Below are 144,179 nucleotides of genomic sequence, written 5' to 3'. Positions count from 1 at the left end.
CACTGGGAGCTCTGTGCCACTATGGCAAAGCATTCCCTGCCTCCTTGGAAGCAGGAAGGGCCACAACTCCATGCCACCAGCCCTGCTGCTGCCAGGCAGGTAGAGGGAACTTTGCAATGGGAATGTGGGCTTTCCAGTGGCAGCACTGACCTCCCCTGCGCCACTCTGCCCTGCTGCTCTGGATCCTGCTCATTGGGCCATGGAGGCTTCACGAGGAGGGCAGCAGGGCAGGGAGCCTTGAGCCTGCAGGCAGCCTGCCTCCGCACTCCTCCCCCCACCCTGTGTGTAATTCAGGGGGGCACATGCCCCCCATGCCTTTCTAGGAGTGCATGCAATGCCAGGAAATGACTCCTCCCCACCCCCCAGACAATCTGTTTGTGGCTCTGTCCTACTCCCCACCAGGATCCTGCAGCCATGCATTCCATCCCCTAAGCCCCATGCGCCACACTGCTGAGCAGCAGCGCCAGCCCCAGCCCCAGCCCCAGCCCCAGCCCCAGCCCAGCTTCAATATCACTTCCCCCTCACTAGACTTACCTGTAGGAGTTGCTCTCCAAGCTGTTCGGTGGCCATGTGCCATCTACATTTTTCTCAGTTAAAAGGGAAAATCTGTGTGTGTGTGTGGGGGGGGTTCTGTTTTTCCATGGGAAATGGAAAACCCAGATCCCTGCTCATGATAGCATTGTAGGAGTTGGCAACACTGGGCATGTCTACACAAGACTAACAGCCCAGTAGCCTAATAATACTGCAGAGTAGCATGTCACAGCACAAACAGTGCTAATATGCTACTGTGCAGTATCATTAGGCTACTACGCAGTAGTGTCACTTAGAAGGGATTCACCGGTGCCGCTGCACAGTAATTCCAGTTATTGGGCATATACTTAGTATTTCATTATACAAGTACTAAATTAACTGTACAGTAACCACTACACACTAATGAAGATGTAGACATGTCCACTGATATTCTGGAGAGTAGTTGACCTGCAAAAATGAAGGTCAGAAGAAGGTTTCAAGTTCACTTTTGCCCTGATCCTATTGTAGTTCTATTCTGTGCTACATAAACTTGAGGGGTGATCTAACTAATGTTGACGGCAAATGTCACCATTGATGGAGTAAAAGGAAAGCTTAGAAAAAAATGTTGAAGAGACATTTCACTCATATATCCTTTCCTTTCCTTTTGTTCTGTTTGTTCTGCCATACAAGCAACATAAAAGAAGTGATGTAAGGGCTGCATGGGAGGAAAGGATCATCCTGCCCTGTAATAATCTTTTCTTTAGGGTTATATTAAGCTACTTGTACATGTTAGGATCTCTGTAGCATATACCACCACATGGTGTTAGGCTTATAATCCATTGGAAATGCTACAAATGAATTAGTAAAACATTCAGCCTATGTGTTACAGGACCCTTAGTATTTTGGTGATAGGTAACAATGTTACCTGAGCTAGTACATCACTGAACAATCTTTCAATCCATCTGTTGTAATTCTGTTTCACCATTGGAAACAGATATCTGTTTCACTTTCCAGTTAGAATTCCATTTTGTATCCTTTTAGGTAAGAATTAAGTGGAATAGCTAGTTGTACATTTGTTTAAACTGACATTTTTCTGGAGGCAGTTGTCATATCTCTGTCAGGATGTCATTCAATGCTGTACTCGGTTTTGAGAGTGCCTTTCATGGGGCTAGGAACAACCACATGATGGCTTGACACCCACAGTTTGAGTGTTACAGCTTTCAAAACTGTTTTGAAAAGTCTCTCACTTAGTTACTGTAATATTCCAAGTAAATCTTCATTTTAGGAGACTTGCATATTTTAGTAGAAACACTTAACACACTATTAAAAAAATAAAAATAAAAGCTTTGCCTATCGCTACTGAACAAAAGATGCAAGTGATACCCCTTGATCCCAGCAGAGATGCTGAATATGGTGAGGCATGGCAGAATGAGTTTTATTTTTTAGTATTTTTGACAGATAATATAAATATTTATTTTTAAACATTTATTTATATGTTTATTGATTTAAATATTCAGGATTGCACAAAATTATCAGTGGGGGGCAAATAATTTATTAATAACAGTGTGCTATTATTTTAGTGCAGTTTCACTGCCTGTCATGACAAATGCAACTATTGTAGTACTGCCACCAGCTGAGTGACAGAGTTGTCATAGGTCCCAGCTTTGCTTACCTATAGCTTCCTTGTCCACTTTGTCAGTTCCTCCTCCTTTGTTCCCAGTCCCCTGAGGTTTCTGGGAGTTGCAATCCAAACTAGTCAGCATGGTTTTGTAGGAGTGCTCCTCATGGCATCACACGCTCCATCAGCCATTATTTTTATTATGTCCCCTTTCTATAAATTTTTTTTAAATATGAAAATATTTTTTGTTGGTCTGTAAGGTGAAATTGATGTTCATTTACTGATAAAAATCAAATCCTCTTAAGCCTAAATATGATGCACTAATGCAAAACACATTAGCATTTTTAGCAATATCTCTAGAGCTTCCATTACCCAGGAAATGTTTCTATTAAAAAGGATCATGATGAGAGAAATTTTAGCTGCTACTAAACTAACTCTGAAGTAATGTTAATTTTACAAAAGTGCACCAGCTCATCTAAAAGTCAAACACATTTAACCAGTACAAATTCCTCATGAAGACATGCCTAAACCATTTTAACCCTTTTATATATTGATTTAACTTATCAGTTTTTTACTTAAGCTATATAAAATAAGTAAGGATTAAACAGGTTAAGAAGTGTCTATAATAGGATTAGTGCTCATATAACTATATCCCTTTAAATGTAAACTTAGTAAAATGAGTGATTTTTTTTTTCTACATGGCTAATGCCAGTCAAACTCCTTTCCTTATAATAAGTGATTTTAGGTATAAAGAGCAACCAAACTCTCTTCTCATTTACCTCTATGCAACCTTACTTAAAAATAGAGCTGTTGTGCTCAGTCTCTAGCTCACAGACTCAATCCAGCCTGTGGGATCACATCATCTAGCTTGCCGGGGTCTTCATGGGTCTGAAAAATTTGGTGGTGGGAGTGTGGTGGTAATATTAACACTGTTAGGCTAGGGACAGACATTCAAAAAGCCTGAGCCTGAATTGATTCAATCTTTGCAGGTTAGTCTAACCTGCAAAGATTGAACCAGTTTGGAGGTGGATAGACATTCCTTTTCCATTTTAGAAATGCAGGAACATACCTGCACTGGTTCAGGCTACACGTGGGGGGCACTGGAGCAGCCCTCCCTTCCCTTTCACAATACTGAGCTGAGGGGTGTGTGGCCAGGCCCCAGCAGGATGCTCGGATTATCTCCCTCCCCTCCCCCAGCAGAAGCACAGCAAGGAATGTTTATCACCCCCAACCCAGTGTTTATCAACCCATTAAGAAAACAAACTCCATCTCCAAGCTTAAACAGCTTTTCCAAGGAAAGACATTAAGCTACCTGTTGATTAGCTCCAAAAAGCCTGTCTGCCTTTGTTGTACTGACCATAGCCAGCCTGTAGTCTGTTAGCTAATGCTGAGGTATCTGCATAAGGCATAGGGGAGGGGGGAATAATCCCTGCTTAGCAGGGAAAAGCCAGGCAGACACTCTGTGCCTGCAAGCCTTGGCTGGAGCTGCAGCCAGGTAGCAGAGGAGAGGGGCCAGCCCTACTGTGGAGCAAAGAGTCCTGCCCAGACCAGAGAACACGCCAGGATGCTGGGAGAGTCCAGTTTATCTTAAACCAGCAAGGGGTCTGGGACAGACATTCCATAAACTGGTTTGACTCAAATCAGTTAAGTCTGACACTACATTCAATCAGGTTTATCTCATACTGGTTTCAGCCATTTCAAACTGGTTTATGTGCACTAAACATCTGTTCTGTTACAGGTTTAAACCAGTTTCTGATCACTTAAGCCAGTTTATGTGTAATGTCTGCCCCTAGCCTTAATGATATGGCCCCATGCACAAGATTGTTCAGATTCATGGGGGTCACTCTACAACCAGATCTGACACACAGGGTTAGGCTGGTGCACAAGTCTGCACCCTTAGACTAACACCCACACACTGACCCCATGCTGGATCCAACCTGTGTATCAACTCCAGCCATGTGATCTAGCCTGTGGAGCAGCCCATGCCCCTAATCTAGCCTGCAGGGCCAGAAGGTTGAGCACCACTGGTATAAACAGAATATGCCTCATACTTAGTAACAAACACCCTGATTCTATAAGGCATGGAGCAGTTCCAGCTCTAAATAAAGTCACAACATCTGTAGAAAGGATCCAGCAGGACTGGACCGATAGGTCTGAATTATACTGAGGAGATTCATTGATCAAATGTTTACATATTGGTAATGTGATGCATCTTTTTTACCCATAATAGAATTGCTGCTTTTCCAATGTCCTTCATTCATTAAATGTTCATTAAATAACCATTTATATAACCTGGGCATAATTTAAATTACAATATCAATAATGTTGTTGATCAAGATAACGAGATAACTTTCTTGACTGATCTTAGTGTATAAGTTGAGACTTTTCTCCACCATGACTTTCTAGCCAACAGAATATATTTTCTATCAAACTTTCCCCCCTAATTTGTGATTGAAAGAAATAAATTCTAACAACAAATTCCCGTTCATAATCTGGCTATCAGGCTATGCCATTTCCCTTTTAAAGCAATACAGAAGTGAAAATATATTGAAATATATTAATATGAGAATTACATTTATCTTTTTTAAAAAAGACAGTGGTAATCAAAATGCCAGTAAGGAGCCGTATTAGCATAAAACAACATATATACATCTCAAAAGACAACCCAAGCCAATGAACTATAAATTTCCCAATAAGAAGTTTGTGCACCAGATCTGTTCTGCTACTAAATCATGAATTTGGTGCAATTTCTCTGGATATTTTGACAGCTTAAAATGTTAGAAGAGTCTATAATGGGGAGCTTGACTTGGCTAAAGAAATCTATATAGTAATGGTTTCTTCAATTAAGCTACGTTCCCCATTGCAGACTCTTCTTAGTTTCTAAGATGTTGCTTCTCATTTGTTCCTAGCAGAGCTTAGTAGCACACAGGAAAAATAGATCAAAATTCATTTTTTAAGGGATGAACATGTTTTGACCAAGCCATCAAACTGGGATTCAGGCTGAATTAAAATTCCAACTTTCACACAGAATTCATCTCCAACCTTGTACTAGTCACTTAAGAAATGGAGGTAGAAAAATAGGTAAATGTGTGGATGATAAAGTTACCTTGTCTATCTTGTGTACTTATACAATTGATTCTCAAGCAGGGTGCTGTGGTATAGGGATAAGACAGGTGTGAGGAGATAAGCAGATAAAATAAATAGATAAATGCAAACTCAGGCTTATACCTGCTTAGATGACCTCCCCATTCCTACTGCCCAGCCCCTCTTCAAGGAGGTGAGTAATGCAATATATAAATTAGCTTTTGAAGTTGGGTGTCACTTAGTTGGTAGAAGTTAAGAAGGGGTGCCCTGAGCCCAGAAAGGCAGAGAACTACTGACTTAGTCTGTAAATTATTTGAGCGGTTTTTATTACTATATAGATGTATAATAACTAGCCAAATAGGACATCAGTCAAATGAGAAGCTAGTGTAACACAATACTGAATACAAAAATGAAATATTCTGAAATATTTGCAGGACAGCCCAGTTTTTGGTGTCAGTCTCAGGGTCCCTGAAGACTCCTTGAAATGAGCCTTTTATTCCATATCTGAAAAACTGATCCTGAATCATCACCACAGGCATGCAGCCAGACTGATTTTGAGTATCAAGCAATAGTCAGGGGCTGCCTGCTGAAACAAAAGCTGCATTAATATAGTGTTCTGCCCTCACTAATTAGGTATGTGAACACAAATAAACTAATTAGTTGAACTAAGAGCTAATTAGCCTCTGCCTGTTTCTACCTGAATGAAGCTATGCTACTTCCCATTTGGGAGGTAGCTGTGATGTAGACCTGCATCAGAACCAGAGTGGCATAAACTAACTGCTTTCTATTCTAGAGGGTGTGGGGAGCAAACAGGACCATGTCTCAGATTTTGCTCCCTGAAAGTTTGTATTTCTGTGTTGTGTGCACATTTTGCAACATACATAGTAATAAATTAGACATTAATTATATTATCACATTAAACTAGATAACATAAATGTAAATAAGGGCAATTTGCTATGATAATATTACAGATGAATGTCTAATTTTTGCATTCATGAATATTATGAAAACCACTTTTTTAACAAAATACCTTTACGGTTGCATTAATATATGTTTTGCATTTAATTTGCCTGGATATTGTTAAAGCAATATTTTTAAGATAATTAACTGAGTTAACTGTAATGGTTATTAAAGGTCTGGTGCATTATACTAGGCACCAGAGACTGTGTCTTTAGTTGGGGAGTTTTCTAGAGAGTCTGGGTAGGGTGCTATGAACCTCTTGTTGTTGATATACACGGTCAATTAGAGCCAGGCAGAATAAAACAAACCTCCTGCAAGCATTTAAAGCCCACAGAAGGCTCCCTGAACATAACACAGGCACTGCAGGTTCTCCATGCTTGACGTGACCTTATGCTAACATGTTTTTATTCATTTCACATATCAGTGGAACTGACAAGATGACTACAATACAGCCCTCTATAGTTAAGTGTTCACCAAATTTCTGTGTTATTTAAAATTGCTGAAAGCAACAGAAGCTTTAACTGTGTAATATCTGAAAAAGAACTGTGAGCTAAGACTTCTGAAGGTATTGAGATACTTAAAGATGCACATAACCACTCAGTGGCATTATCAAAAGTGTCTCCATGCCCAGCTCTCAATGACACAAGTGAGAAATAGGCACTTTATGAGCTTTTGAAAATGCCAGGAAGTACTTAGGCATCTAGACTGCTTAAAAAATCTGGCAGCAAAGGAGCTATCCTATCAACTCATACAAGTTTATTTTGATAGAAAACAAACATTAAATTATTCTTTGCAGGAAAAGAATAATGTAATGTTAATTATCCTGAAATGCTATTGAAACAACAAAACAAAAACAGAAGAAACATTAAGTGAAACTCCACAATTTACAGGGGTGTAGGTTGTTTCTACATTACATTTTTACATTTTGTGGAGCTTTACTATGTCACAGACACATATCCTGAACATGCATGTCAGACAGCCATTTCAGCAATGCTTCCTTTGTCTTCAGATAAAAGGATAATTGTATGGGGGGAGGAGGGAGGCCTTCTATCCTTCAAGTTGAACAATTGATTATTTCTTTATTAGAGCTGTCACAATGTATTTCACAGGTGTAACCAAAGGAAGTTGGTGGTTGAGAACCAATCAGAAGCAAATGAGGTATAAAATAGTCTTTTGCAGCTCAGAGGAATCAAATCAATACTGAATTTGTGTCCAGGAGAAATAATTATGGCTATACATGAGCAGGCATAGGGTAGGCCAGGTTGGCACCCTATAGACTGACTAATTTAGAGGGGCATGAGCTGCTTTGGTACACCACAGCCTACTTTGTCAGATGCATTGGACTGTAGCCTATGGAAGTTTATGCCTCTCCCAGTGAGTCTGTCTGTAAGGTGCCACCCTGCCCTGCCTTCTGCCTAACATTAGACTCAGATGCTTAAACCTTAGTCCATGGGCTGGATCCAACCATGGCACCATGTCATTTTGCCTGCAGGGCTACCCATGGGTCCATACATTTAGTGTACCTGAAACCGGTGCTACTGCTCCATGCTACTAAATTTCCAGACCAAAGGGGAATCTGGTGGGCCAGATAGTGTGGCCTTATATAGTGGATCAGGGGCATAAAGGCAGTATAGGGCCCAATCCTGGCTACAGGGCTGGGTGTGGGGCACAGGGCCCCAGGTCCTGATCCTGGAGAACAGAGCACAATTCTGATGTTCAGTGCTGGATGGGGGTGGCACAGGGCCTGATCCCAGTGTGCAGGGTTCAGTGAGAGTCAAGGGACAGGTCTGGTACATGGGGCTGGTGTCGGGCCTGCACCCGCATAGCCAGTGGAGGCTATGTGGGAGCTGGACAGAGGCAGTATAGGCTCTGATCTAGCCTGTGGGCCAGCTCTATGCTACTCATCTGGCCTGCGGGGCCAAAAGGTGGAGCACCACTGCTTTAAACTAACAGGGCTAACTGCCTTGATTTACTTATTAACAGGAATGATAATCATATTGTTGTAAATCTGCACTGAGTGGTATCACTAAAATAGTTACAGATTAACAGTTTCAAGAGTCTCAGGGTACGAAAAGCGCCCTGGATTTGAAAGTCAAAATTCAAGCAAATTACTCATTCTTCTATTTATTCTTCCCTTAAGTACTGTATGGTAATTTGAGCAAAACAATGTGCAGCTGATAAATTAAAAATGAATAATAAAATCTTTGTGATTTGGGCAAAGTCCATAATACGGGAGAACACTAATGCATATCTCAATACACTCTTTCAAGTTTTTTGATTTTGCTGCCAATGTACTATATAGTATGCTGTATAGTTTTTGGATTTTGCTGCCAGGATTATAGTAGGCAACCGTCAATCCTCTGGATCATGGTGTACACATAAGAGGTGTTGTCAGATGCTTGATGAATCCACTTGTGGCTGACAAGTTCAATTTGAGAGTGACACAGCTTGTTACGAGAATCCCAGTATTGGTGCTCTCCAATAATACTGTCATCTTATTTCCTTTTATGTATCTATCACAATCTTAATCTACAGCCTCCACCACATTTGAGATTGTATTTACCTGTCAATAATCAAGACTAGACCTTAGAGGAATATACTGAAACAACTTGAAACACAATCAAAACTTGGATAAAATGTAACAAAGTGGAAGTTTCAAATAATTATTCTAACTAGACTTTACATAGGTTGATAGGACAGAAATAAAGACAAAAATGCAACTTCAGGTTTCTTTAGGAAGAACAATTAAGGGTTATGGTATTAAAGCCACTCACATAAACAAATGTGCTAGCAATTTAAAAATGTTATTATCTTTGGTAGTTCTGCATTTTTCTCCTGATCTAATATAGGTTATATTTTACCCTTAGATGTGCAGCGTAAATTGTTTTGGATTAAGCCCATTTTAAAAACTTTACAGAACACAGCTTAAAACAGATGCTATCCACAGTAAAAGACAAGGAAATTAGTTTATTTCATGAAAATTTAGGAAATAAGGAAATTTAGTTTTCCTAAAGACTAAAGGAATCTATCATACATCTTCAGGAAAGGGTGTATCCTTGGGTTCAAAATCCAAAAGGTAAAATCAGATGGTGGGAATATGATAATAAGATATATGACAGAACCACAGAAAGTGTAAATGCATATCTTGACCTCTGTAAAATAAATGGCAGCGTTATATAAGTAAAGTTAATATGATTTTGAATGCAGCAGGGATGCCATTGGCAAATATGTATATTCTTGGGCATATACCAAAGGAATTCAAACTGAAACCATACCAGATTGCATTTGTACAGTGGACCTTATTAGTGATAATCAGGATTTTATTAGTCCATTGGAACAGTAGGACATCTCCAAAGGTTGAAATGTGTGGAAAAAAGAGTCATGTTCAGTAGTCTTAATTGTTTTAAAAAGCTGGGTGCTTTTTCAAAAGATTTCTAAGAATATTTTGGTAACTACCATATTAACTCAAACACAAGATAAGTATTTCACTTAATCAACATGGGGCAAAAGCCCTTCATCTTACATTTGCATACATGGAAATTTCATTAAAGACATTGTCCATCGTTAAACTATTGCCAAAAGTAGCATGTGCTTGGTAATGAAAGTCAACATGAAGTTGATTAAATACAGTCAACACTGAACATAAAACACATGGCCCATATTGGACAAACATGCTGATGGAAACCTATATATATTTTTTTTTTGCAAAAATATTTGTTCCTATATATACACATCTATATCACAGTACTTCAACCAAACTGTCCTGTGACTGCTATGTCTAACCTGACAGTCCAAAGCACAATTTCCACACTGCCCACTCATGCACCCATGCTCCCATGTGCCTGTATGCCTGCATGTCCATCTCCATCACCCTTACCCATCACAAAGATACACAATCGTTCCCGATATGCTAAACTCACCCTGTCCCCACTCCCCATTTCCCCATCTCCTATGCCTGTTTTTCTACTCCCTTTGTCATCATTGCCATCATCATCGTTGTCACTCTCTTCAGGGGGCCTGCCCCTGAAAAACCTTTGCCAAGCCATCCTCTTCCAGACGACTCTTGCTATCTCATTCCCAACATCTTCCACTTCTTTCCTGTAGTACACTTGCATCCCGTTCAGTCCCATTTTGACACAGGCATCTGTTGAGAAGTCTGTGCACTTGTATATGAACAGGTTCCTGGCCTTCCACAAGGCATTTCTGAAGCAGGAAATGAATTGGTTAAAGTGGGCCGTCATTGTCCCATTTTGCTTGGACAGGTGCCCAAACAGCGCCAATTATTGGTCAAGATCGTGATCCCTGTCACCGTCTTGAGGAGTAAAAACACTTTACTCCACACCCCTTTAGGAAAACGATAGTACCAGAGGAGGTGGTCGATTATCTCTGCTTTCCATGGGCAGGTATCCCCGGGGCAGTATGGTTGGTTTCTCTGACCCTCTAGGTAACACCTCACCTGCACCAAGAGCATGTGGTGGGCTACTTGCCAGTTCACATGTCTGTGCTCTTTCTGCAAGTCCTTATGGAAGATCCTCTGCCACACAGCCTAGCAGCCATCTTCAGGGAGTACCACAGGTGACACCACATCCCATATTCTCACCTCCTGCATTTTGTGATGGTTCATTAGAGACATCAGGCCTTCTTTCTATAGCTTGTACTTGTTGTGGAACTGCTCCAGGGTTCTATAGAACCACGGTGGTTCCCAGGTAGCTCATGAGTGGCAGCATGTGTACCTACAAATGCTATATCACATGGCTTGCAAAATAATTCATGAAGCAAACTGTTTTAGGCCCTGCCCTGGTTGCCAATTTGCAAATCTGGCTCATGTATTTGGCCCAGAGGAAAAGCAGAATATGTGGCATTCCTCGGCCCCTGTCCATTTCATCTTGTACCAGGTTTTCCTCTTCACTGTCTCCCATCTGGAGCTCCAGAAAAAAGATGCACATGGCCGTCTGGATTCTGTGGATGATTTGCTCCAAGGGGCGCAAGACTGTAGCACATGGATTCTTTGTTGCAGTGGAGGAATGCACACGTATACTGAGCAGTGCAGTGTCACCATGGTTTGAAATGCTGTTGACTTTCCTGGGGCCCAGCCCAGTGGTAAGTCATAAGCCTTTTGGCTTTGGATTAATATCATGCATAATTTTTATTACATGTACGAAGGTTAAAAGTGCTACTTAAAGGTGTATTTATGAAGTATCTGTGCTAAAGTTTGCAGCAGTTTCAAAAAAGAAAAAAATGCATCAATTCTGGATGAACTAAGTCTATGGGTAATATATTTAAATTACTACAGGTATGTTTATTTCAAGGTCAGTGTTATCAAATTTGCCTCTCACTTCCATGTGCTCAAGGAGAGAAAGGTCTGCCAATAAGTGTGTGTGGGGAGCGGGGGGAGAGGAGGGTAAGCAGGGGGAAAAGGTAGAGGTGGGGGAGGCAGAAGGCAAGGTGACTACCTGACCCTCCAGATTTATAATTTTCCCTGCTGTAACGATGGGAGGGGGACAAATTCAAGGCAAACCTGCAATAATTAGATTCTATACCTGGAAAATAACAGGTATAGAATCCCTTCCCCCCCAAAAAACCCCCTGAAAGAAAAGCAAATCACAAGAAAAAGTATACAATCCTGCCAATACAAAACTGAGGAGATGACCTTCCCATCCCAAAGTTATTAAAGTTATTCCAAAGTCTTATTTTAAATGATTAAATGCCTCTAGAAAGAATTGTGTCAGCTTTCAATTAAAATAATTTGTGCTGGAGTTTAAAGGAAAGTGGGAAAAGTGTTTACACATGCTTCCTATGGTAAAAGTGCATCTAATCATTAAAAGTGCTAGCAACATACGTTTGCCAATTGGGTAGTTTAGGACTGGAGCAAAGTTTTCTGCTTGTGAAAACTGATTGTACAATATTTGATAACAAATGTTCTGTCTCAAGACACAGGTTAATGCTACAGTTGAGAAACAGTAAAGATTTAATGGTCTATAAAGAACATTTAGGTTTTTTTATATATTTGGACATGAAATATATTGCATCATTGCACTAGTTCGATGTCATAAGGCTGTCTGTATGCTAATACATATGAAAGGGTTACTGAAACACTTGAACTAGTTTTGGATATAAGGAATTTAAAATATATATATTTCCATTAAATGATTAGGTTTATTTCCTTTGATTGAAGTTGTTTGTGAAAAATCTGTTTTTATATATAATTTATTTTGACCTTGATTTACATGATAACTAAGCATGTTCAGTTTATTTAATTTAATAAGTCTAAGACTAATGTGAATTAAAGGTGTTTGTAAGCAAATGAGCTGCAGTTTTCCCACTTGCTAGCAATAATCAGAAACTACCTGAACAGGCTATATTCCTATTCACTGCTGTGTTACATTTTAAGTCCTACTGCATCTGCAGAGCTACCAAAGGCACTAGTACCATTTAATAAAAGGTCTTCAGTTTTGTTAGTGAATACAACAGAGCATTTTGTGACCTGTCAGCACACAAGAGCATTAACTTAAGGCCATATTCTGATCTCACATGGGGGCAGAGTTGGCAAGTAAGCCATAAGGTTGCTTTCTGCCCTACAACTCTGACCTCTCTCCCCCTGCAGCAATACCTCTAATATGATGGCAAACAGCAATATGTGCAAACAAACAAAAATGATTATCACTTTAAAATGAGTTAAATATTGTCATCCATTACTTCTCACTTAGGAGAAGCCAAACAGTAATGTGTAGAATTCTCTATTCAGAATAGGTCCCCATAATCAAGTACTTTACCAATAAAGGATAATACAGAAGAAAAAAATATTATTGTATGAAATACCTGCATTCAATTAAATCTTAACACTTTATACTATACCTTGCAAACAGAATACTCATTAAACACTCTCTGATAAAGATAGCTTTGATACAGAACCCTGCAGGGTTGGATTCTACCTTGTAAGGTACTCTAAATAAAGATCATAGACTAAATTCATGACATTTATACCAGGACATTTATACCAGGACGTATCAAGACTAACTCACTTGGAAATTACTTTTGATTTAATAGTTTTGATCTTTTAAAAATAATATAGTACATACTATAAAAAACATGTTAATTTTAAATGCAATAAACTGTACTACAAGTCTTCTGCTAATTTCTGAGCCAGTTGAAGAATGAATCATAAATCATGTACAAAAGCAGAGTGTGCATCAGTAATATTCTCCTTTCTAATATAAAGGTAAAATTTTGATATTAGTGATTGCACTACCTTTTTGTAGCCCAGTAGTTGTTCTATAGTGTCCCTTCTTCTGTGGTTTATAAATTTACCTGATAATCATTACTGATAGCTTTGGCTCAGGTTTAAAAAAATGGATTAATATTTTATACCCTAAAGAAATGTAATTTTCTCCACTCCTAACTCATATACCAGGAAGAATCTTGCATGGTTTCAGTGATTTTTTAATACCTATAATTCCAGTTATTCTTATTAAACTAGTAAGACATTTCAAGATAGTATTTTTAATCTAAATATTTATTTATAGAGTTGATAGGAAAATGTAGCAAGGTTCATGTTTCAGGGGTAGCCATAACACTCCTTGGTGACCACATAATCCTTGCCCTGTCCCAGCTCTAGGGTGCCCTCCCCTTCTCACTCACCTGCTATGCCTTGATGTGCTTTTTTGATTAAAAGGGAAGCTGCTTAAGGGTCCTAGAGAAAGCCCTACTTATTCTAGCAGCCATCAGGTCCCTCACAGACCTTGCTGGTCTCAGTTGTGATTCTCTCGGTCTAAGTGGGTCCTCCTGACCTTCTCATCCCCAACCCCCAGCCACTTAAGGGCTATTACATGACTAAAACCACCCCTTACACCATGCCTCACAGATGTTACTGTGCCTCAGCCTCCTCCCCATTCTTTTCCTGGGCCCTTTAGCTCCAATCCATGGTGCTGGACCAAGCTTCTGGATTCCAGCCCCCTGTCTTCCTTATTTGGACCCCAGGCCCGTTGGCCCTGGTGTCAGTTCTTCTCAAACACTCTTGACCCTGTCCTTGTCCTGCTCTGGGCAATGAGCCTGCTCTGACTCTATTTGTCTGAGCCACTGCCCCTGTGTCTGCCCTGCTCTACTGAGCCTTCTTTGGCTCTCTCTGCCTGCCTTCTGCCCGAGCTAAGCTATCCTCTCTCTCTTGGCTGCCACCTGTTTTTGGGCCAAAGCCTAGTCCCTATCTTGGGCCCCAATCCCTGGTAGGCTTTGGATATTGGGACGTCCACCAACCCCTGATAGTCCCAAACCTAAACTTCCAAACTAAACTGTAACAAAGGAATAAGCACACTGGCTATAACAGGTTGACTTCTTTTAGTAGATGTTTAGGACTGTGAATCCAAAAAAAAGATGACAAAGCCAGTAGGGAAATATATATCGCCTAAGCGAGGGACTAACATTAGAGGGATGGGGGTGAGGAGGAGAACGCAACTAGGCTATAGGAGATACAGTGTTAGTCAACTAAGCCCAAGGGTGGGGGGAGGGGGGGAGGGGAAGGGGGAAGGGGAGGGAGGGGGTTTGCAACACTAAGAGAGAAAGAAGATAGATACACACATAATGGTGGAGGAAGTGGTTTGAAGAAAGTGTCTCTGTCCATATAGAGTCTCGTCGCAGGGGTCCTCTTCGGGTGGAGCGGGGTCGTCCATTGCTGAAGAATCCTCTCAAAAGTGAAGGTCCACCTGGTGCCGAGGGGGCATTCAGGAGGTCCCCTCTGGGTCTGGTCCGGTGGCAGTTTGTCTGATGGGGTCAGAGTACTGGCAGTGGACTGTGACGTGTTCCACATAGATGTGGCAGGACCAACAGACCTGTTGGACACCATAAGGCAGTGTATCAGTTTGGCGTAGCAGCGGAAGATGCAGCAGGCATGCAGGACACTCTTGTTGCAGGTGCCCCAGGGTCCAAGCGTTCCTACGATGAGTGCATTGACTGTCACGTCATAGTCACAGCCCCTCAGGTTATCAACCAGAGGGGCATACTTCTCCTGCTTGTGAGCCTGGAGATCAGTGAAGGGTTGGCGCTGGTTCTCAAAGGGGATGGTTACGTCCATGGTCATGACCTTCTTGGACTCTTCATTCGTGATGACTAAGTTGGGTCACATCGGGCTCTTGCAGCCCAGGATGAAACCTGTGCTGAGTCCAAACATCAACAGTAGCTTACTGTCAGAGTAAGCATACCTCCCCATGCCTCAGGTTATATCCCTGTAAGGGAGAAGAGTAGGCGGCGGGCCCCGAGCAACCCCACCTAGACGCCCCTGAGAATCCCCCACGCGCCCGGGCTCAAAGAGTGCAGTGGGAACTTACCCTTTGCAGGGACACAGCAGGAGGGAGCGTCGGAGATGCCCAGACCAGGATAAAAGAGGCACCGGAACCAGCCCAGGAGGCGGTGGATCCAGAAGGAGCAGGTGGAGGAGTTGACACCGGCAAGAGCACTCTCCAGTGGATCCGAGCCGCTTGGAGGCGTGGCCGGACTTTTTGGGGTAAGCGGAGCACCCCAGCGGGGCTCGAGACCCAGGGCATCGGGCCCGACAAGGACGAAGAAGGCTAAAGGCCACAGGGAGTGGCCAGGACCCTGTATGGGCCGGACATGTAGGGGACAGCAACGGAGCGGACGCCAGGACGCAGGAGTCACCGGTATATGTGTTTGTTTTTTTGCCTTCTTTTCCCTTTGGGTGATACGGGCGGAGCAGCCCGTCCCGGAGTAAAAAGGGGGAGTTCCCAACCTTCGGCAGATGGGGGAGCACCGGGGTCAGCTGTTGAGAATTGAAGCCGGTGGCACACCCCAGGTGCCCTCGGCCATGGTTTTTTCGTTGGCTGCACCTTGTTTTCCTTTTTGGAACATCACAAATGAATGACTGATCTGGTTGGACAGTTGCTCCCGGTGGATCGGACGAGGGTGTAGGGATGGACGAGCCCTCATCAACCTGGGACCCCGGAGTGAAGGAGTCTCATTTCTGGACTGTATGCGCTGGACCAACTGAACCTATCAGAGTCATCATCAAAGTCATGGCAGGAGAGACAGGCACGTACGAACACCCACCCAGCGATGAGTCACTCCTTCCACCTCCAATGGGTGGTCCTGAGATGGGGAGGTGGTAACATACTGCGGCTAAAGATTCAACCCCCTACAATCCCCCTGATAGCAAGCCTTCAGTGTCTTACCTTCTCCATAGGGGATTCTAAGAGTCAGGAGACTCCTTCCTGCAGTCGGTGACTGGGAGCTTTTTGCTCTGCAGTTTGCTGGGTTAGCCTGCCTGACCTGGCTCAGGCCCTAGGCTTACATACTATCTAAACCCTGCCACTTTCAGTCAGGTGGCATGCCAGCACAGCTGGGGTTTCTTGTTCGGGCTGGAAAGTTGGTTGCCATAGCTGCTTATAACTGCTGCTTCAGCAGCTTCCCTGCTACCCAAGCTAAACTCTGTCCTATTGGCATATTTCTTTAGCTGCCTATTCCCTTGGAACCAACTCTTCCCAGAAAAAGTCCTCCTGGCTGGCCACAGGTGCATCCTTCCCCACTAACTGATTAGGCAGCAGTGTTTCTTCACTGAAGTTCTTATGGCTAGCCCCTGTTCAGCTCTCTGGGCTCTACATGCTGCCATTTCTCTCATTAAAGTAATAGGAGCCCAAGGCTCTCAGTTATAAAAAGCAACAAGAAATAGCTTATAAAATCTACCAGTGCTGTCATAACTTGTCCCCAATGCCCTTAATATTTACCATTTGTTTAGTGCCATAATTGTGATCAACAAAGGACAGGCAAGCAGCACACATGAACAACCATGCCTTTGTCATGATATAATCATGACCATATGATAGTCCATACCTATGTGGCACAAAAAAGCATTGACCAGGCTGTTGGTGAGCCTCAATGCAACTCTATCAGACCTGAAACATCCGTGTTAAGGTTAAGCCTTGCCTGTACTGAACTGCGACTTCCTGGAATCCTGCTCCAACCTTTCTCCTTGCCTTGTTTCCTGTTTCCTGGCTCCAGCATAGATCACTTGTTCCAGACATCAGCCTGCCTTTTCAGCTGTGGTTTTGACTTTGGCTCAAAACCCTGGCTTCCAGTCCTACAGCTCCAGAATTGGTTGCACCCCAAATCTAAAAATAATATTCCAGGAACTGAGTAAAATTTTGGTCACAAAAATAACTATGGCGCCAATGAAGTGAGGCCACAAAAGGTTGTGATCTCTCTATGCCTATCTATCTTATTGAGTTGGTCTAAAAAGATGCATATCTACCCTGTTTTCTAACTGACTTCAGTAGTCCAGGATTTCATTTATGGTCCCTGCATCCAATGAGTTTACAATCTGAGGGACCAATCCAGCTAGCCTTTACCCAAATTTAGGACCTTGTTACAGTGTTAGTGCTAACTTGAGTTTGGAGCAGTGACACATTCAAGCCAACAGTGGCTTGGAGGATGGAAAGGTAAGAATCCCTCCCACCTCCCATTCTGGGCTTCCTCCCTATACCCGGGTCTCCCCCAGTACCTTCCACTTCACTCCTGGGAAGGGTGGACCTTACAGGTGAGTGACATGGGTGACTGCCCAGTACACCATGGTCAGGAGGTGCCACATGCAGTGTGAGCAGTCCACACTGACAGCAGTGCTCTCCTCCTTTCCCACCCTGCCCCATCTGATCCCCGCCCCAGGTAGGAGGACTGGTGCCCAGCCCAGCCCATCCCCTGCCTTTGCCTCTGCCTCCACCTCCAGGAACTGGGCTGGGAGTGTGGTACTGGGTGGTGCTTGCTCTGCTTTTCACCCCCACGCCCAGATCACTGATGAAGATGTTGAAAAGCACTGGTCCAAGTACCAACCCCTGGGGGACCCCACTGGCTACCTTCTGCCAGGTCAACACAGATCCATCTATTAGTAGTCTCTGGGTCTGACCCCACAGCCAGTTTCCCACTTATCTGACCATTCTCCTGATCCAGCCCAGCAGCTCCTCCTGAAGCTTTATTTCTGAAACTTTTACTAACACTACTGATACTTAAACTCAAAGAAAAATTGCCAATATACACATTTGCTGAAGGGGCCATTTTCCTTAAGTCCAGACCTGTCCCTAAGGCTCCTCCACTGCCTCATAGTGTTCCCCCATCTCTTTCCGCCACCTGCCCCTGCAGCATTACTTACATGTGACTGCCTATGTTATCTGTCCCAGGAAAATAGGCATGGAAGGGTTAACATTAGGGGTGTGTGCAAAATGAGACGTATTTGACTTGGATTTGGATTTGGCCTGAATTGGGGACAGTGATTCGATTCATTGATTCGGATCACTGTCCCCGATTCAATATGGCCAAATCCAAAACTGAAGATTTGATGCTGATTCAGAGAATCAGCAATTTGGCCATGGACACAGCTTTAAATGTTTTTTTCTACATACTTCAAGGTACCAGGCATGGCTCGAGAATGATGGGATGCTGAGGTGGATGGAGCATCCCATAGGAGGGCGGGGCGGGGGGGGGGGGGGGGCGGCTGCATGCTTGGCAGTGAGTCTGGAAGTGGACCAGAAATACTTCTGGTCCACTTCCATGTCCACCAGGGAGTGCATGGGGTGTCCCCCTGTACCCCTCTGGCTTGGCAGTCAACTGCAGGGGGACCACAGTTGCCCCCTCAGAGCAAGGAGACACCAGATACCAAGCAGGGGGGCACAGTAGGCCACCCCAGCTTCCTCCTCAGAAGACCCAGAAGTGGACCAAAGTGCTTCTGCTCCACTTCTGGGTCTGCTCCTGAGTGCACTGGGGAACCACCCATGCTTCTGTGGGATGCTTCATTTGCCCCACTAGTGCAGCATTCATGAGCTGCCCGGTACCTTGAGGTATGCAGAAAAAACGTTTAAAGCTGTGTATATATACGAATCATCGAATTTTTCTGAATCTCTCGGATTTGATTGGAAGAGATTAAGGGGTCTCCTGATTCAATTTGGATTCAGAGATTTAGCCACTAAACTGGGTCAAATATCCACCAAATCGAATCAGGGACCAAAGCTTCACAGACCCCTAGTTAACATGCCTGGCTGATCACCACTGCTGCCTGGCTGCTGCTCTTCTGGCCCAAAGAGCAGCAGAAGCTGGGTAGGCAGTTTAACTCTTCCCTGCCTAGTCCCCTCAAACAGGTAGTGTGTGCAGCTGCAAGTAGGCAGGCAGGGGAGCATGGGGAGGGGGGCAGTGAGCAAGGTTCTAGGGAGCTAAGGAGGGCAGGATGGGCAGTGGGCCCAATCTGGGCCAACAGGGAAGCAGAGGTAGGTGAAGTATTTACATTGAGATGTAGCCTAACATGAGTACACCAGCTTAGTGCATAGGCAATGTGTGAGTGCTGACGGTATGGGAGTACAACTCCACACTTCTGCTGCTGTCCCTGCTGTCACCAGGCTTTAGGTTTAGCTGGGCTGCAGCCCCACACCCCATTGTTGGTGCAGAAATTGCACTGCCATTGCCACCCCCACAGCTGCTTGGTCCTGGCTCTGGCCAGGCTGCAACCCTACATCCTGCTGCTGGCGGAGAAATCTGTGGGGGCACAAGTGCCCCCCCCCAAAGCATCACTTAGTGCAACACAAGCTGAGCAGCATGGTTCAGAGAGAATGTTGCCTGGGAGTCATGTAACTTTGAGCTGCATAATGAGAGATTTAAATCAGTTTCAGGTGTTAATGTGAGACAATCCAGGACTTAAGAACTTCAGGATGCATCCCAAATTTCCATGTAACAAGACCCTTAGACATGCAAATTGAATGAAACTGAAATCAAGGAGAACTTGATTGAGCCTATAGACTGAGACTTTGATTCAAGGTAGTATCCCCATTCATACATTTAAGGGTTGCTCTGAACTGGAGTCACAAGAGGGTCAAGCAAAAGGGAAGGTGATAGTCATGATGATAACATTGTGATTGCTTTGATTAGATAGGTATGATTCTCGATTCTATTTCAATGAATAATGCTAAAAATTCATTTCAGTGAGTCCTTTCCAAGTCTCGTGTAAATATAATGTCACAAGTTCAAATTACAAAAATACTTCCAACTTTATTTCCAAATATGACATCAAATCAGTCACTCACACTCTACGCATTTGACAACTTTACATCAATATTGAAGTACCACATTTTAACCACATTTTAACCTTTGATCTTAAATTGCCTACCTCTGTTTTGAACATATATAACACAGCAGTCTAGGTTACATGTTATTGTAAACCCAGAAGCAAAACTAAATGAAAACTGTCACAGTGGAAACTATCTATAGTGCCTTTTCAGGAACTCTCTCTCTAGTTGTCATTTGTCATAACATGACAAGACAATAAAAAAAGTCATATATGACAATAAAACAAACATGCCAGAACATGACAAAACAATAAAAAAAGATTTAAAAGATTCAGTGGGCCCCATTTATGAAATGATGGAAATAGTTATTATAGGAGATTAAAATCTTTGCCTTACAACATCCCTTTCACCTTATATTAGTATTCTTTATTTTCAGGGGGCTATGATCACCTTCAAGAGTATTATTGCTCTCCCAGTAGAAACTGGAAGTGTGCAAGTAGAAGAAACATGCCAGCTCTACGAGAAAGGTCTTCCAAGTTAACACTTGGAAGATCTCTCCTGAGAGAAACTCTTTTGCAAGAACCAACTGGTGGTCATACTTCTGCGTGACTCCCCCATGACCTGGAGGAGTGAAGCAGCAGCATGCCCTGTGCCTTCCGCAGAAGGAGGGACTGCAATCTGGGAAAGGAGGGGAAAAGCGGCATTTTTCTGCAGCTCAATTCCCACCCATGCAAGGGCGCTCACAACCCATTCCCCAGAATGGGGTGTCCCTAATTTGAGGAACAGGTGGGACCTGCCTCACTACTCTACTCCCCCTCCCCCAGCTGATGCAAGCCTTTACTCTGCTACTCCAGTCCCCACCCAGATCAGTCTGAGATAGAAGTGGAGCACTGTCAAAACTTCCCATGCACCCACCTGGGGTTCCTGAGCTTCAATCCTCTTGGGACTGGGAAGACTGGAGCAGCAATTGCTCCCCACATCTTCCCCAGACTGAGATCATCCCAGTCTTCCCTAACCTGGAAAAGATGAGGGAGAGGGTGGGAAAAGAGTCCATTGCAGGTTGAACGCTGGTACTGCTCCCTCTTCTAGAAAGATTTTTAGCGATGAACATTTCTTAGAAACGTACTCCTCTAGAAATGGACACCTGTTCAAGTCCTATACTGGGGAGAAAATAAGAGAAAGTTAAAATTTTAAATGAGTTTTAAAAAAATCCATTATGAATTTCTGCATCAATGTAGAAACTTGTATTTGTCCACAGAAAAATATTTACTGTGATCACAGTTGCAAAGGGAAAAAAAATCATTCACTATATCTGAATATATATATTATGAAATGCCACTGTTTATTAAATTGGCAGGTTTTGGTTTTGTTTGTTTGGGGGGGGGGGTTGAGAATTTCAGAGTTTGCATGCAAAACTATGTGGCAAAACCACTTACTATTTTTGCACAGCTCTCGCCATAACCTTACAGAGGACATTATTAGGCCCATGTCCCTAGGACTGCTGTGCTAGACCTTTGAGTTAAAAACAAACCTTCTGACCCTGATTTATTTACACTAAGGATACATTACTGTTACCCAGAAATGTAAAGCAGTCTTAGATGGGTGGAAAAGTAACTTTTTTTTCACTCAGAGGCCTCTTTACAGTGCCAGAATGGTGCATGTAAGTGAGAATTGAGCCCACTAGCTCAGTTTTGCATGCTGAAAGGATAGAGGTTGAGCAGTCTCTGAGAGCTCAAAATCCCAAAATACTCCAGGTTTGACCATCAAGGTATGATAAGACAGGGGAAAGGATACTTTGTTTTGTTCTAAAAGTAAGTACATAATTGAATTGTCTTCCTTAAAGATGCTGTTTACCTTTCTTGGGTTTCTGAAAGGATAATTTAAACAAGATTCTAATTTTCTTTAAAATATGGAAACATTTTTGTTCTTTTTTAAATTGAACTATTTGGTCTTTTTAGAATGTGTGGAATTATGGGTAGTTATGAAATAGAAAGGAAAAGGACACCTGAGAACATTCAGTTTAGTTTCCATGACCATCCGAATGTCAGCATTAGTGAGCGTGGCTACAATTAGAGCTCTTTAGATAGCCTACATTGTCTGCTCAGTCTTCATGGAAGGACTATACCATACTCCTTTTGGTATAGAGAGTACCAGTTCATTAATTTTTTTTCCATAGGGCTATGTGTACAAATTGTGATCATATGTTTCCCAGTGTGATGACGAACACTGAAACTATAGAATACACAAACTCTTTTCTACTACAGATGTCTAAATTCCACTAACATTCCTCATCCATCTGGTCCCACTGCTTGCAGTGGCAATTCAAATAGGATTAGGTCCCATAAGACAAGAACTTTAGGTTATTACAGACTCAGGACTGGATTAAAACTGTTGACATACACAGAAGAGTTTCCAATTACCGGTTTCCTACTGTCTCCAGTTTTACTTCCTCCTGCTCCCTCATTCTATTTAACACGTAAATGAAACATATGTAACATATCAGCAGGAGTTTCTTCTACAGGGTCTCAGATGTACATTTCTTATCAAATATTTTCCTAACCAGAGTACATATTTCCAGAGCATTCTGCTTGGGTTTCTATACATACAAGATGTAAGCCTACAATTTCAGTGCAAGGGCACTAATTTTTCCCACAACTGGGAGAAGTTCCAAGAAGTACTTATTTACCTCATGCACCCTTAGTCACATGGGCCAGCTGCCTTAATTCACAAAACATTCAAAATGTAACAGTATAGCTATTTCATTAAAAATAGCCAGAGAATTGCCATATTGTCAGATTTCAGGCCTCCCACAACTTGTTTTAGTTATAACTAACTAGCAAATAATTAGAGATAACTTTAAAGTATTGATTTCTTCAACTTAATATACTAGATTGATGTAACTTACTATTTTTCCACCTTCTTATCAGTCCCTAGGCACAATGGAATGAGTAGAAGATAAAACAATGGTCAAGGCATTCAGGCCTAATTTTGAACTACTTGAACATACAGTGTATTAAATTCTGCTTTCATTTATACTCATGCAATTCAGATGTGCTTCAGTACAGTTTTACAAGGGCAACAACATTTGACTCAGAGTCAGAGAACACACTGAAAGCATATTTGAATGCTAGATCAAGTTGACTAAGAATGTATTTCTGTCCATAAAATGTTGGGGTGTAGGGGGGAGAGGAGAGGGGGCAATTGGGGGTACAACAGGGACCATTTTGTGGGGTTTATTTTTTGTTAAAAAATGTTCTCTACACCCCAAGGGGGAAACCCCCCCCTCCTTTTTTCAATGGAAATAGGTAGGTCTGCATGAAAAATTGTATATGTATTAAGGAGTTACTGTTTATTGGTAATTAGAGATTTGAAACTGGCTGCTACTGGAAACATACAAATTACCAACTTGTTGCCAGAATCTGTAATGTATGGCACAGATGTATGACATACATATTTGTTTCCAGTTTAATCCTATTACCTTTTTACACATATACAACTTTTACTCAAGTCAATGGGTATTGTTTGTACAACTGGACTTCAGGAACTATGAGAGCAAACTATGAGTGAAGAATACATGAATAAGTGGTCTTGAATAAGAGTCCTTGAATGGATTAGCATGGATCTCTGGGGCACTGCATTTTTATTATTTTAATCGTATACAGACTAAAAGGGTAAAAAATTAAATCTGCTTCTCAGGGGTTTCTGTATTCGTAAGTGCACTGTTGAATTTATGTCTATATTACAATACAGTGCCCTTCAACTCAGATTTCTTTTTTGCTTTTGTGAGCTTAATCTAGTATTATAAAGCACTTCTACACAGTCCTCTGTGTAACAGACATATGTTCTTTTCTTCTCTGAGTAGAAATCCTTATCCAGGGGGTCTTTGTTAGTGGTTCTGAAGCAAATGCATAAAGTGCTCAGTTGCTTAAAATAAATACATCATATTGTGTTATTTTAAGTTCGCATAATTCATGTAATTAGAATTCTGAAATATTGGTCCTGTTGCTTTCAAACTCATTTCTTTACCTTTCATTTAGCCTTATTTTTATGTTTTTGATCTAACCATCTCCCCAGTAATAACTAGGAATAATGGACCTGGTTTTCCATGGTCTTGCACCTTGTGGAGTCAGTGACATTCATTCAAAGGAACATAAAATGCAACCAAATCTGAAATATATAAGCTGATGTCAGAAAGTGCAAGATAGTGAAGTATTAGGTTCTGAATCTTACATTTGCCAGAATAAAAGATAGTAGCAATATGTAGTATAGGCCTACAGACATGAAATAACCCTGTATTTTGAAAGCCAAAGGGTTGACCTATTGATAAATGCACGGTCCTTTCCACTTGAGTTCCACAAAAAGCTGGTAATAGTCTATTTGCAGCCTCTCATAAATAACTGTCAGGAAGGAATTTAGAGACTCCTTCCCCAAACAGTCGCTCCTAATTCTTACCTTGAGCAGCCCTAAAATATCTGAGAGAGGCCTTTTTATTTGTTCTTATTCAAGCTCATAAACCATGAGAATGGAAAGCAAATGCTGAGACTTAGTCTGTCAAGCAAAGGAAACAGTAAAAGGATCAGTGTAACCATTTTCCATATGACTGATAAAAGCCTACAGAGAAACTGGCTTGAGAGAATGATGTTTGGGATCCAAAGTTTCACTGAAATGCCACTGTATATTAACTCATTTTAATATTTATTTTTATGTGGCATTCTACCTAGCCAGAGGTAATACCTGGAAAAGATGGGATGACAGGGAACCTGCTGCCAGTCCCTGTTACAATCAAAGGAGAGTGACAGCAAAGTTACAGTTACCGTAACATTATCAACAGCTTTATCATGCTAGAGGCACATTTTGATATCATAATGAATGGCTGAGGAAAAAAAACCAACAACTCCCCCTCCCCCCTTTCATTTAGGTTAGGGAGATAGATAAAAAACATTGCACAGGATGTAGAATTTTCTGGGGGAAAGACAAAGGTGAATGCCATAGTATTAAATATCAGTGACAAGATCGAGATATGTAGAGAAAAGCTCACTACATCTTGGCATTACCTAATGCTTGTCACCCAAATAAATGGTAATTACTTTACTGGCATATTTCAATGTGATAGCACAAAACTCAGATTCCAGCTTCTACAAACAAAATGAAGCATATTTCATGACAACTTCATTTGTAATAAAAACCAGATGGTAAATGAAACAGATGTCTCTGACATCAGTTATGGTTTGATTTACACATCTGCAGACATTTACAGTATGGATGCTTTTTGAAAGAATGAAGATAAAGGAGGAGAGTTTCAATGTTTATAAACCAAATTAAAAAAAATTGAAAAAGAAATACGTGGTTCAAGGTAAAATAAAATTTTAAAAGAGCAGCGTGAGAAAAAAGCAGCATGACAAAGGCATTACGAAAGCAAATATTCACCTTACAAAGGGTATTTGTTTCTAAAACAATCTACAGTTAAAGAAAAAAAATCCTATTTTTAAAATAATCAGATACTGGAAATAAATTACTGAGATAAAACATCATAGTACAGGGTAAGTGCGATTCCAAGAACGTAGAAAAAGCCTCTTTGAAGAATGAAGATTTTAAACAAAGAGTAACTGAGATCAGCCATAGGCTGTTGCTCATATACTTACTCTACAGAAAAATTACACATCCCTCAGTAAAACAGATCTAGAGCAGGAGGTGGCAACCTTTCAGTAACAGCAGGGTGAATTAAGCTCAGTCTTCCTCAGATGATAGGTGGCCACTTGATGGTGCCTTCTCACATAAACATGCTCAGCAGGCAAGATAAAGTTACCTGTCGGGTTGGATCCAGTCTGTGGCTATAGGCTGCTGACCCCTGATCTAGATGTTTATTAGAACTCTTCTAAAACGTAGGCTCCCAATTTATGCAAACTGGATGCATTTACACATTCAATTAATATGTTGCAATAAATTCCAAGCTGTTTTGAGCTGGAGTCAGCTGCTCTTGGCTGCCACAGTGTGAGCCAAGGCAGAGCAGCCCTGGGCTGGCAGCAGGCTCAGGGGGTCAGCCCCGGGGTCTGGGTGGCAGCATGAACCAGTGGAGGGGTTAGCTGCAGCACAAGGGTGCAGAACCTGCAGAGCCATGAGGCTAATGTGAGGCATCCCCTACACTTTAGCAACCTTGTGCCCCAGTCAACCCCTGTCACTGTCTAAATGCGTGTTTCAGCCTAGTTAAGTACTCTGCTGTAAAACAGTACTATCCCCAAAAGTACTATCTTACGATGCAGTTAAGTCATTTAGTGTACCCTAATACTGGCACATGTGTACATGGGAACATTTTACTGTGGAGCTAATTAGCAGTAAAGCACACATGTAGATGCGCCCACAGTAACATGTACCATTGATGGTTATATTCACTATTTCCACTCAGTGAGGCACACAGTTTTGTTACTGGCATTAGGAAATTGAGAATTTACACTCAAGGGTCAGCAACAGAGAAGATGCCTGAGAGTGCAACCAACTATGAAGAAAGGATGAGTTTAGGAAGAAAAATAAGATGTTCTTGAGCTTCTCTTAGATAAGAAGCTGGATAAGGCAGCAGCAGCAATAGTGCAGACATTAGAAGCTTTCAAATCCATTTAGAATTTATTAGGCTAAAATTGCACCAGAGCTGGATAAAATCCATTAGAAGCTTCCCAGTTGAAAATTTACGCCTGGATTTATGGGGTTTTGTAGGATTCTTTTTTTATTTCGGGGTTTTTTCTTTTCTTTTCTTTTTTTTTGGGGGGGGGGTCTTTATTTTTTCCCAGTGTTTATTTTCTCTTCACAAAAAGTACCAAATGGATAGGCCTGCAGATTGAAGTCTTCTCTTTCTCCAAAGAATAGCTATAGCAAAGAACTCATTGCCATGTAATCCTGCAAATAAGCGGATTAGGAACTAGTTTAACTGGAATGCTGACTCCTTTCTGCAATGAAAGTGATGCAGGACAGCCATAAACTTAGTCTAACCAAACTTATGGTTAGTTTGCACCACTGATGGAGTGAAATTCAGCCACAATATATCATCAAACCTGACCCAACGTTGCTATTGGTAGCCTGGAAGTGAAAGGTTCCATATCCTATTACCACCCCCCCCCCCGAGCTATACCATTCCCAGCTAGTAATTTTATTAAGGTTCACACAGCTTTATTTGAAAGGCAGCAAAAGTAGTTACAAGTGTAAAAAAAATCCTGCGAGAACAAGTATCTATTTTTTTTAAAATAATCTCTCTCTGCATGTAACAGACTGTACACACATTTTACAAGAATAAACAAACTTCTCTAATCTTATTAACAAACTGGTGAGTTGGGGATCATTAGTGCAAATTACTGCTGGCCTGCAGCATTTAATCTGTAAACTTTGGGTATCCTAAGTGGTCCATTAGGGAACAACAGATGTCCTCAATCAGTCTAATTTCTTCAGTAGGCATGTTTTGTTTCCAAGCATGGATACTAATTGCTGATATTTCTCCTTCATAAGGAAGGTAGAAGAGATTGGTGGAGGTGGCAAACAATATTTGGTTTAAGCTAGCAGGAGAGAGAGGAATACCAAGAAAAGCAAAAATTGTTTCAGCTGTCTGCTGGGGAGAATTCACAATATCTTCAAACTTGACCAGCTGATAATTTGTTGGCAGCAAATCTCCATTTACTCTCAGTGCTGCTGCTGTGTTTGCTATCCACAAATGAGACAGCACAGAAACTGGATTTGAATTAGAGGCTGAGAGTTCTTCCCTCAGTGATTCATATTCAGAGGTGTAGCCTGAATTTAAACTACACTTTACTTTACCATTTTCTACTTTAAACAGCTTGGCTAAGTGCTGGGGAATATTTTTCAAGGAGTAGAGGCTTGGCTTACTGTTGTACAACATTGAGTAGATCCATGCCCGAGGGTCCCTTACTACATACAAGGCCCTCATTGAAGGCCCTATTATTTCTTGAAAGAAAGGAAGCTTTAATGTCCAGCTCCCACTGTTGAAGCTAAGTACAGGACGTGCATTTGGATAATAAACGAGGTGTCGCCTCAGTTCCCTGATGTATTCAGCATCTTTGTCCACGTTTCCTCTCATTTTGCTTTTTTGTTCTGACAAAGATTCTCTCTTTCTAGATCTCCTCTTTCTGTCTTTGCTTATGGTAGAATGTTGAGCTAATTTAGTTCTGCTGGCTTCATATAAATGAATATTTTGTAAATGTAGTCTGGTGTCTTGAATTAGAGACTGGAGCCAGCCTCGCAGGAGACGGAAATGGCCATGTTGGACATCAGATGCCTTCCATTCACATGCATCAACAAATGAGTCAATTTCAAATTCAGTTTCTGGGACATCAAGGTATCCTGTGGGAATCCTGATATATATGAAATCACTGCTGTTGAAAAAAAGTTGCTTTAAAATTTCTGCTCCAGAACCTGGAAGTGAAGTAATTACAACATCTGGCAAAACAACAGGGTTTCTTTCTGACTGTTTGGCTCTATTGCTGGTATCAGGTTCTACACTTGTTGTGTCACTATTCCAATTTGCACAGATAGGCTGAGTGCAAGTGCTCCACACATCCACCAGTTCAATAAGCCACAGGATGATAACCAGTAAAAGGATCCAACGCAACATTTTGCTGAAGGAAATATAAAACCGCCACTGGAAAGCCAGTATTACCAAACTAATACCCAAAATTAACCCTGCTATCATATTCACTTTGAATCCAAATGGGAAAACTGTCCTGTCACTTGTTATATGCTTCTCCACAGCTTCAGCGCCTAGACCAAATTTGATAACTTTGCTTTCATCAGCCACTTTGGCAAAGCCACCAAATCCCAAATAATTGAACCTCGTCCTCAGATTCTGATAGTCAGTCACAACAGAAACAATATTCTCAGTGTTGTTGACATTCAGAGAAATCTGAAATCCAGATTTAGAATCATCAATAAACCTGCAATTAGAAACATTGATATAAGGTCCATAGAACAGGTAAGCAATCCTTTTTACATTGTTTTTTATAGAAAAGGTGACATTTACAAACTGAGTCCATCGCTTCTTGAACTCGGCTGCTTGCTCTGCCTCTTGTATCCTTGCAACAGGGCTACTGCCATGATGGTCAAACCAAAACATTTTATAATGAGCATCCCACACATCCATCATAGCTCCATTATATTTGTTCTTAAACTTGTAAGGTATATATTTAAAATCAATATCAAGATTATGAAAGAAGGCACTGACAGAGCTGATGGGAGAGTCTTCCTCCATTTCAATATGGTCTACTACTAGCAATGTCTGAGTATTTAAAAGTAGAAGAGCACGATATACACTTTTCAGTTTCATTTCAGAAGTGTAGGAAGATACTGCCTCACCACTCACAAACATCATGTCTCCATACTGGGATGCTGTGATAATTTCCCCACTTGCATCTCCAACCTCATCACCAGTCCATTTAAGCCATTGTCCACACTCACCAAGTTGTCCCTCCCAAGGTTGATTGCACTGGCTTGTTGGTGATGGGGCAAACACCAGCACATTATTCAAATGACTGAACTTAGGACCATAGAGAGCCTCTGATACAAATACCTGTCCATTAGGAGCAAAAGTAAAGGAGTTCTGATCTGGATGTTCATGCCCTGGATTGAAACTTCTCCACCCATCAATCCAGGAATATGGTTGAAAATGAACAATGTCATAGACTGCACGGCCACCAAGCTTTCCAGATTTAAAAGACACAAAGGTGTTGGTCTGAGTGTTTGGTAGCCCAGCCCCATAAGTAACAACTCCCCAGTTAGGAAACACATGCATCTTAGCAGTGCCATAGCCAGGAGGTGGCTGAGGTGTTAGTTCTGCAGCATACCATATGTATTCAGTGTGAAGAGTGCTCCATCTTTGTGCAGTAGATGGCACCATTGGGCCATCCTTGGGTCTATGCTTCCTAATCTGCTGTGCTAGCCAGTTGCCAGCTCCATTCTTCATTACAAACTTATCCAAGAAAACCAGTTGGCTTTCAGGGCCATAAAACCAGTTATAATTAGAATCTGCTATACCCACAGTCCTCTGAAAGCCTGGCAGCAGGGTGGCATAATAAAACCAAAAGTGCATTTTCAGCCAGTTGTTCTCTAAGTTATTCATACCAAAATGGCGCTGAGCCAGGAAAACATATTGGGTTATTGACTTAGCTGTATAACTACCATAAGCTACTCCTTCATCCAAAGAGCCATCTACAATATGATTGAGTAGAAACATAGTTTTCTCCATCACATCAACCACAGTATGTTTCCAAATATTTGCTTGAGATTCTTTGCCCACCCCAGTAACCAGGGTCCCTGTGAGTAATGCTAGCATATTAGTAGCTTGGTGGTTATGGAGAAGTTGCTTCCCCCAAGAATGGACCTTTGAATATTCATACATTTCCTCACTCACAGACCATATCTTCTCTAGGTATTTTTGTCTTCTAACACTACCCAGGGAGTTATATAGAAAGTCAAAAGCAGTGGCAAAACCTGTTAAGGAATGGCCAAGTGGCACTTCATCTCCTGGAGCATTCTCAACCAGCCAGTCTTTGTAGCCAGCCATTCTGTCCATATACTCTAGAGTGAAATCAAACGCAGCCTTATCTTCTGGGCACAGCAAACAGTAAAATGCTAAGGGAGGCAGATTGTTGCCATAAATCTCATTCCACTTTGCAGCAAAATCGGCATGTTTGGGTGGAGGTAGGTAGTATGATGGATTGGATAGCATAATTGTCACTGCACTTCTAATCGCTCTAAACAGATGCAAATGACTTGTGCGGGACTTCTGCCTCAGTGCTGGTACATCTTCAGCATCAAAATACAGGCTTGGATGAAGAACAGGTTTTCTCAGCTTCTGGCTGGCACTGAAACCATGCAGTTTTTGCTTCTCATATTGATCCATATTTTCTGTGAAATTCACCCAGTCAGATAAATTGCTTACAGATTCTTCAAAAGTGGAGACAGCAAACAACACTAATGCTAGAAATAAGGTATGTCCTGTAAACACCAAAGCCATGATCCATTAGGCAGTTCTTTCTTTTCAGGCATGCATCTCTTTACAAAACACTATGCTCAGATATTAAAGGTTGACTAGGTTATAAAATGAATCTTTTAAGGCATGTTTTTCCTTTAAACAAAAAAAAAGACCAAATCATGCCATAGAATTCAGTGGATGCTCAAGCTGAAGCACACTTTTGAAAACACTAGCAGTAGCAGAAAAGTTGAATCCTAGATGCCTTGTCTGTCTCTATTCTGCACAACTACAATGATGGAGAACAACACAGGAGTTCTAAAAACACAAAAAATTCCATGTAAAATAGGCCAATTATATATATTCAAGGGACCAAAAAACTTAATGTCTTTCTAGCTGAAAAACACTGGGAAAAAATCCTTGACTTTAGAATAATAATTGAAATCACACATTTAATGAAAAAATCTCTCTCTCTAACATTCAGGTTAAATGTCATTCCTAGAGTAGGCAAAAACTTGGACTGATGATGAAATCATAATTTTTATTCAAACTAATGTTTGCTGAATCTGGCAGTGTACAGTGCTTTGTATAATATACCCAGATACTGAAGTTACTCTTCCCAGTCTGCCTGTTCTCTCAAGTTGTAAACAAAGGTTTATCTTCATTTTTTTCTTTGGGATAGATGAGAATGGGGGAAGATCAGCAAAAGTCCTCCATCAGCATCTCTTTCTCTCTCTTTCCTAGCAAGCAGAACAATTTATTAATTACTATTCATTTCTGTTTGTGATTTTTTAAAAATTAATACCAGACCAATAAAGAAAGTTATTTCATGTCTTCTTTTACAATCTTCATCACATCTTCAACCAGTGAAACCCAACCTTTGTCTCAATGTTTCAGATAATCCTTTTCTCCCCATCATGAAGTAAAACACTTGAAAGGGGCACAAAACCAAAGTTTATGCACCCAGAGAGCAGTTTCAGTTTTCAGTTCACTTTGCATGTTGATCACTTCTGTGGAAACACAAAGAAAAAATGTTTTCTGAGGCTGTATCAAACATCTGACATAGTCTAAAAATATTGAAAATAAAATCACAAGGAATTACATCCTATTCAAACACAGTTAAGTACTATGCTATTTTACAGAAATCACAAAAGAGAAAGCATGCCAAAGCTTGCTCACAAAATTAGCTTCAGAATAAGAGTGGAACCAACTGTAAGGTAACAAGTTTATGTCACTTTTCTTCTCCTTTCCCCTCACAGCCGTCTTAAATTGCAAGGTCTCAAAGTATTTGATTATCTAATTACCTTAGCCTGCTACAGCAAAGCAGACACATTTGTAAGACTTCTTTTAAAAATCACAGAATGATAGAAATTAAGGGTTGAAAGGGACCTCAGGAGGTCATCCAGTCCAACCCTCTGCTCAAAGCAGGACCATCCCCAGCTACATTATCCCAGCCAAGGCTTTGTCTACCCAGGGCATAAAACCCTTCAAAGATGGAGATTGCACCACATCTGGGTAACCTGTTCCAGTGTTTTACTGCCTTCCTAGTGAGAAAGTTTTTTTTCCCAATATCCAACCTAAACTTCCCTGGCTGCATCTTGAGACCATCGCTCCTTGTTCTGTCATCTGCCACCACAGAGAACGGTCTGGCTCCATCACTTCAGGTACTTGAAGGCTGTTATTAAATCCCCTCTGCCTTCTCCAGACTAAATAATCCCAGTTCCCTCAGCCTCTCCTCATAAGTCATGCTCCCCAGTCAGTAGCACTGCCCTCCAAGCTAAGCTCCAAAATGTGTCTGGTTGAGCCCCTCACTGAAAGGAGAAGTTGTTAAAAACTAGCTGTGTAAAATTTGACCTAGATACTCGGAAACTTTCTTTTCTACAGATCCTACATCTCACAGGTCCACGAGCCCTTCTTATAAGCATGAAACCTAGTCTCCCTAAGGCTTTCTTCCTTTGCTGCAGGGAGGGACAGTATGCACATCCATTCATTTCTTACAAGTTTGGTATCCTACAGCAGTGTTTCTGAACCAGCGTGCCGCAGCACAGAAGTGTGCGGTCAGAAACTAACAGGTGTGCCGCAGAATTTTGCCATGGCAATGAGCTAAAAGGGCTACAACAGGTATGCGGGTGGGGAATGCCTTAACAGGTGTGCTGAGGGGAAAAAAAAAGGATTAATATAAGTGTCCCTTGGGCTGGAAAAGGTTGGGAAACACAGCCATACGGTCTCCCTTTCCTGGAGGACGTTGCTTCCTCGTCTGCAGCCGCCAGGAGGCGCCAAGAGCCCAGGTTTGCCTGGCAGGACAGCTCGAAACAAGTTTGCTTTTTGCCAACAACTGCACACTGGCTAAACTCAACATCTGGGCGCATCTGGCTTGGCTCGTCTCGCCGCTTCTAAGAGCAGCCAAACATCTTCCTTTTCCCCCCACCCCCCCATGCGCCCCCAAGTTCAAAGCCAGCCTCTTACCTTAGCAAGGGGTGAGAAGCGCAGTGGAAAAAAACAAAACAAAACCAAAACCAAAAAAGAAAAACCAGCAACCCCTCTTGGATAGGAAACAGCTGGCCGCGGGGCAGGGGGGCAGCTCCGTCCCGGCTACTTCTCCGCATGGACTGCTCCGGCTTCCAGCTGTTTAGCACCGCTGCCTCCCTGGGGAGCCCCTAGGGCCGGCCACTGCCCCTTGCAGTGCTTCCCGCTCACAACTTCAGGGGGCTCCGGAAGGGAAGGGGCTGCCCATCCACGCAAGCCCGAGGGCTGCGTATACAGATATAGATACAGACGCGTGCACACACGCACAGCTCCGTGGAGGTCCGAGCCCCCTCCTCAGGGAGAGGCAGGCGGCGGCGGCGCAGCCGTTGCCCGCCTTGCCCCGCCGCCCCCGGGCCGCGCGCGCATCTGGACGGAACTTCGCGCCGCGCGGACTCGCAGCTGCCGCCGCCTGGGCCCCCCCGGCTCAGCCCATCGCCGCCTCTGCGCCTCGGTGAGCAGCTCGACCGCTGGGGCTGAGGAGTTGAGGGGGGAGAGAGAGGGAGAGATCAGGCAGCAGTGCCAAGGCGGGCGGGGAGGCGGAGCGCGGGGCTGCCCCTCGTTTCGCTCCTGCTCTGAAGTGGCTGGCGCTGAGCGTGGGCGGGAGCAGGGGGAAAGTGTTGGGGGGGGGGATTGAAGTGGGGGCAGAGGCAAGAAGCTTACACAAGACGCTAGCCCCACGCAGATGGTGCTGAGGAAGGGCTAGCAGCTCCGCCCATCCTGGCTGCTGGAGTCAATGGCAGAGTTTTCTCAGAGGCTGTCCCACCCAAGCCTCAACAAGCAAGGAGCGAGCTGCAGGGTCAGGAGTGGCCCAGATCTGGCCTGTTGGCTTGTAGCCCAGCCGACACGGGTGAGGCACATATGTGCTTATAACGGTAGTGCCTTGCAGCCCCCGGGTCTGCATTGTAATGTGGTTGCACTCCACCGCCTAGGAATGGGCAAGGGTGAGCAGCTGTCAGAGGGCTGCTATTAGAAGAAGCCTTGAAAATGACAGGAGTTGGCATCTAATAGCATCTCTGAAACTGGCTAGTTCCCCTCACTTTCGAGGCTTCTAATAGCAGGCCTCAAACTGACTATTATACACAGCCTCGAAAATCGCAGGCGCCCTTCAGCTTGTCAGCTGCTAATGTTTCTGCACTGAAAGTGTCGTGCACTTCACCAGCACTGTTTTGTTAAGTTCAAGTAAGCGCATATTCTGGGTAAGTGCATAACCTCCCCCTCCACCAAGGTTATGGTACTTAGGAGAGTGCACTTTACAGCACAGAGCATTGGATTAAGCTAAATCCTCTCTATAACCATTGCTACTATAAAGGTTTATTTATATGATACCCTGGAATGCCTCCAAATCAGCTTGAACTCTAGGATTTTGACTCTGAGTGAATTACTGTGATCCACTGTGTAAATAATAGAATTATAACAGTATCCCCAGTTTGGTTTGCACTTCAGATACTTGGTTATGACATTACAATCCATGTTTACAGCTGCTTGGGCTTAATACAAAGCTATTCCTTTGGGTTTAAGTACTCATTATGGAAGGGGAAAAAAAGGTCGGGTGAGATCTTTTGCAGTGTGTTACTAATGACTGTGTTTATAAACTGTACCTCTGGGGATGAGTACTTTAATACAACTGAGCATGAGTCAGCCCCTTTTCCCAAACAGACTTAATTTTCCTCAGGTTTTCTTTTTTTCCCCTATAGTATCTTAAGAAATATAGTTATCTGCTTAAATATTTCTTAAGTTATCCATTAAAAGAATTCACTTAATTGCATAAACATCTTGTTATGAATCTCTGAATAAATAAGTCATAGGTACTGATGCTAGTCAGTGGGCATTATATTGAACATCTTAAATTAAGTAAATTAGTGACTTTAAAAAAATACATATTTAACAGGCTGGAGTCACCCTGATCTTTAAGGTACAGCCTGTACGTATGAATTTTAAAGAAAAAAATCACTAAGAGTTCATCTAGATCATGCCCTCCCATCAGAAAACTCTCTATACTGACCAAAGATAGGTAGGATGTTTTCTGCCTTTGAAGTTACAGATTTTTTGCCAAATCATGCTACCAGTAGGGAAGACCTGCAGAGAGCAAGTATGAGCTACAATTCATCAAGTCAGCGGATGTCTTGAGATCTATAGGGAAATCTCACTGATCATCAGCATCCTTGGAAAACTGGAGCTTAGTCAGAAGCCCAAATCATTGGGTACTTCCTTTGCCCACTGTTCCCCACAAAATCATAGCTTCTTAGCTGCATTGTTTCCTTCATGTTTTTAAAGCCATGGAGGATCAGTTCCTATAAAATTAATGACAGTAGAGGAAACATGAGTTTATCCAGAAAAAAAATCTATGTAGTATAATTACACTGTCTTTGCATGGGGTTTCCAGCAACCCTGTGCACCCCCTGTGCCTTCTGAAATGAGAAAACTCTAACAAGCAGGAACATATTGAAAAACTTCTGCTAGGCCCCAAGTTTTCAAAACTATCTTTCCTTTTACATATGCTGGAATCTTGGATTTATCATCTGCTTTGTGCATGTACGTTACTAAATTATGAAACATGATGCGCGTGCAGAAACATTGTTCACTGTCTAAATATGCTCACAGAGGTCTGAGCTGTGCCACTGAGATAGTGCATCTTGATTATGTATGTGTGCTTCTCCTGTGAAAGCTTTTTTTGTCTAGGGTTTCATGCTGGCATCCATTGTCCCAGTAGCAAAGGCTGCGCCATACATTTGAGAAACATTTGTGTGTGTGTGTGTTCTTCTACCCACCATTTGTAGGTCATAATGAATCACTGGGAATTAGGAAAGGAATAGCTTATTACTTAGCCTGATAAAAAGGATGACAGTTTTAGCTGGCCAGACGTACAGAATAGGGAAATGGTTTCTTGTGATTTCTCATTTAAGCCTCAGATGGTATAAATGATATAAATATTGTTACTGAAGAATGCATCTGGGGGTCAGTCTCATGGAATTTAAAGGGCCTGATCAAACTCTCATTAATAAAAGTGTCCAATGAGTGCGCAAGAAGAACGTCTAGAAGGGGGAAAAGCTTGGTGAAAAGCTACAATGAGGAAGAACATGTGCAGATGAAGGGAATAATAATGGAATTGGCATTAGGTTACATCATGTTAATCATTTCCAAATTAGAGGAGATATTCAGCTACTAAGCAACAATAGCAGGGATACCCAGCTACCAAGCAAAAATGCAGTCAGTCCAAATGACAGCAAAGAAAGCCAGTTAAGTGAACCCAATGACAGAAAGTCTGTATTAATGCAATTGGAGACACTGGCCCTGGTTTGTAAACAAATTGGTCGTAATAAAATTAACTTGTAAATGGGAGGCATAATGTCTGAAGAACACACCCAGGGCAGTTCCCTTTTACTGTCCTTTCCCCAATATCTTGGTCTTCAGCACAAGGGCAGCAGCAAGCAACGGGTACAAGACATTTTGGAAATTGTGGTTCTCTACAGCTGCCATTGAGTTTACTGCTGCTGGTGGAAGGTGGGGCAGGATGTGGGACTTTAACTTGCCCCTTTTTGCCACTAAAGCCTATACTGAGAGAGCAAAGAAAATGGATGACTTTGGTTAAAAAAAATAATTGGGGCCAGCCCCAGCCCCCCCCCGTAGAAAATTTCACTGCCACTCTACAAAACTATGATTCCCAGAACACCTTGAGCTCCATGATGCAAGATGCTGGAGCCAGCTGCTTCTTGCAGCCCTCCTTGCAGGCAGGGCATGGGACAGGAGGGTGAGATGCCCCCTCCTTGGTAATACCTGAGACACATGCCCTGCTCATCCACCCCATGTTACACTATTCATGTGAACAGTGCTGGTATTCAGCCTTCTTTTGATGTCACGTGCTGTTTGAATGGTCAGTGAACATCAAGGTCACTTTCAGAACACCTCAAAGTAATTGTTAACAAGCTAGCTTTTTTGAGACCTATATTTATAGAAGAACCTTGTGTAACCGTCAATGAACTGAATTATGTTGGTACATTTTTAAATATTACTCACGACTTGCTAAGGCTAAAACCCAAACTGCTTTGTGGCTGTCAGCAGGAAAGACGTGTTTTACAAAATATCTGCCAAGAAAATGAGGTTTGAGTGAAATGGAAAAGTGACCTTGCTGTCACTTCAGTTTTTTAATGTAAGAAATAATGGGTCATTGTGAGAGATGTGCTCCGATGTACTGCTTCAGGGATAGCATCCTGCACTGATACTATAATCAGCAATGTGAAAGATCTCAAATATGCTAGCAGTGTTATCCTGCTTGAGTACTGGCCAAGCACTAACAGATGGATATGAAGAGTAGGATAAGAATCAGCTGAACTGCAACATAACATTTGCCAGTGTTGAGGAAGGATTAAAAAACAACCCCAGAAAATGTTGGTAAAATGACGAAGTTGCTGATATGGGTAATGACTTCATGTATTCTGCATGGCCAGTCAATGGCAGTAGATGATACAATCAGAGCAACTAGAGACGTGGTGTGTAATGCAGGACTTACGCATCATTTAGATGCCTACATCCAAAAATGCAATTTTCAACCTCTCTGCCTATGCCTATAAACATAAAAAAAAGTGTCTGTTACTTTTGCGCCTGAAACTTATTGCCACGCATTGCAGAACTGTAACCATCTTGGCAATGCTGGTGAAACACCTTTCACATGTGGATCCTCAGTCTAGGTGTTCTCCTGCACATTTCCACTAATGGACTCAATCCAGGCAATGTTCTTTAATGCACACCTACAGCACTGAGTTCTTCCCGAAACACAGTGGCCATCGCTGCTTTTCTTCCCTCAGACCCCTGGTGGAAGAAGGAGGTAGTAATAGGGTCCTTCTATTATGCTATAACTCACTATTAGAACATGCCGGTGTGATGCTGAAGATTTGGATTTAGTACCCTGCCTTCATCCTGCACCAAAGGATGTGCATTGCATTTTATATTTAATAGCCATTGAATAAAATAATGAAACAGGCCTTAGAGGATGGACCAGAACCCAGATCTCCTCTCTTCCTAATTATGGATGCCATAATTATGGGCCTGCAGTTTCACTTTCTCCTACTCCTATCTCTGTCCAGGTAAAAGCGGTATAAGTTCAGCAAAAGGGGTAGAGTGCTTCCAATCCAAAGTAACCTATAGCCAAATGAGGGATGTGTGGCAGAAGGCATTGGACCTTCCAAATCCTGGCTGAGCTTTCTAACATGTGAACTATATTTTAAAAGAAAAGAAGAGACCCCCTGCTAAATTTTTCAAAGGACTGGATTAGATATTTGACACCCAGATAATATTTTGAATGGAGAATCAGTTTAACATAGGCACCCCCCTGTAGTTCAAAGTTAGGCACTTAGAACATTTTTACATATGCTCCAGGGTTTTGGGGGTAGGGGGTGGTGCTTTAATTAGAGAGACTCTGAGAGCCACTCTAATTCAAGCACTGCAGTGTCTCATGTATCAGCACCCCTGTGCTTCAAAATGGTGGCAAGGCACTTGAACTAAAGCTCGTTGACATGAAGACTGCAGGACTGCGCTAATTAGCATGCTCCCAGAAGTCCCAATTAATTGAGTCTGTTCTGATGCACTATAAATACAGCATGTTGGAGCAGTATCCCAGCACATCTACAAACACCCTTAGGCTAGAAACATAAATCTGTTTGCTTCATGGAAGAGTGTTTTGTGACGCATCAAATCCAGACCTTACAGACTACCAAGCTTAAAGTCCTGCATTAACAACCTGTAAATTATTCACATTAACACTCAACTGGGAAAAATCATAGCTAATTTGACTTACTTGCCATTTAAGCCTAGTGGGTAAAGGATTGGGCTATGCCTGTTTGAAGTGAGTCGTACCCCAGGCTAATCAGGGCCACACCAAATTGGTTGTCTGAGGATTCCCAAAGGGGGTTGTATTTAAGACACACTCCTCTTTAGCATTCCCTGTGGTTTGAGCCAGCTCCCAATATAACCCTGTTGTGAGGACCTAGTACTCTTCTTATGCATTTTATCAGGAATTTAAACGTCTAAAATGGATTCCAGTCTGGGAGATAAGCAACTAAAAGTTAAGTGTGTCACATAGCATAAAAATGCCTGTAGATTTATCTCTAGTCCTGTGTAAAACCAAATGGGACAGTAACAGAAGTGAATTAATTTTACTAACTATCATATGAGTTTTTGGGGAAACAAAATATGTGGCTTGTTTAATAACACTGGAGAAAACTGGATTTAAAAAAGGGATAATCATACAGAATATAAAAGGCTGATGTCTGAGCATTTTCTTTTTTTTAGGGTTAATTACTAACATAATAACTCAGGGAAACTGGATTTACTGTGAGCTAACTAGAAAAGAGCAAAACAGCATATGGCAATGCTGTGTTTTGAGTAATAGAATTTGGGAGTTGAGGCCAATTAAAAAAATGCTACTGATTATTAAGAGCAATAGATTAATTTAACCGAGCTAAGTGAACTGCACATACAATCTGGAGGAGTATCCTAATTCTTTCATTTCACAAAGGCTTCACGCCTCACACTTCTCCAGAATTACAGATTGTGCACCCCAAAATCAGGCTGATCATATGCTGAAGGCCTGACAGTGTTAGTTATATGATAGCATCAGGCATACAATTTTAAAGCCTTTCATGACTGTCATGTACACTATATGTAAGGCAAGTGAGAATGTTCATGTTTATGTCACACAACATTTTATCAAACACAACAGATGCCTTAGGTGGAAGTGGTACTGAGGGGGATTTTCAAAGTAGGTCAATATGGCAGAGTATAGCATTCAGAGGATCGAAAGCAGTATGCACAGCAGAAGTATCACATTTTCACCATGAAAACTTGCCATTAAATGGAAGAAAAAATAATGCCAAAAATATTGTGAACAAATAAATTTAGAAATGGATGAATAACCAGTTTCTATTTCAGTTACTTATGGATTGGTTCTTGCACGTCACATGGAAAATGATGAATTGGGCATTTAGTCACAGCATAAAAACAAAAAGGAGGAGTGATGGGAGAATAAGGCAGACAGCCAAGCACACCTACCCTCCCTTGTCCTACTACTACTCTAGCCAAACAATCTCTTGAAATGCATTTCCTCAGGGAAAAAAAAAAGATCAACTCATTAGATATCAAGCTCTGGACCAGGATATAAATGAAAAAACAGGGAGAAGAAGAGACATTCTAATACATCCCTCAATTCTGATTGAAATTAGGAGTCTTTTTACAGGCTCAAGTGAGTTTTGGATCCATACTGAAATCCAGATTCCCAAAGGTTTGCACATACCTGTTAAATTTTCATTGGCAAATAGTACTACAACTTTCTTAATTATTGGGCAGTCATAAATCCATATTAATATGCTGTGTGCACAGAAAAAATATAATCTAGAATATTTTCTCCCAATCTTTCAATTAACAAGACACTAAATTAAGTATGCAAAAATTAATGCATCTATAAATCTAAATGAAGAACATTTTCAGTGACTACCAGTAAATTAATTGTGCCTTTGCTTAGATTCATGTTTAGTAGTCTTAGAAGCATAAAAAAAATGTACAACTACAGATGACAACCCATTTGGGCATTCTTGGGTTAGCAGCAGCCATATATATATCTTTTCTCATTTTGTTTTTTTATAAGCCACACTAAATTTAAGACAGACCTTAAGATAGTTTGCATCATGTAGAGTTCAAACACTGAACTTATTAGACAAAAGAATGCTGCATTTGAAAAGAAGACTGTCAATGTGGTCAGCATGGGCTTCCATTACTTTCCTCATGACCTTGTAACATGCAAATTCTCAGGTCAAAAAAGGAGACGTTTTAGCATACAAAATATACCACTATTACTCGGATTTTATATGCTGTTTAGCCCAACTTATCCAAAGATCTCAGATGCTTCTTCAAACATGAAGGGCCATATACTTCCAAAATTACTTATATGGAGTGTGTGAGAAATCTTAAAAGTTGAGAATTACTTGTAAAATAAAGTGTTGTTCAACATTAGTAAGGCAGCAAGAATCTGACCATAAATGCATGATACATACACAGAATTATGGGGCAGTGTTCTGAAAAAGGATAGGTACCTAAAATATTTGAAAATCTGACACTAACTCCTACTTTATTTCATAGGGAGCTAAGTATCTTAATACTCTTGAGGAGCTAGGCCATATGGAACTAACTGTTGCATAAATTTGGTTATAGTTAAAGACACTTTTTGAAGTGATAATTTTTTACGCAGGCTCCCCGTCACTATCATGCTGCATGTATATTTTAGTTAGTTTTAACTTTGAAAATGGTAGTTAGTTAATTATTACAAAAAGCAATTGAGAAAGTTTAGGTAGAATGATTAAGGACTAGATCTGTAAAGATCATTAGAAGCTACACAGGAAGGTGTGTGCTCATATCTATCTTGTAAGTGTTCTCTTGGTGCTTACACTTATCTATCTGACATTTTCAGATGTTGTCAGTAGTCATCTGAATTTTCACTGACTACAGTAGTATTTCCAATTTAGCTGAAATCCTGGAGCCATCTCACAGCTCAGAGACAAAGCATAAGCCAAAGGTCTAGAGATCTTGAATTAGACTTTTTAAACTAAGTGGAGAAACATCTATTTTACCAGCAGGACTCTGTCCCATAAGTATGGCCTGAGCACAGCTAAGACCAAATACTCACCCACTGAGGCAGGAGGGCTAGCTGTAGATCACTATTACATTTAAGGGCAATACAATAGCTGCGAAAATACATAGTTCAAGTATGAGGAAGACATCAAGAGTAAGCAAGAGAAAAAAGAATGAATATACAAATTTTGTCTACTGGAGCATGATCTGCCAAAGCATCTGGCCGAGCTTAGGTGCCTAAATCTACAGGAAGAGCTGAGGATCTCAGAATAACAGAGGTATCTGTCTCTAGAACAGGGACTGGCAATTAGTTGGGCCTGTAGGCCAAATAGACAGTGTTGAGGAGCTGTCGTGGGCTGGGTCAGCCCTCACCCCCACCACACAACAGCTCACCAAACCTCCTTATGTAAGATGGGGCGACGGGCAGGTGGGCAGTAGCTTCAGCGGGGCTGTCAACACACCACCTCCAAGCTACCCTTCTACCCTGAGGAGGGCCTGGAACTTTTGGCTTCGGTGGTGGCATCCCAAGTGCAGTGGTGATGGTGGTGGCAGCATTGGCCAGGCAGAAGCTGTTGGCCAGCATGGGAAAAAAGCTAGACCCAACAGCGGGAGTGACTGCCTCCCCTTGCTGCTGCAGGAGCCTTCTCCCTGCAGCCACCTGGAGCCTGTCCCAGGGCTCTCTTCCCCACCACCACCACCACCAGTGCACAGCTGTGGCTCCAGCCTGCCCCATGCAGGGGGTCTGGGTCACTGCAATGCCCACTCCAGACCCACTTACCCTAGCCATGATAAGTGGCAGTGGCAGTAGTGGCAGTTGCCAGGCAGAAGCTGAAGCTCAGTGAAGGAAAAAAGTGAGATCTGGAGGTGGGCACAGTCACCTCCCCATCACCACTGCTGAGCCCTTCTTTCTGCCATTGCCCAGAGCCTATTCCAGGGATGCCCTCTGGCTACTTACTGCCGCCCTGCCAGGTGCAAAGGCCTGGGGCAACCTGGAGGTGGTGCTGGAGGCAGCAGAGGTGTGGAGGAAAGCCCCAGCATTGGCTCTGGGTGGCAGTAGTGAGAAGGGCCCAGCAGTAGCAAGGTGGAGGCAGCCACACCTGCTGCTGGGTCCTGGTTTGTTCCCCATGCCAAGCAGCAGTTTCTGCCTGGGCTCTGCCACCACTGTAGCATTGTAGATGGGGCAGGTGAGTCCAGGGCAGGTGTTACAGGGACTCTAACCCCCCACGCAGGGTGTGCCAGGGAGGAGGGTGGAGCCGAGGTTACGTGCTCAACCCAGGGCTCAGGTCCTGGCCATGTGGTTCCCAGCTGGTCTCCATGGGGTCAGGGCCAGGGACTGCAAGGAAATGAAATCTGCCCATGGAGCCAACCCATCCCCTCTGTGTGTCCGGAGGGTAGTGGGATGTGGCATGGGCCAGATGGACAAAGTCCCTCTGTGGGCCAGATCCAGCCTGCAAGCCGTATTTTGCCTACCCCTGCTCTTGACCATTGTCCAGAAACACAAGTCAATTTGCTTAGAAACATGTTAGAAACTCTTTTCTCCCACCTCTTTTCCTTACTCCCTCTCCCCTGTTCCCCAACTCGCTGCAACATTGAAGATTTATCTCACTGCAGTGGCTTTGTGCATCTGGCTGGCTTATGGAAATCTTTTTCATGGACACTTAACTACCTCCTGCACAGTAAATGCAGCTTAGGAAGCATATAGCTACTTAACTTCATGCTGAGAATTTGACTAGGTGCCAGACACCTAAAGGTTAGGCATTACTCCAGTCAGCCAAGTAGCACCCAAATCCATTTACAATGTGGCCCTAAATGATATGACTACAGCCAGAGAGTGGATAGGAGGCAAAACCAGAATTTAGAAATCCTCTTGTGCTTATTTTTGCTTATATTTCTGAACTGCCAGAAGCTCTGAAAGCTTCTTCTGTATTATGGCTGGTTCATTTGGCAAGCAACTGAATACAAAAGAGCTGCTGGTGGCCTGGAGTTAGCAGAACACTAGGTTAAGTGCCTTGAGTTCATCCCCCCCACCCAAAAAAAAATAAAATAAAAAAGATTTTACTGTATATTCCATAGGTCCCAAAAATCAGTAGTCTGTCACTGAGAAAAGCATATCCCTTCTGAACCAGGGAAGGTGTTTATATAAGTTACATTTTTCACATGATAAGGCCACTGAAAGTGCTCGGCAGTGATGACACAACACATGTTCACACCCACAGAGAATTTTTTAAATGGCTGATCGTGCAAAAATGTTACCCTCATTAAATCAGCTATTAGCTGAAGGTGCTCTAGAGCAGAGTGCCTATGGGAACTTCTGTTCAGGTTCCCTGAGAGGGTTAAGGAGATGATTCTGTCCGCATCCAAAAGCACCCTTTTGGAGGGCTGCCACAGAGAGAAAAGTCTCCTCCCTGTGCAATAGGGAAGGGACAGAAGGGGTAGGTGAGGATGGGGGAGGTAAGATACCCCTGCTGGGGTCTTGCAGTGAGCTGGCCTGGGCCTGTGATGTGAGGGAACTCTGTTCTCTGCTTCCTCCCCATGTCCCAGCCAAGCTGAGCCAGCAGCTGTATGCTGCACCTGTCAAGAGGCTTGGGTGGAGGGGTGAGGGAAGGGAACCCCCCGCCCATGCCTTACAGGCCTCTCCACAGCTACACTGGCTGGGACATTGGAGAAAGCTGGGCTGGGCCCATGGTGGGGGGGAACTCCCATCCCCTTTCTGAGCCTCTTAGCAGCAGCAGCAAACAGCTGCTGGCTTGGCCTTGCCGCAGCCATAGCTGGGGCAGGGTAGAGTGGAGTGCCTCCACCTCATGGGCTAGTCCCCTCCCCCAACTACCCTGGCTACGTTATTAGGGGTGGCCAGGCCTTCCCTTCTGCTATACTGAGGGAGGGGAGAGGAAACCATGAATAACTTCTGCTCTGTAGCTAGGTTTTAAACTGATCAATTCTTTAGATTTTCAAGGCTGTCATTGCAAGGAAGATGGACACCCTTTTTTTCTACAAAAGAAATGAAATTGTGACTAGCCCTAGATGTTTTAGAGCTTAAAAATCAAGAGCAAACATGACCACATAGGAAGGACACAAAAGGAATCTCCAGGAATAGTGATAATTACTAGAGATTTGTAATCTGAGGCCTCTGTCAGATGCTTTTAGGCAGGCCATCATAGAGGGCATTCCAGTTTTCTGCTACTCTATCCTTTATTGATATGAAAACCAGCGCCTTTATGCCCTCTATTTTTCTTTTCAAGAGAAAATAGAGAAAATAAAGGTATCTGGTATCTTATCAATAGAGGACAGAGGACAACCCGACTGTCCTCTATGATGCCCACGCTAGATGCTATACTTAAGACACGATTAATCAAAATATGTATAACTTTGTGACTAGTTCCCATCACACCTTAAATTGAACGTGTGGCTAGCCCAATCAGCCTCCCAGCCTCTGAAATGCATCAGAGCCCTCGATTCTGGTGATGAGAGTGCTGATCAGATGACTGATGCTTCAAGACAAGTGTACCAAACACCTGGTTTGCTACTTGCCAGTACAGGGGGAGTCTGGGATCATGAACACATGTAACAAAGCAGGAGGTGTGACTACTGGATTGTGGATCAGATCCCGTTATACCTTTAGTTAAACATCTGCCAGGGGCCTGCTGGCCCCATTTCCTGAGCCCTTCTCTTTGTAAATACACACCAGTTGCCCATTAGCCCCTGTGTGCCTACCACTCACATTACTTTACCACTCTTACGGGCTCAATAAGGGAAAGGAGCAATAAGAGCTGATGTGTGAGCTGCACAACTGAGCTTCTTGCCATTAGATCACATCACACCTTATTGCCAGTACAAGGGGAGCTCAGGATCATGAGCCCAGGTTCTCCCTACAGCAGCAAGTAGCAAGCTCCTGCAACTGGGAACCTGGGTTAGCTGACAGGGTTCCAAGCCACTAGGGCACACCATGTGCTCTCCTGGCTGGGAGCCTGGTCAGCTTACCTAGGCTCCCACCTGCTGGGCTGCATGGCACTCCCCTGTGACTGGGAGTCCAGATCAGCTGCAGGCTCCCAGTCATGGGGCAGCATGGTGCTCCCCTGCACCTGGGAGCCCCATCAACTGATGGGGCTCCCATCCACAGCGTCGCACCTGACCACACATTAGTGGTGGGATAGCAACCAGCCACAAAATGATGACACATTTTTATGGAATAACTTCACAGCTTATTTCTTGTTTTATCACACCATTAACTGATTGGATGTGTGGATGAGTTACAACTTAAGATATAATTATCTGGTTAATCACACCTTAAGTATAACATGTGGCAGGGGACTTAGTATGACATTCTGCTGTGACTGTTACAGTTTTAAAAATGTAATGCTATCCTTCATTTTAAGTCTTGTAACCAAGCCCAGTAATCTTCCTTAAAAATATGTTTTAGTTTCAGCTACACATTACTGAATTTGATGGGACAAAATTCACTGGCCTTAAAATCTATAAACACTTCTTACGTCAGGTATTCTTTTATAATATGCATTTGTCCAGAAGAGAAGAAAAATGCAATAACCATGTATAAAGGTAATTCAAACAGGTTTATATCATATCAGATGAAAAAGTTATCATGGCTATTAACACAATTGCACATATTATTAACAGTACTATTAAAAAATAATCCAGAATTCCATCTACACGAGTGATTAAAACCATCACCTGTAACCAGACAGCAGCTGATAACATAAGCATGTCAACAATTAATGCATTATATAAAAGGCCCTGCTTCCTTTTTTAAGGATTTTAAATGCCATATAGTAGATAGCCTTGGCTTACGTAAGCGTCATTATTTCCTTTCATAGAAATGTTGCATTCATTTAAGTGTATTTCTAAACAATTCAATTCAAATACAATAAAGTATTTTTGTATGAATTTTCAGTAAAGTAAAGCATTATTTTCCTTGAAAGAACTAGTCATCCATTTAAAGAGGGACAAATGTCATCGTGAGTGCTTCAGATAATACTTAACATAGGGAACATACTCATTTCCAGTAAACATGCCCACCTCTGTTTATTTCATTGTCAACAAATGTGTTCTCTGTTAAAAATAGAATGTGTTTATAAATATTATTTCTATAGATTTAAACAGTAAAATAAAGTCATACTAAAATACAAATTCTATTAACATATATTTGCAATTTCAAATGATGATAAAACACAATTTATATATATAAGCGTATTCATTATTTGTGTGTGATTGGATGGCTATACAAACACACACAAACAATAAATTAATTCTGTCATACAATAAGAGTAAAATTTTAATTTTAATCACCCAAGGAACACATCCTCAGTCTTTACTGACAACCTTGTTTGGTTTTATGATGTGCCAGAAGGTCATCAAGTTCAAGTTATTTCAGACTAGAGATCATTAGAGCTTCACCAAAGATTTATTGCTGTTTTTAGGAGTTATATAGAGATGGTTAAAAATTTTCTGAATGGAATAGTTTTCCAGTGAAAAAGTCCTGATTTAAAAGGATCAAAATGTTCCATGGGAATATGTCAATTCCAATGAAATGCTGACAGGAAACAGGCAGGTTTCCACCAAACTCACCTTTCCAGCTCCCTAGGTCTTTTGGAGCCGGTCCTGCATCTGCAGCCTGGGCTTCCAGTTGCATGGACTCCTTGGCAGCCTGGTTGACTTCATGGGTCCTCAGCAGCTGATGAATGGTCTTGGGGTGCGAGTAGTCTTTGCCCAGTAATTAGGACTGACATCTGGAACCACAATATGAGTTGAGGGTCAGGACCCAGGGAAGAAACCAAAGTATCAGCTACTGGACAGGAGACAGCAGCAGAAATCAGGACACAAGTCAGGAGTCAGGAGTCAATGGCTATGTGTATGCTGTTTTCTGAGCAAGCCTAAGTACACCACTGAGAAACAAGCCCCTCTCACTGTTGTCCTCTCTGCACATACCCAGGCCCACAAATTTGTGAAGTAGATTGCTTGGACCCATCCTATGACAGAGAGCAAAAGTGACATTTATGGGATGTTCTGAACCATCTACTCTTAAATGTGTGGGGCTGTGGCCTAAGTGTAAGTGGGTAGGGTGTATTTCTTGCTGGTGTTCCCAGGCTTACTGAAGAGGTGATGTAGATATACTCAGAAGCCACAGTCAGGATGTAGTTCAAGGACCAGATGAGCTGCAGGTGAGAGCAGAAATAAGAGACCAGAAATCAGAATGGGTATAGAGGAAGAAAATATGAGCAGGGTTAGGTTTAAACACCGACAGATGCATTTGGTATTAGAGACTAAAAGGTGACGCTGGAATAACCACTAAAGACTCGAGTGTTGACCAACCATATTCCTGCTGCCAGGTGCTGTACTAAATACTTGGATTGCTCTTCTCAGTAGCCATAGCCCTGCTGGTTGACCGGTGCTTTAATTCCCTCAGTCAGAGACACAAAGGCTAGCTCATACAGCTAATTTTCTATCGTCTCACACCTTGGGCACACTGCAGCTGTCTATTAGCCCTGTGATCCTAACACATAAACAAAGTAAAATGGTTAATTCATTACTAAGTTAACATAGCAGCTGTTTTTAATATCCCAGATAAACGATTTTAGGATAACACAAGAATATTATAACTGTTATTCTATTTAGAATAGAGTTAAACTTTTTTTGTCATTTTTCAGTCTCCTGTTTGATGTTGGCATAAAACAAATTAACATCTTCACACTTTAAAAAAAAATTAATACAAGATTTTCCCCTCCGTATTAACTAGAAGAGCAGCGGGGCTTTAATAATTTTAAAACAGAACATAAAGATGAAATTTAAATTCATAAACTGAAATGTAAAGCAAATTAAACTGAAAACTAAAATCCTTACAACTAAATTACATGAAAAATAACATAAAATAAAATTTAAATAAAAAATACGTCAATATTGAAACATTTTTCATCTAAATATTACATTTTCAAAACAAAACTTTTCATAATTCTTGGTGTTCAGGAGATTTCAATATGTAACATTTTAAATCTAAGTTAAGTCTCTTTTTTTCAAGTTTTTAGAATTTCTCTAGAATTGGAATTTCAAAATTCTTCTGTTTCTACTACAGCACAAAGACTTAGGCTAATTCCATCAAAGATAGTTGTAGGTCTGGTTGTCCACAAAGAATATTAGGACTCACTGAATAGCATTTTAAAAAGGTCAAAATTTGGCATAAGGCACTAAAAGTACATGGTTTGTTGCATCTTCTTTTAACATGGATATAACAGGACTATTACCCATAGAACTAGAATGCTGACAGGACTTAATGTCTAATCCAGCATCATTTGGAGTCAACATTAATATTTCAGTGGGCAGTGGATTAGGTCTTTGGGCAGTGAAGTTAAATATGTATATTAAACTTGTCATCATATCAGTAATACTACAATAAATTTATAGTAATGCAATATGTACTTTGAGACGATATGCATATCAGTTCATGCAGGATAACACTCTCCAATTTCAGATGTGGTTATATTTGGTCAAGGATAAAGACACATCATAGTAATATTTTACCTCAATTGTATGCAATGTAGTATTTTTAGTTGATGCTGCACTTTTAGTTGCACTTTTAGGAAATTTGGCATAGTGAAGTTGATCATCCTGTAAGTAGTTTATTTTCAGCTCAACATTAAAATAACATTGTGGTTTGAAAATTAATTAATGGCATGTAATAATATAAGAAAAAAACCTGGCTTATCCTCAACCCCAGCTTCCTAGGGGCTGTGCCAAATGCTTATTGGGTTATCTCCATCTTCAATTCTATTTAAGAGAGGGTAAGAGATGGAGATGAAAAACAAGTAATTATTTTAAAAACCTAGAATTGTGAACTAGAATCTATATTAAAAATCAGTTATAATCTATGGAAACAAACACCTGTACAACTCTAGCTGAATGTGGTTAAATGCAACATACAACTGTTTTAAGTATGGGACTCTGTTTTCCTTGGGCATATGCAGTTGGTAAATCCACATTAGCTGTGGATTTTGTTTGATGCACAAATTAAGAAGAAAAGATAAAGTTTAGAAAACAGTTCCATCAGTATAAAGAGAGAAAATGTGAGAGAGCTTTTTTTCAAAAGGTATTTTTCAACTAGATTATTTTCCCCGTGGAGTGCCACTTAGCTAAAGAGGAAGTGGGATGGCATATAATTCTTAGCTGGAACATGAGGAATAGGCTGAGGTTCAAGTACTCTATAAGGAGTTTTCTAAACTACATTTACTTTTTAAATAAGCTCTTTGATCAGCAGTTCAGCTTCCCCTTTCTTCTTCAGAACCCATGAGAAAACAGAAATTAAGCACCAGCAAAGGAAGTAAATTGACAGTGGAAACCAAGCTATGGATTATTCTGTGATGTGAGTTTGTTTCGATTTGATAATATGTGGTCTTAATGGGAGTATTGCCTGGTCTTAATGGGAGTATTGCCCAGCTAAGGGCTTGCTTGGTTCCATATCATGTCAACAAATTACAACTTTCAGCCAAATTTTGAAGTTTGCAACCTTAGCAAAAATGGGTCATTTTCTGTCCTTACTTGAATTGATAAAATGTCATTGATTTCAATGAGGTTGCACAGGTCTTAAACCAGGGTGTAAAAGCCTGGATTGGTCTTTTGTGTTTTATTATAGATATCCTCTTACTGCAGAAGGCTAAGATCTGCTAATCTGTTTTTATCTTAAAAACAACAACTCAGTTTCAGTAATATGGAACAGTTTCAAATTTAGTTTCAAGCCACTCCATTTATGTACTTCCACACAGTATTAAAAAAGAGAATATTGAAGAACACCTAATACCAAATACTTTACATGGGAAATTTGAAAATCTTATATTGTATATATTGTGCCCTATTTTGATTTGTGGGAGAATCACATCTTTTCTATTTTCTTACTTTTCTAGAATAATGCCCAGGATCAGAATAGAACATAAACCAAATGTGCAACTACATAAAGTAAATATACCATTCTCATAAATGCACAGTGAGCTGTCCAAATATTTTGTTTTTTTTAAAAAGTAAGGGTTCTATTTTTTTCTGGGGAAGGGTTAGGGAGGGGGGCAATGGGGTGCTTGGTCTTTTGTTTAAGTTCTACCTTGCAAAAAATACAGCCCCACCATACACTGGATTTTGGCACTCCCATTTTCTGTACAGAAAATTCCTAGTCTGATTCACCAGCCCTGTTGCTACGCAGTTCCTTAGAAATTTCCCAATTGAGTTTAAAGATACCAAGCTCTTTGTTCAACCTTGTTTCAAAAACATTTGATTAGAGATGCAATGAACTGTTCTCCATAATGATACACCCATGGGAGAAGGCACCTCAGTGTCTGCCAATTAAGTTACAGCCAAAGAAAAATAAGGACAAGGGCAGAGCACTGGTACTAACAAGCAAAAAAAGAAAATGCTTAAAGACATTGTCAACAAAATGCAGTATTTTAAAATAATGTCTAGCTTCTTTTTGATGTGGAAAGGCTAGTCCTTTATAAAAATCTGGGAAGCAAAAATAAAGGACTTGGACAGGAGGTAAACATAATGCCCTAACATTTTTAAGACCTTTCCCCTATCAATATTAGCCACGCTCAATGACCCAAAGGGGTGCTAACCAAGCTCATGACCCATAGAAGTGCTTCAAGGCTGGCCCACTCCCCCTGTAACATCCAGTAGAACAAAACTAGCTGGTGTTTGGAAACTATGGGGATAATGACATTTTGAGAGCTAAGTTAAAAGTATCCCTTTCAGGATTTTGTTTCTGCTGATGATGATTTAAAATGAATTTAGTGGTTGTGAAGGTTTCAGCAAAAGTATGAACATTTTTATTGACAGAATAATGTGTCATGCACCACCCCTATCTACTGTTATATTCAGCCATCTGACTTCTCATCCACTGCCCCTCCCAAGATCAACCTAAAATACTCCAGAAACAAAGTATCTGGGACTAGCAATGACACCACCCAATAAAGAGGGAATAGAGGAAAGAGGTAGATGTTACTGGCCAGGGTACATTTTATGGGAACTTGTAGGTTTAACTGGTGCCCTTCATTTAAAGTAGCTGTAAGAAGTAGCAGAGCACTGCCTGCCTTACATATAATATAAAAATGAAGAACGGACTAAAAAAGCTATTCTAACAGATTCATGTCAGCAAAACAACCACATGTCTATTTGTTAAAAATTCTTCTCATTTATTCTCCCACTAATAGTTATATAATGGCTAGTCTTAGCAGAAGAGCCCAATCTTCTCACTTGTCCATAAAGCACAGTGCAAACACTGGGATACATAAATAACAGTAAAAGACTAGAAAGAGCTAAAACACTGGAAATGCAAGTATAAGTTCTCCTGTGATTATACTCCAGGTACTGCAAATTCATTATGATATTCCACAACCTATGAACATCATCATCCTTTTGGATACTATCTTCCATCTTCTTCCAGCCAGGGGACTGTATCTTCCATATGACTAAACTCTGAGTGTGCCAGTTATTCATTATTTGTGACTTTCAAGATGTAGCACAGAAGTCTACAGAAGTTAGGAATGAAATCTAAGTTGTTAAAAAAAATCAAATTGCAGTGAATCATTTACTCAGTTACACATACCCACAGTGCTCCAATTCATTTCTTATTGATTACACAATTGAGTTCCAAGACCATGGACAGATATGTGTTTTTACCAGTGGAAATCTCTCAGAAATCTCCACCTTAGAAATCTTTCCAGGAGAGGGAGTATACAGATGTTCAGCCTGAAGCTCCATTCAGTGCCTGCTCAACTCAGCCCAAAGCTGAGCTATGCCCTGCCTCTTCTCCAAACTGAGCACTGCCCAGCTTGGGAAAGGGGCTGCAGGCTTTGCTTCACTGTTCCCTTCCTCTTCTGGACCAGTCTGGGGTACATACAGCCGTTACATTTATATCAGTCTACCCAGTGGTCTAAATGCTGATCTGTGCAGGTGTCCATAGAGATTAAACTGGGCAAAAAAGGTGGACCCAATCTAAGTTAGTTCACTGAAGGAGGTGAACTAACAAATCAGGAATGTGTTAACTTAATCTATCAAATACATCAAGAACTCAGTGTATAGGTGTTCACCAGGGCACCCCTGGGGAAGACCAGAAGCAATGTATTATATATATAAAATTAAATGGTTGCCAAATGGAACCTGGAAGGTTGCTTCAGGCTCAATTCCAGGAAAAACTCCTTCACAGTCAAGGTGTCCAGACTGGAATAAACTTCCTCCAGTGGTGATGCGGTGACCTACCCTGGAAATCTTCAAAAGGAAACTGGACAGTCACCTCGCAGGGGTCACTTGACCCCAGTTATCTTTTCCTGCCTAGTGCAGGGAGACTGGACCCGATGATCTGCAAGGTCCCATCCAGCCCCTAACAATCTATACATCTATGAAAAATGCATATATGTGTTCAGAGCACAGCCTCATGGCTGAGAAAGCCCAGCCACTTGCCCCAGCCCAAGGGCTGTGGCCTTCCTCTCTCTCCCCCAATCCTAACTGGGTTTTTCCCCCCACAATCCCTCCACCACCTGACAGACAACCTCCAAAAACATCACCAACCCTGCCCCCTGCAGGCCTGCTAGCTGCCCCAAATCCCATCCCACCCTCCTTCCCTCCCGAAGTTACTTACACTGCGTTCCCTGCATGGCTCCTGGTACTGGCAAGTGGTTGTACCTGCTACTTTTACTTCTGGCCTACATTCAGTAGCTTAAAGTAAGGGGTGGAACAGGAACCAAAGGGGGTTACAAATACACTACTGTACCCCCTCCCTGCCTGGATCTCCTCCTCTCCATTCCTTTCAGGTATCCTCAAATACAAAACATAGGCAAAAACAGGAATGCCCATCTCAGGGGTAGGAAAAATATGACCCATAAAGGGACTTTTTCAGTCCCACAGCAGGTCCCTCTTTTCTGGACAGCGGGGCTGCAGTGGCTTAATGGCTGGATTGCATTTCTAGGTATCCCAGATGACAGTCAATCCTTCCAAATGCTGCCACTGCTGGCCCTAGCCCCGGCGTACTGATGGGGATCTATATGCAGAGCCCTAACCTTAATCCACCCTGTGCCTGTCCCAGACTTTCCATGGCTGGAGTGGACCAGCTTCAGACCAGTCAGGACCCATGCACACAGCCCTGACCCCAGCCCACTCTGTGCCTAGTCTGGACTGCTCACCCACACTAAACAGCGGCAGTAGTGGCAGTAGCTAGGCAGAAGCTAATGCTAGGTGCAGGGAAAAAGTGACCACCTCCCCCTTGCCACTGTCAGACAGTTTTTGCTGCAGCTGCCAGAGCCTGTGCCTCGGCTGTCCTGAGGCTCCTCTCCACCACCATCACTGCCATATCTTGGCCACCCAGTGGTCATACTATGGCAGTGGTGGCAGTGGAGTGAGTAACTGAATAGTTTCCAAGTCCTCTTTATCTTTGGCCCCTCATTATATATAATGGTTGCCAGATAGTATCTATTGGTGTTTTAACTAAGCTTGTCCTCATAGGGCCTGCCCTGCTGCCTCCAGATCACGCGAGTGGCCCTCCTCTGGACCCTCTCCATGTTGTCCACATCCCTCCTGAAGTGCAGTGACCAGAACTGGATGCAGTACTCCAACTGCGGCCTGACCAGTGTCACATAGAGGGGGAGGATCACCTCCTTGGACCTGCTTGAGATGCATCTGTGGATGCATGACAAAGTATAGTTGGCCTTCATGACCATGTCCCCACACTGTCAGCCCATGTTCATATTGGCATCAATAATGACTCCAAGATCCTTTTCTGCCTCTGCACTGATAAGAAGGAAGTTCCCCAGCCTGTAGGTCTGCTGCTGGTTCTTCCTTCCCAGGTGTAGTACCCTGCATTTGTCAGTGTTGAAACCCATCCTGTTCTCATCCATCAACCCCTGTAACCTGTCTAGGTCTGATTGCAGCCTATTTCTCCTTTCTAGCATGCCCACTTCTCCCCACATCTTAGTGTCATCTGCAAATTTGAACAGGGTGCTTTTTACCCCCCGTCCAAGTTGCTGATGAAGATATTGAACAGTCCAGGCCCGAGGACCGAGCCCTGCAGAACCCCACTGCCCGCATCCCTCCAGGTTGAATATGACCCATCCACCACCACTATCTGTGTGCAACCCTCCAGCCAGTTAGTGACCCAATAGACGGTGTAGGTGTTGACACCACAGTCCCTTAGTTTTTTAATGAGGATGGGGCGAGAGACAGTGTCAAATGCCTTCCTAAATTCCAGAAATACTATGTCCACTGCTACACCTGCATCTAAGGATTCTGTGACCTAATCATAGAAGGCCACCAGATTGGTCTGACAGGACCTGCCTCTAATGAACCCGTGTTGGTTGCCCCTAAGCATAATCTCCCCTGCTGACCCCTCATAGACATGCGCCAGGATAATTCTCTCAAAAAGCTTACCAAAGTTTGAGGTAAGACTAACTGGCTTATAGTTTCCTGGGTCCTCCTTCCTCTCTTTTTTGAAAATGGGAACCACATTGACCCTTTTCCAGTCCTCTGGCACCACACCAGAGCCCCACAAGTGCTCATAAAGCCATGCCGGGGTCCCACAATGACCTCTACTAATTCCCTCAGCACTCTGGGGTGGAGATCGTCAGGACCAGCTGATTTAAATATATCCAATCCCTCCAGAAGTTCCCTGACTAGATCCTCACTGACCCTAGGCCTGGGTGCACGTCCCCTGGGGTCTATGGGGGTCCCGGTGGTGGGGGTGACCTGGTCCCTGCTCAGAAAAATGGAGGCAAATAAATTGTTAAATAGGTTAGCTTTGACATCTGGTGTGACAACCAGATTTCCTAGCTTGACTTGCAGAGGCCCCATATTACCTGGTACCTTCTTTTACCCGCTATGTATTTTAAAAAGGACTTCTTGTTGTCCTTTATCCGGGTAGCTAGTCCCAGTTCCATCTCCACCTTGGCCTTCCTGAGCACCCCCCCCACAGCCCCGAGTGACCGAGGTATAGTCCTCCCTGGTGGTGGCTCCTCCCTTCCATTGGGTGTACACCTCCTTTTTAGCTAGGAGATGTTCCTGTATGCTTTTGGTGAGCCATGGGGGCTTTTGTGCCCTCTTGCCTCCTTTGAGCCATGTTGGGATTACCTCCCTTTGGGCTTGGAGAATCGTCTCCTTAAGGAATGACCACTCTTCTTGGACACCTGACTCCTCTCCCCTCTGGGACCTCAGTGCCTCCCTGACTATTCTTCTTACCTCATTGAAGTCCACCCTCCTGAAGTCTGGGGATGCTGCCTTGCTGCAGGCCTTTGCCACCTTGCATTGGATGGTGAATTCCAGCAGGTGATGACCACAGTGTCTACATGTGTGGCCCCATTAGCCAACAGAAAACTAATCAACTCTGCCACAGGTTAGTACTTGTAAATACAAATACTATCCTGGGCCAGTGTTCTTCAGTGCACAGCAATGCATATGTAGATGCTGGCTGGGACATGAGGTTGCTTCAGTGCAGGGGCTGCCCAACCAGCCCCTCTGCAGCATATTGATTTACATCAGAGCAGCCTTGGGCTGGGAGGCTGACTCCCAGGGTCCCCTGATAGCCAGGTCTGCTCCAACCCAGCTCAGTGTGCTCTGGGCACATATGAAGATGTGGCACCCTGAAGCAATAAACTCCAGGATGATATGTGCCAAAGTCTATTTTTCCATGCTAGTAGCACATGTAGATGCACCCCATCAGAAGTTCAAATACAATTTCTTTTTTCAAGCTTAGAAGCCAAACAAAACAGGAAAAATGTATGGGGAAATCTTGTAAAAATATCTAGCATTTAGCCTCAAGGAAAAAGACAGAGAACATGGATCAACTCTTTTGTTTTTCTAGGTATCTTTTTTTCTTTTTACTCTTTCACCTAGTGGCAAAAAGTAAACATTTATTTTTACATTCTGTAAGCTGTAGATACATTGGTGTTATACACCACAAAAGTAGCAAGACTGTTATATATATTTACAACATAAAGGGTGCATCTACATATCCATTTAAGCATGATTAAATTTAATGTGTATTAGCTTAATGTGCATTAAGTGAGTTTTGGCAGGTGTCTACATGTGCTAGGACTTGGAGCTAACTTTGGGTCAGTCCAGATCTGACATGTGCCCCTGTGGGAGGAGCTCCAGCATCTGGCCACATGTCTGCCAGCACTTGGCAGCTATGCTGAAGCCAGAGCCAGCTTACAAGACTTCAAGCCACTACACCCTACTATTTCTGATCCTCCTGGTATTCCAGGCGCACCTGCACTCCTAGTTTGGGACCGTAGGTGACAACAGCATGGGGGGGGGCAAACCTGGGCTGCCCTACAACCTCAGCTGGCACATGGAGGGCTACCTCTGGCAGAACTACATGTCCTTCCCCCCACTGCTGAGGAGGACATCACTGCTGGCATTGGCGCCTTCCTTGGGGTGTGAGGCCCGTGCCCACCCAGCTCTGGGGACATGGGCTGCTTAATAAAGTTTGAACTGTGTCCTGCTTGTCTTCATGCTGTGGGTGTGGAGGGGAAACCTGATGCTGGGGGAGTGTAGGCAACCCAGGCAGGGAGCAAAAGCAGGCACTGGGAGGCCTCCTTACCCCAGTGAGGGGCTTAACCACATGTGTGGGGCTGGCAAGGCTGGTGGCTCAGCGTGGGGCTTCCTGCCAACAATGGCATCTGACTGTGCCCAAGGCCCTTGGCCTATGGTGTGTGATGGGCTAGCACCCAGCTAGGGCCCCCCACCCCAGAGAGGAGCTGGTGGTGCTGGTGGCCAGTAGTGGCATGGCCAGCTGCTCCTCATGGCAGGGTGTGGGGCTGGGCTGAGGATGAGGCAGCCACTAAGCAGGGCTCCCTGAGCTGCTGGTGGACGCAGCAGTCAGGGAAGGAGGGTGGGATGGGGCACTGAAGACCCGAGATCTCATCCTCTGGTGAGGTGTCACTGGAGGTATCAGGGCAGAGTGCATGTGAGGGCAGGCTTCCCCTACTGGTAACATTTGCAGGGGTGTGACCCAGTTTCCAGGGTGCCAAAATGTGGAGTAGTTGCCACATGAAGGGCATGGTCTTTTGGGGATGACTGGACCGACAACTGTACTCAGTCATAGCCATCCACTGCATCCACAAGACCTTGACCTTCATGCAGCACTGCCACATCATCAAGATGTGAGCTGATCATCATCCAGTCCCTCCAGAAGTTCCCCGACTAGATCCTCCCTGACCCTTGGCCTAGGTGCCCCTCCCCTGGGGCCTGAGGAGGGGCTGGTGGGGGGGGCTGATCTGGTCACTGCTCAGGAAAATGGAGGCAAAGAAGTCGTTAAATAGGTTAGCTTTGTTGTCTGGTGTGACGACCAAATTTCCTAGCGTGTCTTGCAGGGGCCCCACATTACCCGGAACCTTCTTTTTGCCCCCTATGTCATAAGACCCCAGCTAGATGCCTATCCAGTCTCCTCTTGAAGATTTCCAGGGAAGGTAAGATTACCACCTCTCTGGGAAGCCTATTCCAGGCTCTGCCTACCCTTACAGTGAAGTAGTTCTTCCTAATATCTAACCTAAACCTATCCTCCCTCAGCTTGTGGCCATTGTTCCTGGTGACTCCAAGGGGGGCCCTGCTGAACAGATTTTCCCCTAGTCCCTGCTGCTGAACCCTGATAAGGTTGTAGGCAGCCACAAGATCCCACCTCAGTCTCATCTTGCAGAGACTGAAGAGATTCAGGTCCCTCAGCCTCTCCTCATAGGGCTGGCCACGGAGGCCCTCAACCATATGAGTGGCCCTCCCCTGGACCATCTCCAGGTTCTCCACATCCTTCTTGAAGTGCGGCACCCAGAACTGGACACAGTACTCCAGCTGTGGTCTGAACAGCACTGCATAGAGGGGGAGCAAGACCTGTCTGGACCTGTTAGTAATGCCCCTATTGATGCATGAAAGGGTGCGGATGGCTCTGCCTATGGCTTCGTCGCATTGGCGACTCATATTCATCCTGGAGTCAATCATGACTCCAAGATCCCTCTCTGCCTCTGTGCTGCCGAGAGGGTCAGCCCCTAACCTGTATCCATAATGCTGGTTTCCTCTCCCCAGGTGTAGCACTCTGCACTTGTCCTTGTTGAACCGCATCCTGTTCAGATCTGCCCACTTCTCTAACCTATCCAGGTCTGCCTGGATGCGGTCCCTGCCTGCCAGTGTATTCACTTCACCCCACAGCTTGGTGTCACCAGCGAACTTGAACAGGGTGCTCTCCACAGCCTCATCCAGGTCACCAATGAAAATGTTGAGCAGCACCGGCCCAAGGACCGAGCCTTGGGGGACTCTGCTCCCCACACCCTCCCAGGTTGACATCGACCCATCCACTACCACCCTCTGGGTGCACCCCTGGAGCCAGTTTGCCACCCATGTGACTCTGCATTCGTCAATGCTGCAGTCCCTCAGCTTGCCCACCAGAATTGGGTGGGACACTGTGTCAAAGGCATTCTGGAAGTCCATGAAGATGACATCGACTAAGCTCTTTGTTACCTGGTCATAGAAAGAGACCAGGTTAGTCAGGCAGGATCAGCCTGGCATGAACCCATGTTGGTTACCCTCAACATCACTTCCCCTGCAGGGCTCTCACAAATGTGGCCCTTGATAATTTTTTCAAAGACCTTCCCCAGGATAGAAGTGAGGCTGACTGGCCTGTAGTTGCCAGGCTCTTCCTTTCTCCCCTTCTTGAAAATAGGGACCACATTGGTCCTTTTCCAGTCCTCAGGGACTTGGCTCGAGCACCAGGAGTCCTCGAACAGCCATGCCAATGGCTCCGCGATGACACCAGCCAATTCCCTCAGCACCCGCGGATGAAGGTCATCCGGGCCCACTGACTTGGACACATCTAATCCCTCCAGGTAATCCTTAACTAGGTCTGAACTAACAGTCGGGAGACTCGCATCCTTCCTGGGCATCTCTACGCTATCACTCAAGAGCACTGCATTGTCAGCAGACAGAAACACGGAGGCAAAGAACTTGTTGAAAAGTTCTGCCTTCTCTTGCGTGTCTGTCACCAACTGCCCTGCCCTGCCCCGTAGGGGTCCAATGTACCCCGAGACTTCTTCTTGCTACCTATATACTTGAAAAAGGACTTTTTGTTATCCTTAATCCCAGAAGCTAATCTAAGTTCCAGCGCTGCTTTAATCTTCCTTACCAAATCCCTAAAAGCTCGGGTCAGGGAGATGTACTCCTCCCTTGTCCCTGCCCCATGCTTCCACTGCCAGTATGCTTTTTTCTTTGCCCTCAGGCCAGCCTGGATATCCGTGCTCAGCCATGAAGGTTTCTTGGACCCTTTTCCCGCCTTCCTGCGCAGAGGAATTGCGTCCTGCTGCACCCCAAGGATAGCCTCCTTGAGAAAGGACCACCTTTCCTGGACCCCCATACTAGCTACACCCTGGGCTCCGAGTGCCTCCCTGACTACTGCCCTGAGCACATCAAAGTTGGCTTTCCTAAAGTCAAGCATTTGCGCTGTGCTAGTTACCCTCCCCACCTTTCTCTGAATAGCAAACCGGATCATTTCAAGATCAATGTCCCCTAGCCTCCCTTGTACTAGCACCTCCCTGACCAGGTCATCACCTGTGGCCAGCACCAGGTCCAACAAGGCGTCTCCCCTGGTGGGGCTGTGCATCTCCTGGGTTAGATGGAGGTCCTGAATTTCGGCTAGGAACCTATGTGAGCGGTCAGACCTGGCTGACTGCTCTTCCCAGTAGATGTCTGGAAAGTTCAGGTCACCCATGATGACCATGTCCTTTGACCTAACTACCTCTGTGCTAACTACCTCTGTGAGCTGACTTAAGAATTCCTGCTTTAGCTCTTCCCCTTGAAGAGCTGTAGTAGACCCCCACCGTTAAGTCTCTTTCCCCTCGACTGCCTTGTATTCTACTCCAGAGCACTTCCGTGTGCCCCTCCTCTGACTCTGTGCTACCTGGTGAGGATGTGTATTCCTCCTTAAAGTAGAGCGCCACACCCCCGCCTTTCATCCCTGTCCTGTCCCTCCTGTACAGCCTACAGCCCTTGATATTCACTGCCCAGTCATGTGTTGGGTCCCGCCACATTTCAGTGAGCCCCAATATGTCTGGGTTGGTGTCAACTAGCAGGAGGGTAAGTTCTTCCTGCCTATTTCCCATACTACGAGTGTTTGTGTAGAGGTATTTGAGGCTTCCTGTGGATGTATGCACTGGCCCCCTAATCACAGCATTGCCCTGGTCCCTGTTGCTTACCTGTGTATATGTTCCACTCGTCGGTCTAGGCTGGGCTATACTTGTGAGTGCTGCTTAGTTTAGCGGTCCAAGGCTTCCTCCGCCCTCATCTTCCCCTTCCCCCGATAAGCCAAGTTTAAAGCCCGCCAGAGGAACCTAGAAGAGAATACATGCTTACCTTTAGGGGAAAGGTGGAGCCCATCTCACCCAAGCATGTCTCTCGTCGTGATGTGCAGGTCGTTGTCAAGGAAGCCAAAACCCACCTCAAGACACCATTCCTGAAGCTGCCAGTTGGTTTCTGCGATGCACGTTTCATGCCATCTTCCACGTCCACTCACTGGTAGAACAGAAGAGAATACCACCTGTACACGTATCTCCTTCAGTACTCCCCCCAGAGCATGGTAGTCTGCCATCAGGTGATCAGGGCTTCTCCTGGCCTCATCATTAGTACCCACATGGATTAGGACCATGGGATAGTAATCGGTGGGCTGAATCACAGCCTGGATCATCCCCATCATGTCATGAATCTTTGCTCCGGGTAGGCAGTAGACCTCGCATGTCGAGGGGTCCTAGCAACAGATGGGGCCCTCTGTACCTCTCAGGATGGAGTCGCCTATGACGATCACTCGACACTTTCTCCTCTGGGACTGCTTAACTCCTTCAGCCTGTTGGGAGTGTGGAGAGTGTGGAGTTGCCTCCTCTCTGGTTTCCTCCTCTCTCTCCTTCTCCAGTGTTGCCAGGGCCTCATATCTGTTCTCCAGCTGAACTGGAGGAACTGGTACTGATGTGTTGCGAGCAGCCCTGGTTCTGGAGGTGACCGTCTGCCACTCTGAAGTGGAAGGCACCTCCCAAGGTGTTGCTTCCTTGGGTGTGTGGCCCTGCAGGGAAAGGAAATAGCCATCTATTTCATCCTCCACCTCCCTGATTCCCCTAAGCCTGATTCCTCCTGGAGCTCCCTCACCTGCACCTCCAGGGCCCTAAGGCGGGCACCTGCAGAACAGGTGTGGGGGTCCCCAATCCCTGCCCCTTCCGGGCAACCCCCACAGGCCAGGGGTGGGGTAATGCCAGCTTCCCCATGGGCTCTGACTGGGTGGAGGCCTCAGACAAGCCCCAGATAGGCTGCACCCCCAGGCAGGGGCCCTGGCAGCACTCCGCATCAACACCATCGTAGGAGTTTCTGCTAGGTTTTAGCTTAGTGCAGTGCCTTCACCCTGCCCTAGCAGGAGTCTTCCTCCTGGCCCTTCCTGCTCACCCGCCAACGTGAACGCCGAGGCAAACAATGGCACGCTCTGTTTGCACGGCGCGGCTCCCTACCGGCTCAGCTAAGAGGGATCCAGGGGGCTTCCCGTCCAGATCCAGCTCAGCTGCGTCTGGTTCCTCTGCCCACTTACCTTAGGGGGATTAGCTGCTGCTGCCTCTGCTGCTGGCTCCACTGCTACTGTGTCCACCTCCACCTCAGGTCTGGTAAGGGGGCACACGTGCGTGCGGGACACACGTGTGCCTGGATCCCTCCTCTCCCCACTGCTCCTGGCTCCTGAGTGCCGGGGGCTACGCCAAACTGCGGCTTTTAAAGGCCGCGGTTTGAATTTCCCAACACTGCCCCAACAGCCAATCAGGTGCTCTGATCTTCCCAGAAGTCCCTGCCAGTATCCCGCCCCCTACGCTCCCCTGCTGGGGGGGGTCTGGTGCCTCCAGAGCCTGCTCCCCAAGGCTCAGCCCCGGGGGTGCTCCCTAGCTTGGGGGGGGCAGTCCCTCCAGCCCTCCCCCTGTTTGCATGCTCTGTTCACGTGACACGGCTCCCTACCAGCTCAGCTAAGAGGGATCCAGGGAGCTTCCCCCTCCGGATCCGGCTCAGCTGCATCCGGTCCATCTGCCCACTTACCTTAGGGGGATCAACTGATGCTGTCCCCACTGCTGGCTTCGTTGCTGCTGCATCCACCTCAGGTCTGGTAAGGGGGCACACATGCATGCGGGACACACATGTGCCTGGATCCCTCCTCTCCCCGCTGCTCCTGGCTCCTGAGTGCCCAAACTGCCTCAGCATGGTGACCCTATCCCAGAGCACCACAAAGTCGCGCACCTCCTCCTGGGTCCAGTTGGAGGCCCCAGTGTTGAGGACAGGTGGGTGCACACAGACAGTGATGGGGCTAAACAGGGAGGAAATGATAGACATAGTCCCTGTGCCAGCTCTCTGGGCCCTGCCACAGTTTTCCTTGTTTTGCTGGCTCTGGACAGCTGCCAGCACCACCCTGGACAGGGGCATGGCCAAGGAGTAGCAACCACATGGCAGAGGTGCTTCACCACAGTGCCTGCAAAGAGAAAGAGCTGGGGGTCAGCAGCTGCAGAGAGCGGATGCTGGCCCTGCTGCCATAAGGAATAGTATCTGCACCCCTGGGGGGGAAATTTCAAGGTTGGACAAGGGCTAACACACATAAAATCACACATGTAGACGCACCCATAAAATTCTTACCTAATGTTTTACACTGAAGATGCAAAAATGCATTTGCTACAGTATTTAATAGATCAAGGATCCACATTAGAGGCCACAGTGCAAAACTCAGAAGAAAATCAAATAATCATAAAATTTAAAGTATTTAAGAAGTTTCTTTTCTTTCTCCTATGCCTGTTGAACATTGTGGCTGTTATATTTTTTCCTACCTACAGTACACCCTAGGTATGAAGGATGTTTCCGTATTGTATTGGTTTTAGGGTTTTTTATTTGGGGTTTTTTGGGGTTTTTTTTTTAACATTTTCCCAAAATGTGTCAGGAGGAGGAGGAGGAGGAATAGGTGGAAGAAGACCATAAATTTCACTGCCCATCATGAATTCTATACATACAACAAAAATTAAGTTAATCCACAAATATACTGGCAGAAACTCTGAAATGGTTATGAAGGAAATGAGTTAAGGCTGAGAAATTATTCTAAGGAATGTACTTGACATTTTATGAAAAAGAAGCTCTTAGTTAAAACTGATTATGATACATTTTATATGCAAGTAAAATGTCACATGAATTTCTACATATTGATAGAAAACTGTTCAAAATGTGGTCCAGCTGTTTAGCTGAAATTTTTAGAGACTATCTAAACATATAGTAGACAGCCAACTAACATTAAAACAAAGGCCAAAAAGCTATATTTTTTCTGCATCATAAAAATAAGGATTTAGTTATAGATTTGTAGTAGACAGCTGGGTAGGTCAGGAAACTGATAATAGGTCATAAACCTATGAGTCAAATCTAGCTTACAGATGCACTTTTCAATACCCACTAAAGGATCTCACCTGAATCTCATTAACAGTTGTACAAGTTACTCCCTAGTGAGTTTTAAAATCTCTAAACATTGTTTTTTCTGTAATAGGTTTAATCATGACAGTAGACAGACTGGACCTGAGCAAACACACATGTAACAACCCTTGCCATTCATAGTCACACTACTAGGTAAGGGTCAAAGCAACAAGTAAAATATTATTAAATATATATATATATTTAATAGTAAATATTATTGTCTGTGATTAAAACAAATTAGCTTCTGAAAGCAAGGACACTGCACAATACCTTGTGTCCAGCCAGCTCTGGGCTATCTTCAAGCATTTCTTCGTCTATTATGCAGTTACAAGTTACAATTTAAAACCTCCAGATTGTTATGCCTCACATCACTGTAGAATCTGAGTGATGTATTGTACTCACATCTACAGCAGGATTTTGGATATCAGTGTGTAATTATTATTCTCTGATAATTCAGCTCTAATCATTGCCCTTCATGTACAGCCAACAGCTCACAAATATTTGAAATATACAATACATGAAAATCTTTCTATTATTTATTAGTTTGTTGTTGTTGTTGCCTAGTGTAGCTGAATAAAACAAAACTGCATCTCACTGACAAAAAATAGATTACTTTTCTCCAATGCTAAAGCAAGCTGAAAAGGCTGATTACATTCTTCTTTTTTGAGAGCCAATATAATTCAGCACTTGCACATCATATCAGTACACTAATTAAGCAATAATGATCAAAGCCCATGACACTTCCTAAGGATTAATGACCATTTGGGAGAGTTGATGGCCCAAGGCTTTTCTACAGGCCATTTACTCCAGCTGGTTATTAATTTACTAGGAAATGTTCCTGAACCAAGGTTGTTATCAATAGCCCATTTGGACAAAAATAAATACTACTACTAATAAACCCACCTTGTTATGATTTTCCCATTGTAGAGGTCCACCTCCTGAATATACTCCACTATCTCTTTTTATGGTGCTGTTGCTATGACAGTCACATTTAATGCAATAAAAAAGTGATTATGTAGAAAGGGCATCCTTTGTTAAGCCTAAAACTATCCCAACCCCATAACTGGTACAATAAAAGGTAACACCCACAAAAAGTCTTGTCTCATATATTTCCTGGACAATCATGGTTATACAATAGCACTTAAACACTACCCCGTCTTTTATCAGATTGCTCTGTCTATATTTTCACAAAAAACATAAAATTGCACATAGCTATTTTGTTCCTTTTAGTATGACAGAGTCCATGCAGCTATGGAAAAACAAGATGGATTCTAATCTACTTTTTAGATCAGGCAGAAGCTAAGATCTAATTGCAGAATTCTTAGAAATGAAAATAAGTTTTCAGCTAGGAAGCTTACACATGTATTTTCAGATAGTAGGCTGAACCTACAGAATAGGTAACTGAAATAAAAATGTACCAAATTAAAAAAGATCAAATTTATAACTCAGTGGGCATGTCTACATGTGCACATTTACTTCACAGAACCAAAATTGCTGCACAGTAAGGGCACACATCTACACGTGCATGCCCGTACTGCACAGTAAATATGGTGACTTACTTCAACTTGAGCATAAATGTAATACCTGCATCATGCAGGTATCAGATGTATGTCCAAATAGTTACTGAGCAATAATGCACATGTAGACACCTTACTGAGCCATAACACTGTGTGTTACTAACTTTAGTCCCAAGTTAGACCACACACAGTGTTAATGTGCTTTATCACTTGCATGTGTAGATGCAGACCTATTCCTGCTTACTGTGCAGCAAATTCAAGCCAGCTTAAATTCATGTGTAGATACGCGTAGTGGCAATTTTCCTCAAACTCCCATCGGGAAAGCCAAGTGATGGTGTATGAAAACTAGGGGTTTTCAGGCACATGCTCCAGAGCCCATCCCTTATGAATGATTTCACCTGTTACAGAAACAATATCTGAACATCCGCTGTCATGAAATGTTATTATGAAAATAGTGTCAAAGCTGAAACCATGGGCTGAAAGTATTCACAAAACTTGTGTTCTTTTGGACCCTTGATTACTTCTGAATGTCCAAGTTGTAGCAGTGGTAAAAAATGCTTTTTCCTCCAGATGTGACATTCACAAAGACTTCAGAACAATATTTCCAAATTATTTCACTGCAGTAAACTTTATACCTGAGTTTGATAGTTTTAGATATGACTATGCATTTACTTACTGCCTTTTTCTAAACCAAGAATACATGATACCTATTCTCTGAAGATTGTACTGAATTCCAGATAATTTCTATTTGCAAATCAACATGTTGGTTCTCATAGTGGTTCTCATTTATAGTGCTCATGTGGTTTGTGTCTTGGAAACCTTTCCTTTTTCCTCCAGTTATGGAGACCACACTGACTCCAAGACTGGCAAAGATATGCAGGATCCTTTGATTTCAGGTTGCTGGTTAGTGTTCATCTAGGCCAGTAGTGATCCAAATTAATCACCATGAGAAACTAAATAATAACTCTGTGTTCTATGAGAAATTAAATAAAAAATCATCACAGTTTTCTTGCTGCATTTTTTTGGTGCTCAGGACATATCAAAGGAATTTAAAGATCTGTTTCTGCCTTATCAGGTCCAAACACAGATGATTTTTCTGCTTAATGATATTAATACACTTTCCTCACTATTTGCCTTTTCATCATGGCAGATCAACTGGAGTGCTCATTTACTGGTTTGGTTATAATTACATGATTCTAGCATTGCTAACATTGATAGTGACAGGGGGTGAACCTCCAAGAATTCAAGTTTTGTTCGAGTTGCAGCTTGGGAGCTGGAATGCCTCTCAGACTTCTGTGAATCTTTGACAGGATCATCCGTAACCTTGAGCACTCAGTTCCTGTCCTTAAATAGATGCTTTTTTCCCATGTAACTGATGTTTCTCGTTTATGCTTGGGAAGTGCAGCTCCCTGCTGTCACTGAGAATGGTTTGCAGGAAGTGTTCTGAGTTAATCCCCAGACCAAACTGAAGTTCACTGTTGATCCCAGGGGGAGGGAAATCTATCCACTGGCTGAGAGCCTGCAGCAAGTTTTCCATAGCAATGGCCCCTCCTCTCTCCCAGCCTGTCTCTGTTTCAGAATGGGAAGAGGGAAAGGGAGGAGAAGTAGCTCATTCAAGGGGTTCCCCAGCTGGTGCTGGAGGGTGGGGTGGGTGAATTGGAGCCTCCCCACTTCAGGGGGCCTGTATTACACCTACCCTACCCTCCAGCAGGGGCTGAAAAAACTGCCAGACCGAGCTCCCTATGCTCCCTTTTCTCCTTCCCATTTTGAAAACAATGACAGGCTGCGAGGCAATGCAGACAGGAATTACTGAAGATGCTCTGTTTTGAAACATCTTCATCTTACACCTTATGCAATGAAGGTTCAGATTCTTGTCCAATCAACCCTTTTAAAGCAGTTTGCAGCCATGCCCTTGTGTTTGGTCATGTCTATAAGCTACTTTCTGTGGCCAGATCAGGTGAAAATTGTTACTTCCATCTGCAGCCTACTTGCTAGCTCTACTTTTGATGTAAAGGCAACTTAGCTCCAACCTTGGAATTGAAAAAGATGGGCAAATGCAGTGAACCATCTAAGAGATTGTTTTCCAGGTCCAGCCTATTTTATTCTCTCCTATATTTCCAGAAGATAGGGCAGAGGCCTGTACCTTACCTTTTTTCATCAGAGTGTAAAAACTTGGACACGTTGTGTTTCTTTCCGAGACAGCTGGTAGACCCCATTTCCATGCACAGGAAACGACATTTTTGTTCATATTGCCCTTCTTCCTTAGGGTAATTTGAAGACAGTTAGATATCTCAAAAGGGGAGATTTTTTTTTCATTTTTATTCAATATTACCATATTATGTTTTATTTAAGGATTTTATCTCACTCTTCATTAGAAAAAAATTACCTCACGCTCTCTGCTTGAAATTTCGCAGTAAGTTTTACTTTGTCCCAAAGCAAAGGATCTCCATTAAAAAGTTGTGAGCAGAAATAACATAGAAAACTAAAATCTTTCAAGTAAAAGATTAAAAAATAACTAAATCATATTTAACTTCATAGCTCTGTCCCTTTGGCATTCACTGCATTACATCTCCTGACTTTCATTTAGAATATATACAAAAATATAGGTTAAACAATATTACGTAGGTTGTAAAATTAAAAATAGTTAAATATATTTTATTATATTTTTATAATACAATATAATTCCAGTTACCGCACAGTCATTTAGTACTGCTTAAGCAAGTACTAAATAACTGTACAGTAACAACTGTGCAGTTAGCCACTCTAGTAGATGCTGCCACTAAGCAGTACTGAGCTGTTGGGCCACCATGATTTGAAATGTTGTTGACTCTGCTAGAGCCAAGCACAGTGGTAAATTATGAGCCTTTTGGCTCTGGATTAATATCATGCATAATGGGCACATCTACATGTATTAGCAATGCAAAGGGGGTGCACACGGGTACATGTGCTCCCCCTGAGCGTGGTGCCACTGACACTGCCAGTGGTGCCTGTGGACAGTTACCACTCGCCACCCCTCCCCCCCCCACTGCCAATACTCCTGGCAGCATCTGTGGGTGGTCCCTGATCACCACTAGTCACTACCAACGATGCTGGTGGCATCTGTGTGTGGTTGCTGACTGCTGGTCAGCACTCACTATTCCCTGCTTCCCCTGCACTGCTGACAGCACTGTGGCAGCCTGTGGGAGATCACCACTCACCACCACCAGGCTCCTGCTGCTAACAACACCACTGATGCCTGCAGAAGCTCGCCGTGCCCGCCCCCCCCACCTCCACGGGTATGTGGCATTCATGTCTACATATGCCATTCTGGTGGGGCAGCAATAAATTGAGGAGCTTTTGCTTATTGCTCCACAGTTTATTGCTCCCAGGAAACTCCTGGGTGCACAGTTTGCAGCAGCCCTGGCAGGCAGGTGGCCCAGCAGGTCAGCCTGCCAACCTGGGGCTGCTCCAACCAGGCTCAATGTGCTGTGGACAGGTTGGCTGGGGCATGAGGGTGCTCAAATGCAGAGCACTTAAGCATCGTGCCAACTCAGTCATCACACACACACTCTCTCTGTCTCTCTCTCCTACCTGAAGGCAAGAACAAAACAAATTACATCATCTGGCAGTCAGGACTCAAGAATCAGAATTTGTAAGTTAACTAAAACTTCAATATTTCTTGGCTTTCCATGGCAATCCCTTTTAAAGAATAAATGGAATTGCACTATTTGGGGGATGCTGGGAAAAGAGATTTGTAGCTGCTTCCTCACTCAAATCACTTCAAATAGCAAAGCTTTCAGAGGTGCTATATAAAATATACAGGGTTCAGACAATCCTGTTCGCTGGTTTTGGGAACAAGCCAAAATAATGCCATAGGCACTGCATTAATAAAAGTTCTGTACTGTATTGGATATATGCTTCTCAACCAGCAATACAAGATTATTTACAATATAGACATACTGTGTGTTCATGGAGGGTTATAGCAATTTATTTTTCTTCCTCCTTGACCACAACTAACTGTAAGATGCGACTCACTGCTTGTATTGACTTCAGTAGGAACTGCAGGGTTTCAGGCCTCTGAAAATCAGGCCATTTATTTTGGTGCCTTAACATGAGCCAAACTATAGGCTCCCATACTGAAGCATTTGGACCAGTTTAATTTTTTGTGTTTGTGCATGTTTCTCCAGCATTTAAGATTCACAAGTGAGATGTTACTTAGACTCTTAGATCAAAATTCCAAAGCTATTAAGGCATTTCTACACTCATACTTGTAAGTAACTTGATGAAGTACTATTTAGGAAGGTTTTATGTCCTCAGAAGCCGATGTCTCACTAAAAGTTTTTGGAAAAGACACATTGGTCTTTATTTTCCAGTTTGTCAAATAATTTTCTGCAAGGCACAGAATCAAATGTTTTGCTTAAATCTAAACAGACTAGGTTACCTGTTGTCCAAGAAATCATGCTAACCTGTCACAGAAGGATATTAGATTGATCAGACATGTTTTTCCTTAGATAAAGCCATGCTGGTTTTTGTCCCATTTTCTGTTTACCATCATATCCTTGATTATTGTTTCTGTCCTTCAGTTTCTATTCTAAGACCTAGAATTGCCTTGATCATTTGTATTCCTTTTTTTAAGCAAATAGGCACTATTTCTGCTATTTTTCAAGTTGCCAGATTCATTGGAGATGTGTGCTAAAGGACTTGCTATTTTATGTGTCAGTTCTCTCAGTGTGCTTAGATGGAGATTGTTCATCACTTCCTTCTTGCCACTTCTAAGCCTTTTGAAGTTTTCATAGTAATCCATCTGAGCTCTGCAATCTGAGGTAAGCTCTTACATCCTCATTGCTATTTGATACCCTATGAGCATCCACAATTAGATCTTCATCCTTACTGAATATTGTAGTAGAGTATTTATTCACTACTTGGTTCAAACACAGTATATCCTTACTCTACTCTCTCTTGTAATTGCTCACCTCCTATTTCTATTTTTATTTATATGATTGAAGAATCATTTGTTATGTTTTCACTTCCTTCACAAGAAGTGCATACAAACATTATATTTAGATCAATAAAATTAAGCTTACTGTGATAAAAACCTCTAGATGTCCAAGCATACATGTTGTTTAGTTTGACTTAAACATGTCTTATATGGTCCAACATTGACCATATCAAACCTTCCCTCTCCTCCAGAGCAGACCTGAGGTGCCTAGCACAGGGCCTTAGGCATTTAGCATCACATCAGTCAACTGCTGTGAAAATAAAGCTGGCCTAGTCACACTATCACAGTATCTCCTCAAGGCCATTTGTTGCTGAGAAGAGCTAACAACCAATCTTTCTCTTGAAAGTTGGAACAACACTTACCTGCTCTATCCTATCTCCCTGTCCACTGCAGTGAGAACTGCAGGCCTCCCCCTCCAAACTCCGGCAAGCGTTATAGACCTCCTGACCTCCTCTGCAACCTGCTGCCAGTTGCTCCCTGGATGGACCTTAATTACAAGGAAAGTCCAAGGACTTCTGATGTATGCACATGACCCCCAAACTCTGCATCTCCTTCTGTTCCCCATTAAAAATATAGTCAAAGGGGGTGTTTTTAATCAGAAGGAAAAGACTAAGTAAAGACAGGCATTTGGATTTGTGTGTGTCATGCTGCATCACACCATGAGGATGGGTGACAGACAGGAAACACAAATCAGGAACATGTGAGAACACAGTGATAGGAACCATTGGTATTGTATTACTTCAGAGACCAGAAAGGTTTTATCCAACCCTCTTTCCCTCCTCCATGGAGACAGACACTTTTGAGAAAGGATTCCTGCATGAGAAAGCTCATGCAGCTGGCCATTGCTAACGTGAAGTTAATTCCCAGGTTGAGGTCTGAGAGTAGGCAGGCTTACCTGCTGCTCTTTGTCCCACTGGAATTGTAGGGACCTCCACCACATCTTCCTTCCTTCTCGCCTGCCACATCTTTGAGGTCAAGTTATTCTTTGGGAGTATAGATGGTATCTCAGGTGATTGTACAGAAGAGGTCAGTCTTCCACAGGGCTCCACCATCCCTACACCCTGCCCCTTTCTTCTTGGGTGATGAGTCACCTCTTCCTGTTGGCACTGAGTATGTGTCACCAGTTCTTGGTTCATTTGCAGCCCAGCTTGGCTGTGGGCTTTGCAAATGGCAGATGGCTGTATCCTCCAGATGGGTTGTTCCCCTTTGAGTGTTTCGCCAGCTTCTGGTAACTTCCTTCTCTCTGGGATCTGGGAAGATGGGGTTTCTGCCTGCCAATCCCAAGGATCACGTTCGATGCCTCACTGGCTATCAGATGTTGACTCTCTAGCTTCATTTTCAGATCTGGCTTCCCCCTGCTATATTTCCCTAGCCTGGGATTGCTGAATAACACAACAAAAGAAAATTTAGTCTGTGCTGAGCTCCAGCTTTACTGTCCATAGCAGCTCTGAGCTTGTGAGCTCTTTTTATTCAATTTCTCTGGACAAATCTTTCCTTTATCTGGGTCCTTGGGGCCCTCTGAGGTTCTCTGCCTCCAATATCCACTCTTGTCCTCTTTGCTGAGGGTTTAGCTGTTGTTCCCTGGGGCACTCTTTTCCCAGTGTACCTGTCTCCCTATTCAGTAGGGCCACCTGTAGGCACCCTGCCATCTGGTTTCACTTATCTGAATAGTTGATTGGGTTGGCTCCTCTCTCGGGGTTGCAATCTGTCTGGCATCTCTTAAGGGTTCAGCTGACTGGTTCCTGGCTATGGCAGGGTCCTTCTCCTGATCTTGCTGCAGTGTCCCCTCCTCCTTCCACACTGAATGCTGAGACATCCTCGGCATTCGCCCTTTAAACTTCCTGGCCATTTCCCTTGCCCAATCAGCCAGGCCCTCAGGGCATGTGCTCCCTGGGTCAGGTGTGCATCCCCCACTCCTTTCCCCAGAGCTCCTTTCAGTGCCCTGGGGTAGCGCCATTCATTCAGGACTCTGACTGGTGAGTCCCCCTTGCCCGACATTTCCCCAGCAGTCTGGTCTTTCCAGCCCCTGCTGGGCAGGTTCCTTCTCCTGCAGTTCCCTCAGAGCACTGGGACAGTGCCGCTCACTTGGTCTCTGCTGGGTGAGTCCCACAGCTCTCGGCAGCTTCCCCCAGCATGCTGGGTGGCATGGTGTTCCTGGCCCTGGCTGGGTAAGTTTCTTGTTTGTGGTTTGCTGCCAGTGAGTCAGGATGGCACCATTCATCCAAACCATGCTGGGAATGATTTTGCCTGGCTTTGCCTGGACCCTCATGCAGTGGGCTAACAGGGCCATTTCCCAGCCCCTGCTACAAGATCCCAGAAGAGTTTTCAGTAGGCACTTGACCAATCTAGTTCCTGATCCCACTGAAGAGTCTGTGGCTTTGATTCAATTCTGTGTCTCACAGCAGAAGCAGTCAAACACTCAAGATCCCATGCAGTCCTGTCCTTTCCCAGAAAAACTATCCCCCCACACTCGCACACACATTCTCCCCTCTATTCCCTGAGGGAACACATACTAACCTGGTCCCTGTCAGCTCATCACCACCAGCTGCTGCATCTGGACACGTTGGTGGTAGCACAGTTTGCAGGAAGCTCACAGAGGCTTCAGAATGGGAAGGTGTGGGGCTCAGAGCTAGAAAGATCCTTCTCCTTTTCTCCTGTAATGGGGGGGAGGCTTCTTGGAGCCGATTTTCCTGTGGCCTACCCACCTGTTTCTGAGCTAACTGCCCATCTGCTCGCCCACCATGCCTTGTTGTTTGTGACCGCCAGGCTAGGGCCCTCCCCGTAGGTGGTTCACCTTCGGTAAGGGGGATGCCGCTGATCACACTGGATCGCTACAGGTTTGGAGTAGATCTCTTAACGTCCAGTCCCCGCCTTAGTTCTCACCCGCCACGACTTGGTGTTAAGTTCAGTTAAGGTTGGCTCGTGGGTGCTCCACGGCCCGGGATCCCTCAGCGGTCATGTTGCGGGGCTCTGCCACCTCTGCACCCCAGCCTTACGCCACCTCTAGTGCTCTGCCTCTTTTGTAGGTCTGATCTCTTGTTGATGGGCTGGTAGCTCCCCTTGGCCTGACCTGCCCTCGTAGGATTACTCGGGGACCTGCCTGCCCCGTCTTCTCCTCCCTATGTCCTGTTTGACCCAGTACTGGGTCGCAGCACAGGTTGGGCCCCACTAACATATCCTTGATCCTATCTCCCTGAATGTGCCATCTCAGCTGTTCCTGCTGGGGTACCCTTTTGACTGGGAAACAAAACCTATAAACAACTCAAAGCCCGGCCCCACAGCCCCTTACCAGCTCGGGCTCCTATTCGGACCTCCCTGGTTCCCCTTGGGCAATATCTGCCACTCAATCCCCCTAGTACCCCTATAGGTTTCTGACCACGGCCGGTTGGCGGCGACCTCCGCCTGACTACACCCTCTCAGGGCTCTTCCGGGTCCTGGCCCCCTCTGGCAGGGTTGTGTCCCGTCCCCACCACCCTAGCACTCGACCTGTGGGTCTCGCAGGCTCCAGGTCCGGAACCCAAAGATCCCTCATCGAACGTTCTGCTGGCTTCTCTATCCTCGTGGTCTGTCTCCGGCCTCCTTGTCTGCCTCTGCTCACTCGACACCCTGCAGCCGGCTGTTGTTGCTGTTCTCTCCTCTGGCTGAGCGGGTTGCTGCTCTTCTCTGGGGCTCTCTGCCCTTTTTACTGGGGAAGCTGCTGTCTGCTCCACTTTGGGGCTCTCTGTCCCTTTTATTGGAGCATCTGCCACCTGTCCCGCTCTGGGGCTTTCTGCCCCTCTTACTGGGGAATTTGGCACCTGTCTCGCTCTGGGGCTTTCTGCCCCTCCTACTGCGGGACCCGGTCCCGGTTCCTCCGCACCCCCTTTCCTTCCTTCCGCGGCTGCTTTTATCCCTGCTGGCTGCCTGCTCGTGATGATGTCATCTTCCGGCCGCGTCGGTATAAACAACAGGCAGACGCGCCACGCGGGCTTCTCTGCCGGTGCCAGTAAGTCCCATCCTAGCTCCCCAGGACATTGTTAATTAATTAATTGATGTTAATTAAGTGGGAAGCTGCCCATTTCTTGCTCCCATGCCAAGGGGCACTATCTCTGGCTCCGTTCCTCCCCTACACTGCAGCCCAAGCCTCGCAGATGGCATCCAGCTGTTGTCAATATCACTGGCCCCACACTGGGCCCCAGAATCCTCCTATTTGAACCACACCTGGATCCCTCCATTCACGCAGCCTATGCTGCATTCATTCCAGACTGCATAGTTCCCTGAGCTGCTTCCCGCTTACGGGTGTTTTCCCCCAGGACCTTTGGCTCTACTGGTTCTGGTCCACCTCCAGGCCAGTCAGAACCCCAGACCTTCAGTGCTGGGCATTCCTCATGGTGGGCCCCTTTGACCTTTCTGGTCCTGGCCCCAGCATGGACTAATCAGGGGATGTCAAGACAGGTTTGAGTCTATGGCCCCACTGTCTCACTGGGGTCCACCTGCCAGACCCCACAAGGGGGTAACACACCCAGTTGTGGGCACTGGAGTTAAGGCACCCTGACCTGCCCTTCACCAGGGTGGTAACTGGCCTGGCATTTCCTGGGGCTCCCGCGCCACTGAGAGCCCCACCAGGCCACCCACTCCCATCAGCTCCTCCCTTACCTCCAGATGATACCAGTATCCCTGCAGCCAGGCGATGTTGTTGCCTGGCTTTCCAGCAGCAACATGCACTGTTTATATGGGCAGCCCTGAATTCAAAATGATTGCCCTAATCAGGCCCCTGCCGGCTGATGTCTTCAGGCCCTTAAAGTGGCAGAAACAAACAGTGCCCTGCCACACCCCCCCCAGTCTGTAAGCAGAGGAAACAAAGACAGAAACTGAGGGCAATGGGCAGCAAGGCTGTACTCAAGCAGTGTTTTGTAAGCAGAAAAATCACTCAGGCAGGTCCTCAGATGGTGAGCTCTGAGTCATTAGCGATTACAATGGCTATAATATCTATAGGTGTTAGGTTGCTGTATCAGAGAGATATTACTTGAGCTAGATTATCACACTGAGTTGTATCCCCGACCTCGTAGCCCTGCCAAAGCTTGTTATACCCTTCCAGGACTCAAGCACCTCTTGAGGATCCATTTCCTACAGAAAGAACAGGGTACAGAGGGAGGAGGCCCAACTGGTACAAAAATATATCTCCCGTTTCCAGTGCTGAGAGACTTCACCACAAACACACTGGGAAGAAAATACTGCTTCTATAATGACAGGGGAGGGACTTTGAGAGATCTGCCAGTGTCCTGTGGGATGCCAGCCCCATCAGGCATAGATGACACATTGGAGGGAGCATGCAGGGGCAAGTGCCCCCCCAAATTTCTGGGGGTCCAGGGAGCATGTCTAGTGAGTCTGTGAAAGGTGGCTGTGCCACTGTTGCTCCAGCTCCCCCTGTGGACAGAGTCTGGATGAGTGGCAGCAGAAAGCAGTCCAGTGTGAGCCGGCAAAGCCTGTTACAACTCCCCCCACAGCCAGGGCTGCCTGAGCACCAGCAGCAGAGTGCAGCAAGGTAGCAGTGTCTCATTCTGTCCCGGCTGTTGCTTCAGATGGGATCTGGCACTGCTGAGAGAGAGATCTAAAGGGGGTCCATGCCTCCATTTCCCATTTTTTACTAGAACCTTTAAATTGTGCCCCCCCACCATCCCACTATCAATAGTTACAAGTCTCCTATGCTCTCAGGCATGTTTGCTTGACTCTGTTTTACTGATATTGCATGTGTAGTCTCTACATGTAGCATGTAGGTATCATTGTTATGTCTCATGCATTGTAGTATTTGATTTAAATATAATATTGACGCATCTTTATATTTTGTCCAAAGCTGTTTAGGGAGCAATGATTAACTTAAGCATTCTTCATCTACTCACACTTGAGAAAAGTAAGCACTGAGAATTACCATCTGACATCAGTTTGTTTACTCATCAAATAGACCCTTGTGGGCGTGGTCTGAGGCATATGAACAAGGCCCTTCCAGATGATCACAAATTTTCATTTTAAAAGAGGAGACCCATAAAAATAACACCTGGTTAGGCACGCTATTCAGGGAAGGACATTTCTCATAGTGGGGAAATTAAGTGAAAGACAGCATCTTTTAGATATCTCTGAATGGTTGTAAATATTCTTCTGGCCAAAATTAGAGCTTTCTAGTCTGGTAAACACACATGCTTGGTGAGTAGGAAGTCATGAATAATGAATGTAATTGGGCAGATAAGAAACCATACCAAAAACTCTTTCTTAAGAACAAAGGTCTGTCTTCAGTTTTTACTGGGCATAGAGGAACGCTTTAGGCCCTTGGCTAGTGGGCTGAGTAGAAGCTGCATTCTTAGGTTTATGATGCCAGGTAATATAAGGTTATTGTTCTGATGTTTTTCTTATGTTACTGTCTGTAGCTCACTACATGGTTACTGATATCTCATGTTTGCTCTTGTTTGCATAATAAATCTTTTTGTTATCTTTTATTATACACACATTGTTACTAATAATTGTGGTCCCAGACACATAATTAATCACTATCACAAAAGTAGTCCCCTTCTGAGGCCGGGGGTATATATCATTCATGAGCGCCTGACTAGACAAGGATATAGTTTCATAGTTTCTAGGGTCGGAAGGGACCTGAGCAGATCATCAAGTCCGACCCCCTGCCATGGCAGGAAAGAGTACTGGGGTCAAACAACCCCAGCAAAGTGCTCATCTAACCTCCTCTTAAAGACCCCCAGGGTAGGGGCCAGCACCACTTCTCTTGGAAATTGGTTCCAGACCCTAGCTGCCCTGAACGTGAAGTAGTGCCTCCTAATATCTAGCCTAAATGATATGATTGTTCTGTCTGGCAAAATCCCTACTGCTAAGAAATGGCAAGACCTATATGAGGCAGGTAAAGCTTAGGCACCACAGGTCAGGGAGGTGACTTTTGGAGCATCTCAGTATGTTTTCAGTCATCAAGTAGTAGATGGCTGAGAGGGGTTTGGAGCTTAAGGGCATCCCTGAAGATTTGAGAACACCCTGAGAATGTCTTATAAAGGCATGCCTGACCAACTACATCTGGGGTCAGGGCATATCACAGTGATATGTTGTTTGTTAAATATCTGCCTGAATCAGAATGTCTTACAACACTTCTGGAAGATGTCCAGGCCTAGGCTCCAGTGGGCTCCAAACTAAGGAGTAAGTACTGAGAAAGACTTCCCACATGTTTTCACCAAGCAAAGTTAGCACTCTAGTAGTATTCACAGGAGGTTTCTCTTGGCTGGCTTTATTGATTGAGATGGGACAGAGGGGAGAAACTGGTAATAGCTATAATATTATATTCTATTATAAAATAAATATAAATATACTAGTATTTATTAAATTATATACCCACTGATCACACACACATATATCGCCATCGTCCACCTTCACATACATAAAAAACCCAAAATGTATCTATGTAGCATTTTAAATCCTTGGATTTAAAGAGCAATAGATAGGAGCAATAGACCACAATTTGCTTCTCATAACCTACTTGAATATTGTATATGTATGCATGAGAGGGAAGACAGATCCCTTTGAGAAGTAAGAGCCCCACGTTAATATTCTTTTCTAATTAAACTAAAATAATAACTCATCAGTTTTATCATGTGCATTATGTGGTGTTAGAAAATTCATTCAAGTAAAAGACTGTATTTTAGCTTTTAACTGGAATTCAAATTACAGTAATTTGTAAGAAGACAAAAAACAACCAAATAAAATCAAGTATTTCAGCTGTGATTTCATTTTCTTTAGTGTATATAGGAAAACACACTTCAAGTGGCAACATTTTGCTTTCATTTAGTTTTGACCATATACCCATTTTTCCTGTTAGGCTGATTGAGACAGAAAAAAGATTTTTTAAATGTGCTGTATTATATGCAAGCAGTCAGGCAGCCTATAAAAATGAGTTGTCACGTGTTTATGAGATACTTCTGATTAAAGTCACCTTGCTTTTGTCTTCTTTAAAAATAATTTTAGAAAAATTACTGCCCATGAACATGATAGCTCTGGAGATTAAACTCCTTTATTTACCCACTGAAGAGTTATAGCAATATTAACAACTCTGAACTAACATACTGATTTTGCAAATGCTTACAGACGTTAGTAAGTTTATGCACAAGTAATTCTGTTGGTGGGACTAATTTAATGGAGGTTAGCCTCCATGCAGGTCCCAAGGATCCTAAACCTGCAAATTATTTTACCCATGATTGCATCAAAGAATTTGTAAGATTGGGGTCTAATTAAATGGCTAGTTTTTCAGAAAGATCCAGACATTGCCAACAGGATTGAGCATTTAGTAGTTATCAATAAGAACTACAGCAGCCAAAGGCTCCTGAATAATCTCTCTTTTGTTTAGGTACCTAAATAGGAGAAGAACTTGTCTGAAATCTGCCCTGTTCTTTTATGATATTTGGCCCATTGACTTTTTTTTCCAAGGCATACATATCCATCATGATAGTTCAGTCACTGTGCCCTCCCTACTAAAACTGCCAGCAACTTTCCACGAACTGGCAAGTGTGATAAGTATGATGCTGACTATTGTGATGGAGTATTTGTCATGCAGACCATCATGTAGAAAAGTACAATCTGTTATATTATTGCTGTAACATAAACCAGCTAAATTTGATTTCAGATAAAAGGAGAAGGAAACATGCCAACACTTTTTAAAACAGTGCAAGTTATGACAGGGGGAAAGGGCATGCAAACACATAGAAGCATTCATTATTAATATATAACAGCAGAAAATGCTCATAAGGTATATGACTAATAGTAAGACAGGCAAGGGTTCGTTTTTATCCCTATTCTATTGAGAATAACATCAATTAATTTAGTAGTTGAGTGTTTTTTTCTAACCATGCATTAAGCTATAGGTAACTCCTTCTCCTTTTCTCTCCATTTTGAGAAAACTCTACTGTATAACGATTCAAAAAATTATTTCTCAGACCTATTTTTGTTCACCTTGTGATGAATCCTGTGCATCCATCCCAGTTGCAGTTAATGGATATTTCCCCTAAAATGCTTATAGTGTCTGTTTTGTCCACTCACCCTACTAAAAAGAAGGAAAGAAAAGACAGAAACACAGCAAAACAAAAAGGGGGAAAAAAAACATTCAAGGGATGCTTCACTGCTTTTGTTATTCTCAAAATGAAAGTTGATAATACAGAAATAGTCTAAAATCCCTGCTTCTGTTCTTGGAATGCTCAACAGATGCCTCAGTTGCCTGGCTAACAAATCCTGAACTTATTGTTCCATTTTGTGATACTGCTATTATTTAAAAATATGGTACTTGTGCCTTAGGATAAGGACCCTTACCCTTTTTGAAGCAGCGTGAAATTCAGTGCTCAGTCATCTGGAGTGCTGCAAAGCACAGTGACAGTACATACTGCTACTTCTCCACAACAAGAGGGTGGGTGGGGGGTGCTGATATCCCACCATGCTTTGCAAGTGTTCTCCATCTCCAGAGGTTCCCAAGAATAGCAAATGCAGAGGAAAGTGTTGATTCGCTGGCCTTGGAAACCACACCCACACAGGGAAGGGAGAAAGAAGTGAGGACCAAAGCCATCTTGGATGCTGGAAAACTAAGGTACATTCTGTAGCACGATACATAATTGAACAAGTGTTACACGTGGTGCTAGAAATCTTTGCACAACTGAAAAGTTGTAATCCATGTTTTTTCCCTACAACAAGCTAATTGAATGGGCGGACATTTTCTTTTTGCAATGCTAATAGGGCACATTACACTGAAAATGTAATGCTTCTCCATGGCCTTAGGCCATCTTCTTGCAATGTTTGAAAACCTGTTTGCAAAACACTGCTAACTGGCATTTCTTCAGTGCATGTTAATGATGCCTATTGGCATTTAGATTGGAGATTAGAGTACTGAAACTCTTTGCAGTGCTCTTTGTTTTACCATCTGTTGTTTTAAACTTGTCACCTGAGCATAACTGAAGAGGGCAGTCTGTCAAAGTTTAGTCCTGTTCAGTAAGTAATGGATTTTAACTTCACATTCTCTCCTGCATTATAAATAATACATCAAAGAGTCTTTTTACTATTTTGCCTTTTGATTTTTCTTGTCAAAGAGTAATATTAAAGAACATTTTATTTGGCTGTACTGGTAAGATATATATATAAAAGAATGCACAGGGAAGGAAAAAATACTCTTGAAAAACAATACTCCTTCTAGTGTGTTGAACGCAGTTCAAAAGAACCAGATGATCTTCTAATCTGCCAAGATGGATCCTTCCAACTGTATTTCAGTTATGATATGGAGATTGTATAGGGAATCTAGTATATACAGTAAAAATTTTTACTTCTTTTCCTTCTCTGATTTTCTAGGATCAAGAAGCTAATCCTGAATCAACTATGTAAGTCCTAACAGAAATACCTGAGTTTTTTTGAACATCTTAAACTAGTCTGTAGACTTTAAATTAACTTACTGGAAATGTAATGCCATGTGAATAACACTTCAATGTAAAGAAAGGAACAAATTTTAAAATCATTTTTTGCGCGCGTGTGTGTGTGTGTGTGTGCACGCGCGCGTGCGTGATGTGTTGGCACACTCTTTCTTTCTTCTCCTGCCTTTGTACTCACAAAAGCTTCATCAAACCCTCAGAAAACCTTTGTAGGATGAAAGAGGAGCCTCTTCTTGAGCCATGGTTATATAACTAGTCTTCTTGGAGAGATGTAATTAAAGTTTATTCAATAATTTGTGTCTGCAAGAAAGATCCTGGTTACCACAGGAAAGTGAAAATGAAATCTATATAAAGTGAAAAGAATAATTGGCTAAGATTCATGAAATGTAAAATATATTTTAGGAAGTCACAATAGATTAGTATAATGGGAAATCACAGTGTGTCAGCACTGATCTAACATCTCTTTGGAAGTATGTAAGAATATAATATTCAGAGGCTTCTCATCCTTCGAAGCATTTAACTCTTACAGTGTGCAGTTATAATTAAAAGGAAATATAAATAAATACTAAAAGATTTAATCCAAGTTCAGTATAATATGCTTGGTATTGTATCAAGGGGATAGGGAAACAAAGCAAATAAGAAAATCTGCTACTTCTAAAAATTCAGGTTTGGTTTTTGGAAAATAAAAAAAAGACCCTTTTGAACAGTATTGTTCATTTCAGATCAGGCACTGGAGGGTGAGATGGAGATGAGCATGGGACTGGAAAGAGAATTCAATTCATAATACTGGTGATAATCATCCTAAGACACCACAAGTCAAGAATTATCAACCAATGTATCCTGGCCAGGCTCCATTTTGAGTCACTTTAATCTACTGTTCAAAAATGTAAGTGAAATAATATATTTAATTTGAGTTTTTTTCTCTTACTCCTAAAAATCTCATTTAACATTCCCAGTACAAAATTACTTCTTCATTAAACTCTGCAGGTCAGCAAGATTTAGAACCTAATGGCAGTGATGTAAATCCAAAGTAATTCTAACTCACTTCTGTGGAGCTGTTCTACATTTATATCAAAGTAGTCACACAAATCAGAACTACTGGCTACAAAAAGACATAGCATCTCATGGATTAAGTGATTTAGAGCAATGCATATTATTGAACATTAATTATTTCACTCATTTAAAAGAAGTGTGACATATTAAATGAAGTCAAAGGTCCTGTTGGGTTTTACACTCTTTTGGTCTTGTGTAGTTACACCCCCTTGGTCACCTGTTTCTATAGCCAACAGTATACAGAGAAGTATTGTAGCCAGTATGTTCAGCTAATTCCCCAGCTCAAACAAATAGAGGCCCATATATAACTGAGTCAACTGGGGACAGCCTTTGGCATGAGTAAAAATCAGAGCTTGATCTCACACCTCCAGAATCCATAGCAAAATGCCTTGGTCACTCTATCACCATGCCCCGCTGTTATATGATATACATATATCACAGGCTGTTTTTTCCTGCTGGAAGTATCATATTTACTGAATATAAAACTACCCTGAATATAGTAAGATGACCCTCCAATAATTGGTTTTTATGTATGGAAAATGTATTAATTTGTTATAATTTTCCAGGTATAGAATCTAATTATTGGAGGTTTGCCTTGAATTTGTCCCCCTCCAACTGCTACAGCAGGAAAAATAAATCTGTAAGGGTCAAATGACTCCCTTGCCCTCTGTCTCCACAACTTCTTCCCCCTGGAGCCCCTCCTCTGCACCTTATTGTCAGACCCTGCTTTCTCAGAGCACATGCAAGTGAGGAACAAATTTGAAAACACCGGGCACATCTACATGAGATGTTTACAGTGCAGTTGACTAATTAACTGCACAGTAACATCTCAGCATCTACATGTGGGCTCTTATTAGGGCTCACAAAACTAATAAATTCCACAGCAGGATAGTATTTATAAATACAAAACTACTACCTTGCTACAGAGTATTTTTATTCACAGCAATGCATGTGTAAATGCTGACTGACTGGCTGGGAAACAAGGGTGTTTCAGTGCCAAAGCTGCCTGCCAACTAGCCCTGTACTGAAGAACACTTGTGTCCTAGCCAGCCCCTCCACAGCACATTGAGCTGGGTCACAGTGGCCCGGGGCTGCTTCAGGCAGGCTCAGTGTGCTGTAGTCCAGGCACATGTGCAGAAGTGTGTGGGAGCATCCCAGAAGAAATAAATCATGGAGCAATAAGTTTGACTGTATAGATGTGCCCACTGACCTTGAAATAATCATACCTGTAGTATTTTGCACATTGGCAAATTACAGGTACCCAAGACTTAGGTAATCCAGAATGGATGCAGTTTACCTGTTTTGGAAACTGCTGCAAGTTTTAGCATAGGAATTCCATAAACACACTTTTAACTAGTGCTTGTTTTACCTACTTACATATTATACAAACTAAGCATGACATTAGTCCAAACCCCAAAGGGTCATGCTTTACCATTGGACTGGGCCCCAGCACAGTCAACAGCATTTAAACCTTTGGAGACCTAACAGTTCAGCACTGCTCAGTATGTGTATATTCTAGATAACATCCAAACCCCGCCTCAACAAAGGATCCTTGTGCTAGTTAGAACAGCAGGTTCTAGTCATGAGTGGGGTGGGCTTTCTTGTCATAAGTCCTGGGATCCTCCAGAAATGAATATTAAAATGAGGTACAGGGCAACTTGGTCTGGCTCCACCTCATGGAGGTCAGAGTGGCACTAATCTTATGTTACCAGCTGAGAGAGAGGGTGACAGAGGGATTCTGGGTGAACTAGTGAAGAAACAGGAAAAAAGGGAAATGAAAAACTACGGTACAGCTCAATTGTGGGAGTAAAGAGGAAGTTGATATGTATGCAGTGTAGTGGCTCACCATGACTTTAAAAAGAGTTGGCACTGAGAAGGACTGAACAGAATGGCCACTACCATATATCTTATGCAGATATGCTGCGTTAACTTATTATTGTGGTAGGTCCCCATTAGCATGTTTGCCCACTATGGGTCATGTGTTTTAAAGTCATGGCCAGTGTTGGCTGCATTTAAATCAACTTCTTAGTTGGTTTTCATTACTAGCACATGCTGTTTTTGGCAGCAGCTTAATTGACAGATAGTATATTTAATGAGGTTTCCTGGTATGCAAATATAAGATGAGGAGCCTTGTCTTGCAGTAATGTATTTCTACCTGAGATTCAAATAGACAAGCAAAGATAAAAAAAAGGAAAAATAATTTGTCTTTCTCAACCTTTACATCAATCTTACTACAAGCCACTTTCTCCTAACAAGTCTCACCATACTACTTGTTTGAATGCTAAGTTCTAATGAAAATGAACAGATGATCAGAGAAAAACAGGATGAAAAATTAAGGATAGAAGACATAATATAGTATTTACATGAAAAGATAAAAAGTACAGCTGGTTTGGAATTTCCTAGCATAATATTTTGACAGAAAATGCAACTTCCATAATTGGGGTTTTTTTTGTGATTTTGTTGAAAAAAATAAATTTTCAAAATAAAATATATATAGTTAAATAAATAAATATTTTTATATATATTTAAATATATATATTTATATAAAATTTTCCACTAACTCAGCTGACTCAAGAGTGCTTCATCTTTTGAACTTACCTGAATGTTTTGTTTTTCATCAGTCCAACAAAATGTTAAAACATTATAGTGCATTGTCTTATGGCAAGTACAGTAATCCTGATACCCATTTTTTCCTGACACCTAAACTACATCTTCTTAATGCAATGTGATTTCCCACTGGCTAACCTGCCTGGGACAATTTAGGAAGTAGTCACATGAGTCTCAGTGCACTGTGAAGGATATTGTCTTATAGATTCATAGATGCTAGGGTCGGAAGGGACCTCAATAGATCATCGAGTCCGACCCCCTGCATAAGCAGGAAAGAGTTCTGGGCCTACCTTACCCCAGCTAGATACACATCCAACCTTCTCTTGAATACCCCCAGGGTAGGGGAGAGCACCACCTCCCTTGGGAGCCCGTTCCAGACCTTGGCCACTCGAACTGTGAAGAAGTTCCTCCTAATATCTAATCTAAATCTGCTCTCCTCCAGCTTGTGGCCATTATTTCTTGTAACCCCCGGGGGCGCCTTGGTGAATAAATACTCACCAATTCCCTTCTGTGCCCCCCTGACGAACTTATAGGCAGCCACCAGGTCGCCTCTCAACCTTCTCTTGCGGAGGCTGAAAAGGTCCAGTTTCTCTAATCTCTCCTCATAGGGCTTGGCCTGCAGGCCCTTAACCATACGAGTGGCCCTTCTCTGGACCCTCTCCAGGTTATCCGCATCTTTCTTGAAGTGCGGCGCCCAGAATTGCACGCAGTACTCCAGCTGCGGTCTGACCAGCGCCCGATAGAGGGGAAGTATCACCTCCTTGGACCTATTTGTCATGCATCTGCTGATGCACGATAAAGTGCCATTGGCTTTTCTGATGGTTTCGTCACACTGCCGACTCATGTTCATCTTGGAGTCTACTAGGACTCCAAGATCCCTTTCCACTTCCGTGCCACCCAGCAGGTCATTTCCTAGGCTGTAGGTGTGCTGGACATTTTTCCTCCCTAGATGCAGCACTTTGCATTTCTCCTTGTTGAACTGCATTCTGTTGTTTTCTGCCCACTTGTCTAACCTGTCCAGGTCTGCTTGCAGCTGTTCCCTGCCCTCCGGCGTGTCCACTTCGCCCCATAGCTTAGTGTCATCTGCAAACTTGGACAGAGTACATTTCACCCCCTCGTCCAAGTCGCTGATGAAGACATTAAAGAGTATCGGTCCAAGCACCGAGCCCTGCGGGACCCCACTGCCCACACTCTTCCAGGTCGAAACCGACCCATCCACCACAACTCTCTGGGTGCGACCCTCCAGCCAATTCTCCACCCACCGGACTGTGCAGTCATCCAAGTCACAGCCCCTTAACTTGTTCACCAGTATGGGGTGGGATACTGTGTCAAAGGCCTTCCTGAAGTCCAAGTATACGACATCCACCCCTCCTCCTGCGTCGAGGCGTTTTGTGACCTGGTCATAAAAAGAGACTAGATTGGTCAGGCACGATCTACCTGCCACGGTCTTGCCTGGCTCAAAAGAATATAAGACTACTAAATTACAAATTCCAGTAATTAACATGTTGCTGTGGGTAAATGCAGTTCAATAAAACAAAATTAAATATTTTGATGTAGGGATGTCTATTTACTATAAAGCTAATTTATAAACGGAAATCTTTCAGCTTCAGGATAGCAAAGGGTTAAGAGAACATTTAGCAACTGACAAATGAACCTCAAACTGTAAAGAGCTTGTGGGGTTTTTTGGCACTGAAACAATGGATTACATAGACAAAGAACTGTCCTACCAGCTGCCTGCACATATGGCTCAGTTTTACAGAGATTCTGAATTGTTTTACAAAGATACCAAAATCTTGACTACTTGGAATTTAATGAATAAGAATTTGAAACACATTTATCAGAGTCCAACTCTCCTCACTCTTTCTGCTCCTTAAACTCGGTAATCTGGTCCTCAAGTATATCTAGTTCAAGAACAAGAATCAGCAATTGTTTTGGTTTTGGGAACCTTCCTGTGGATCACACAATATCTTCTTTCCCTCAAGACAGACTTTATTTAATAATGAACAAACAATGGTGGTTTCAGTACAGAGAATTTAGACAAACAGAGGAGCACAAATCCAAGATGTAAGAGTTCCTTGAAGAGAAGAAGGGTTGGTATGGTAGTAATCCAAAAACATTTTATTAGGTAGGTGGGGTTGGTCTGTCTTTCCATACTGCTTTTTAATACCGTCAATACTTGAAGAAGCCAAACAACATTTTTGTGGTTTACTTGAGCAGAAATGCAACTGGAAAATGATCTCAGATGGAGCAAAAGAGGCAGTCCAATAGAGCTGGAAACACAGTAATCTCTCTCTCTCACTACATGCACAGTTAAGTAAAATGTTTCTAAAGTAATGTGTCCATTGGTAAAAAGGTCATTGCTTTATTTCCAAGTAAATCTGGAAATTTAACTTTTTCCGATTTAAAGTTATTCCTGTGTGTTTTCAGCCCCAACAAATAAAATCCTGAAAGAAAAGAGCTCCGTCATGATATAGATCTCAGTTCAAGTCCTACATCATAATCAAGACCTATATTTTCTATCTTACAAGGAGTAAAAGACCGATCACTAAATTTAAAGTGTCCTTTAGTGACAGAAGAGCTTTTTAAGAGGAAAAGGGCAACCTGCTGTCTCCTAGCACTAATGAGCTCACATTACTACCATCTCACAGGTTTCAGTTTAACAATGACTCAGTGAAGGAGTCCCTGTCTACTACTGAGCTGTAAGAAAAACAAGTTGAAAAAAACATGTACAAAAAGACTACAAAATACAGAACTAAATCCTGTGCTACCTGTGACTGCAAAAGCTGCTCATGTTATTTATCAGACTGTTCAGTTGTGGTTTTTTGAAATATCACTCACTGGAAAACAGTGGTCACAGACACAAACTGATTCTGGGGGTAGCTCTGTTCATCCCATTGAGAGAAGTATTTGCCCTGCATCATTATAAATACAGACTAAGCACAGGTAGTAGGAAAAGGTAGGAAAGGAGTAGGCAACACGTTAGGGGCAGGCAGAAGTGGTGGAGCAGACATAAAGGCTGAGGAAGACCTGACACTGAAGAAAAAGGAATTAATATTAACACATTGCTTCAAAGTAGCTCACCCAGGGAACCTTCAAAAAGTTGTTTTCCTGTACTGTGGTTTTATAGTGCATTGACTTGCTGCTAAGCACACCACTCATTTAGTGGCTGGGACTAGTTCCCTTTTTCTGTGGAAATGTTTAGATTCCCATGAGAAGACCACAGTCAAGCCTTGGGCTGCTACTGCTTAGACTGAGCTTTGATTAAATAAGTAAAAAAAGAAGAATTCACTTTCTTTTCTATTATTATTTTCCTTTGTCATTAATGTGTGCTTAATATATCATAAAGGTATAAAACTATCCCTTAAAATTAATGACTGCTATAGTCACAACTTAATGGGCTTTGTTTCTGTGCCATAATACATTTTTAAAGGAGTAAATGGAATGGAAATATTTTCTTTATCAATATCCAGCTGCAGGGCTGGAAAGCAAAATACTAAATGTTTCTTATCCACTCTGACTCATGAATGAGGTATGGTGGGGGAGGGTGGAGTGTACTGTAGGCAGTTTTAAAAATGGTATGCTAACAACAACATACCATCAGCTAAGCTAATATTGCCATTGTTTTCTCATTAAGGATCTTACCTTTCTATAATGCCTTGACCTTAGAGAATGGATCTAATGCTAGCTTTTTTAGTCAGCATTTAACTGTTTTATTCAACAATTTTAGCAGGAAGAAAAGAATATATTTTTGGCAGGCTTCTTTGAGTGTTAAGAATTTTAGACAAAGAACAGCAGGATTTGATGCTATTACACAAACTAAGACATTTTATATTTCATTGGACTAAAACAATTTACAGATGAGTAAAATGGCTCATGTTTGTAGACTGCTAAACCATGAGAGCTGGGAGTTGTCCTTGGTTTCCAAGACTGTCTGCATTAATATACATGCTCACACATACATACTCATATACAAAAAATGGAAACACCATATAAAAAAAGCTAATTCCTAATCCAAAATAATAATAGCCGAAGGGAAAATCAAATAAACTGATTAGGGGAAAACCAAATTCAATGTAATTTTTTTAATAATATTTTTTGTATTTGGTATTCCATTTGGTCTGTTTACCCTAATTACAGGTATAATAGAGCATAGTGGGTAGTAGTGCTATAGTTAAGGCTGAGATGACCCTTATCCCATATCCCTATTTCAACATGTTCCATAAAAATTAAGTACCCATGCATGCTTGATCTAAGGCTTTCTGCATTCTCTTTTATCTCTGTCTCTAAAAGAGGGTTTACCGACTGACTGACTGACTAACTAGCTGGCTAACTAACCAACCAACCGAGCAACTCAGATTGCTTATTTAAGCAAATCAAACACATAAGATCAAAATATATGTTTAGAATATGAGAGCTTTATCTGCTTTATTTTTTAAATATGATACAGGCATTCTCAGACTTATGACACAGTTGGTTCCTGAAAACCACATCTTAAGTCGAAACCTTGTAACTCATAACCGATTTTCCCATAGGAAACAATATTATAAATGAGGAATTGTTCCTAAACCAAGGCCCAATATCCTATTTTCACCAAAAATTACCCAGAATTTTGTATTCAATCAAGAATAGATGAGTACTGTAGCTACAATATGAGTAAGATAGTATTTATCTTGTAAATAGCAATCATACTAATTTGAAAGGACTTCTTTGAGGAGACTTTCCTGAACTTTTTGAAGGCTCTTGGTTGGACCTTTTGAAGGGTTCTTGGCTGGAGTCTTCTCAGGAATCTTGTCTGCTTTCTTAAAGAAAGCATCCAAGGAAGTTTGGACAGATGTTCTCCAGGGAGATGGATGATACAGTGAACTTGTTCACTGGTGTGGTGTGGCATAAGATCAAGCACTGTAAAATCAAAACTGATGTCAGAAAGTTGAAACAGGGTGTCAATTTATAAATGTTGTAAGTGTGAAACATTGTAACTTGAAACGTTGTAAGTCAGGACTGCCTGTACTGTATTTAAATATAGTGAATTCCTTGGGACTTAATCTTCCAGTCTTTTTTGTTTTGTTTTGTGTTGTGTTATAATCCTGCAAAAATTACACTACACATTATGTTCTGGATGCCATAATGTCCACTGGATCACATCTTACAAGAATTCTAACAAGCAGAAATGGGTTCTGAATTGCAAAATTCTGTTTTCCAAAATACACCTAAACTCCATGAACAAAGATGCAGAGCACAGCAGGTAAAGCAACTCTCCCAAATCCACTGGATCTTAAACTCAAATCTCAATTTAATTTGATTTGGCACATATTAGTTTGCCCAGCTTTGATAACCAACTTAAAAAAAAAATTATGGTAGCTATGATAGAGCATATGGAGTAGTTTAACATAGCATATTGTGAATGACCACCGCCCTCCCTTAAAGGCCATCCAGTGCAAATTCCAGACCAAAGATGTCAACATAATAACATTAACTTCGAGAAAAGAAAGAAAGAAATACAGAATGGCAATCTTTGAACATTCTGAAGTTAAAACTCTAGAAACTGTTGCACTGTTGTACCATCTCCAATACAAAACCCTATTTAGTATTTGTGTTAATTACCACATAGAAGCTGCATCAATTACTGAGACCCCACTGTGATAAGTGCAATACAAAGAAACATTCCTTCTCCAATTGCATAACAATTTAAATAAACAGTCAGCCGAGAGCAAGAACTGTTAATAAAGGCAGTTGACATTTTACATTCAACTCTTTAATGTTGGACAAAAAATAAATATTTCTGTACTAAATCTTTTATATGCTTATTTATTTATTTGGAGTTTTAAAAAATGTGTCATTTTTGTAGATGAAAACAAAAACATTTGGTTGGTAACTTTTTTCAGTTACTGGGAACAATTTCACTTTTAAAAGTTTTGTTGCTAAAACATTTGTTAAGATATCAGTAAAAGACATTGGTTGATAAAAATGGGAAGAATGGCTTCAATTTTTTAGTTTCTGCAATAAAACCTCAATTACATTTACAGAGAAAATGTAGATAAAATAAAAAATTTGGAATCAATTTTATCAATATAATTTATGAATGTGTGTGTGCGTATGTATGTGTGTGTGCACACATACACAAACAGATAATGTTTCCTAACCTGTTCTAATTAACTCATTTTACAGATTAGGAATTGAAGCAGAAAAGATTAAGAGAAAAATTCACTTTTTTCTGCAAAGAAATGTTATGGTGGCAAGGCGCCCCCACAGGCTCCTGAAGGGGAGAGGGTAATCCCCACAGGCCCCAAACCGCAGAAACAGCCCCTGTGTGGAGAAAATTTACCTCCTTCCAGGCAGCCAAAGCAGGAGCTGGGACCACAGCTGCGGCCACATGAGTTGGCATTATGCCAACTGTTTAATCAGCTGTTTCCGAGGCAGGAAACAGCTGGACCAATCGCGGTGGCTGTACCAGCCACCGTGGGAAAGTTTAAAAGCCCTGCCAGAACCCAGGTGAGGGAAGAGGCAGAGAGAGAGATCTGGGGTGCAGCACGCCAGACGTGCTGAGGCTCCTGCCCAGGAGAGGAGCAGCACAGCTGGTACAGCACCAGAAGGCAGAGCAGGGGAAGCCTTTGAGCCCCCTGTAGAAGGCAGAGCAGGAGAAGCATTTAAGCTCCCTGTGGGAGGCAGAGCAGGGGAGGCATTTCAGCCCCTGTAGGAGGCTGGGGGAAAGGAGGCAGCTCGACATCCCTCTCTTCCCCCAGAGTATTTCTTTTGAAAACAAAAAAAGGAAAAAATAAGAGGCACTACAGTAGGCGCGACATCATGCCTAGATAGCCTGACAACCTCAAGGGAGGGAAGGTTACGCATTGAGGCAGGAGGGACAAGTACTAACTGAGCCCACTCAGACATGGGTTTCCTCCCACGGCAAGCCGTCAAAGCCGAACCACCATTGTGCTGACACCCATCTGGCTGGCAAGCAGATGGGGTGTAGGGGAGGCGGAGCCCCATGGAACATTGAGCCAAAATCGTGAGTACTGCCATTTCCTGGGAAGCCCTCCCAGGAAGATTTCCATTAAACCCTCTCTTTTTATAGCATAACATCAAGTTATGGCAGGATAGTTGAGGGGAGGGACTATACATCCGGCAGGCAGCGCAACACACAAGGACCCTTATATCACAAGTGTATAATTACTTGTAGACATTACATTTAGGTCAACCTAAGTAGGGTTAGGTGGATCTAAATACTGAACATTTAGGGCATAGGCACCAAGTCCGTGGGTGCTCTGGGGCTCAAATGCCGACCAAAAAAAATTAGTGGGTGCTCAGCACCCAAGAGCCACTGCCAGGACAACAACAAAAAAGGTGTGCTTTACAGGAAGCAGCAACATGTTATTTCAACCTGGCTTTGCAGCATCTATGCAGATCAAGTGCCTTCAGCAGAGTTTTTTGGAGCTTTTAGCCACAGCTGATTCAATTAACTATTATATAAAATATCTAAAACAGCCTCAGTGAAGTGCCTGATCTTTACAGATGCTGGGCTGAAGTGATGCAGTGCCTCTTCTGGGCATGCACAGGGCTCAGTGTGGGGACTCACCGATTTTAAAGTGAATCACCTTTTTTTTTTTTTTTTTTTTTAATGTCTTCAAGCACCCACTGGGAAATACCAAAGTTGGCACCTATGATTTGGGGAGCTTATATCAGGGAAAAAATGACTGGTCCAATCCAGCTTAGTTCACCTGAGAGATTCATTAAGTTTGATTGAGCACTGGTTAGCCCAATCAGCTGAATGTGTACACATATTCAGAGTACAGCCCTGGTGTTGTGAAAGTCCAGCTACTCGCTCCCACCTCAGGGCTCAACTTCTCCTACATCTCCCCAACCTGACCAAGATATTTTGGCTCTCTGATCCTCCCCACCCTTGGATGGGAACAACTCCCTCCCCCTCCCCATGGACCCACCAACCATCCCTGAAGACCTGCTGACCTCCTTCTCCCCCCAATCCCACCAAAACCTCCCCTAGAGTTGCCAACCCCTACCCTCACTGTGGATGCATGAACTCCTCCCCTCACCCCGAGTTCCACCTGCCTCTCCCCGCACCCAAACTGACTTAGATTGTGTTCCCAGCATGGCTTCCAGCACCAGGAAAATTGGGGCAGAAGTGGGAATCTGATCTACAAATATGAGCCTTAAAGCTGCATGATTATAGATGAGATCTCACAAACTTTCACATGCTCTAAGTGCCAGACAATTTTCAGGCATCCATGTTACCCAGTGGCATCCTATCTTCCACTGCACAAAAACCTAAATTGCATATACATGTGTAAATACCTTACATAGCTAAAGCTCTGTCATATATAATTAAATATGTCCCTGTTGGGCATGATGTAGTGCTGGGACACAGGCGTTTGAGGTTCCATTGTGATTCAGCTCCACAAGGGATGCACAGAAGAGAATAAACCTTGAAATTCCAGCGCTATATGCTTGGTTTGCATTCAAATTGCAAATAGAATTATGGCACAGAATGAAAAATGATAGAGAAATAAATAGATGTAAATGTTAATATGTAGTAATACAGTGCCATGTACACTTAAGTATGCTATCAAAATGAAACAACAATTATCATGATTACTACAAAAACAAACAAACATCAAGCCCACCATCTTCACTCACACAAAAATGATTAGGAATGACAAAGTTTCTACCCAATATAAATGTAACTACAGAAAAAGGGCTAGGTACAAACCAATTTACATCAAGGTAACCAAGGGTGGTGATTTAATATACATCAGCTACTCTGTGGTAATTGCCAGCATGCATGCTCTTATCCCAGGGTAGAGATGAGTTGTATTTCAGTTACTGCAGGTTAAGAATGTACAGGTAGGTGCAGGCAATTGGTGAGGTGTGCAGCAGGGGGGCATCTGCCTGCCCTGAGATTGACCCCTGAAAGTGGGGCTTTTTTTTTGCCACATGGGCTGGCAGCATGTTGAGTGGAGGGCACAGAAGTAAAGTGCATATGGGGCTTTTGGCCCACTCCTGGGCCCATCCACAAATTGTGCCTCCCCAGACTCAGGAGGTACCAGGCACCTCTGCAGGCAGGCACAATGGAGTAACTGCCTCACTGTAAATCTCCACTTACATTTACTTCAAAACAGTTGATGAATCATTATATAATTGATATTTATGTATTTAATTATTGAAAAAGAAGATTATAGTTGGGCATACCTTAATTAAATATATCCTTGCTCTACATATATTTGAGAGCTTTTGTCAGTAGCCTCTGCTATGAGTGTGGTTCCCCTTTGCTGAAGCCTCAGGTTTAGGGCAAAAGAGCAAGATAAACATGCAGCCATGCAAAAAATGCCTCTGATTTATACTTTGGCAGTTGTTGTGGACATGTGGTGTCCTGGTTATAGGATATCTGATCCCAAAATAGGCTGTTATCTGGTTCCAAACTATTTGCCTCTTAAGCTGGCAAGCAAAAACCATTCATTGGTAATTTAAGTTTTTAGAAAGTGTTTTGTCCTAAAAAGGGAGGGAATTAAAAAAAAAAGTATTTGTTGATCTGAAATTGTTAAATTTTTTGTGGAAATACGGAAATGTGACTACCACCTATATTAATTTTCACTAGTGTGCAGCAGTAAACCTGCCAAGAATCATGCCACATATAATCAGAAGTTGTCAGGGTTCCTTAAGCCTGTGGTTCCAGAGGAGCCCACCATGCAGACTGCCTAGGGGATAAGGTTTTCAGACTCTAGACTGCCTTCTTTCCAGGGCTACCTAACTGTAAAGACCACCAACTTCCCAGGCTACAGGAGGGCAGCTCAGGAAGTCAACTGGTTTTGTAATGTGGAAGCTTTGGGGTTTATTAGTCCTGTAGTAGTTTGCATAGTGCAGCCATCTCAGAGAAACGCATCTTAAAAGTCCAAATTCCCCTGCAAACATCATGGCAAGCTCTAGGAAACCAATATGCAGGGTTCCTACCTGGAGGTCATTGCAAATCAGAGCACTTCCTTCCCCTGCAAAAAAACCCCAAAAACCAGTTATAGGAATTAGCATTTCTACTGAAACATGTTTTATCAGAAAATGTCGGACTCTCTCCCCTTGGAACCTCCTCTCTAACACTAAAAAAATCTATGGTTTGAACTTGTGTTTACTACAAGTTGACTAATGCTATTTTGTGCCTTATCTTTATTCAAAGTAATTCCTAAGGCTAATTTCTATTTTCTTCCTTTGGGAATAAACCCTTGCCTATGTATCCTGCTTCTTTCTCAATCTGATAGAATCAGAACTCCAGATTTCCCTGAAATACATTCCAGTTGGTGTTACCAGGTGGCTAGCTTTAACGTTCTTCCAAGATCTTTTCAACATATGACCAAATTTTCAATCTCCTTAAGACAAGCTGTATCGCTTATAGCATGTGTTATGTGAAATTCTGTCTGGAGACAGTGATTCTTGGAGAAAGAGTTGTATGAGAAACCAGTTTCCTCTTTGCTTTGGTCTTTGATTATTGTAATTCAAGAGGCAGAGTTCTTATCTGGAACCAGCTGTTAGTGTCAGACTGAAAGAAAGAATTTAAAGTATCTTGTCTGATCATTTTATTTTAGGTGTTTTGGAGATGCACTAATAAAACTAAAAAAAAGTAAAGCTAAAGTTAAAATACCTCTTAAGAGTAATTTATGAATCCCCCCATGTATCTTGATTTAGAGTTAATTCATAAAACTACTGATAGCAAATTACAGGAAAGGAGAAAGCATATATATTTTTTAAGAGAAATAGGCAGTTGGAAGTCTAAAGTCTGCCCTTTTTATGGAGAAGACTTTAGAATTACTCCAAACTGTATGGAGTAACTCCATTTACCCCTAGAAAATGAAGATTGATTCCAGTATAATAGAATGCACCTGCATTGTGAAAATGCCATTAGAGATACATAAGCTGGTTCATTCAAAGCTAGTTTGAGTACCAGAAAAAGGTATGGCTCTATTAGTGCAGTTCTCTACCCAGGCTAATTCACTGTGCTGACAACCTCATTTAGAGCTTATTAAGGTAACTCCATAGCATCTAATGTATTTAGCAGTATCGTAAGGATAGTGATTGACCATGAAACAGTCAGCCCCATCCCTTAAACTTTAAAGTAAGTTTAAAATACTTATATATTATTATTTTACTAAATAATATTATTAGGGGTGATAAAGGTCTTACACGCTCTCAATCCCAGGATATGCTGTCTGCTTGGTTCCCCACACTTGTTCATGAAAGTAGGAAAGATAAGATAGGATTGAGACATGAGCTGCTGGAAAGTGTATCTCAAGAACTGAGGGGAAAGAAAAGGGGTAAAATAAATATATGAATATATATTTATAGGGGAACTATATATTTCTCCTATAGGTTTATTCTTAAGCCAGTTCCTTTGAACAACCCAGATTCTATTGTTATCCTATTCCCTCCTTTTTGTCCTAAATGGCTACTCAGCTAAGTGAAAACCCAAATAGGAATTAAAAGATCAGAGAGAGCAGACAAGGACTTAGTCTTTGTACACAGCAATTTGGGCAGCTCCAGGAACTCTTAACCCTTGGATTGTCTGCACGTCAGAGACTACCTGAGCAGTGTGCAGGGTCCAGGGCAAATCAGTTTATACGGGGTCCTGCCCCTGGATGCGAGTAAGCTGGTGGTGGATTTGATGGCCAAGGGGGAGGGAGAGGGTTGCCAAGTGACAGGATATGAAGCTGGTGACAGTGCGGACTTCCCCTGGCCACTCCACTCAGTTCCACAGGGCCCCCAAAGGGTGGGGCCTGGAGTGGTCTCCCTGATTCCTCCCCGCCCCCGGGAAAGCTCTGTTGCACATTTACACCTGGCAGTAGTTTTAAGCGCTCATTATGACACAGAAAGTTACACTGCTCCAGGGCAAGACGAATCTATGATCCATGTTACCCAGCTCATTTTACACTAAGGCAGGGATCGGCAAAATATAGGCTGCAGGTTGGGCCAGCGCAGCCAGTGATTTCATCCAGCCTGCAGGCAGGCACCCACCAATTAATTGCATCTGGCCCAGCCCACAGCTGCCTCTGCTGCACTCTGCATGAGGCTTAGCTCTGCCCACTCCTCCTGGGGCATCACACTGCACTCCCACCCACATGTGTGGGAGTGCCACAGCCCCAACCCCAGCCCTGCCCAGCTTCTGGGTGGGTCTGCTGCTGCCCCTCCTGCAGCCACCCAGGGAACTGCTTGGCTCCTTTAGCCTCCAGTGTCTCCTCCTCCTGTCCCTGCTGCAGCACTCTGGGCAGCTGTTAGGAAAGTGGGGCAGAGAGAGGAAAGTGCACTTGAGCTGCAGTGAGGAGCATGGGGCCAGGGCCAGTGGGAGCATGCGACCTGTGCCCAGTGGGATTGTGGAGCCTGGGTCACTCCAGTTCCATCACACCAGGCTCCCCATGGCTCATGTGTAGCTCCTGGAACTCTTGTGCCACTGGGGGGAAGCCCTATGTAATGAAATCAGTGGCTTTCCCTGATGCCATATGAAGCCTGGCTGCCTTGGCCCCACTTCCTGCTTCCTGGGATAGTCCTGAGAGCTACATGTGGTGGCAGGGAGCCAGGCCAGGCCACCAGCTTCATCACACATGGTTCCTGCCCTCCCCCCCCCCCCCCCCCGCAGTGTACAGCTCTAGCTGGGTACCAAGAGCTGCAAATGAGCCATGGGGAGCCCCACACAATGAAACCAAGCCAACCTGGCTCTGCTCCTGCCCACCACATGCAGATCTGGGAACTGGCTGGAGCCCTGCGCCACCAGGGGGCTCTGCCTGCACAGCCCAGGAGTTCCCTGAGGACCTACCACCTGATGATGCTGCTGGCAGCTGGAGCTACGCACCATGGGGGGGATGTGTGGGGGACCCCCATACGCACACCCTACCATACCCGCACACACACACCTTCCCCAATGTCCTGCCCACACACCCTTCCACCCAACTATGCACCCTCACACCTCCCACCCCCCCACATCCCACACCCTCCCAGACACAGAGCCACCCCCCCCAAAATCTCCACAAATCCCACCCATCCACACCCCCCATACACACACACACCACCCTACACAATATACAAAAGTAAGACTTTATTTTGAGCTATGATATGCAGGCACCTCAATGTCCAATACACAAAAAAATCAGGACAAAAATATTTTTTTGAAATAAAATTGAAATATGTTATAGTAGATGCTTGGTGTTTAGTATACCAGATGAGTTTTTTTCTGGTTCCAAGATGCCAACCCTACCTCCCAAAAGGAGTACTTCCAGGGGCAAAGGGAGGGACTTCTGGTAGAAAAGCTCAGGGGTTAGGGGTGGGACTTCTGGTGTCAAGATGGCAATGAAGGGGAAGGGCACCTCTCAATGGCTGGGACTACCTTGCTGCCCTCAACAACTCACCAAAACTCAGTAAGCATCCCTCCAGCTAAAATGATTTCTTACCCCTGTACCATGTTGTGGCCAATCTAGATTACACCTTAGTGTAAACACCCCACCTTCCCTGCTGGCCTGGATCAGGTCCACCACTCCCCCTGCCCTCCCCAGTAACCCAGATCCCCGCTCATTGCCCCCTGCCCTTCTTCCCCTGCTATGGAGCAGGCAGGGAAGGGTTAACCTGCCTGGCTGGTTGCTGCCAATACTGCTGCTTTCTGAGTCTAGCACAAGTAAGTAGGAGAGGAAAGGCAGAGGGCAGTGAGCAGGTGAAAGGGGAACCCCAAGGGCAGAGGTGAACCAAAGGAGCCCTGGAAAAAAGGAGATTTATACCTTTCAGTCCTCCAGGCTACTCCTGGCATGAAGTATGGCTGCTCCAAACTTGAGCTAGCAATATCACCAATTACCATTTGTATGACTCTCAGTGTAAGGTGTAACAAGGCCCTTAAATATTGGAAAAGTTGATAAATTAATTGTTACACCCTTCCCGTAAACCAGGTCAGCGGGAGTATATAATGAGATCAACTGTACAAAGTTTTTGGTCCCTTTTCTCCTCAAACCTTCCTGGGCAGGCCTCATTTTTAAATTTGTTTTAGCTCTGGGAAGTTTTGAACTAGGTTCAAATATAATTTTTGTGTTAAAATAATGATTTGCTTTACTTTGACATGCATTGACCAAGCTGTTTTAGGGGACATTTGAGACCACTATACGAAATATTCAAATGCAATATGCAGGTGACTTTTAAAGTGCTTTCTGTATATGGAAAAGTTATTTTATTTCCTGCTTGAAGTAGGATTTTTCCTTTTATGATTGTTTTTCTTGCCTATGAAGTATTCTGTGATATGTCGGGAGGAACATTCTAGTCAGGACTGGCTGAAACTTTGTTAGTGCATGCCACATGTCAGCCTATTTTTACAGCATTTTAAATTCTTTTCAGATTTCACAATACATTTCAGTTTCATAATTCCCAAAGGAGGTTACAGATGGTTAAAAATGTTGGTTCTCGTTTAGGCATTTTCACTAACTTAAAAGGATTATGTAAAATAAAATATGTTTCCAACAATACATTCCAAAGCCTTTGTGTTGAGCAAGAAAAGAGCAAGTCTGCTACAAAGCAGCACTCCCTTAATAGTGGCGGAAATATGTTATGGAATAATACAATGTTTTCCCTTAAAAACTTCTGGGAAGGTGGGAACAATTCACAAATACCTAAGACATTTAGGTTTTGATTGTTGAAATTTGTAAACGTTGGAGGCATTTAGAAACCAGTTGTTTTGAGGAATAAAGCTCCTTCCTTTTATTTGAAAAAGCAAGTAGAACAGGAGACATAACAATGCACCTAATCCACTATTGTCAATTTCAGTTGAGATGTTGTTACAGGATCACATGTACCAAAGGCCACAATTTTAATATCCTGAGGAAAATATTTTTCCATTTCCTCCGACCTGCTACAGTATTTATGTATTTCTAACTGTTTCTTCCAAGTTGTTAAAATGCCCCTACCCAGTGTTCTTAAAACACATACAGTCTAAACCACAAACATGTGTGAAATTTCACTAAGATTGGCATATACGAGCTCTTTTCACACTACCAATCTCATTCAAATTGATAACTTTTCCCTTTACTGTGCTAATACAGACTCCTCAGGCAGCATCTGGAAATGAAGATAGAGGCTTGCAGTGTACTCTGAACATCAACAGATTAAAGCTCTGTTAAGCCAACAGAGTAGAGGTGAAACAAATTCCAGAGCTGGTAACTCCAATTGAAAGCATCCTGCCAGTAACCCTCTGTGGTTAAAACTGAGAGCTGAGACTGAGTACCTAAACCCTGATCTTAACCACCATGTTATCCAAGGTAAGAGGCAAACAGCTTACCTTGGAGATTAACTGTACCTGCTATACTATTGGTCACAGGCTGGAATTTGAAGCTGTGAAGTAAAACATACTGATCTGTAGTAGGTGGATAAAAATATGCATTGAAAAATGTATGCCCAGTTCAGCTTTCTTCACTGAGTGAGATGTGATTACCAACATGCAAAATAGGATGCACTACAGTGCAGAATAAGAAGTTGCACTGAAGGGAGACTGAGATGCACGATTTTAAGACAAAGGGTTAAACTCTGATTTCTGTTACACTTCCCATTGAGAAAGGGCCTATGCAGCATTGCTCATCGTAGAAGTTGAATTCTGGGAGCTACTCACTGGACCTGTCTACATGTGTCCCTGACTGTGCAATATCTACTGTTACTGTGCAGTCTCAGTGGCACATGGGTCATTTTGTTGGGACCCAAAGGCCTTCGGGCTTGGGTTTGACCTTTGCGGTTAGCTCAAGCTGCATGCTTAGTTTGAATTGTGGTTGAGACATGCACCCAATGAAAGGAGCAGATGAAAAAATACTGTGCCTAACTTAAAACAAATTGGAAAGCTGGCTAACTAAATTGAATAAATATAGTCTGGACAAAAGAGGAATAGTTGGAGAAAAAACTACCCCTACCTAAGTATGAAAAGATTACCTCAGAACAGAAAACTCCGGTTAAAGATAACCATATCTGGCAAACAGAAACAAGACTATTAATATGCATTAGGAGGAAGGCTTAAGCTAATTTTATGCATTAAGAAATGCAAGCTATATGGCATATAAAGAGCAATGAGGGAGTGTACCCTTCAGACCACTCCTGACAACAGCCTTAAGAGATCCTGTCACCAATCTAAGATCCTGCCTCAACATCAGATGTGCGAACCAGGAGCCCCAGACAAGACTTTGCAGCATGATCAACCAGTGAAGTTGCATTTGCAACGTTATTGGGTGGTGAGCATCTGCTTTGACTAGCTACAAACCTAAAATTTTAAACTGCTAATGCTGCTTCAATTATAATTAGAGTTGTATCTGTTAGGGTTCAATAAACTTGCTTTTAGTTTAGGACAACCATGTTTTAGTCCCCTTGCCTGATAGAAGACCCATCATAGTGTCATAAGATCTCAACAGGGTCCACCTGAGCACAGTAGCAACAAGAATCACAGTCACTGTGAAGTAGTTACTGCAAAGCAGCTCATTGCTACTGTGCAGTAGCATTAACATCACAGTTTGTGCCTGCTGACACTACATCACTGTACCAATAAACTACATCACCTTAGCTTTTCACTATGGCAATGTAGCGTCTCGTGCAGATGTACCCACTGAGCGTAAATGAGAGCAAATCTTGTCCCAATAGGTGAGTCTACACATGTAAATTAATTCACTGCAATAAATTCCAGTGTTTATCACACCAGAACGTATTGTTCCTGGCTGCTGTATTTACATTTGTGCCTGAGATCACAGCACTTTAAATTGAGTTGGAGCAACCCCAGCTGCAGGGGATCAGGATGGGTCAGCCTGCCAACCCAGGGCTGCTCTCCCCAACTTGGCCTCCTGTGGAGGGGCTGGATGGGACACAATAGTGCTTCAGTGGGCTAGATGGCAGGTAGCCCCCAAACTGAAGTACATACATGCCCCGGTCAGCTGGGGCAGCATCTACACATGTGCTGCTGTGGAGTAAAAAACTCTGCAGCAGGTTAGTACTTGTATTTACAAATACTAACTGATGGCTAGAAAATGATATTTAGAGATTTGCTTTTGGGAACTGACTTGCAGATAAAATAGATATTGCATTAGAACAATGGCCCAGGGCAATGGCAAGGGTTAATTGGTTTCTAAAAGCCTGTTTGTGGCAGTTTCCTTCAAGGCCTACTGTGTCTGAAGCTATAAGACACAGAGGCTGGGAAATTGAAGACATGCACCACACCGGTCCATAACATGAGATAAGGTGGCATTAGGTCACAGAGCCCAATTGCAGCAGAGCTCTTGGGATTTCCTGATCTGAAGGACAGACCAAATTAATACACCAGTAAGTGACCAAATTAAAATGTGTGCATTAGATGGGTTTGGGAAACAAAGGAATATACTGACAGAATGTGAAGAGGCAAGAAAACTTACCTGCTCCACCAAGTCAGGCAGCAGGAATGGACTGGCAGCCACCATGGAAGCCCCACTTTGTAAGCAGCTGTTCTGTCTGTATTGGCCCTCACCGCAGCTGTGCTGGTATTTCTGGTGCACCACCAAAACTAGAAGGGGAGAAGAACAGACTCAGAGGAGGAATGCAGTATCTGGGTCATAAATCTAGTGCCAACACTAACCTTCTGTGGAGTAAATTAGTTTACTCCAGTCTAATAAGGGTGCACATGTAGATATGCAAGTTTTACTGTGCAGCTAATTAGTCAACCACACAGTAAATGTCTTGTACAGACAGTGAATGAAAACAGGTTTAACAATGAGTGTAAATGGATGAAAGTACAAATACCATGCAACTTTCAGAGTGTAATATACTGCCCTTCAGACCCTTACCTGCTGGAAGTTATTTACTGCTTTCTTCATGGGATGTTAGTGCAATTATACAGTCACTTTCCTTTTTTTCCTGTATTGTTTATGATGCTGAATATTATTATACTTTTTTCAAAATATATTAAGTTCTGCTCAACTTCAACTGATGAAAAACAGATTAAAAGCAGCTGAATCACTGTAGATAAAATATTATAGAAATAAAATATTATAGAAGCTAGAAATAACAATGGGCTATCAACTTTTAGGGCAAGTTTGATTTTAATGAGCATTAGCACATCCAATTCATGACTGTTTCAAAACAAGATATAAAATCAAAACACTGATAGACCCTAACAATAACAGTTCCTGGAAGAATAACTGTAATAAACCACTCCATATTTTGGTATGGTCTGAAACTCCCATTACACAAAATAAACTAACAGGCAAGAATATACAACAGACATATACATACCAGAAAAGCAAAATCCCAAAAGCACATATTTTTTTTAAAGTGTGATGGCTCTTTCATTATCTCCTACTTAATGCCCTCTTTATTATTCTCAGTGTTGAATTTAATTTCTGGTTCTTAAGTATACATGAGAAAGAAGAAGTATCTCTTTCCTTATTTCAATATACAGTTATTATCATTTTACATATTGGTCTCTATACTCTAAGACCTGTGTGCGTGTGCATGTGTGAGAGAGAGTGAACAAGAGATAGAGAGAGAATGTGCATGTGAAAGAGATGGTAGGGGTGAGTGTGAACAAGCATGAGTGTGAGTGGCTGAGCCAGAGTGAGAAAGTGAAAGTGAGAGTGAGAGTGTGTGTGTGTGTGTGTGTGTGTGTGTGTGTGTGTGTGTGTGTAAAATCAGGTGACTCCCAATCTATTTGACTTCATCCAGTGGAGGTTAGATGAATAGACAGAGAAACCACATTTAAGTTATTAGTATGTTGTGAAACAGCCCTCTTGGGAAGGTTAATCGCCCCATTTGTTTTCTCATTACATTGGCTTCTGTTCTCATGGGCAATAACATGACAGAAGTTGACTTGATTTCAGGGTCAGTTAAGGTTAACCGCAAGAGAAGTCTTAAGCTACTAGGAGTGACTGTTCCAAACAAAGGGATTTTTGTGTTTAAATGCAGAGTGCTTTACTGTTATTGCCGCCAAACCTGTCTTATTTCTCTACTGAGCAGAGACCCAAAGACAACCTTATTTTCTATAGACGACAAGGCACAGCAGTGGAATAGACCCAGATATCAGCTACTGGGCACCAAGGACAGAGCCTCAACCATGGAGCCTTTTTTGCCAGTGGAGATGTGGCTAAGCTTTAGGTGTAAGAGCCACCTTTAAAATGTGTTTTCCTTCATAACAAATACTAATGAGCAAGGATCCTGGTTTTCACTCTTTAAAAATCCAAAATTATCTGATAAAACACAATTAACTGATAAAAACACAAAATTCTCTGATTAAAACCCCCAAAATTTGTGGTTTTCCACGATTAAAATGAAAGGCTACTATATATAGGTATCAGACAAACACAATGTTTTATTGATATATTTACAATTTTAAAGCAATGTGGGAGCCTACCAGTGTCTCAATCATTATAATAAAATTCTAAATACCTATATATTTTGGTGTTTGATTTTTGTTTTTTTATCATAGAAAATCAGAGTTCTCCCTGCTCCCTTTGTTCACCAGGACACAAGTCCAGCTGCAGCTGTTCCCACAGCTGCTTTGTGATGCTGAGTAGCACTTATATGCTGATGCCCTGCCCCTGCCCATGCTGTTATCCATCGTTCCCAACCCACAGCCATCCTAGCCCTGCCTGCCCTCCTCTTACTCCCTCCTGGCAGCAGCTCCCAACCCTGCACCAGGCCACAGATCCAGCTGTGGCTGTCATGCCTCCTGTTTTGTGGCCCTGAGCAGTTTTAGCCCCTACTGTTCTACTTCCCTGTACCTGTGCCTAGGTTCCAGCAGACCCCATGCCCTTACCAGGAAACCCTGGACTGGGGTTCGCAGAGTGGGCTGGGCCTGTCTTTGGCTGGCCAAGCCCCTTCCCTTCCAGGCCAGTTTCCCCCTGTACCAGCTGCTTTAGTGAGCCAGGGGGGCTGCAGGCCCAGCTCTGGAGGCTGCTTCTACCTAGGGCATGCCCCCCCTTCTTTCTCTTTTACACATACACTCCCCTCCCTGCTGCCACCCCCAGCCCATCACACACACACACATATAGACCCTGCTGCTACCTCCCTCCTCTCCCCTCCAGCCCATCACAACCCCCCTGAGTGGTTTCCAGGACCAGCAATACTCCTGGGGTGGGCAAGACTGACAAGGCCTGAGCCTGGGCAAGATAGCACATGCCAATCCTCCCCTCCCTTTCTCTTCCCTGCCATGCAGTGCACCCCCAGCCACTGCCCCCAGTGCTAGCCCCAGCAAAGCTACCAGCAGCCACCACAGATGCAGGCCAGCAGGATATATTACAGTGGAGTGATGAGCAGTGGGGCAGTGGCCACTGGCATAGAAGATGGGCAATCCTCCCCCCCAGGGCCCTAGCCCTGGGCACTGCCCCAGCTGGGCAGCACCCCCAGCCCCAGCCCCCAATCCTTCCCTGAGGGTACCTGGCCTAGTAGGCATGCCTGGCCTAGTGGGTAGGGGTGCAGCACATGCTCCCTCCATCCATGTCTCCCTCCCACACTGAGCTGCTGCCACTGTTGCCCCAGCTGGAAAGTACCCCCAGTTCCAGTCCCAGCCTGAGCCCAACTGGAAAGAGCCACAGCAGGATGCCTGCACCCATTCCAGCCTCAGCCCACACCACAGGACAGGGTGATGCCATCCACACATCCCTGCCCTGCTCCTTCCCCACTCTGCCTGCTGTTCCAGCAGGCCCCAACCCCCTGGCAGCATAATCCTTACCCGAACCACAGCCTTTCTGGAGGGAGTCCCCAACTGCCCCCCACCCCAAAAGTCCTACTTACCCAAAGTCCACAGGACAGAAAGTGAGTCTGAGCCAGCTCTGGCTGACTCAGATTATCAGGCCCTGCCTCTACCCCCTTCAGACAGGGTTTAGGGTTTTCCTCCTTTTTACAAGTAGCTCTTGCAGGCTGGAACTCTGCCAGCCTTCAGAGAGCTATTTGCAAAAGGGGAAACCTGTGTTTTCCTGCTTCAAAGGGGAAAACCCATGTTTTTCTTCTTTAAAGGGAAAATCAGTATTTTCCCATGGTAAACAGAAAGCTCTGATCCCTGCTAATGAGACATTCATAGGCAAAATGTGAATCAATATGTAACATTAGACTGCTTGGGTTGATATAAAAAGGGAAGTAAACCTCTGTAACCTAATCCTTCTGCTTTTTAATTCTGTTTGAAATTTAGAGTTCATGATGATAGATGCCCAATAGATTAGACCTCTCTGGGAATAGCTTCTTACCCACCCACCAGTTCACAGCTCAATAAGATTATTTTTGCAAGTGTAGGATGATTAAACATCATGTTCTTTACACTAGGGTCACCATGGACATTAGTACAAAGTAACTAATAGATCAAAATGAAAAAAACTGATGAATGGAAGAACAAATGGCAAGTGAGATATATTCCCAAAAGGTCCACTGAAAAATCCCCAAAAGAAAATATACCCAAGCCAGGTCATGAGGAAATTGCACAAGGGAAGAATCTGGCCCAGCACATTCATATTAAGGGGAAAAGGATCTGAAATATTTGAGGACAGTAAAGTTCTTAAGAAGATCAAATGTGTCATAAATGACAAATATAGAGGAAGTATCTGAAGAGAGAGTGTAATCATGTCAGAGATCAGCAGTCACAGGAAGGTCATTGCTGACATGATAATAAGACAGTCAAAATGAAATTTGGGAGCCAAAATTACCTTTCCTTCAGAAAAATCCAGGGTAAAAAGAGGAGAGTGAAACACCAGTGATGATGTTTTAATAGAATTTCTTCCACATCATTCATTTGCTTGGGATGATGGGATTATTCCACAGTGGAAAGAGTTCAAATCCTACAGCCAAACCCTAGATTGCAGGAGTCAACAAGGCAGCTAGGAGTAAGTACAAGCAACACTCCTCACAACAAGAACATCAGAATCCACAGACTATTACATGTTTATCCCAGAATATTGTATACCTCATCCAACGCACTAAATGTCCCCATGGAAACTTTGTGGGTGCCGCCAGATTAAAACTATGCACCAGAACAAATAACCACTAAAAAGAGATAAAACATAGGGATACCAGAACACAGGTAAGACACCATTTTTCACAGAAAAAAATCACTCCTTGTCTCACTTCACAGTTCTAGTGCTCAAAGGAGGCCTCCACAACACCTTTACAAGAGGAGTGTCAGAACAGAAATTCATCAGCCTGTTGCAGCTCTGGAAAACATTGATTCACTGGTATGAAATGGAGACCAGAAGACCCATATATTTCATGTATTAAGAGACAAAATAATCTAGGTAGTGTGCTTCTTTAATATTAAAGAGAATAAAACAAAACAAAAAAACCACACCCTTTATATAATTCAAGTATTTTCAACATTCCTAAAAAGGAACTTGATTGACTGCTCAGGGAACTGTCGCGTCCGATGACCGGTGTACCCTTGACCTGCGAGCCTGGGTCGGCATGACCGGCTGGACGTGGGTGGGGTAGGTAGTCAGACAGGTGGGTAATAGCGGCGGGTTGGAGTCAGGAGATTTTAAAGCGTCTTGATTACACAAAAAGTTTATTTTACTTACACCACAGGAGATTGCAGTGTAGGAAGGAAGTTGTGGTCTTGCGGTGTAGAAAGAGAAGTTGATTTATTCAGCTCAGCATGCAAATATTTTTGTTGCACAGATTACAAACTGCGTGGTGCAGATTTTAAGCAAAGCATACAGGTAACTTCGGTCTGAAGACTTTCGTGAGCTCTTGACAAGAACGGACGAGCCGGCAAAAACGAATACACCTGAAAACTTTTACCATCGGCAGGGAGAGGTCAGCAACTGGCCAAATTGCTGACTATATCTCCTGGGCACGCATGGAGGTCTCCACCGATGGAATCTTTCTAAAGTTATAGTTTACAGGGTGGCCTATTGAAACATGCCAGGCATGAATAATTACAGGACTGCCAAACATGACTGTGAACAGACTCTGTGTGTTCTTAGGTTTCATGCGAGATTGACTACGCATGTGTTTTAAGTTGGGAGGGGTGTTGGATACAGAACTATAAAGACGAAATATGTTATGTTAGCCTTTGACCTTTTTACCATTGGCATTTGAAACCAAAGATTTTTCTTTGACAGGAACAAGTCCCATATGTAAAATGTATAGCAGGCTGTGGGTTAATAAATTTTACTTGTGGCATTGCAGGCAAGCTAAATACGACCTTAGCTACCTTAACACTAATGCCCAGAGATGGCAGGGTCCACTGAAAGCAACATTTGGATATTAAGAATCAAGGACTTAATAGAGACAATGACTTCATGGTTCATTATAATCTTTCTGTTACTTCACAGGTGATAATTGCCCTACTTAACAAGCCTTTGTTTCATCTGCTATTGCATGCAGCTGTGTATGCTTTTGCCTCAAAGGACTGAGGAAGGGTACTGTGATACCCTCATTCTTGCCTATGTCTATACCAACCATACAGCTGGTCTAACAAAAAATATCAACCCCAAACTTCTTGCCTTTTGTATATCTTCTAAGCTATCATGACAGCAACATCTCAAGACTTCTATGACTCTGCAGTGATTCTTCTTCCTAATTTATAACCAAATCACTAGAAATAGTGATTTGCTGTAGCTCAAAAAAAAGGGAATTTCAGCCACAAAATTGTTCTTGTTGGAAAAATAGAATGTCAGGTGAAATCTCCATAGGGTAGTGGGGAACAAAGCCAGCACAAAAGTAATACAGTGCTTCTCTCACTTCCCCTACCATCCAATCCCAGCCACTTCCAGTAGTGGATCACAGTGCCATAAAACAGTCTGTGAAGTCTCTGGAAATGGGGACAGTAGTAAAGGCAAATGACCCATCTCCCCCAAAACTTGTGCCTGCAAGTGAATCCACATGTAAATCATGGGGACTGAGAGAGGGAGCAAAACTGAGCAAATCTGGCTATTCCCAAATGTGGGTAGTGTGCTGGGGAAGAACATACTATTTTCTTGTTGTTTTGACTCTTGTACCTAGTTTTGACTCATGTACTTGAGCATCTTTGCAAATGCATTAGGAACTGACTGAATAGACAGGGTCTCTAGTCATAGTAATAGAAATTTTTTGAGGCCAGTCCACCCCCTTAATAGATAACATACTAAATAACACCATGCTGAGTCCCCAGAGTGCTAAAGCTGAAAGTAAACTTAGACTAAAGGGAAATCTATTAGAGGTCTAGTGGAGTCCCAGCATGTCAAAAATTGATAAGCTGCTTGCCTTGGATTTCCTAAGTAAAAGATTACTGTTAGAATGAAACACACACCAAGACTCAAGCTCAAGGCTCTTGGGAATATAACTCTGTGCTGTGCATGGATTTTTCTTGTATGGATACTTACAGGGGTGTCAAAGATACTGTTCACAGGCCAGATGTGGCCTGCAGAACCCTATCATCCAACCCCCACATGCTGCCTGAAGATCCCAGAGTTAACCTGCAGGCAGCACATGGGACACACAGGACAGCCCTATATACTACACACAGTACCTGCTCTGGCCTCTCTGGGAACCATAATACCTATGGGGCCAGCCCTGCTCCAGCATGCATCTGCTCCATGCTGCATCCACTAGCATGCACAAGAGTGGCCACCATGTGCAATAGGCCTGTGCGAAGCAGTTAGTATTGGCTTCAAATTCAGTCAATTCAGTGATTCGAATCGCTGTCCCAATTTGATTTGGCTGATTCAGATTCAGAGATTTGGCACCGATTCAGAAATTTGGCCATAGACTATAATGGGGAATCACTAAAATACCTATAACTTTATCATTTTCTTACAGATTTGAATTAAAACAGTCCCTTCTGAGCACATGAAGCCTGCTAAGTTTCAAGGAGATTGGTGCAGGGGTTGCTGTGAAAGGGCACCTCAAACTGTTGCAAGCAAAACTCATATCACTTGTGTACGTTAAGGCAGAGAGGGATGAAAACAGTAGGGATGGTCCCTACACAGTGAACACAGTCACTGGCCAACTACAGATGTTAATATCAGAGCAGTCTTTCCCCACTCTCAGCCTTTTCCATACATGGAAGATGACCCCATTCCCCATCCCTCTTCTCAGTTTCTATTTGCTGCAAGCCTTCCGAATCTCCAAATTGATTTGGAGGCTTCTGATTTGATTTGGACCTGTTAATGGGTTTCCTGATTTAATTCAGATTTGGAGATTCAGCCACTGAATCAGGCCATATCTTCTCCGAATCAAATAGGCTACCAGAGCTTTGCACAGCTATAATGTGCAGCATAGCCCTGGAGTGACCAGTTCATGCAGTGTGGTCACTGTGTGCAGGACAGCACCACAGCAGCTGCCGCATCCAGCATGGCTCTGGAGTAGCCAGAGCATGACTGTGCCACACACAGCCTCAGCAACAGTCATTCCAGAACATGCCCTGGATCTGGCATGTGGATCCAAATGGCTCCTAATCCATAGGGTTGAATTAATATGATGCCTCTGCTTCATTTTCTTTTTGTACTGATCTTCATTCAGGAGAGGTCTGTGAAACAATCTAAAGCATCAGTACAATTGTTTTACCTCCAATGGTTATAATAAAGTAAATTAGGTAATACAGGCTAGAATTTATTGAAGCATTCAATTTTCAAGATTCTCTAGAGTGTTCACCAAAGAGGTGATCACTAGGGAAAAGAGTCGAAAATAAGAAGTGTGGTCTGGAGGGGTTATCCAAAGAGTAGGAATGTAGAAGCCTTGAAGAAAAACTTGCCTTCAGAAATTGGAGAAGAAAATTGTACCTTTTTCTTCAGCTTCCCCCTGTGTAAAATAAAAATGTTGGATGTGCTCTTGAGAGTGCTCTAATTAAAATGCTCACAACATCTTGCGTATCCAGAGTCCCTCACTTCAGGGTGGTAGGGGCACTTTAACTAAAGATTGTTTGACTAGCTTTAGCTTAAGCACCCCCACCACCATTTTGAAATGTGGAATTGCTGAATATATGGGATGCCAAGAGTTTTCTAATTAATCCAAACAATTAATTGAGTCTGCTCTAACACCTTCTAATTAGAATGTGTCAGAACAGGCTTCAGGCACATGTATGGGTGCCCTTAATGCTTAAGTACTTAAAGGCTATTGTAAAGATTACTTTATTTTAAAACATTTAGTGACCAATTAAAAGCTGAGATTTTCAAGATCTTTTCAAACAGGATAGCAGGTAAGCCTAAGAAAGTAAAATTAATTGACATGGCAGCGGTAGGAAACAGGTAGTTATTGTATTTACAATAAATTCTTGATGGCACAAATGGGAAGTAGTTGCCCAGCTTCATTGACATCATTGAACAACTGTGTCTAGAAGGTATGTGGGCCTTTCAGGCTCTTTCCCATTTCTAGCAACATGGTTATAAACATCGTTTATCTGAGAATGCCAAAGTGGTTTGAAAACCTGTCAATTTTATTTTATCGTTTAAGTTGACAAAAACAAAATTTCAAACAAGCTCCTTTTCAACAGCATGTCATTTTTTTTTTTATGATCTGGTGTGTCTATGTGTAATACAGTAGATGCTGATATTTAGGCATATAGTTCTTTCAGTAGGCTAAAACACCAATGTTTTCTTTCATACCCTTTCCTTTGGGGGAAGGACAGTTACCATTGTCCATTACCTCTTCGGTGTCACTGTTGCTGCTCACATTAATGTAAGTCCCTTTGAAAGGCTTGAAGAAAAGTATGCAATATTGGCCAAAATATATGGCAAACCATGGCTGAAGTATTGTCAGAGGTACAGAGCAAATATGCCTTAAAAGTGAGAGAGACATTTTTAACCCTTTCAGTTACAGAAGTCTTTAAACCTCAATCCTGCGAACACCTATCGATGTGCATTAGCAGCCCTAAGTCAGATCCAGACATGCAGGGAAGTGTAATTTGTGGCATTGCAAACCTTTACAGTAGTGCAAACCACATGCCTGGCATGTTAAAATGCTCCCCACACTGGAAATTTGCAGTGAGGATGTAAAATTTACTCCTGGCAAATCCCCTGCCTGTGAGGGCACAACCCTACTGATTTCAAGGGGATCACCTACCAGCCTAAATTTGCTGGATTTATTTTTTTAAATGAAAATTGTTTTAAACCAGAAAAAAGATTAGGTTCTTTCTGGAGAATCAATTGCTCTTAACTACTTGGAGGCATATGCTTTCTTCTAACAATTACATTGTAAATTAGTGGGATTGAGTTTCATTCAAAGAATCATTGGTAAAGTGTCACTCCTCAAGTGCTCTTTTCTCTCTAGACCCTTGTACAGAGAAAAAGCAGCCTATCCCTGTCACTCCATGTTGATATACCTCTGACTTCATCTCCTTCTGATTGTTGGTATACAATACTCAGAACGCTATTACTATTTAAAAGATAGTTGACTAAATTAAGACAACATCGCTTGCATTATAGTTGTTCAATAAATTAGTTTAGAGAAAATAAAGAGTAAATGAATTAAATAGAAGTAGTAGGAGAGTCTAGTGATAAATACAAATTTGGATAAAACAACAATTAATAGGAAAACTACCTACAATCAAATGATAGGCAGAAAAATAATGTTGATGTTAGTATCAAATAAGAGTTGAAAGGACTAAAGTTTGACAGTGACAAATTTGCATTTGCAATGAAGCTGTATAAAACACCGAAGCTATTTTAAATCTATTTTATATTGCCAGGTATTTCATAAAAGGTTGAAAAGGACAAAGTATAAAATACAGCACTATTCCTAAAATGATGATGGAGGCGAGGTACAGAAGTTACACTTACCGTGTGGTAGAGGTAGCAGCTGAAAACCCTTAAACAATTTGAGATTTTGGAGGTAATCTGAACAGTGGAGCCCAAGTGAAGATGAAGCAGGGGCCCGAGACCTCTGAAGTGACAGAGAAACATGTACTGCAAACTGCACCCTTGTATGTCCATTACTGCTTCCATCCATCTATCCATCCACCCCCTTGCAGCCACTCATGCAGTCATGGACACTGAGACTGCATAGGCACTACCACAAACCATGGAGGAACCCAGCCTGTCTGCCACCACCAGCCAGGCTGGGGACACAAGTAGCAGTTCGGGGAAATAAGGGATCTCATCACCTGGGTTGAGGAGGACATCTAGTGCCAGCTCCAGGTAGGGGATCAAATCAGAGATGTCTTCAAGCATGTCACCCAGCAGATGCAGGTGATAGGGGCAAAACAGAGACTGGGTGCAGTGTCTTGCCAAGACCACAATGACGAGGAAGCAATATTACTATGTGCTTGACACTACAAAGTGGTCTGTGGGCTGGAGGCAGAGCTTGCTGTTCTAAAAGGACCTGCCTTGCTTCCTTACCAAGAAAAGGGCAGAAGCATAGAATTATTCCTCCAGGTTCCCATAGAACCTGGAGGAATAATTCGCAGGTACTCCATCAGAGGATGAGGTGCGGAAGGCCCTGTGAAGCAGTCCCCTGCACAGGGCACTTCACTGGAAAAACCTGCAGGACCACTCCTCCTGGCACTTCTGCCACTCCTACTGGCACTTCTTCAGATGAGTCAAGCCATGTGTGAGGATGCTGTGTAACCCATGATGGTAAGGTTCACCCCAGCTCAACACAACAGTGATGGGGACCCAGGTCTCAGAGGAAACATGGACCCCACCTCCCTTGGGGAGTGGGGAGGAGGAAGGGGCAGAGCAGAAGCTGAGACTGACAAAGTCCACCCCTTGTAGTCATAGCTGGTGGGAGGGATGCTAAAGCTTAGGGGGGTGGTGAATCACCTGCTTTCCTCTCACCCCTGCCCTCCCCTGCTAAAGCCTAGAGCCTAGTCAATCCCTCCCCCACCTTGTACTTAAGAGAGCATGTTTCAATGGGATCATAAATCTGCCTAATTGACACTTGCCTCTTCTGTTAGGATCATACTGCACTTTGTGGGAGACTGGAGCCTAAGCACAGATACCTCAAGAACTAGGATGTAAACAGTTCCCCTTCCCCTGAAAGTACTCAAGGAAATGCAATGATATTGAGCTCATCAGGCAAAAAGGTAAACAGCAGCTTTGGCAGAAGTTACCCTCAGGTCAGGGACAGGAGATATGATGCAGCTATGTCTGACAGCCACTGCAGTTGTGGTGCCGGAGGAATGACAAAAAAATGTCATTGCCAAAAAAACCCAGACCTCCTTCCCTCCCACTCCTGGAAAAAGACACACATGATGGAAGGATTCCGATGGAGGAACCATTATCCCATTGTCAGGGTGACTCCTAGGTTCCACACCTGGACAGGCTGGCAAGTGTCCCAACAGCATGTTTTCCTTCCCCCTGTGAGCCTATGAAGTCCAATAGGTGCTGGCTGATTCCAGTTCTTATGATGCAGGCATTTACTGAATTGATCCCTCAATGCAAACCCCAACCCCCCTTACACAATTTCAAGCCCATCCCCAGACCTGTCCCTCCCCACACTTTTGCAAGCTAACCAACCAATCTCCCCTGTCACCAGGCTCCACATCTATGCACAGAAGAACAGCTCACAGCAGCAGGCACGGTGGGTCAAAGATAGGCAATCAAATACCTGCTGAATGAATGAAAGATGCGCATATAAGGTGCTAGAACAATAAAGAAGAGATGTTACAACCTGTGGTAGCAGCCTCTAAGCTCAGCGGATGCCTGCTGCTAGGGGATGCAAAACCAGCACAAGGAATGAATCGGGATGTACATGCTGAGTTGCATGACTTGGGACTCCAGATTACTACCAGCTGTTTGGAGGAGACAACCTGCAGCACAGTGGAGTGGAGACAATGTGAATGTAAGAAGTTAATGCACACAGTCCTGGACCACTGGGAGTTATCCTGTATACCCTGGCCCCTAAGTAATTCTACCCAGTCCTGAAGGGGCAGAGGAACTCCAGGAAGAGGTGGGAAGGATGCTGCCAGGCCAGTTTCTGAAAGCAGCGCCAAGGGGCCCCAGCTCATCCATTCCCTTCTAAAAGGCCCAAACGGGGCCCCCTGCCAGGATTGCCCTTGACCGCTCTCCATGGCCTTACTCCTGGCCTGAGTCCTATGGGAATTGGCACAGCCTTGGAAGAGACGAGCAGCTCCCAGCTTGGTCTGGCTGCCTGATACGAGCCCCAGGCATTGGTGTGGGTCACAGGTCTGTAGTTACCAAGGGTCCAGGAGATCCGTTTGCGTGATGCCACCCAACCCACAGCCTTGTCCCCCCCTCCCACCTAGCAGCTGCCCCCTAGCCTGCAGCTCTCTCAATCAGCCATTGGGTCTGTGATCATGCAGCTGTCCAGCTCCTACATGGAAAAGTCCCTGGTCTTGACTCCAGAGCCCTGAAAGTAGCATGCCAAGTCAAAAGCACCTACACTGTACCTCCCTTCCAAGGTACCATGTTTGTTAAGTTGAGGCCCTGTAGTGTTCCCTCTGACCCTAAACACTCTTCCAGATTCTGTCATCCCATTCTCAACCCCACCGCCCCACTCAACCTCTGTCAAAGTTTTGCTGTTTTGTGTCAATTGGGAAGAAGGACCAAGCTAAGACATGGTCAATGTTCCAACAGGTTTGCTGTACTGAACACAGTTAAAGTTTGGCAACTGCAACACTGTAAACAGAGGCATGTCTCTTCCTCACTGCATTCCCCTGCACCCTAGTGTCTGCCTCTGAGGGACAGAGAGGGAAAGGGGAAGGGTGCCCATGAAGCCTGGGTTGTGGGCAGTGGTTCCCATGATGCAGGGCCAGAGGAGCCTGGAGCTAGAGACCCATGATCTGGTGCCAGGGCTGGGGCATCAAAAGCCCTCCATCCCTACTCATCTGGGGAGAATTCCTGATCCACACAGGTGAAGAGGTAGTTGGGCAGGGATTCATTGATTTGAACAGTCTACCATGGTGAAGGGCTGGGGCCACACACATTAGTGGAGGCCTCACCCTCTCCCCTATCTCCACACTGCATGTGCTCACAGTGCTAGACCTATTCCATAATTGAGGGGATTCATCCAGTGGTCTAGCTGCCCCGATAGGGCTTCATGAGGAAGGGCAGGAGGGTATAGGCTGGGCCCCTGATAAGGGTTGGGAGGGGGAGTGCTGATATCGCTAATGATGAAATCAGGGACCCCAGGAGTGTAGCACCCACTCGCCATCACCCCAGGGAAGAGGAAGTTGTGTAAGATGCAGGCACTGTCCTCACTGACTGCATGAAAGTTGGATGCCTACATTGTGTGTGTGTAGGTGCACACCTCACATACACAAACACACACAGAACCCAGGCATCTGAGGTAAGTGACCCAGGTCACCTGCCATGTCTAAGACGGTGCATTTATATAAGACACTTTGCAGTGCATTAGACTAATCTACATTCTTGATTTGAAAAACAAGTCTTGATTTGAAAAATTAATTTTTTTCTTGCCTATGAAGGAGCGTCCATAATTCCTGTGTTTGACATGGTTTAATTAATTCTGTTACAGAATACATTTCATCAACCATTTTATATCAAATTGTTCAGCATATTTCATTGTTATTCAGAGAATAATTATTAGATTAGAACTAACTGCCTTTTAGAAGTGCTTTTCTTAATAGTTTCACTGTCCCTCTTTCCCAGCAACAATTTGTTTTCTCATTACACTTATTTCAGTCAAGGATTTTGGGGAAAGAAAATGATGGGCATCTGTTGTGTTCTAACCAATTTAATCATATGAAGTGTGATCATTAGGCACATTTTTTTGGTAATTCATTTGTGGTCTCTTTCTGACCAAATATGATTTTCTTATTATTCAAGAAGGTATAAATATTATTTTACATGTGCATAGTAAAGCATTGCTGTCTACACGTATGCAACAATTGCCATGCCATATATTACTGTAATGTGCCATTTTTAGTACCCGTAACTAATTATGCATGAGATAATTAATTAATGTACCATACCACATGTGCAGATGCTGACTAGGAGCAAATTGCTTTCAGTCCCAGCAGGGCACCACAGAGGGTGGGGAGAGGTGTCCTGGCTCGGTGGGACACTGCCTGCCAGCCACATGGAGATTGGGACCCATTTCAAGCTCTATGTCACTGGGAGGGCTGCCCCAACTGCCAGGAAGCTACCCACCCTGCTGGGACAGCTTCCTCCATCCTTTTGGGGTCAGCCCAGTCTTCCTCCAGCCAGGATGGAACTGCCTTCAACCTAGAGCTCCTCCTTGTACATTTTTTATACTTGTATTTTTCAAAATATTTCACCTTTTTTATTGTAATCTATCAGATGTCTCAAGCAGACTGGTTTTCCAAGTATCTCATTAGTTGTTGGTTTTCCTGACAAGGGATGTCAGTTTGTACTTTTGTTGCTGTTTTAGTTTGTTTTCATTGTGACCATTTTGCTTGTTTTTAAACTAGTGGAAGCTCCAGCCCTGACAACTGTACATTAGGTCAGAAATAGCCTGCAGAGGTTTGACTTTTCAATATACAGTACTTCCTTAATCTTTCCTGGCCTAAGCCAGCCTCCCACAGAACTGTTATCACATGCATAGCAGCCAAAATTATTAAGATTTATTTATTTATAAATCATTTATTTACATGCTATTGACTGCAGACTGTTATGAATGAAAAGTGAAAGTTGAGAAACATGTGAAATATGTACATGAACACTTTCTATCTCCATTTTCTTTTATTTATTTTTCTAATTTCTGACATCACAAAAGACAGGCTACCCATCTGCAATCAGCACTGAGCAAGGAGGAAAAATAGCAAGAGAAAGCCAAAGCTGTAAGTCAATACTTAAGAGTTCTCACTATCTGTTCTTAGCGTACATTTGGTGAGTCTGTTTGCCAGTTTTATGACATGCAGGACTGAGCCAAGACTTACAGACTGGTGCCTCAGAGACTGTAGAATGAATGGCAACATAAGATGAAGAGAAGAAAAAAAATACAAAAAAGACCATTTGAGATTCTCTCCAACTCTTTCTTTTGTACCAACTTAGCCACTATGACACTAGCATCATCCCTCTGTTTCTTATCACATAAAGTCACTTTCAATTTTGACCAGTTTTGCAAGTGTCTGTAAATTTATTAGCAGTCCATAAAAAAATTGGCTAAATAATGTCTGTCCACAAAGTCTGTAAAATACTGTAAAAAACTAAGCAATGGAAGTTTTATAGAAGATACTTCCTTGAAAAGAAACTGGACACAAGTTTGATGGACAGAGAGTGCACAGGATGGCCACCTGGTGTCTGAGCAGGAGCACAATACCCTATAAGGAGCATTCTCTCAGAGCTGTGTAGCCCATGGGAGCCTCCATAGCCTCCTCCTCTACACCAGCCATGTGTTACTGCTATATGCTGTTCCTTACCTGCAATATTGCTGTGTTACAGGAGGCACATATTAGTCCTTATTTGATGGTTTTAGAAGAAGATGGTGCAGCAGAGCCTGTGGGGGTAAAGCTGGGGAGGGATGGCATGATACAGGGTGTCATTAGAGTCTATCAAAGTCTGAGAATGAGCAGGAGGCTGGCTCCCTTGGGTGGGAAAAGTATGGCATAAAACCATTGCTGCCATCAAACAGGTTTGCTAATCCAAGACTTTTTCTCATTATCTGAAAATTTTTACAGACAACTTTTTTTTTAATATGGTTGGTATTAAACCCCTAAATATGTACCTTTCACTTGCCCAAGAACTTGCAGAAGGGTTCCATTTACATTATATAGAACATATATCAGCATAAATGTCAGTAAAAAGTCTGCAGACCATCAGTAAAAAAAAAATATATAGGGCTGACAACTTTGACTTTGACTCATCTCTCTAGGCCCACACACTTAGGGGAGGACTAATCTTTGCTTCTTTTTCCTGAAAAAAATCTCTGTTAACCGGTCTTTCATTTCTGGCAGCACAGAGAAAGTCTGAGTTATGCCCTCATTATTTCAGGTCATGACTGCTTCAACTTCTTCCTCTGTTCTTGACAAATCCAAATAAATGGAAGCACAGCTGCAGTGAAAACAATGACACTATGCAACAAACCTTATAATTTAACTGGAACTTAATATTCTAGTAAAATAAAACAAAATAATAACCATCATATCCATAAACATGTAGTTGCAATTGGAGCTTACCATCACCACTCTCAAAGGAAACTGAGGAGCAGATATCAATTAGAAAGGAAGATGAAGAGTTGATCACCAATTTCTCTTTTAGGTCAAGTGTCAGGTCAAATCTTTTCTTTCTCCTTCTCTCTCCCCATTAGTTCCTTGTGTTCTGAGAGACTTTCATGCCAGGAATTTTATTTCTTCAATAAGGGTGAAAAAACAGGTTATTGTAATATAGAACAGACAACAAATAAAATGACTACAGGTCAAGTTTTCTTCTGAGTCCCAACACGAAGGTCAATGGGTTTATGCCATTGTGACAACAAAGAAGAATTCACTTCTGCATATCCACTTGTCAGGGTCCGTTTGATCTTGAAGATGATGTATTGCTGACAATGGCTGCTGTGTTACTCCATACAAAACTATTTGCCTATTAGTGGACACACTACAAGGCTGTTATCATCAGTTACAAAAAGCCGATGGTATACACAACTTCTTAACTCAAGTCTTTCTTTCTTTTTGTATAGTTGTATTGCAACCATAAGTTAAAAGGCAGTAAAAAGAAAACAAGAAAAATGTTTGTTAAAAAATTGAACCATTTTTAATAGACCTCTTTCATTTTCTTCCACTGCCCACAACATTGGAAAAAACCCAAAGGACTGGAGTATAATAATAATAATAATTTTACATTTTACTTTATTTTATATTAACAGATGCCAAACCTCTACTAGACATTTTTTTAAAAATAAAACTCCCCATTAAAAACAATGCAGATAGTTTTTCATTTAAGGCTGATGATATAACATGCCCCAATAATTAGAAATGATCAAAAACAGGAGTGGTATTTTTCACCTAGGGATGGATAAGCAACTGTAAACCAACTACCACCTGAAGTCTCAGAACCTTTTCTCCACTCTGGCCAATAAAGTCATCAAATCTGAAGACAGCATGTCACCTACAGCATGGACCTCCCACCAGTGAAGCAAACAATATGCTGCACAAGAACTGTGGCTCAAGAACTTCATCCCCAACACCAGCTTCCACTCCTCAAGATGACAGCTGCCACACAGTGCCTGGACTGTTCTTAACCATCTCAGAACAGGTGTTGGGCAGTTTGAGGCAAGCATGCACTCTTGGGACCTCTCCAACGATTCTGGCTGCAGCTGTGGTGCTCAAGCTCAGATGTCCAACCATATTATGTCCGAATGCCCTGACAGCCCTTCTTTGGGTGCCCAAGGTCTTATTAACATTGACTTTTCTACCTTTTCCTGGCTTTCTGGTCCTCATGTTTCCAACATGACAGTGTGGCAACACTCATTTCATCAGCAGTTGCATTCATTTCCACTGTCAGAAAAGCAATAATTTCAGACTCAGTACCCCAAGCAACATTTTGTAATTTTTATCCCATAAGTATGGTAGTCAGTCAGGCTTTTCAATGCATCTGTCATTAGCTCATTTTATTAAGAAAATTATTCAAATGTAAATGGTGAGCTCAGTTTTGAGTTCTATTTTGGGAATATAGCCTGTTTCACAACTGACGGGTGAATTCCATATTCAATGTACATCTTGTGTACAAGACACCTGCTTTCTCAGAAATGTGCAAAAAGTTTCCATTTAGTTCTCTTGGAAATAAACTTATTATGAATCAACATGACAATATGTGTTGTGTACAGACAGAAGGTTTCAGACAATCAGTACTTCTTGGTAAATCTCTCAAACTGTAGGACACCTAAAAGTGTTTGGTTATGAAAGATGAAGGGTACTACATAAATTCCAATATAAACTGTTGTGCATGTTCCTTAGAATGCATTCACACTTCCCTGATGAACATAAAAATCATTCCCAGATTAATATGCATAATATATTTTTAAAAGCCCAAGATTAATGTTTACTGAAGAATCCAGTTAGACCAGTAGTTTTTAACCTGGGAGTCTGCAGACTATTTCTAAATGGTCCGCAAGAGATGATTATGGTCAATCAAAAGTATGTGAATGCATCACAACTTTCCAATCATTTGCAACTGTTGCAAGTGAACCTGTGACAAGGCCCTTAACTATGCTAATTAAAGGACCCACAGCTTCTTGTGTATCAGTATCCCTGTATTTCCAAATACAGTGGTGGGGGCACTTTAACTAAAACTTATTGAATGAGTTTTAGTTAGTGCCCTCACAGCCATTTTGAAGCGTGGGGATGCTGATGTATGAGACCTGTATGCTGCCTGCAGTACACTAATTAGCATGCTTCAGCAGACTCAATTAACTGAGTCTGCTCTGATGTGCTGTAATTAAAACACATCAGAACAGCCTCCCTGCATGTCTATAGATACTCATAAATAACAGAAGGGAGGAATCTTTTTCAATTTTTTACCTGCTTCAGTAGAATCCTCTGTCTGGAGAGCTCTAGAGGTTTGCAGTTTTGTGGAATGTGGGATTAAGTTAATCCCTGCCTCTGATAGGGAAAACATCTAGATAATAATATTACCTGATATGTTTTAGGAAGGAGCAAGGGCAAGATTGTGAGATTCCTTTTGCTTCACCAAATGAATAGAAGCAACTGCTACAGGTAAGCAAACTCCAAAGTATTCAAACTTGAAGGAGTCCCCAACTAGGCTGGGAGCCCAGTAGCAGAGCATAATTGATGTGTAAATTAAACCAGAATTGGGTCTGAATGCATTTATCAGGATTCACTGAAAAAAAAATTATTGATATCAAAATATACTGGCAGTCTCTATTTATTTTCACCTCTCTCCTTAGTACAAGCATGTTTCATCACCCTGAGCACTTGATCTCCTGGACTGCGTGATCCTGTAAACAAACAAACAAAATGTCCTCAGCATAGCATTATGCCTCTGTAGTTATAGAAGCATTTTTGTATATCTAATTTGAAAAATGGCATTTTAGGTACAAGAGACATTTCCTAAAACAGTTAGACAATATATGAAAAAAACAGGACTCTCATCAGAACCGATAACCTGAGAAATCACTGATACACATGTTTTCTTATGTAATTTTTCTAGCAATATCGTTCTTTTTATCACATATGTTGTATATATAGGGGTACACAGTGAAGTTCTTATTGAAACATACAGCCACATTTAGCAACTTTAAGTCAGGATTTCATAATTACAATTGCAGAGCTTCATAAATAAATCATTTGGCAAAAACATAATGTCTTACAAACTGAAAAGATAAATGCTTTTATTTGAAAACTAGATAGGATCGAGAGTGTCATCTTTATAGAAAACAGAAAAGAGCATCATTACATTGTTTTTTAAAAAGCCATTAACGGAGTAATTAATCTGTGACTCTCTACTCCCTATCTGCCTAACCAGAGAAACTAATAGGAGACATAGGCTCCCTCTACACATGCAAGTGAAGGCACAATGGGTTCTAATGCACAATTCCCAGAACTGCAGCCCTGGCCATGCCATGTGTGCATGGCAACAGTGTAATTGTGGGTTTATTAATCAGATCCCATCACACCTTATTGCTGGATGGGGGAAGGGGAGGCAATCCCAAGCTCCCCCTTCACCAGCAAGCAGCTCCTGTGGCTGGGAACCTCATGAACCCCAGTTGAGAGCCAACCAGCCATGCAGGTGCCTAAAGCACCCCTGGGGTATGGGGAATTGCTGTTGCAGTGATTTCCTGCCCCAGTGGTTTCATGCACACCTGGGTTGGTGAAATTATCACATGGGTGATCATCCCATCCACAGGGGATTGCCAGGAGGCACAGTGTGTACCCAGTGTCTGCAGCTGAGGGACTCCGGATCCCAAGCAGTTGCATTCACAGCCCCAGCTGGGCAAGATGCACCCCTGTAGCCAGGAGCCCTGTCAGCTGACAGGACTCCCAGTCACTAGGGGGAGCCTGCTACATGTGCAAATGAAAGCTCGATAACAACTATCTATAAAGTTAGTACACATTTTCAAGGTCTAACTTCATAGCTGGTTGCCGCTTTTTATTGTGCAGTAAGTACTTTGCACATGCAGCTAGTCTCAAGGTAATTGTGCAATTAACTGGTTAATTGTGTGATACCTGCGACATGTAGAGTGGACCACATTGACAACAGTGGCATGAACTGTAGCCACATAGAGCATTTTTACACATGGATGTGTCACAGTGCCAGGCACTTGGAAAAGCACCCAGTGCTTCAATGCAACCAGTTGTATAAGTGGCAAAAATGCACGTCAGCGTTGAGAAAATGGTGGCAGTGCACTTTTGAACTAAAACACTTTGGAGGTACATTAGTTCAAGAGTGCACTGCCACCATTTTCTGCACTCTGATGCACATTTCATCACTTATACAAGTTGCACATGGCAAAATCTGTGTTGGTGGAAAAAAGATGCGTGTATAAATGTCCCTGGATATCATTTGGGTGTAGGTCTGTCAGATACACAAATGGCATACTTTTATCTGTCAAAGGTTTAATTTTAAGATTTATCAGCTTTTCTTGTTTTGGTAATACCTGGCGCTAATGCAAAATAAAGAGGGGGGAAAAAAGGCTGATTTTTGCCTTGTTCTACAGGTTATAATAGTAATAACAACAACAAAAACAATCATGTATAGATGTCCAGAAGAAAAACAATTATGCCATTTCCTCCTGTTAGTTCAGCTGCTAATTTATTTGGGATCAAATTTAATGAAGGCAGGTTATATCACTGGCTGCACATTATTTAATTCTTGCCACTGAGGGAGAGGCTGCTTGTGCCTGAGGTGCAGTCCCTCTTTGTTCTCAATGGGTGGTGCAGTCCTGCACTATTCTCAACACAGATCAGGCTCTGAATTTACCACAATTGGTGTTAAATATTTTATTTGTAGCCCTGTGGTTTTAGTTTTCATTTGCTACTTACACCTTACAATTCTTCATTCTGCAGTCAGGAAAAGAGTGAACCTGAACAAAGACTACTGTGGGGTGATGCTATGAATTCTGATGTCTGATATTGTTACTTGCATCTCTTACAGCACTGATACTATAACTAATTTTCCCCGGTTTATATAATGAAATGTAATGATCTGCCCTGCTGGTGCCTCCATGAAATCAATAACTACAGCATCAGCAGATAATCTAAAGTTAATAGATGGCCCAATCTAGTTGCACACCGCAGATGAGAGAGAGGAGTTGAGCATTTTGGGACACCATCCAAATCACTGGACTCTACAGTGTGAAATAAGTACACAATTGACTGTGAAACTCTTTCTTAGAGTGAAATGAGCCCATAACCAGGTGGCAAACTCATTTTAAAACTATGCACAAGGGGGTGGAAATGGTCTGGTTAAATAACACTGTACCATACACAGCAAAAAGTTGAAAATTAGCGAAGGACACAGAGTTAATTTCTCAATCATATATGAAGTGGCCACCTACTAAATAGCTGTAAGATTCTGATATGGCATCTCATTAACAAAAAGCAGAGGGAAATAAAATAGATTAGATGTCAATCTATGAACCTCACAAAGCTTTTCCTGGCATAGATTATATCACAGCACAACCATATGGTCACTGAAACACCAATATTGCAGATTCAAATTCCTTGAAATGTACTTGTCCACAGGTAGGCTAAAGAAAATAGGCTATAGGCTGCCCTGTGCTTTTTCTGCTTTCTGAAGGTGGTCATGGGTGGTGTAAAGTGCAAAGGTAGTGAAAAAAGATAGTTCTTTTCTCAGCAGTTTATTCTTTGGAGGGTGCAAGATAGGGAAAGGATGCCCCCAGTAAATACAGTTTCTACAAGGCAGAGAAAATGTTATTTACTATACTCTTCAGCAACCTACCCAATATCCAAGAAGCATCACAGCTACTTTCTCCATTATCTGTTGCTGATGTTGGTCTTCAGAGCTCTCAAGTATCAGAGTGTATTCCTGTATATGTACTGTAAATTCACCTAACTCTTCAACGTATTGAAATACAAATATAGTCAATGTTTTGAGCTTGATCTCCTCAGAGAAAAGGACCATTCATAATATATCTATCTTGACTTGAATGTAACTGTCTTAACCAATCTATCAACCTCCCATCAACCTTTTAGAGAAAAAAAAAATGCTCAGGCTCTAAGGGGAAAAATAATTCTTTAATTGAATACTCTGGACAAAGAATACCCTGAGAGAAGTTTGCTAGCATTTCCACTGAGAAAACCACAGTTCAAGTAGCCCATTGATCTCAATCACAGTGCAGGTATGAGGGAAAATGCAGGGGTTATACCTTAGCATGAATAAAGCAAAAGGGAATGGTGTAAGGAATCAAGATAATTCAGGAAAAATAAGGTATCTGTAGAACAAAGCTGATCAATCACCCGCCCTCCTTCCCCCCAGTGATTTAACTAATACACAAACAACTTGTTCAAAACCAAAAACAGGATTTTGCTCTTCCGTTCCATAAAAGCAGATCTAGTATAATATTAATTGCTGTATTACTTTTTCTTTGGAAGGGGGAAAGGGAAAGGGCAACCAACATGGGTTTATCAGTGGCAGGTCTTGTCAGACCAACCTGGTGGCCTTTTACGATCAGGTCACCAAATCATTAGACGCAGGGGTTGCTGTGGATGTAGTCTTTTTGGACTTCCGGAAGGCTTTCGACACTGTCTCTCACCCTGTCCTCATCAAAAAGCTGGGAGACTGTGGTGTCGATGCCCACACAGTCAAATGGGTCGCCAACTGGTTGGAGGGCCGCACCCAGAGGGTGGTAGTGGATGGGTTCTTCTCGGCCTGGAGGGATGTGGGCAGTGGGGTTCCGCAGGGCTCGGTCCTCGGGCCCGCACTGTTCAACATCTTCATCAGTGACTTGGATGAGGGGGTAGGAAGCACCCTGTTCAAGTTTGCTGATGATACTAAGATGTGGGGGGATGTGGGTGCACTAGAAGGGTGCAATAGGCTACAAGCTGACCTTGACAGGTTGCAACGGTGGGCGGATGAGAATAGGATGGGGTTTAACACTGATAAGTGCAAGGTGTTGCACATGGGGAGGAAGAACCGGCACCACACTTACAGGTTGGGGAACTCCCCTCTTGCCAGCACGGAGAAGGAAAAGGATCTTGGAGTCGTCATTGACTCCACGATGAACATGGGCCGGCAGTGTGGGGAGGTCAGTCAAGAAGGCCAATCGTACCCTGTCATGCATCCACAGATGCATCTCGAGCAGGTCCAGGGAGGTGATCCTCCCCCTCTATGCGGCACTGGTCAGGCCGCAGCTGGAGTACTGCGTCCAGTTCTGGGCGCCACACTTCAAGAGGGACGTGGACAATATGGAAAGAGTTCAGAGGAGGGCCACTCGTATGATCAGGGGTCAGCAGGGCAGGCCTTATGAGGATAGGCTACGGGACCTGAACCTGTTTAGCCTCCACAAGAGAAGGCTAAGGGGGGACCTTGTGGCCTGCTACAAACTGGTCAGGGGGGATCAGCAGGTATTGGGGGAGTCCCTGTTCCCCCGTGCGCTGCCAGGAGTGACCAGGAATAACGGTCACAAACTGGCGGAGGGTAAGTTTAGATTAGATATTAGGAGGCGCTACTTCACAGTCAGGGTGGCTAGGGCCTGGAACCAGCTTCCAGGGGAAGTGGTGCAGGCTCCTAGCCTGGGGATTTTTAAAAGGAAGTTAGATGAGCACCTTGCCGGGGTCATCTGACCCCGGGGCTCTTTCCTGCTAAGGCAGGGGGTCGGACTAGATGATCTACCTAGGTCCCTTCCGACTCTAGCTACTATGAAACTATGAAACTACTATGAAACTATGAGTTGGCAAATTGAAAACTGTTCTATATTTCTGGGGGTTTTTCCCCTCTCTTAACTGGTTGAAAAATTTTCAGACAATTAAACTAGTTATGACCATGGAGTATAACTGGTGACATGGTATTTTTTTGCTTTTTGGTTAGATGATGTAATAGTGACTACTTAATGATATAAAATAACTAATAATGAAACATTTAGCAATTGTCAAACGGCTAATCTTTGGAACAAAATCTAGAAACTCTTACAACGGACTATTTTCATGAATATGTAAAAAGATTTTGGACATAACTTGTACAGTAACCATGAATCACATGTGAGTATCTTATTTACTGATAATGAATATTTTAATTTTAGTTTTTTATGACATCTGTCTACAATCTTTTGATTTTTTTACCTGTTAGTTGGGCTAAGCTATTAACTCCATACCACTAAGCATCTTTTGGATGTCATGTAAAATATCTATATTCTATAGCTCTAACACATAGCTATGTGGTACAAAGCATTCCTAAGAAATGTATCTATGATTGTCATATCCAAAGATATAAGAATACCCAAATTTAAAAGATTATAAATGTTGTCTTGTGATCAATAAGATGGTAGTATGCAAATTAACAAAAAGTACCCAATACCCCAAAATGTTATTTATTTACAGTATCATCATTCCATCCATTATAGGAAGCTATCTGTAACCACCTTGAAATTAGACTGCAATGAAAAATATGCAATACCAGGTTTTAATTTTTAAAAGGTGCCATTGATCATTTTTTCCTATCAAGATGTACTCTGATCAGAATTTTTATATGGATTTCATAAAATGTTAATCTTTAAACTCCAACGGATCTATCAAAAAGATGAGACACCACAGGGAAACAATGAATAAGTCTACTCAGTACTAAACACTTGAAATGGAAGGAATTTCCTCCGTTTTATAATAAACTGTCCTTGGAGGCAAGATGTCAGCTGGTGCAAACTGTCACTATTCAAATGAAGTTGATAGCTTGCACCAACTGAAAGCTCACCAAATGGAACTATAACAATTTATAGTAGCTCAAAATCTGCCCCATGATGTTTAAAATTGTTAGCTCTTAGGGAATAATTTCTGGCCCCACTCAAGTTAAGATGAAATCAATTTTCTTTCTCTCTCTCATTCCCTTTTTCTCTCTTTCCACATGCACACCCACACCCACAACCATACACTTTATCATTATGCTATGGCCTATGCTTTCTCATATAGGAAACTGTTTGGGTTTTTTTCCTCCAGGTTACTTCAAATTTATGATTAATGAAAGGAAGACTTTTAATCATGTTAAAGTATAATCTCTCTTCATATAATTTATACTTTTTTCCTGTTAGACACAGTACAGTACTATATGTGTCACTGTAAATGGAAATGTCAGTATAGAATGCTTTACACTTCTAAGTATTTTCATTGTATGAATATTTGTGGCTTAAACTGAAGATGACACAATTTTCAGAGTTGTAAGATACATCATGGATCAAAGTATTCATCAGCCCATATATTTTTTTCGATTAGATTTATAGACGGCAGAATCCTGCGGTAGCATCCAACAGAGGTTAGGAGTCAAATGTCCCTCAGACAGCGTTAGATGTCTATGTTTCACAGGCAAATTAAAAATGGCCCTGCACCAGTAGCTACAATGCTCATTATATGTTTGAATTTATTAAGCAATTTCATTCTAGATTGCAGAACTTCCTAGGAGTACATGCAATCATTACCATTTAGAGCCACACTAGGAATATGGTATAAGTAATTTGGGGTGAGGGAAGGTGTGGATGGGATCAGGGGGGTTGGCAAGTCTGGGATGGGGGGAATGGTGGGATATGGAATGGGGTCTAGGAGGTCTCAAGACTGGGAGAGGGGGGTTGGTGGATCTGTGTTGGAAGTTGCTCATCTGGAAGGAGAACTCCCAGCCCCACTCTGCAATCGTGATCATGGAGCAGAGGCTGGGGAGATTGTTGCCAGCTGCAGCTCCACAATCATGAGGTGGATCTAAATGCCCATCTGTACAGATGTTAGAAGGGTTTAAATCAGGTTCGGTCAGGGTAAGGGAATAGGTTGGAAGAGCCTAGAGCTGAACGCCAGACATGTTTGATAAATCAGGCTAACCTGCTTCTGATCTAAGTTAGTTCACCTACTCAAGTTTATCTACTCAGGTGAACTTAGATCAGGCCCATCATTTTTGGCCTGAATTAAACCCTTCTAACACCTGTACAGATGGGCATTTAGATCCACCTCACAATTGTGGAGTTGTGGCTGGGCACAAACTCCACAGCTTCTGCTCCATAATCATGACTGGGGAGTAGGGGCTGGGAGGTGTCCCTCCAGATGGGCAACCCTCCCCACCCCCAAATCTACCAACCCCTCTCCCCCGCCCCCCCATTCTGGAGACCTGCTAGACTCCCCTTTCATATTCCACTATTCCCACCCTCAGACCTGCCAACTCTCCAGATCCCATCCACACTCTCCCTCACCCCAAACTATTTTTACCATGTTTCTATTGTGGCTCCCAGGACTGGCAAACATCTGCACACACTGCTTCTGTTTTATGAGCATGTGGGATCCTGTAATCATAGACTGGGCATGGAAAATATTTTACCCACTCTTGGAACACATCAATATAAGATGCTTTACTTGAGATTAGAGCAAATTACTAAGCAGTAAGCATCATGGTCTACATGTTCAGATGCTGACTGCACAGTAATTTGCTCTAATCATGAGTAAATTTGCTATCTGCAAATACAAGTAGTAAATTCACCTGGATTTACTTACTGTGCCATATGACATGTGTAGATGGCCAACAGGGAGCAAACTTGTCTCAGTCAGCTGGGCAGCAAGGGGCAGGAGATTGCTACCTAATCATGACCCTCTGCTCCCATGCCATCATGATCAAGGAGCAGAGGCTGGGAGTTCCCTGTTGCCAGGGCATGGGGAACATTGCCCCCACTTGAGTCTGGTGCCCTGGCAGGTAAAAAATTTACTCATTATTAGAGCAAATTACTGTGCAGTAAGCATCTACACATGTAGATGGTGATGCTTACTGCTCAGTAATTTCCTCTAATCCCAATTAAAGCATCTCATGTAGATGCACTCCTAGAGTTTGTAAAATATTTTCTATGCCCAGTCTATAACCAGAGGATTCTACCTGATCATCATGAATCAGGAACAGTTGGCAATCATGGAGGTTAGCAGGGAATAGGCTTCTGGCCTGTTCCCTGCCCAGTTCCATGATTGTGGAGTGGGGGCTGTGAACATGCTCCCCAGTCCCCGCCCTATGGTCATGGAACAGGGGATGGGAACTGTCCTGTCCCAGTCAGGGTCAGGTCCCAGCCCCATGGCTTGATTGGGTGATTGAGGTGCGGGGTTTGGAAAGAGCTACAGGGGAGGGACAGGTCCCTTCCCCAACCTCCTGCTGGGGCAACTTCCCAGCTGGGTGGAAATTTCCAGGAGCAGGGGCCTGTGACCTCCCCCTCCCCTGCAGCTCTTTTTAAATCCCCTGACCCTGTCTGGGGAGTCAGAGCCAGGAGCTCCCTGCTGAGGCAGAGGGACATTGTCCCCACCTGGGTTCTGGTGGTGAAGCAAACAGCCTCCTGGGGGCAGGGATAAATTTCCCAGCCCCTGCCAGCAAACAGCTGTCTCCTGGCCCTGTGCTTCCTGCCAGCCTCAGGGCTAGCACCCAAGGAGCTCATCCTTGTTGCTACAGAGGGCCAATACATGTCCAGAGTGGGCGACAGCAGACTGCTACCAGGAGACTGCTCCTACATCCCTGTATGTGTAGATGCCTGTCCACCGTGGAGCAAATGTATGTGTAGATGCGTCCTACATGTCTAAATGCTGAGAAGTGATTCAGGTAGAACACTAGGACTTTTAGGAGACCCCAAAACTCTAATTCCTTAAAGAGACCTCTTGTGGGAGAAATAAATTCACAGACAAAAAACACCAGTCACCTCATATGGCAGCATTGAACCCAGCTCAAAGGAAGGAGAGCAATGCTTACTTTTTGCTCAATAACCTAATAGTTACAGCACTCACTCAGGAAGTGAGATACCTGCGTTATTGATCCTCTTGATCACAAGGAAAGTTTAAGCACCTTACTGTGTGGAAACTGGTCCATGGGGCAGCTTAGATGCGGGGGTAGCAGTGGACATAGTCTTCCTGGACTTCCAGAAGGCTTTCGACACTGTCTCTCACCCCGTTCTCATTAAGAAACTGGGGGACTGTGGTGTCGACACCCACACAGTCAAATGGGTCACCAACTGGCTGGAGGGCCGCACCCAGAGGGTGGTAGTGGATGGGTCCTTCTCAACCTGGAAGGACGCGGGCAGTGGGGTTCCGCAGGGCTCGGTCCTCAGGCCCGCACTGTTCAACATCTTCATCAGTGATTTAGACGAGGGGGTAAAAAGCACCCTGTTCAAACTTTCTGATGACACAAAGATGTGGGGGGATGTGGGCACACTAGAAGGAAGCAACAGGCTTCAATCAGACCTAGACAGGTTATAAGGCTGGGCGGATGAGAATAGGATGGGATTCAACACAGACAAGTGCTAAGTGATGCACCTGGGGAGGAACAACCGGCACCATACCTGCAGGTGGAAGAACTCCCCTCTTGTCAGCACAGAGGAGGAAAAGGATCTTGGAGTCATCATTGACTCCAAGATAAACATGGGCCGGCAGTGTGGAGGAGGCAGTCAGGAAGGCCAGCCGTACCTTGTCATGCATCCACAGATGCATCTCAAGCAGGTCCAAAGAGGTGATCCTCCCCCTCTAAGCGGCACTGGTCAGGCTGCAGTTGGAGTACTGCATCCAGTTCTGGGCGCCGCGCTTCAAGAGGGACGTGGACAGCATGGAGAGGGTCCAGAGGAGCGCCACTCGTATGATCAGGGGACAACAGGGCAGGTATGAGGAGAGGCTACGGGACCTGAACCTGTTCAGCCTCCAAAAGAGAAGGCTGAGGGGGGATCTAGTGGCCTGTTATAAACTAGTTAGGGGGGATCAGCAGGCATTGGGGGAATCTCTATTCCCCCAAGCACCGCCAGGAGTGACCAGAAATAATGGTCACAAGCTGGCAGAGGGTAGGTTAAGGGTAGATATCAGGAGGCGTCACTTCATGGTCAGGGTGGCTAGGATCTGGAACCAACTTCCAAGAGAAGTGGTGCAGGCTCCTACCCTGGGAGTTTTGAAGAGGAGATTAGATGAACACCTTGCTGGGGTCATTCGTTTGACCCCAGTACTCTTTCCTGCTGTGGCAGGGGGTCAGACTAGATGATCTACTCAGGTCCCTTCTGACCCCAGAAACTATGAAACTATAAGAATTCAAGTCATGGAGCCACAAGGAGAACCAGTCTGCTTCTGTAGTCTATGGCTGTGGAACTCCCATGACAGGGGTGGGAGGAGGAAGCAGAGGAATTCTAGGGTCCAGCTTCTGCTCCAAGAACTCAGCCTAATCTCAACAGTTTAATAAGCAGCTAGCTCACAAGTGAATAAGGGCATTATGAATTGCAAGTGACTGGAGATGCACTCACCATGAAAGCGGCTGCACTGCTTCAGAAGTCCACAGTCACTTCCAGAAGTGGCATGGACACTTTTGCTGGTGGCCCCACTCCCCAGCTGGCACTGACGGGGGTCACTGGTGCTCCTGCTTGCCCATCAGCTAAACAGGGAGTGTGGCCTGGCAGGGGGTGCAGCGGCACTCTCAAGGGGTGCACCTGCACCCTCATGCACCCCCTGCACATGAACCCTGCCTCTAACCACCTCCTGGCTTTCTGAATCATGCTTTGGATTGCCTTTCCAAAAAGTCTCAATATGGAGAAGTCTGTGTGCTTAATAATGAATTATATTTAGATTTTTCTCAAGTCTCCCCATTGACTCCATACAGAATTACCCTCTGAACAAGTGTTCTAATACTTATGTGCTGCAACTCCAAAGAGTAATTGCCTGCTTCATAGTTTCATAGTAGTTTCATAGTAGCTAGAGTCGGAAGGGACCTAGGTAGATCATCTAGTCCGACCCCCTGCCTTGGCAGGAAAGAGCACCGGGGTCAGATGACCCCGGCAAGGTGCTCATCTAACTTCCTTTTAAAAATCCCCAGGCTAGGAGCCTGCACCACTTCCCCTGGAAGCTGGTTCCAGGCCCTAGCCGCCCTGACTGTGAAGTAGCGCCTCCTAATATCTAATCTAAACTTACCCTCCGCCAGCTTGTGACCGTTATTCCTGGTCACTCCTGGCAGCGCACGGGGGAACAGGGACTCCCCCAATACCTGCTGATCCCCCCTGACCAGTTTGTAGCAGGCCACAAGGTCCCCCCTTAACCTTCTCTTGTGGAGGCTAAACAGGTTCAGGTCCCGTAGCCTCTCCTCATAAGGCTTGCCCTGCTGACCCTTGATCATACGAGTGGCCCTCCTCTGAACTCTTTCCATATCGTCCACGTCCCTCTTGAAGTGTGGCGCCCAGAACTGGACGCAGTACTCCAGCTGCGGCCTGACCAGTGCCGCATAGAGGGGGAGGATCACCTCCCTGGACCTGCTCGAGATGCATCTGTGGATGCATGACAGGGTACGGTTGGCCTTCTTGACTGCCTCCCCACACTGCCGGCCCATGTTCATCGTGGAGTCAATGACGACTCCAAGATCCTTTTCCGTCTCTGTGCTGGCAAGAGGGGAGTTCCCCAACCTGTAAGTGTGGTGCCGGTTCTTCCTCCCCATGTGCAACACCTTGCACTTATCAGTGTTAAACCCCATCCTATTCTCATCCGCCCACCGTTGCAACCTTTTCAAGGTCAGCTTGTAGCCTATTGCACCCTTCTAGTGCACCCACATCCCCCCACATCTTAGTGTCATCAGCAAACTTGAACAGGGTGCTTTCTACCCCCTCATCCAAGTCACTGATGAAGATGTTGAACAGTGCGGGCCCGAGGACCGAGCCCTGCGGAACCCCACTGCCCACGTCCTTCCAGGTCGAGAAGAACCCATCCACTACCACCCTCTGGGTGCGGCCCTCCAGCCAGTTGGCGACCCATTTGACCGTGTGGGCATCGACACCACAGTCTCCCAGCTTTTTGATGAGGACAGGGTGAGAGACAGTGTCGAAAGCCTTCCGGAAGTCCAGAAAGACTACATCCACAGCAACCCCTGCATCTAATGATTTGGTGACCTGATCGTAAAAGGCCACCAGGTTGGTCTGACAAGACCTGCCACTGATGAACCCATGTTGGTTGCCCCTGAGCATACATTCCCCCGCAAGGCCCTCCTGGATGTGTGCCAGGATAATTTTTTCAAAGAGCTTACCCGGGATTGAGGTAAGACTAACTGGCCTGTAATTTCCCGGGTCCTCTTTTCTTCCCTTTTTGAAGATAGGGACCACATTGGCCCTCTTCCAGTCCTCCGGCACCTCGCCAGAGCACCACGAGTGCTCATAGAGCCGCACCAGGGGTCCCGCAATGACCTCGGCCAGTTCCTGTAGAACCCTAGGGTGAAGATCATCCAGACCAGCGGACTTGAACAAGTCCAGCCTCTCCAGAAGTACCCTAACTAACTCCTCGCTAACCCCTGGCCCAGGCGTGTCTCTCCCGGGGCCCAAGGGGGGCCCAGCAGGGAGGTGGCTGAACTGGTCCCTACTTAGGAAGACAGAGGCAAAGAAATCGTTAAATATGTTAGCTTTGTCATCTGGCGTGATGACTAAGTTGCCCATCGTGTCCTGCAGGGGCCCCACATTACCCGGGACCCTCTTTTTACCCCCTATGTATTTGAAGAAGGACTTCTTATTGTCCTTAATCCGGGAAGCTAGTCCTATCTCCATCTCTGCCTTGGCCCTCCTGACTGCCCCCCTACATCCTCGGGCGACTGTAACATAGTCCTTCTTGGTGATGACCCCATCTCTCCATTGGGTATATGCCTCCCTTTTAGCAAGGAGACATTCCCGGATGCTCCTAGTGAGCCATGGGGGTTTATGTGCCCTCCTGCTCCCTTTGACCCTTGTTGGGATTACCTCCCTTTGGGCATGGAGGATCGTCTCCTTAAGGAGCAACCACTCACCTTCGACATCTGATTCCCTTCCCCTCTGGGTCCTCAGCGCTTCCCCAACGATCCTCCTTAGCTTGTTGAAGTCAGCCCTCCTAAAGTCTAGGGCTGTTGCCTTGCTGCAGCCCTTTGCCACCTTACGCTGGATGGTGAATTCCAGCAAGCGATGATCACTGTCTCCCAGGTGGCCCATCACCCGCAGCCCCCTCACCAGGTCATCACCCGTGGCCAGCACCAGGTCCAACAAGGCGTCTCCCCTGGTGGGACTGTGCACCTCCTGGGTTAGATGGAGGTCCTGCACTCTGGCTAAGAACCGACGTGAGCGATCAGACTTGGCTGACTGCTCCTCCCAGCAGATGTCTGGGAAGTTCAGGTCCCCCATGATGACCACATCCTTAGCCCTCACTGCCTCTGTGAGCTGACCTAAGAATTCCTGGTCGAGCTCTTCTCCCTGGTTGGGAGGTCTATAGTAGACTCCCACCGTTGAGTCTCTCTCCCCTGGACTGCCTTTTACTCTAACCCAGAGCACCTCAGAGTGCCCCCCCTCTACCCCCTTGCTAATTAACGAGGAAGTATATTCCTCCTTGATGTAGAGTGCTACTCCTCCACCTTTCCTTCCTATCCTGTCCCTCCTGTACAGCCTATAGCCCTTGACACTCACTGCCCAGTCATGCGATGAGTCCCTCCACGTTTCTGTGATCCCTACTATGTCAGGGCTGGTGACAGCTAGGAGGAGGGCGAGTTCCTCCTGCTTCTTCCCCATACTTCGAGCATTCGTGTAGAGGCTGAACCACTTTGACACTTGCTTAGGATAAATACTTCAGGAGTTATTATTCATACAATTTACTAATGTCTTCTTCAAAATGAGAATACAATTTTCATGTTTATATGATGCTAAATTATAATTATTTTTTCCCTGGAAAAATTCAGTGAGTTTTGATGTTCAATAATACCAAATACTAGGGGTAAGTGGGTACTAGATGTAAAATGTCCCCTTTATTATTCAAACAGTTATTATTGTAAAGAATATTATAGGTGAAGCTCTGCCAAAGGTGGAAAAAAAAGAAAAGAAAATGACTCCAACAATCTTTTGTAATGCTGTACCATTAGGTCCATTACCCCCAAAAAAAAAGAAAAAAAAGAAAAAGAAATAGAATGGTTCAGAGATCTTAACCTCCCTCAACTCTGTATTACAACGTAAGATAGAAAGATTGAATAAAAACACATTTTTTATAAGTTAACTTATTTTCATTGTTACAATTTTCTCTCCAGTGTACATCAGGTCCTCATGGATTGGATCCATCTTATAATGGATGGAATATTCTAAAATATTTTGCTTCAATTGCATTAAAACATATAATTAAACTTAACATGTTTCATTTCAATCTTTGCATTTTCCTTTTATGATACAATATATTTAAGTCAAACCTCTTGATATTATTTTGAATTTTACTAAAGTGTAGAAGCTGAAACAGTAGAATTAAAAATGGAACATTTCAAATTTATCAGAAACAAAATATCACAATAATTCCCTACTGAAAATGCTGAGAACAACAGAGATATGGTCATCTGAAATATTTCAACTTTATTAAATCAGACCTCTTTCTCAGGAGTCATATCTTACGACACTTTGAGAATAACAGAAATCCCCTGAATTTTTAGATCATGGCTTTAAAAAAATCCATATTAAAAATGAATTTCTACTGAAAACAGGTTTGTCCTTTCAAAGAAGAAAGAAGATAATTTAGTGAAATCTAATCCCATAGGGAGAGTTCATTTTCCACTTTCTGTAATTGCTCCTAAATGACTGAAGTGGCAATCCAAGTCAAAATCTGTCTTCATAAAGGAGTGTGATATATGCAATTTTGGAACTAGTTGTGGCTGATAACTGACTACTGCAGTACAAAGAATGGGGTTTCACTCTCAAAATACAACATTACTCAACTACAGATGTACCACTATTTTGAGCAGTTCTAACAAATCAGCAGGACAACTGATGTAATTAAATTACTGAAGTACATAGAAATTATTCACCAATTTGAGCCCGTATACCCACATTTTTCTAGACAGCTCACTGTGACACATAAAACCTCTTCAGAAACTATTTGAATATATGCCTTACCTTGTTATGAAGGAGTCTTTCATCAGCTAAAGATTTTTTTTTTTTTTACAGGCATCTGTGTGATTTTCTTTTCAACCTTGAAAAATACTTGCCACATAAATTTACTTTCCTCTCGTAATATCTATTACTATATAGAAAAGAGTAAATAAGATTTATCACAAAATAAATAAATAAATAAATAAAATGAGAAAGAGACATTTAATGAAATGGCAATTATAAATGGAGCATATTTTTTGCAGTTTTCCAGAATAGGGTATTTCAATTCAAGAAACCTCAGTTCAATTTTACTGATAATTTTTTAGCATCAAATTAGAAAAAAAATTGAAATTTTGTAAAGCAATGCCTGCTCTCATATAACATTGTGACCCCCACAAAAAGGACTTAAATTTTGATCAATTGTATTGCTTTATGGATGAATTGCAAGAAATGTTTGCATTCTAAGGCAAAGTTTAAACAGGTATTAGATGACATGTAAAAAAAAACCAAAGCAAAAGCCTTTAATCATAAATGGAAAAACAGAATTCTACTATTACATAGTTATAGCAGTACATATATTTTTCTCAAAACTGATATCCTTTAAAATATACTCCCTCTAATTTCTGAGAAACAGTATGTCTACATGAGACAACACTAAAAGCGTCTTAATGTCAATACTAAAATATTATGCTGATGAATATTTTATATATATATTACACATACACACACACATATATACACACATATATATACACACACAAACACACACATATATACACATACACACACAATGCCTCAATTGCTTATTATGTGCTATCACTGGAAAATAGATACTATTTCCACATCATCCTTGCATGATGATAATTGTCTTAAGTAGCTACACTACAAAACAAACTACCGAGCGCTTGAAAAATAAATATCAAACGGCAAGAAATAAAATGGGAAAGTGTGATTATAAGGTTCAATATTTGGTTATACTGAATTTCATCTGCATACTAACTAGGGGTCTAAAATGCCTCATAGCAATGAGATTTTCTATGTAGAAATAGCCAGAAAATTATAACTAATAATAAAATAAAATATGTTTCACACGTGAAAACATCAAACTTAGGATCACAGGACATCTTAATGATAGAGCTGGTTGGGAATTGTCTAATGAAACAGGTTTTTATACAAAAAATTGCTAGTTCATTAAAACCAAGTTTTTTGCAGAAATGTATCTGTTTTTGATGAAGTTGCAATAAAACAAAGAAAGGCTTCTTTCCCAGACCTGGGGAATAGAACTTGTGAAGAGATGTTAGACTGGCATTGTCTAACATCAATCTCAGCCATACAGATGGTCCAGTAGAAGATATTACCAAAAAATCTCTTGCATCTCTCACTATTTCTTGGACCTTTATGGCTACAAAACTTACTCCTTCCTACAACCCTGATAGAATCCTGTCAGGGTTTTTGCTAAGGGAAATGTGCCTGGTTTCATGTGGGCTCACTTCTAATGTTGTTTGGGATCCCAAGATTTCCAGGCATTTAAACACTTAGCTTGAAGGCTGGAAGCCCAGGTAACTGCCTGAGCATGAGCTTCAGCCAAGGCGAATGGATCCTATTGAGAATCCTGTTTAGGACTAGTTTGGCCATAGTTTGGAACTAGACGGTGCTGTGTGGACATTCAGGGCTCTGAAACTGTCTTCAGAGAAGCCTTAAAATGGGGGGAAAGAGATTACTAGCCAGACATACAAGCCTGCATGTAGGAAACAGTTCTTAGCCAAGACAAATATTTCTTTGCATTATTTATGACGTGTAAGCCTAAGAACAATTTATAAGTTTTTTTTCTTATTTTCTCTAGACTGCTGCGGGTTTTCCTTTTAGGTTAAGCTGATAAGTGACAGAACATGGTCGTACCATTTTGCTTGCATATAACATGAATTCCAATTTCCAGCAGCTGTTTTTTGGGGTGAAAAGATGGTGTTGTATGCAAGAAAATATGCTATATAATTTGTGCATCAGGGAAAATAAATATCCATTAATAGAGTACAAACATGTGAAATGTTTGCTCTCTCCAAGAAAGTGCAGCATTTGGAGGAGGAAGGCATGGAAGAAGGAAGTACTGGGAAAATTTACAGGTGAGAAAAAAAGGAGGCATCAAGTGAGTGTAGGCATCTCCCAGGGAAGGCAGTTACTGAAGAGTTTTCACCTACAACTTGTTTTAGGTGCCCATATTGTTTTGAATCTGGCCTGAGTGATTTCTGACCAAAAAAAAAAGCATCATGAAGGTTTTTCAGGGTATCTCAGCTTCCTGCTACAAAAATGACGACACTTCAAACTATAAGAAGTTTGGAACAAAATATCTGGGGCTAAATTTTTCTGATAAAACACAAATTTCAAACCAAATTCATCCTTAAGAACATGTCCACCATTTGTGACAGTGTTACACCATTTGGACAGGCAATTACAAAACTTCAGCTGCTACTTTGTTACTATCTCCTGTCATCATTTCATGGTGATGCCATGCAATAACCATTTGAAGATAACTAAGTTTTACACATACTCTCACCGTTTCCACAGAGTTCAGTTGCTGAAGTGCATGAACTATGTATTTTCACACATTAAGGTCCCTGGATTGCTCTAAAGCTTACGTGTAACTCTGAATTTCCTGGCTTAATAATAATAATTGTAGTAACATTAATAATATTAATAACTGAAATTATTACTCAACCTTAATTCCATCCATGTAGATTTTAAAAAACGTTAGGAAGCTATAGAAACAGGTGCAACAAAGCATTAATATACTCACTTTTCAACTCTAAAGAATAAAGTTCAAATCCTAAATTAGGTCACAAGAGAAAATTTGTTGCTTGGCCTTATCCCAGTTGCAGTTTGCACCCATTGCAAAAATTTCCACACACTTTGCCACAAATCAGCACAACTGTCAGTTTCTGATCAGGGCTAGACTGATGAGGGTACTGGAGGTCAAGACATAGGAGAGCCATGTGAAAAAGCTTACATAGCACTTAGACCAGTGCTATTTAGCACTTTCAATAAGCACAAAAACTCACTTTCTGATTTTGCCTCAAAGCTTGAGTAATGCTGACATTAAAACAAAGAAGAAAAGCTGGTCAAAAAAAGTGGCAATCTATTTGTCTCTGCTGACATGAGCTTCTCAGCAATTTCAGCCATTAATGTTTAAACCAATTTACAAGAGTTGTGGACAACTAAAAGCAACTAGTTTCTTAACAATGTAATCAGGGAAGTCAAGAGCATGTTTCTGTCTAGCCACATCTCCTTATTAACAAGTTCCCTGATGACTGCTGTAATAGTGAAATCAAGAAAATAATGAGTTTTTTTAGATGTGGAGGTTGATGGTCTAATACATGCACACATCTTGGAGACAATCAAGAGATTAAATATCTATTTTTATTAACTAAGTACTCTGAATTCTAATTTTACTATAAGGCATGCTAACTGCATGACAATGAACAGTGCTGTATACAAAGCATTTTACAGTGAAGTAGGGTCACTGATGCTACTGGGGAGGTTTTACTTAAAAGTTTGCCCATGCTGCATAAGGAACATTTCCAGACACACAATGCAACTTCTTAAATAGGGCGTGGGGGCATGTCTCAATAGCAGTGGTGGACGCAAGCAATGTACTCTGGTATATTTTTAAACTTTGTGACTGATAGTACTCAGAACTATCAGCAAATGTTCTTTATATTGCCCACTGGCTGCCTCCAGCTATTTGTCTGATTGCTTGCCACTTGTCATCTGGTCACATAATTGCCTCTGGAATTAATTAATTGATTTATTGATGACTTTAAATAATTTTACTAGCTTTCATCTTGGTTAATTGATTCACTGCTTCAGTTGATTATCCATTTATTGATTTAATTTGTTTAGCTAATTTTTATCTTTAAAATTTACCTGCTTAATTCCATTCTAGTGCCTGCATATTTTGCTTGCATTGAATTTCATTACCTCATTGACTCTTCACCTCTGTGATTTTCCCTCTCAATTAATTGTCTGTTTACTCAGTTAATTACATGATTTATTCACCTCTAATTAATTGATTACCATCTAACCTCTTGATTGTTCAATGACTGAGTTGCCAATGCATTTGGTGACACTGGTAATATTCTGACAATACTTGCCCTTGATTCACCACACTTCTTCCTTCCTCTCTCTCTCTCCATCACTCACCTCTTCCAATCCATACTATTTTTTTTTCTCTCATTTAGCACCTCATTGAACCTTCCACACTGGGCCAGATCTCCTATTCACCAAAATGGCCATTTGCTTCATTTTACTTTCACTCACACATCTTTTATCTGCCTAAGGAGAAAGCAGGACAGGGTGATCTCAAATGATGTCTTTCTCAAATGATCTGCCCAAAACAATCCAGATCAAATCAGAAGGCTCTGAAACATCTCCAGAATGAAATCAGGCATCCAAAATGTTTTGGAAATGTTTCAGAAAATTTCTGAGTTTCAGAGCCGGGCATGCAGGGAAACAGCTGTACACTGCTGGCCTGCCACACAACCTGGCTCCACAGGGAGCAGAGATCCATGCTGCGGGTCACTTTGACACCGCTGCCCACCCTGCACTGCCCTGGTGATGCAGGGCTGCATGGCATGGGCAGTGGTGGTGAGGAAACCCTGGCATGGATCTCTGCTCCCTGTGGTGCCAGGTCATGCAGCAGGACAGTGCTGGTCCCTGTCACACAACTTGGCTCTGCAGGGAGCAGAGATCCTCACCGGGGTCTCCTTGCCACCAATGTCCACCCTGCGCAGCCCCACATCGTGGGCAAAGCCGAATCTCCGAAACAGATTTGGCGGAAATGAAACAGGACAGCAATCCGAAACACAAAAATGAATCACTGTCCTCCGAAATGGCCAAATCCAAAACCAAATTGAAACACAGCTGTTTTGCACAGCCCTAATATCCAGACGTTAGCTCCGCCCCTTCATCGACACAGCATGCCACATCATCACTGCATCAAACATGGATTTTAATATTCATGGTTCATTCACTTGCTTCTCTACCAATGTCATACACACCATCGCCTGCTTATTGTGTCCTTTTCCTGCCTATGCTGGATAGACAAGGTGATCCCTATATGAAAGAATGAATGGACACTGATTTAACATCAAGCCCAAAAAGACACAAAAGCTTGTGACAGAACGCTTTAACCTCCCTGGACACTTCACTGCTCTCAGAGTATCTGTTCTTAAACAACAACATTTTTAAAACTTACTTTAACATGAAACTAAAGAACAAGAAATCTTCCACAGACTGGATTTTTTTAAGTGTGGTCTCAACAGAGACTCTGGATTCTTATCCCATTTTTTGGACTAGCTTTTATAACCCTTATGTCCCTCCATGTGTTAACTGCTTTATTTATCCCTTTTGGTTACTTTATTCTTTCCACCTTTGCCTCTCTCAGCAGTGTCCTCTCCCTGAATCCCTGTCCTCTGTATTTAAATTACTTTATTTCTCTGTATTTATTACCACTGTTCGCCACAGGGAACTTCTATATCTTCATAAAGTCCAGCTTTATGCCCTAATTCTGGCAATATCCATTTCTATTATTCCTGTTTCTTTATGCTTACCACCATTGATCAGGCATGATAGATCTCTTCCATTACAAATTCACATTCTATGAATTCATTTAATCCTTATCAGACTCTTTTACCCTCACTGAATTTCATTCCCACAATTCTGCTCTCAAACAACCTTTGATATTGTTCCAGAGACATGTTCTAGTCTTATTTTCTGCTCCCCTTACCAGGAGCGTGACAGCCTCAACATAAAGACCAACAAGGCACACTAAAATCTATCCCCTCCCATCTTTCCTATTTACACTGTTACTGATGTTGGTGAATGTCATTTTCTCTGTTCTCTTCTGGCCTTTTACCAGTTCTAATGATTCTGTCTGTCCCAATCCCTTGAAATTTATTTTAAAATTGACTCTCAGTGATATCAAATTAATCTCCCTTTCAATCCAGGCTTGATTCCCTGCAGCGTGGCTTCTATACTCACTCCACTGACACTTCCTTTTTCCAGGTCTAATGACCATGGTGCTAACTAAATAAGTAGGAACACACTTTCATCCCTCTACTTTTTACATGAATTCACTTTCTTTTTGATAACTGTCCATTCTTGGCATTTGTATTTCATCATCTGACTTCTTGTCATTCATTTATAATCCCTTTTATTCGCCTCCCTCCCCCCACTCCTATGTCCATAGAGTCAGAAGGAGCTTTATGTTGGATCACATCCTTTTAGCCCTTTACATGATTTCTCTGGATGTCATATATAGAGTAGGTTCAACTATCGCCTGTATCCTGGTAACATAACAATTTCTCTATCATGCCTTGAGCTGTCCCCCTTGGTTCAGTCCTGCACATTGGCCTGTCTCTCTAACATCTCCTTCTAGAAATCTTAACCTAAAGTTAACACAACAAACAACTTCGTCATCTTTCTTCTCATGCCCTCCCACATCCTCTGATGGAAACACTATCTTTCCATCATCCATTGAAGAAAATACTATCTTTCCATCCCTAAAAAGAAATTTAGGTTGTGGTAGGGGAGGATCATCTTTACTCCTTACCTTCAAGTTGTCTTCCATACTTGGGCTGTGCCCAAGACTTGTCATTTCTTCATCCAATATATTTAGAAAAATAAACCTTTCCTTTCTATAGCTATAATCGAGTTTCTCCGCCCCACAACAGCTACCTGGTTGCTGCAATTTCTTCTCTTCTCTTTCTGACATTAACCAGCTATATATCTTTTCATTCTAGTATATTCAAAATCATAGAAAATAACACTGGAAGGGACTTCAAGATGTCTTTTTCTCCAACCTCCAGCTCAATACAGGATTGTCCTTATCTAAGCTATTCCAGACAAAATTTGGAACTTGGAAAATAATTTTAAATGTGTGGAAGAATGTCTCATCCAAACACTTCAAACAAATCCAATTTATTTTGGGGTTCTGTTTATTAGGGTTGGTCAACAGTAAGTGGTCT

At 43.0% G+C, this 144,179-nt stretch overlaps 2 protein-coding genes across 2 annotated transcripts; one reads left to right on the top strand and one right to left on the bottom strand.

Moving 5' to 3' along the window:
• Window positions 1–27,350: 27,350 nt before the first annotated feature.
• On the bottom strand, window positions 27,351–33,783 carry DSEL (dermatan sulfate epimerase like). The gene is made up of 2 exons (XM_090039595.1): window positions 33,644–33,783; window positions 27,351–32,187 (listed from the first exon to the last, which is right to left on the bottom strand). The coding sequence occupies exon 2, from the start codon at window positions 31,220–31,222 to the stop codon at window positions 27,572–27,574; it is 3,651 nt and encodes a 1,216-aa protein (XP_089895721.1). The 5' UTR covers window positions 31,223–32,187; window positions 33,644–33,783; the 3' UTR covers window positions 27,351–27,571.
• On the top strand, window positions 32,339–104,754 carry LOC149869046 (uncharacterized). The gene is made up of 6 exons (XM_090037688.1): window positions 32,339–32,389; window positions 33,729–34,154; window positions 80,761–80,882; window positions 81,635–81,663; window positions 82,434–82,597; window positions 100,431–104,754. The coding sequence occupies exons 1-5, from the start codon at window positions 32,339–32,341 to the stop codon at window positions 82,493–82,495; spliced, it is 690 nt and encodes a 229-aa protein (XP_089893814.1). The 3' UTR covers window positions 82,496–82,597; window positions 100,431–104,754.
• Window positions 104,755–144,179: the final 39,425 nt, after the last annotated feature.

This window comes from Crocodylus siamensis, chromosome 3, assembly GCF_052110815.1.
Source record: "Crocodylus siamensis isolate JL-2025a chromosome 3, ASM5211081v1, whole genome shotgun sequence".
Taxonomy (NCBI): domain Eukaryota; kingdom Metazoa; phylum Chordata; order Crocodylia; family Crocodylidae; genus Crocodylus; species Crocodylus siamensis.
This window is presented reverse-complemented; position numbering and strand designations above follow the sequence as displayed.

Excerpts from the sequence above, each read along its gene's own strand:
- DSEL (XM_090039595.1), bottom strand. The coding sequence starts at position 31,222 with ATGGCTTTGGTGTTTACAGGACATACCTTATTTCTAGCATTAGTGTTG.
- LOC149869046 (XM_090037688.1), top strand. The coding sequence starts at position 32,339 with ATGCCAAAGCTTGCTCACAAAATTAGCTTCAGAATAAGAGTGGAACCA. Across the intron at positions 32,390-33,728 it reads GAATAAGAGTGGAACCAACT|GAAACAGCTGGCCGCGGGGC; the intron begins GTAAGGTAACAA and ends CCTCTTGGATAG. Across the intron at positions 81,664-82,433 it reads GCTAATCCTGAATCAACTAT|ATCAGGCACTGGAGGGTGAG; the intron begins GTAAGTCCTAAC and ends TGTTCATTTCAG.